At 45.1% G+C, this 112,698-nt stretch overlaps 7 protein-coding genes across 10 annotated transcripts; 4 read left to right on the top strand and 3 right to left on the bottom strand.

Moving 5' to 3' along the window:
* Positions 1-5,732: 5,732 nt before the first annotated feature.
* Positions 5,733-14,314, bottom strand: apobec2a (apolipoprotein B mRNA editing enzyme, catalytic polypeptide-like 2a). Its single transcript, XM_067235995.1, has 4 exons — positions 13,789-14,314; positions 10,541-10,765; positions 7,967-8,275; positions 5,733-6,581 (listed from the first exon to the last, which is right to left on the bottom strand). The coding sequence occupies exons 1-3, from the start codon at positions 14,085-14,087 to the stop codon at positions 7,972-7,974; spliced, it is 828 nt and encodes a 275-aa protein (XP_067092096.1). The 5' UTR covers positions 14,088-14,314; the 3' UTR covers positions 5,733-6,581; positions 7,967-7,971.
* Positions 14,315-28,473: 14,159 nt separating this feature from the next.
* elf3 (E74-like factor 3 (ets domain transcription factor, epithelial-specific)) lies at positions 28,474-33,253 on the top strand. Its single transcript, XM_067235933.1, has 9 exons — positions 28,474-28,612; positions 28,873-29,048; positions 29,969-30,199; positions 30,327-30,437; positions 30,556-30,657; positions 30,772-30,858; positions 31,036-31,143; positions 31,594-31,789; positions 31,977-33,253. The coding sequence occupies exons 2-9, from the start codon at positions 28,883-28,885 to the stop codon at positions 32,086-32,088; spliced, it is 1,113 nt and encodes a 370-aa protein (XP_067092034.1). The 5' UTR covers positions 28,474-28,612; positions 28,873-28,882; the 3' UTR covers positions 32,089-33,253.
* A 22,759-nt stretch (positions 33,254-56,012) lies between these two features.
* gpr37l1a (G protein-coupled receptor 37 like 1a) lies at positions 56,013-60,280 on the top strand. The gene is made up of 2 exons (XM_067235672.1): positions 56,013-56,779; positions 57,832-60,280. The coding sequence occupies exons 1-2, from the start codon at positions 56,078-56,080 to the stop codon at positions 58,912-58,914; spliced, it is 1,785 nt and encodes a 594-aa protein (XP_067091773.1). The 5' UTR covers positions 56,013-56,077; the 3' UTR covers positions 58,915-60,280.
* A 9,048-nt stretch (positions 60,281-69,328) lies between these two features.
* On the bottom strand, positions 69,329-79,059 carry arl8a (ADP-ribosylation factor-like 8A). Its single transcript, XM_067236068.1, has 7 exons — positions 78,686-79,059; positions 75,127-75,207; positions 74,678-74,751; positions 74,426-74,519; positions 70,601-70,668; positions 70,127-70,197; positions 69,329-69,989 (listed from the first exon to the last, which is right to left on the bottom strand). The coding sequence occupies exons 1-7, from the start codon at positions 78,806-78,808 to the stop codon at positions 69,940-69,942; spliced, it is 561 nt and encodes a 186-aa protein (XP_067092169.1). The 5' UTR covers positions 78,809-79,059; the 3' UTR covers positions 69,329-69,939.
* Positions 79,060-79,451: 392 nt separating this feature from the next.
* Positions 79,452-85,131, top strand: c1h6orf89 (chromosome 1 C6orf89 homolog). Of its 2 annotated transcripts, none has more exons than XM_067235960.1 (8): positions 79,452-79,550; positions 79,932-80,238; positions 80,395-80,560; positions 81,177-81,325; positions 82,359-82,561; positions 82,676-82,811; positions 82,901-83,024; positions 83,644-85,131. In XM_067235960.1, exons 2-8 carry the CDS (start codon positions 80,050-80,052, stop codon positions 83,724-83,726), a joined length of 1,050 nt encoding a protein of 349 aa, XP_067092061.1. In that variant the 5' UTR covers positions 79,452-79,550; positions 79,932-80,049; the 3' UTR covers positions 83,727-85,131. The 2 variants fall into 2 exon arrangements, with proteins under 2 accessions (XP_067092061.1, XP_067092070.1); XM_067235969.1 differs by having other exon boundaries at positions 82,359-82,507.
* A 936-nt stretch (positions 85,132-86,067) lies between these two features.
* On the top strand, positions 86,068-93,652 carry znf76 (zinc finger protein 76). 3 transcript variants are annotated; one of them, XM_067235717.1, is made up of 13 exons: positions 86,068-86,093; positions 87,742-87,821; positions 87,938-88,021; positions 88,199-88,276; positions 88,536-88,765; positions 88,915-89,028; positions 89,717-89,918; positions 90,338-90,517; positions 90,674-90,877; positions 91,692-91,780; positions 92,382-92,510; positions 92,597-92,701; positions 92,902-93,652. In XM_067235717.1, exons 1-13 carry the CDS (start codon positions 86,077-86,079, stop codon positions 92,989-92,991), a joined length of 1,602 nt encoding a protein of 533 aa, XP_067091818.1. In that variant the 5' UTR covers positions 86,068-86,076; the 3' UTR covers positions 92,992-93,652. The 3 variants fall into 3 exon arrangements, with proteins under 3 accessions (XP_067091818.1, XP_067091810.1, XP_067091803.1); XM_067235709.1 differs by lacking the exon at positions 86,068-86,093 and adding an exon at positions 86,191-86,434; XM_067235702.1 differs by lacking the exon at positions 86,068-86,093 and having other exon boundaries at positions 87,710-87,821.
* Positions 93,653-107,078: 13,426 nt separating this feature from the next.
* Positions 107,079-109,653, bottom strand: btg2 (B-cell translocation gene 2). The gene is made up of 2 exons (XM_067236093.1): positions 109,245-109,653; positions 107,079-108,678 (listed from the first exon to the last, which is right to left on the bottom strand). Exons 1-2 carry the CDS (start codon positions 109,390-109,392, stop codon positions 108,299-108,301), a joined length of 528 nt encoding a protein of 175 aa, XP_067092194.1. The 5' UTR covers positions 109,393-109,653; the 3' UTR covers positions 107,079-108,298.
* Positions 109,654-112,698: the final 3,045 nt, after the last annotated feature.

The following is a 112,698-nucleotide window of genomic DNA, read 5'->3' on the forward strand; positions in this document are numbered from 1 at the left end:
TCTTTGTCCCTCTGCCTGTCCTGTCTGCAGTATATTGGAAGATGGTCTGGAGGAGGAGGGGGAGGAAGCCAAGGAGGCAGACTGGGAGGGGTGCCCCCAAGACTTCCCAGAGCCCCCACCCACTGAGGAGCCTGAGGACCAATCAGTGAGTGATGAGTGAAGACTCTGGGCAGGATCAGCTTCACCCTGAGCTAGACTTCCCGCACGTATTTAAGGTGAGTTTGACAACAGATTCTCTCATGGTGTAAAGGGTTCACAGTCGATGGCCAAATACAATTTCTTATTGCCAGTCAGGGTGTGTGCATGTGTGTGTGCGTGTGCTAGTGTGTGTGTGAGAGAGAGATTCTGAAGATTCTGTGTTCTATGTTGTCATTCGCTCAAGTCTTTTCTTTTATTAGCTGCTACCCTCCGTGGCATGCTGCTCTTGATTTTTCCTTTCCTCGACAGGAAAGGAAAAATCATACTTCTTTTCCACTTCTTAAGTACTTGGAATGATTTTCTAAAAGTGTGCAACTGAGATTTTGGTCTTGCTCTTATATTTAACAGTATTTGCTTACATACAGTGATTAGAAATAGAAAGTAAACCTGCCTATGCAATGGTGATAAAGATGCTGTAATTCTGAAAACATTGAATGTGAATATACAAGATGCTGTAATTCTGAAAACATTGAATGTGAATATACAAGATGCTGTAATTCTGAAAACATTGAATGTGAATATACAAGATGCTGTAATTCTGAAAACATTGAATGTGAATATACAAGTTAAAAGATACTTAAAAATGTGCATAAAAAGCATAAGTTAAAAGTTGAAATGATGTAATTCATGGCACTGCTTCGTTAAAAAGAGGATAATTCATTTCTTAATTTCTTCTTTGACCTTTAGCTTTGACTTTTAGGTAAAATGGGCTAAAAAGATCAATAGGATAAAGCAAGACAATTTGTGTTTAAAATACTGTCTAATTTACCTTTATAAGATTTTGGGGAAGATGCATTTTAAATTACATTTTGCAATATTTCTTTATTTCCCAAGGTTTCCATTTGTTTCCCGTTTCAAGTACATTTACATTACATTTACATTACATTTACATTACATTTATGCATTTAGCAGACGCTTTTATCCAAAGCGACTTCCAAGAGAGAGCTTTACAAAAGAGCATAGGTCACTGATCATAACAACGAGATAGCCCCAAACATTGCGAGCAGCCAAAACATGAAGCATACATTGTGAAAAACCAAATAAGTGCCAAAGGGAAGAACCATAAGAGCATGCAGTTAAACAAGTTACAATTAAACAACATGAAACTCAAAAAGTGCAAGAGTGTACCTGTAGAAAAACAATCAACAGTAACAAATATTTAACAGCGAGTACAATAATTTAAAACCGTTACAACTAACCAACAAGAGCAACAAGTCTCTCAATACGAGTCATTGTGATCCTGGAGGAAACTAACATCAAGTCCAGCCAAGCATTCGTAAGTGCCGTTGTACTCCCGGAACAAGTGCGTCTTGAGCCTTTTCTTGGTGGGGAGACAGTCAGTGTCTCTGATGGAGGTGGGGAGTTGATTCCACCATTGGGGGGGCAGACAGGAGAAGAGCTTGTGTTGGGACCGGGCGCTCTTGAGCGCGGTGGGACCACCAGACGGTTGTCAGAAGAAGACCGTAGGTGGCGGGGGGGGGGGGGGGGGGGGGGGGGGTGTAAGGCTGGAGGAGAGACTTGATGTAGTCGGGTGCAGTCCCGTTCACCCCTCGGAAGGTCAGTACCAGAGTCTTGAATCTGATACGGGCCGTGATGGGAAGCCAGTGGAGGGAGATGAGGAGCGGGGTAATATGGGAGCGTCTGGGTAGATTGAAGACCTGGCGGGCCACTGCGTTCTGAATCCTCTGGAGAGGGCGGGTTGCGCGTGCTGGGAGACCGGCGAGTACCAATTGTTATTTGCTTATCTGTTTTGATTGCTAATGCCTCGTTCTGACTGTAGGGGAACGTGTAGCTTACGTTCGTTCATTACAACATTGGACTTGACAGGTACATCGTGTCCGTGTTCTATTTTCTATTCCCCACCCCCCACCCCCCCTTACAGGTAAGAACCATAGACTTATATGGTAAGAACGAAGGTTGTGATATGTGTTGATTAATGTATATATGTTTTAATACTGTAATGAACAATCAGTGAGTAAAGTATTAGGTTGGTTAATGTAATAATTTAAGCATGTACATTTACATTTAGTCATTTTAGCAGACGCTCTTATCCAGAGCGACTTACAGTAAGTACAGGGACATTCCCCCGAGGCAAGTAGGGTGAAGTGCCTTGCCCAAGGACACAACGTCAGTTGGCATGACCGGGAATCGAACTGGCAACCTTCGGACTATACGGAAAAGTTCGACTTAAGCCTGCATGCTAGCTGAGCCACGTGAAGCTGGGTGAAAGCGAGGTACCATTGTAACATTGTCGAAAAAAAACTTGAATATTTGCTCTACATAGACAATGTCGGTGTCAAAATGTTGTATGCACAGAGTAGGGATGGGAAGATTCACCAGTTCACATCGATGCATCGGCATAAAAGCTCACGATGCGATGGCCCGGATCAAAAAAGTGTTGTTCACCGGATACAATGTGGGATGAATCGCGATGCATTGTTTCTAACATTTTTGCATCGGTATAATCCGATGTATTTATATAGAATCGTGGTAGGCGAACACCATTTAGTATTTAGAAATGTGACCAATGATTTGTGACCAATAATTTTATATTTAGATAGATTCCTCCTCTCTAACTGTTTCTTAAGCGCGCTCTCATCTCCACTGCTGTCAGTAGGGATGGGCGGATCGATCCTAAAGTATCGATATTTTCGATACTGGCATTGTATCAAAAGGATCGATTTTCAATTTGAAATATCGATCCTACCTGGGATTTATTTGAAACAAGTGATTTTAGAATATTTTTCTAATAGTTGTAGGCCGTATAGTATATAAATGTACTTAAATAAGAAAGTCAATGGGAGCTATTTTTTCTTCAGCTGTGTCTTTGCTTATCATGAGTTCATCAGCGGCAGCGCGCCACGCTCTCACTCTCACTCAGTGAAAGCACACTCAGCGCAGATTCGAGTGCATTGCTGCGGTCATGACTGAAAGAAAAAGAAGCATAATCCTGGAGTTACATTTTACATTTCAGTCATTTAGCAGACACTCTTATCCAGAGCGACTTACAGTAAGTACAGGGACATTCCCCCCGAAGCAAGTAGGGTGAAGTGCCTTGCCCAAGGAATAGAGCGTCTGCTAAATGACTAAATGACTAAATGACTAAATGAATAACTGGAGTTATTTCACTCCAGTTAACAGCGATGAAACTTTGTGACATTTGTCAAACAACAATACGCCATTGTGGCAATACCACAAACATGACAAGCATCTAAAAGTTAAACACCCTAAAGAGCACAACGAAGTAGCTACAGCTGACACAAGCAGAGGAGGCAACACACGTAATGCCTATTGCGGTTTATTTAATATTAATAACGATGACTTTCAGAATGCATTATAAAATTACTCAAAAACAAATATTTCATAGAATTATCGGTATCGGTAGGGCTGGGCGGTATGACGATATATACCGTGCGACGGTAGAAATGTGTCTACCGGGAGAGATTTGGCTATACCGTTTCAACCGCGGTATACTTTTATACTATATTTTTGTATTACACGTGTCAATTAAATATCTGGTTGTTGTATTGTATATAAGCCATCATATAAATCGCATTCTTATATATAATAGATAATAGATATTTAGAATTGTAGTTTAACTTTTATTTGATTTGCTATTTTCGTTTGACCTTGAAGCACATTTGCGTTGGTCTGACGGAACGGAGTGTATTTTGTCTAAGCGGACCACATTCATGCCGATGCTAATTAATAATATATTTGATGACCCATTCTGCAGGTAACCAATTTGATTTGTTGTTCAAGTTTTATGTCTCCTGATGTAAAATTATTGTTGTAAAATTACACTGGTGGCGTTGCTAGCATTCTTGATCATGACTAGTGAAGGCGAACTAGGCTACTTACTAACTGAGAGTGAGGTCATGCCGGGAAATATCAAACTGAGGCTTTAACATATCGACCGAGTTTTAACGAGGTTGATATGCCGAAACCGAAGTTAGATATGGATAGTAAAACTCTGATCGCTTTCGCTCATTTTGAAATTTTCGTCGGAGGCCATTACGGATCCGTATTGAGCTGTGAGTAGGTCACCACGCGGATGGCATGACTGCGCATCAGCCAATCGGAACGCTCGTACACGTAACTTTTTTGAGTCTTTTGTTATTAACTCAAGTGTTGTCTCATGTGAGGCAGTTGTTTTGTTTGTAATAAATAATCGAGTGTGATGATGAAGTATGGTATGGTTATTTTGTACCATTTCTTAATTGAATTTACAGAACAATTACTATACCATTATATATACCGTAACCATGATATAAAATGACTCATACCGTGATAGAAGATTTTGGCCATATCGCCCACCCCTAGGTATCAGTATTGATATCGACGATACTGGTCTTTAAAGTACTTGGTATCGGATCGAAAAGGAAATGATTGGTATCGCCCATCCCTAGCTGTCAGTGGCCGATTCTCATCAAGTCTCTCGGCCAAGTTTCGCGCGAGTTGTAAGGCGTGTTCGGGAGAGTGTTATCATGGCGAATTACACGTCCCTACGAATTGCATTAAATCCAAGGTTTGGCAACACTTCGGATTTTACAAGAAAGGGGCAATTTGACAAGACCCATGCAATTGGCAAGATATGTCGTGCTGCTATAAAGTACACAGGGAGCACGGCTAATTTAGCTAGTCACCTGAAGAGGCTACATGGTATTTGTGTGGAGACGTATGCCTCCCCCTCGGATTCAGCTATGGCTACAGTCAGTGGCTAGCTCCACCGGTACCCCTAGCAAGAATAGGAAGCTATTCTCCGAGAAACAAATCCCTGTTATGTACGACAAAGTAAGACGAGAGATAGCTGAGTCATTGAGAAAAACCTTAAAGTAGGACGTATGAGTTCAATTTAGTGTGTGAGGTGTTATGACAGTGTTTACAGAAGCTTGTGACTGCCAGTAAAAGTTTACCCTTTTTTACATTCAGAGAACACATACAACAGGAAAGAAGGACTGGTTTAAGGCAAGGTCCAGGCCTGATGTTATTTTATCTTTTGTCATAGACTTTGTTTAATATGTGAAGTAAACCTTTCACTTGTTTAGTTAATTGTTGATTTGCTGTCTCACAAAGAAATAAATCATGATGTACCATATTAAATTGCATATCATCATATTCTTTTGCATCGCATCTCATTGAATCGCATTGTGTCGAATCGCACTGCATCGCAATAGGGGTGAATCGTATCGCATTAGTAGTTGCTTTTATGTATCTTTAATGTATCGGATCGTTGGCAGTGCATCGAGATGTGTATCGCATCGTCCTCAGTGATGGAGATGCACATCCCTACTGTATATCTATTTTAGTTTATTACTCAAGGAATAACAGTTTTTCCCATTATGGAATTCTTTCTATTTACCTTTTTTGGTTTAAGCTTTACACTTCATAATATATATTCACATCTTCAGACAAATTGTAATTATTATTAGGAACAGGTGCCAAGAGTATAAGCTGTGTACATATATTTTTTTACATTTAGTGTGACTGTAGTGCAGATATTTGAGATAAAAAAAATTGATGGAACTGTAGTATTTCAGTGACAAATTTATTTCCATAAAACACAAGTAATATATATTGATCAGTGATTATGACAACATTTTAATAATCTCATATGTTCAAAATAGAAACTGTATATCACTTTACTTTTTCAATATATTACAATTTAGTGTTTAAAAGAGGAAATTCAAGAAATAGTGTGTGTATGCAAGTAAAAAAAGTTTTGTCATTCATCCACTTTTTAAATACTAACCACAACAGCAAAATGTGTAAAACAAATATATTGAATGTGTTTCACATCAACAGTAATAATGTACCGGTCACATTCAGTAACTCATACAGTATCCAAACCTATAACACATTCTCTATGGCATCGTTTCATTATTAGAACATTGTAAGTCCCTGTAATATCACCATCCCACTACACTATTATTATACCACTGAGTTTCAGAGGTAAATTAGTGCAGTTTGTTTTATGCTTCGGCTTCCCCGGTTTCTTATTGTTATCAATGAATGAGGATAATTTACAATGTTACAATGTTACAATATGTTATATGATAACCAGTGCAATGCATTCAAGATGTGCAGAAGCTTTCACTGCATATTGATACAAAATAGTTTTCCACCAAAGAACTACATACCCCAAAACTCCCTGCCAGGACAACCCCAAAATAGGCAAAAGCCGGGACATGGGTCAGAGGAAAGGTGGTGTTGGAATCTGGTTTCTAGGGTTAGGGTTAACAATGTTCTCTCACCCACACACAAACACCCACACAAACTCACACACAGACATCAGCCCTTTCCACAAGAGATCTGCTCTGCAGATGTTTGACTGATGTCCACATGTCTGAGCTGGCTGGGGGAACTCTGGGCCAACAGCATTCCTGTGTCCGGAGAAAAAGACAGGTGTTGGAGATAGTGACGATAGACAGGAATTTGGAATGACAGACGATTGTTGCAGATTGTTGATGAGAACGAAGCCATGAAAGAAGATTGAACCAATAAAGAGCACAAATAAGCCTTGAGACAAAAAGGTAACCACGTTTAAAGATACATCAAGATCAACTTGATGAAATTAGTAAAAAAATGTATTTCTTAGTTTTAGCGATGCACGATATATCGGCGGCCATATCGGTATTGGCCAATAAATGTATATTTTTAGTGTTTTGTTATCGGCTCGATGATTTGGTCAACAAATAATATAATCCAAAAAATATATTGTGTATTATTTCCGCCTGTTGAATCACTTATTTTTTATGTCAGGCAATATATTTTATTTATATAAAAGAAAGTCGGCCATAGGAATGTATAATTAATTGTAAAATTAAAAGAAATCTGATCAATTGGTAAAAAAATATCTGTATGTTTTTATTCAGTTAAGGTTAACCTTTAGATTAGTGAGTTCCAAATATTTCGGAAGGTCCCCACAGCGTAAGTATTTTTGTTTGAAATGGTAGCTAGCTAGCTTAGATAGGTGCCGGGCTAATTTACCTAGCATAATACTCATAGCTATGCTACTACCATGCTAGTGTTACTTGATAGCCTTATAATTAGTACATTTTGCAACCATACTAAAGCGTTTTTGTCTATCGCAAAATATTCTATTGGAATGTTCAAATCACATATTTGTGATGTTACGCTGTGGGACCCACATTCGAACGATCACATATTTGTGACCCTGCTCATTAACGAGTTAAAAGCAGTTGTCCACTGTATTTGGTTGCCTTTTGTTTTTGTAATCAGACTCAGGCTTTGTATTTATCGGCATTTAATCAGTTATCAGCTTCCAAATATATAGAGTTATCGGTTATCAGTAACGACCACAATTTCCATATTGGTGCATCCCTACTTATTTTGTTTAACAATTGGATTGGAATATGAAATGACCTTTGTCTGTATATTCAAGTTCAAAACCTTAGGATTCAAGCTAAGCTTGTCCTCTCCTCTTAATCCTTGTGTGACTGATTGATGAATCAAAGTAATCCTATCCCTACATGTGGCTGAATCCAAACAAGCCTTCTACTCCCTCTGACAATCTTCTACCCTCCACCCATTTCCTGCCTCCCTGTCTCCCTCCCTAAACCACCTCCATCTCCTGCCACCCTGTTGCCCTCCCTGGCTTTTGCTCAACTTCAGGATCGGCCCCCCCATCCAATTCATTCTAAAGCTGAGCCTGCTCAACTCTCTCTCGCCACCTCTCTCGTGTGTGTGTATAGTACATGATCATACTTCTTCATGTGTGTTTGTGCGTGTATGTATTCCCACTCACTGTGGTCACTGCAGGATGTCAGCCAGTTTCTCCTGGTAGTACTCGTAGTTCTCCTGGCAGTCCTCCCAGGGCGTGAAGCTCTGTTCATCACTCTCCACGAACGTGTCCCAGGTGTAGGAGAAGTCCAGGGGCTTCATCATCCTCAGTTTGCAGCCTGCCTGCGCCAGGGCCCTCAGCCCTGCCTGGATGTCCGGCTCCTCCCACTCAAACAGCCGGGCGGAGAAGATGGTCAGCTTCAGGCTCTTCCTGGCCTGGAGTACCTCCACCAGCTTGGCTGCACAGGTGGCACAAGGACTGGAGGACACATACCTTGGGGGAGATGGGAAATATGTACACACCACATGGAGATAGGTACAGCTCAGTGGTGGATTATTTGACTGCAGATCAAGAGGTTGCAGGTTCAAATCCACCCCTCCCGTGCATTGCTTTGGATTAAAGCATATGCTAAAGGAATACATTACGTGTGGGGTGTTCTGTTGAATAATTTTATGAGGGTATCACAATGTCCTAACCCTGTGAAGCAAATAATATCCAGAAAATTCAGATTTTTTAAATAAAAGTGTTTATTGGACCTTTAGTCAAAAATGAGACATGACATCACAAACTATGGACTGCTTTGTTTCCATCTTATGCTCGTACACTGGGCATCTGTAATAACCCCATGTGCATGTACATACCCAGAACCTGCTCCATTTCTTTGGCAGTTGTGTTAACTGACTTTCCCTATTTCTGTACACTGTGTATACGTTTGTTTGTTTGTTCTGCATTTTCCTGCAGCATTTCATCATTAACAAACATGTATGGTGTCCAGGCACACCTGTCTTCTATGGCTTCCTCAACACATTCATTAAATTCAACAGCGGGAGGTTCATATTGTACTTTTTTACACTTGTATTTTTTCGTTTTCACTTTACCCCTTGCCGACTGTTTTGTTGTTGTTGCTGTTGGGCCTTCTACCTCTGCTCATTTGGTCTACACTTTCCTCTTGCAGTGCTGGGCCCTCTACTTCTGCACTAGTCTGGTCAACACTTTCCTCTTGCAAGTCTTCCTCCTCACCTCTATCTGAGCTTCCCTCAGTAAGCACTGCATTAGGAGACCATTCCTTCTCCTCATCATCACCATCTTCCCCGTAACTCAGGGGCATCGTTACGCCTGGACGCGCCGCGCCACGATCGGCTACGACTGAGCAAAAGCTGTTCACACCAGACGCGCATTTCTCCGCGCCGGTCGCCAAGCCTTTCAGCTACTCTGAGCTTTCCTTTACGCTGACATGGTACATAAACATGGCATTGGGGTCCGTGTACTTTGCGGCCAATGGATTTTCGTTTTGAAATAAGAAAACCAAAATCGGGAAACGACTACCATGCACGTGCCCCAGTATAAATCTGCTGTGCCCCGTTAAAAAGTTTTAACAATTTATTTTATTAGTCAGTGCATTCATTTAGATTGATAATCCCGAAAAAAAGCAGTAATCCAATCAACGCTTGTCAAATCAAAGCAGTTTAACCGAAAACACAAACCAATGCCCGCAAAATTCCATGTCAGCGCGCTTTTCTGAGCTTGCCAAATAGCCACTGCAGCACGCACACAGAAGTCCAGGTGTCGGACTCGGCACACAAGTCAGAATTGAGGTAGGCTAAGAAAACATTACAAAATGCTAACGCAAGAGCATAGGTAGAATGTGTGATGATTTAGCATAGTTTATTGGCAATGGGGCTAACGTTGTTTCATGTTCCTGACTGTGTTTCATTCAAATAAATAACCTGTGTTGTCATGTAAATCTACAATTCAAGATGCATTTTTGTCCAGATCTATTTTTCAGCAAGATAGCTAGAGCTAACTGAAGCTGAGTTGAATCACGATAGTTTGGTAAGCTGTAGTGCTAACGTTACCCACCTAAGGCGATGCTGTTTGCTTCGACAACAGAAGTGGAAACAACTAACGTAATCATTTGAAATGATATCTAGTCAATCTGTTGAAAACAGTGTTGTGTAGACACAATAGATTTATTTGTAAGTTTTTATTTCAAGTCTTCACCTTCTTGTTTCAGTGAGTGCTGTTGGCCGTGTTGCGTCTTTGCTCCACAGTTTCACACGTTGTAAACCAACCAATCAGTGCGCAGCTCATCGATATATTCATGAGCATACCATAAAAGGAGAAAACCTTGCGTTTTTTCCCGGGAAAATTTCACTGGATGTATCAGGGGGCATAGAACAGCACCCGGGCCATTTTCAGCCCAACCAATGTTACATACCCTATTCGGAGACCTTAAGGAATAGTGTGAAATACCCAAAAAACCCAGTCAATCACCCCTTTAAATGCCTGCTACTGCCTGCAGTGCAGGGAAAATCCACCAGATGGTACAAGACATGTAGCCTATAGGATTGTATGCAACAGGTTTTTCAGGGAAGTATTGATCATGTTAATGACGTAGAGATCTCTGAAACTCATGTAGCAAATATGATACAGGACTTGCCAGATGATTTGTGACACATTGGCCTACCCATCTGGGGAGTCATCCCTGGTAACTGTTTGGAAAAGGTTAGAGATTTGAGAGCAGGGTCGGTTGCCTACCAGGTCACAGTGTATTTGAGAGCGGGGTCGTAGCTGGGCAGGGTCTGGAGGAAGAAGGCCTGCTCGGAGTGGGCCCCTGCATGCTCGTCCTCCAGGAAGCCCCTCAGAAGGCCCTCGGCAGCACTGCCCTGGTCCACCAGGTAGCACAGGAACGTCTTGTTCCTGCCCGATGAGTACTCCACGTTCTTGAACTGGAACTTGAAGAAGAACGGATCGATGCGATCCCTAGGGAAGAGATGGGAGGGCCATAAGAAGGGAGAGACTGGAACTACACCCTGATCTCTTCTCATCCTCATCTGGAACTACACCCTGATCTCCTCTCATCCTCATCTGGAACTACACCCTGATCTCTTCTCATCCTCATCTGGAACTACACCCTGATCTCTTCTCATCCTCATCTGGAACTATACCCTGATCTCCTCTCATCCTCATCTGGAACTACACCCTGATCTCTTCTCATCCTCATCTGGAACTACATCCTGATCTCTTCTCATCCTCATCTGGAACTACACCCTGATCTCCTCTCATCCTCATCTGGAACTACATCCTGATCTCTTCTCATCCTCATCTGGAACTACATCCTGATCTCTTCTCATCCTCATCTGGAACTACACATTGCTTTGGTTCTTCCATGTAGGAAGTGTTGTTAGTATCAGAAAGCATTTCCAAATCTTTTAAAATAGTCATAAGTCATTCTATTTCAAACTGAAAAAATGTGGATACATCACTGTAGTTTCTTATTACCCTGCATTTAAATAGATATAATCATTGAAGGGGATTTTAGATTCTAATCTTGTCTGCAACACCCAGTTATCTAAGAGGTCACATTAAGTTACGTTCTTCTACTAAGGTACTCTCAAAGTAAATGACAAAAAAGCTAAATGTTTAACATCTTTAAAAATGTGGTTTAATAATTGGAAAGATAAGTGTTTCAATGTGCCTTTTTGTCTATTAGCTTTACTATTAGACTCAATGATTAGAGTGAAACATCTGTGCTCTGATTGGTCTGAAACATCTGTGCTCTGATTGGTCTGAAACATCTGTAATCTGATTGGTTTTATACACCCACATGGGCCCGTAACTTGAGTCAACTCAACCTCTAAATCGAGTAGGGATCACACTGAGACGGCACCATCAGTAGAAATGCGCCTCAGTGAGAAAGTTGAGGGGTGTACTGTGTCCAAGGTATCATACCTCTCATGTCTCATCATCATGTTCTACTGCTTTCTCAAAAAACACAGACAATCTTCACTGTAGGAGTTCAAATCTCCAGATGCAACAGTGTATATTTGAGCAGCATGATATTCAGGTTCAACGGAACAGATTTCACCTCACAAATCACACTTCAATACTTCAATCCTTAGATGGAAATGCCAAAAATAGACTCTCTGGAAGAGTGTACATTTACATTTTACATTTAGACATTTAGCAGACGCTCTTATCCAGAGCGACTTACAGTAGGTACAGGGACATTCCCCCGAGGCAAGTAGGGTGAAGTGCCTTGCCCAAGGACACAACGTCAGTTGGCATGACCGGGAATCGAACTGGCAACCTTCGGATTACTAGCCCGACTCCCTCACCGCTCAGCCACCTGACGCCCTAGAGTAGAACGATTTAGTTTCATACTTTAAACATTTGCACAGGTTGGCAAAATAGTCCTTCCCCACCCATGCCAAATACATAAGGTATTGCACCCGTCACTGTTGTCTTGTTAAAACAGAGACAGAATGAAAGAGAGAATGAGCGAGAGAGAGAAAGATTGAAAGATTCAGAGCCTGAGAGCCAGCAGATATACCAGCTGGCCTGACAGGCTAAGTTTAGGGCGTCAGCGCAGCCTAGCGTGGAATGCTAGCTCTGTATTTTTAGCCCTCTGATTTCGTTACCCACTTGTCCACATTCCAAGACAGGCCCAGGCTGTGTGCTCTACATTATGAGCCGCCCGCTCTGCCCACAGTCACATTATGGACACGGGAGGATGCATGCAGGATCAAGGTTTATTCCAATACAGCTATTCCACCTGTTACAGTACTGTAGCTACATTGATCTACTGTACTAACATCCTACGTCTCAAAACATCTCATTTGTGCATCGGTTGAGTTAGGATTGTGTTGGTCAACTAGTCCAATGTTTTGATTGAGGTGGCCATTTTGAAAGTAGAAGATCTAAACCAAGTCACTAGACTACATTAGAGATCATGTCAGTAGGACTTCAGTGACCGGTTGTCTCCTGACAGACCTGAGGAGACTCCATATGTCAACATGTAGCTATTTGGCCCCGATGGTTTAATCAGGGTCATGAGTGTAAACAGATAAATGGTGTTATGATCCCCTCCGAGTCTTAAGTTCCTCATTAGTGAGTCTGGGAAGTGACAGATACGCTTTACAGTGACCCGGTTCCCATATTCAAATAAAGTGACCTTCCCTTCCTTCTTCACAAATCTGACATGTTCCCCATTACAGTACAACACGTGCGAGACGTTATTTAGCTCTTAATTCCTTCTTGACTGATTTCTCACCGTGGACTTGACGTTATTCTCGTCTGGATTTCTGTACACATGCAGCGTTGGCTAATCTAATTTGATCGCATTCGTATCTCTGCCACTTGCCCATCAACACAAACTGAGGATCAAAACAGAGCCAGGGGGTTTTCCATGACAGACCGCTGACCCAGATTGAGATTACTAACCTTCTCGAACGCCCCTAAATTTAACCTGAGACCCTGCAACACTTAGACATTGGGTTGCTCTTCATGAACCAATGACGATGCAAGTTTCAGCACCGGGTCATTGGCAACCAGCCAATGACAGGGCCAGGTGGACCAGGTTTATGATTGGATGCAGATTAGCCAGAGCCTCCACAACACACACTATCATCTAATTCAAGTAGATCAGCTTCAAGCACAATTACTTTTGTTTTCAGATCCACACTGATGGGATGTTTTAGTCCATCATAAAACTTTTGCCTGTTAGGAGCGATTCTATACTGCCATTGTATTTCATTAATTCTCTCTATCTCTCTGACTCTTAACCACAGACTCTGTACAGGACTCTGTCTAGACGTCTATTCATCCAAAGACCTGATACATTATGTAGTTTCTCATACGTAGTCCCTATAGAACAGGAAAACACTGAGACACTAACCAGTCACTGACTGACGCTGATCCAGAATGGAGCCAAGCCACTGTGAGAGGTTATGTCTCCAGTCGATGTCTACCCACGTGTCAGATACTGGGTTCTGGTGCTCACTCACCCTGTGATTATTTCAAACGGAGGCAGTTCCATGGGCTCCACCTGGACCTCCCCGTTCTCTCCGTTAGCTGCTGGTGCTACCGTGCCGTTAGCCGCTTCTCCGTTAGCTGCTGGTGCCGCCGTGCCATTGGCCGCTCCTCCGTTAGCCTCAGGGGCGGCCGGCGCGTTGGCCGGTGTCTTCTCCCCCGCTGCCGGGGCTTTCCCCTCCTTCCTCGGCTCCTTCTTCACCTCCACCACTTCCTTCTTCTCCTTTCTCCTCGCTGCAGGACGACCACTGGCTCCTGTCTTTCTGTCGGCCATGATGACTGGTCCAGAGGAACGCTCAGAGTCTATGAGTGTCTATGAAGTGTGTGGGTCAGACAGACAGAGAGAGACAGAGAGAGAGAGGAAGAGAGAGGGGGGTTGGGGTAGATATTGGAAGAAAAGTTTGGGAAAATAGAGAGTGAGAAAGAGAGAAATAGAAAAGGAACCGGAACAGGAGACAGAAAGAGAGGAAATGGGAGTAAGAGGGGCAGTCAGGAGAGAGAGAGAGCTGAGGGGGGCAGCCAGGAGAGAGAGAGATAGATGAGGGGGGCAGGAGAGATGTGATGTGGACACACTCAGGCAGCTGCAGCTCTACTCAGGTCTATTAAAAGACTTGAGGGGCACAGAGCTGGCTGCTGTGTTGTTGCAGACGCGTGTGAGTGTATGCGTGTGTGTGTGTGTAAGGGTTCAGGTTAGACACTACTTTTGTAAGCTGTATGAGTGTGTGTGTGTTTAGAGAGTGCTTTATGGGTTTTGAGGCCAGGTGGACAGTGGTCTGGTGATGTGGTGAGAGAACATGGAGATAAACTTTGGGAGGGGGGAGGAAGGGAAGGAAAGGGAATGAGGGAGGAAGGAACCTGTACCATTTCCCTTCAACCCCTTCACACACTGGCACTACAAAATGTTGAGTGTGCATTTTACCAGATGAAAGCCCCCAAAACGAGCAAGAGCAGAGCAGAGCCTTCAGGGGGTTCATAGATAGATGATCCTGCAGCAGCTTGTCCACTTGCTCTGTGGGTTTGCAGAAACCAACCTGAGAAGTATCCTGGAGAATTATCTGGAAGCCAACACCCGAACTACGCATTGCTGTCTGATATAGACAAGACCTTGACTCTGACCACCAAAATGCTGTTAAAACCCTGCACTTCTGTTGCTGGATCTTCTGCTGTACTTTCCATATGGTCTATTTGTATGCTGCTTTGAATCAAAGTGTCTGCTAAGTTAATATAATGTTATAATCATAACGTAATGTAAACTAGAGGGTACCATTTTTGTGTGAAGTGTGCTTGCTGCTGTTTGTTTAACGACAGTGCATCCAGAAAGTATTCTCAACGCTTCACTTTTTCCACATATTTACATTTTACATTTTTAGTCATTTAGCAGACGCTCTTATCGCATCGATGCATCGGCATAAAAGCTCACGATGCGATGGCCCGGATCAAAAAAGTGTGCACCGGATACAATGTGGGAGGAATCGCGATGCATCGTTTCTAACATCTTTGCATCGGTATAATACGATGTATTTATATAGAATCGTGGTAGGCGAACACCATTTAGTATTTAGAAATGTGACCAATGATTTGTGACCAATAATTTTATATTTAGATAGATTCCTCCTCTCTAACTGTTTCTTAAGCGCGCTCTCATCTCCACTGCTGTCAGTAGGGATGGGCGGATCGATCCTAAAGTATCGATATTTTCGATACTGGCATTGTATCAAAAGGATCGATTTTCAATTTGAAATATCGATCCTACCTGGGATTTATTTGAAACAAGTGATTTTAGAATATTTTTCTAATAGTTGTGCCGTATAGTATATAAATGTACTTAAATAAGAAAGTCAATGGGAACTATTTTTTCTTCCGCTGTGTCTGTGCTTATCATGAGTTCATCAGCTGCAGCGCGCCATGCTCTCTCACTCTCACTCAGTGAAAGCACACTCAGCGCAGATTCGAGTGCATTGCTGCAGTCATGACTGAAAGAAAAAGAAGCATAATCCTGGAGTTACATTTTAGTCATTTAGCAGACGCTCTTATCCAGAGCGACTTACAGTAAGTACAGGGACATTCCCCCGAGGCAAGTAGGGTGAAGTGCCTTGCCCAAGGACACAACGTCATTTTGCACGGCCGGGAATCGAACTGACAACCTTCAAATTACTAGCCCGATTCCCTAACCGCTCAGCCACCTGACTCCCTACATATACTATATTGTTATGTTACAGACGTATTTCAAAATTGATTAAATTCATTTTCCCCCTCAAAATTCTACACACAATACCCCATAATGATAACGTGAAAAAGGTTGTTTTGAAATGTTTGCAAATCTATACTGTAAATGTTTTCAAACATCACATGTTCATAAGTATTCACGGTCTTTGCCATGAAACTCAACATTGATCTTAGGTGCTTCCTGTTTCCACTGATCATCCTTGAGATGTTTCTACAACTTGAGTCCACCTGTTTCAATTCAGTTGATCGGACATGATTTGGAAAGACACACACCTGTCTATATAAGGTTATATTATAAATATAAAATATAGATCAAAAAGAAAAATCTATATTGCATACTATTTTGTATATTTAGGAGGTTTATTATTATTTTATTTCTATTCTACTTTAGCTTATCATAGATGTAATCTATGTTCTTAGTACTTACATGTTATGTTATGCCAGGTTGCTTGCGTTGTCTTGTCCCAAGAATTTCAGTGCCCAGTCTGACCTTGTGTTGTTCTGTGCACCTGACAATAAAAGACTTGAAACTAAAGATTTCTGCAGCATTTAAGGTCCCAATGAGCACAGTGGCCCCCCATCATCGGTAAACGGAAAAAGTTTGGAACCACCAGGACTCTTCCTAGTGTTGGCTGCCCGGCCAAACTGAGCGATTGGAGAGGGAGAAGGGCCTTCGTCAGGGAGGTGATGATAAGATCATGCTACATCTAGTCAGCGTATCTGATTCCTTGCATCATGTGTGTAAAAGCTGTATTTTGATCGAGACAGGAGCACCTATATTTATATCAATAATGATCGATATGGTGAGTACATGAACCCAAGTCTGCACACTTGGCCATGACACCGTTTTACATGAACTACAACAGTGACCTTAAGGAACTGTTAGCCCCCAAGCATGGTGTACTGTGGAAAGGCATGCGGTGCAGAGCTTTAAAACAACGCTGTAGTGGATACGCACCATTGTGCATCTTAAGCAAAGAGACTCAGTGGAGACACCAGTAGGCCGACCATAAAACAAGGCAACATGGAAGTGAAATGGAAAAAATATAACTCTTTATATATATTTTTATTATTTTCTATAATTTTTTACAGGAGTTAAACTGAAACTGGGATATTTGTGAAGGTTTATTTAATATTAGGTTGGAAGGTTGTGATTTATAAAAAAATTACTTGACGGGAGAATGTGCGGACCTCCAAGCAAACTCTGACCCATCCGTAGGCTTACGCACATTTTGGAGACAGTGAGAATTGGCGACACAGATGACCGTACTGTAGTCAGACTGCAGAAAGTAAATGTGGGAAGAACGGTTACTCGTAATATTTATATATTTTGTTTTCCTCACACACGTTTTTTTCACTCAATTTCATCATTGGATGAAATACAGGATAACATCACATATCCTACCTTTAGATAACAGCAGAACACAGTGTATAACTAAATATATTTATTTAATACTGTGCAAATATCCTCATATGTCAAAAACTGAAAATACAGTCGTTAAGCTCCACTAGACTACACTCTACGTCCTCGTTATCAGTCCAGACTTTAATAGACTACTGTTCATAACGAAACGCTTTTGTTTTCAAATTGTATCTCGACTCGCAGTATCACTGGCGCAGTTGACGCCACTCGCACTGTTTTTTTTATTGGTGATCCACCGGCCACCAAATAATGTGGGGAGGCAGGTGGCTGAGCGGTTAGGGAATCAGTCTAGTAATCAGAAGGATGCTGGTTCGATCCCCGGCTCTGCCAAATGACGTTGTGTCCTTGGGCAAGGCATTTCACCCTACTTGCCTCGGGGGAATGTTGCTGTACTTACTGTAAGTCGCTCTGGATAAGAGCGTCTGCTAAATGACTAAATGTAAATGTAAAGCTTGTTCCCTGTAGAACCATGGCTTGTGACGCTGGCTAATGAGCCACCCTTGGAACCGGCTTTCTCTCCACCGGCTGGTGGACCAGATGAGTCATGGCCTGATCTTGGCGCTAAACCAAAGAGGCCCCGCCCTCGAAGAACTGTCATCAGATGTACAAACAATCCTCAACAATAAACCAAACAACCCCAAGATTATCATCCACACTGGCTCGTTTGATATCCTGCACAAAAAAACTGGCACTGAGATACTTAACCCTTGTGCTGCCTTCGGGTCACATGACCCAAAGGTTCATAACGAACCATCGTTGTGTTTACCCAATACAAAAACAAACAAAAATAATTGTATTTTAACCTTCGCAATGTGGGGGGTCTGAGACAGCCCAACGGTTAAAAGAAAATGCTTCACTTTGTTTTTCTATGCGGTAAATTTTTCGCAATACGACGGTGGGTCACAATGACTGATGGGTCAGAATGACCCGAAGATAATACAAGGGTTAAAAAACATTTCACCCAGCTACTGAGCACACTCAACAGATATCAAGATGTATTCATCAGCGGACCGATTGCATGTTTTCGCAGAGGAAAAGAAGCCTTCAGTTGACTACTATCTTTCAACACATGTTTGGCACACAAACTGAGATTTATCGATAATTTCAATGTGTTCTGGAACTGTGCAGACCGTTTTCAAGCTGACGGACACCACCACCAAACCGTAGAGGGTTTGGGTGGACGTGCTCCTGACCACAAATCAAGTTTCTCTCCCTATCCCTGCAGTGTCGAAGCTGACTGACGCATCCCAAACAACCTCCCATGGAACAGAACAGAACATTCAAAAAGCCTCCTGCAAGGACATGGGCCCTGCACAGATCTTCACCCCCCGGATGAATTCCCTTGTGATGGAACAGCTCAGTGATATAGACTTTCCCAAATAAAAGCTACGCTAGGACAGCCACCATGCAAAACCTGAAACTCGTGTTAGAAGTCTCAAAACTATCCATATTCTTCCTACAAATCTATCTCCCCCTGTTTTATCTGTTAATACCCCACAGATGAAACTGGCCTTTCTAAATGTTAGATCACTAAATAACAAAACATTTCTTGTTAATGATCTGGTTAAAGAAAACAGAAACCTGGCTTAACAATGACACGGCGACAGCAACTTTGATAGAAGCGTGTCCGCCCGATTACAGCTTTCACCAAGTTTCTAGGAAATCAAAAAAAGGTGGAGGAGTCGCAGCTATTTTCTCATCTAAACTGCTGTTCAAAATCACTGAGCTAGGTGAATTTACATCAATTGAATATCTTGCTATAGAGCTCAAAACCGAATCAATACTTTTTGTTATTATATATCGGCCACCCAAGCACTCGCAAATATTCATACAAGAATTCTCTGAACTATTATCACTATGTGTCACCAGATATGACAAAGTAGTTTTAAACGGAGACCTGAATATCCAAGTAAATAAAAAAGCAGACCCAAGAACTATTGAGCTCTTAAATCTCCTTGACAGTTTCGATCTAACTCAACACATAACTGATCCATCACACCAGCACGGAAAAAGACTAGATCTAGTAATAACAACTCGACTAAACATCAATAATTTTTCAATAACTGATCTACCCCTCTCAGACCATCATTGTATACTTTTTAATGTGGAAATCATCCTTAGAAAAACCACAAAAGAATTCTTAGTCCAAAAAAGACATCTAGACGATAGAGCTATGATGACATTTTCTGAGGAATTTGCTCTATATGAGCCGACTAATCATGAATGCTCTCTGAATGAAATGGTAGAGAACCTCAATGATGCACCATTATCTGTGTTAGACTCTGTTGCACCACTGAAAACCATAAAGAAGTCCACAAGCAGAACCTCCCCATGGCTGAGAAATAAAAATGTTAGTGAAACGAAAAGAAAATGCCGTGCAGCAGAGAGAAAATGGAGGAAAACAAAGATCACTATCCACTACAATATCTACAAAGATACACTAACCACCTATAACAAAACCATCTGTCTAGCAAGGAAAAAATATTTTTCCAACATTATTTCTCTTCTCCACCATTGACCAGCTGCTAAACACTGTCCCTGCCCCCCCTCCATCCTCAGCAGTTAAATGTGAAGAGCTTGCTTTGTTCTTTAATAACAAAATAACTTCGATCAGAGCTAGTATTATTACTAGTGGAGGTGAAACTGCCATCAGTAGATCCTGCATCATAACCATGAGCACATTTACATGCATCACACTAAGTGAACTTTCCAAAATCGTCAGCGAATGTAACTCCACAACCTCAGATATTTATCCTATACTCACAACATTCTTTAAGCGAGTGTTTGATGGTATCTCAGGTCCGAAGCTAGAGATTATAAATACATCCCTTAGAACTGGCGTCTTCCCAGATGCCTTCAAAACAGCTGTTGTAAAGCCCCTATTAAAGAAAGCCAAATTGGATAACAGTATACTTGCAAATTACAGACCAATATCAAACCTTCCATTTATTAGTAAGGTACTGGAAAAGATAATATTAGTCCAATTAAATTATTTTCTTGAAGAAAATAACATCCTGGAAGTCTCGCAGTCAGGTTTCAGGAAATATCACAGTACTAAAACTGCTCTCACCAAAATAATTAGCGACCTCAGACTAAACTGATGCAAATAAAGTCTCTATCCTTATCCTGTTAGATCTCAGTGCAGCATTTGATACCATTAATCACAACATCCTAATCAATAGACTGGAAAAGCTTATTGGGTTCACGGATAGTGTATTGAACTGGATGAAATCATATATCAGAGGAAGGAAGTTTTATGTTAGTTTAGGAGACCATAGGTCCAAGAAACATGAGAACTGCTACGGGGTTGCTCAAGGAAGCTGCTTAGGTCCATTACTTTTTTCTCTTTATATGTTACCACTCTGTGACATAATCAGAGAACATAACATAGATTTCCATAGCTATGCGGATGACACACAACTATATATATCCACTGAACCCAACGATGCAACAGCCATAAATTCCATTACCAACTGCTTGTCGGCAATAAACAAATGGATGAATGATAACTTTCTTAAATTAAATGAAGACAAAACTGAAGTCCTACTATGTGGCCCCAAATCCAAAAGAGAGATGCTAACTAAGAATGTAGGAGGTTTAACCCCCTGTCTTAAACCAGAGGTGACGAGTCTCGGCGTAATCCTGGACTCACATTTAAATTTCAACTCTCACATTAATAAAGTGACCAAAACAGCTTTCTTTCACCTGAGGAATATATGAAGGTATGACCAACTACGGCCGGACTGGCCATCTGCGGTGGGCTGACGCACTTTTGGGCCGTTGTTGGTTGGGCCGGCCCCACAGCAGCCAATTGGTCTTTTTTTTTGGTCGGGCCGGCCCATAGAGAACTGACAGCGGCCCATTGGTTAATTTTCTTTATTGGCACTGGCCTGACACAATCAAATCAAGGAACCCCCTTCCACTGATTCATAATATCGCAGGGCTGCCAACTTGTCCAAAAACCTTGGCGTGAGATTTGGTAGCAACGCACCCCCCCCCACCCCCCAGGCGTGAGAGCGTGAATGCGTTGAAATGCGTGTGTCACACTGCGAAACCGTGAGAGTTGGCAGCTCTGATATCGCCTCCCGCAGGCCCTGAGACACAAGCTGTTGACTAATGCTTATGCTGGTTTAGCATCGTTAAAGTTTTGCATCGCTAAAATGGAGAAACGACCACCAAAGCGCAAGGGAGGCGCAGACAAGTTATGGGACAAAAAGATACAAATGTACAGGCGAATGCCACAAAATGTGCCAACATTTCGAACATGTTTGGGGGGGGCTTTAGCTGCTTCAACTTCAGCACCTGTAGAGGAAGGAGGAGAGGTAGCTGGCTCAGAGAGGCCGAAACATACTGACAGGGTCAGGGAAGAAGCCGAGGAGCAGGAGAGTGACCATGACAGGGCCATGGGAGCGAGTGAGGAGAAGATGGAAGAAAGAGTAGTTAACGACGTGGTAAGGAGTGGGCAAATTAACAGGGACTCAGGAAGGGAGGGAGGCTGTGTGTGTGTGTTTTTTGTGAGCCCAATATGAATCTTACAATAGTTGAAATTAACAGTAAACAGTTTTTAAAAGTTGCTAAGCCAATATTAAGCAAAATAGTAATAATAACAATAATGGCAATACAATATCAAATATCAATAAAAATAAAAATACCGTAAAATACCATAAATATACAAATCATAACTCTACGAATTAATTAATTATTTAAGTGTAAGATCAACAGATAAGTCTTGAGACCCCTCTTGGAGGATCCAAAGCTATCACATCAACACAGGCAACTCATATTATAGAATGCACGCATATTTTAAGGACTGTCTGCAGGGAATGTGTCTGACCAGTCACGGTGGATGTGGGCCGCCTGGGCCAAAAATGCCAGGGCCGATTTTTTGTCCCAGTCCAGCCCTGACCTGAGGAATATAGCGAAGGTACAACCATTCATAAACCAAAATGATGCAGAGAAGTTAATTCATGCTTTTATATCCATCCGGCTGGACTACTGTAACGCACTTTTCGCTGGTCTTCCCAGGAAAATCACTGAAAGACTACAGCTCATTCAAAATTCTGAAGCTAGATTATTAACCTAAACTAAAAGGAGAGAACACATTAGTCCTTTCATAGCTACTTTACACAGGCTCCCTGTTACCTTCAGAATTGACTTTAAGGTACTTTTCCTCACATACAAAGCTCTACACGGACAAGGACCTAGCTACATTGTTAACTCTCTTATAAACTACACACCAGCTAGAACACTGCAATCATCAAATGCAGGCCCTATTAGTCATAAGAAGATTGGTGATGCAGCCTTTGTCAATTACGCCACAAAACTATGGAACAAATTAAATTACCCATAAATATTAGGGAAGCAAACACGCTAGACATTTTCAAAAGACAGCCTAAAACTCAAAATCATTAGCTTTGGTAAAAATCATTTTACCAAAGCATTTAACTAATTTGATCTCAGAAGGGTTTTAGTACTTTTATACTTTTATTTATTTATTTATTATAGATTTTTATTGTTTTATTACTGTTTTTTGTATTCAAGAGACCGCAGATAGATTGCGGCCAGTGTGATTTGTTTTATGTTTTGGAAACTGCAAAGGCAGCTCGAGTCCAAGATGGATTCGAGAGACCGCAGATAGAGTGCGGCTAATCTGGTTTGTTTTCATTATTTTCATTTTCAGATATGTACATCACAGCAAAATACCAAACGGGGATCCAGATTATCTTTGCTTCCAAGCTAACTGTATGATACCAGTTACTCAGTGGTATTTCACGTCATAATTTCCACAGTGAGTGCTCTGTTATTATTACAGTAAAAGATCATAATATTCACTTTTATTACATTTAATAGCGCTATTGTCACATTTTCCACTAGAGGGCAGTGTTCATTGTTGGATTTCAGAGCAAATTCATGCAGTACGTTTCTAGACACACTGACACATAGATGCTCTCTCTTTCTCTGTTTGTCTATGTCTCTCTCTCTATGTCTCTCTCTATGTCCCTTTCTCTCTGTCTATGTCTCTCTCGCTGTCTATTCTCTCTCTCTATGTCTCTCTCTCTCTGTCAATGTCTTATTCTTATTTTTATATATATTTTACATTACATTTACATTTACATTTAGCAGACGCTCTTATCCAGAGCGACTTACAGTAAGTACAGGGACATTTCCCCGAGGCAAGTAGGGTGAAGTGCCTTGCCCAAGGACACAACGTCAGTTGGCATGACCGGGAATCGAACTGGCAACCTTCGGATTACTAGCCCGATTCCCTCACCGCTCAGCCACCTGACTCCCTCTATATTTTATTTTATATTTAAATTGTTTTATTCTTAGATTGTTTAATTCTTAGGAATAGTTAAACTTCTGTACTTTTTCTTAATTTAAGATTCGTATATGTTTAGTGTTTGCACCTCACTGCCACAGTAAATTCCGTGTTTGTATAACATACATGGCGAATAAACCAAATTCTGATTCTGATGTCTCTTTCTCTGTCTCTCTCTCTCTATATCTCTCTTTCTATGTCTCTCTCTCTGTGTATCTATGTCTCTGTCTCTCTCTGTCTATCTCTCTGTCTCTCTCTATGTCTCTCTTTCTATGTCTCTCTCTCTGTGTATCTATGTCTCTGTCTCTCTCTGTCTATCTCTCTGTCTCTCTCTATGTCTCTCTTTCTATGTCTCTCTCTCTCTGTGTCTCTCTTTCTATGTCTCTCTCTCAGTTTATCTATGTCTCTGTCTCTCTCTGTCTATGTCTCTGTCTCTCTCTATGTCTCTCTTTCTATGTCTCTGTCTCTCTGTCTATGTCTCTGTCTCTCTCAATGTCTCTCTGTCTATGTCTCTGTCTCTCTCTATGTCTCTCTTTCTATGTCTCTCTCTCTGTCTATGTCTCTGTCTCTCTCTGTCTATGTCTCTGTCTCTCTCTATGTCTCTCTGTCTATGTCTCTCTCTATGTCTCTCTGTCTATGTCTCTGTCTCTCTCTCTCTATGTCTCTCTGTCTATGTCTCTGTCTGTCTCTGTCTCTCTCTTTGTCTCTCTGTCTATGTCTCTGTCTCTCTCTCTCTTTCTCTATGTCTCTATGTCTATGTCTCTCTCTGTCTATGTCTCTGTCTCTCTCTGTCTATGTCTCTGTCTCTCTCTATGTCTCTCTGTCTATGTCTCTGTCTCTCTCTCTGTCTCTCTGTCTATGTCTCTGTCTCTCTCTCTCTCTCTCTATGTCTCTGTCTTTCTCAATGTCTCTCTATGTCTCTCTTTATATGTCTCTCTCTCTCTGTGTATCTATGTCTCTCTCTGTCTATGTCTCTCACACATTGTTGTGTCTGGGTTACAGCCTGTGAACAGTAAGGTGTGCTCACACACACACAAACACACACACACCAGGCATGCTGGGGTTTGGTTTTAACTAATGACACGGATACAAACTGTCATGCATGACATCACTCTGTGAACATTAACCAAGAAGGTTAATTCAGGTTCAGAACCCCCCCTCCCCCCACCTCCCTCTCTCCTTCTGTCTTTTCAACTCTGGCTCATTTCTAATGGGTCCATGGTCCCTACCCCTCTACCATTTCTCTCTGTCTCTCTCTGTCTCTCTTTCTCTGTCTGTCTCTGTCTGTCTCTGTCTCTCTCTGTCTCTCTCTCTCCTTCTCATTCCTCTCCCATCAGTTCCCCAGGCCTCCTCAGTCGTGTCCTGCAGCTCTGCTCCTCTGGTTGCGGGGGTTTCCTTGGTCAGTCATTCCCCAGCAGGGCTGACCCTCAGCAGGGGAGGGGAGGAGCGGGGGAGGAGGGAAGGGGGAGGGTAAATAACGTCTGGCCAGGCCTCCCTCTCCTAGTCCGTTGTCAGAAGGGACGTAACTCCACACTCAGTAGATTCCTCTGCTCTCCTGTCTTTCAGCTCTTCACTGACCTCTACGTACCACACACACACATTTAGTCATTTTTTTGCAGACGCTCTTACATACACACACACACACACACACACACACACACACACATACATACACACACATACACAAACACACACATACACACACACACACACACACACACATACATACATACACAAACATACACACACACATACAAACACACACACACATACACAAACAGGTCACATGGTGTATGGTGGTCTGCTGTAGACGGGTCTAATGTCTAATGAGTCTCTCTCTCTCTCTCTCTCTCTCTCTATCTCTCTCTCTTCTCTCTCTCTCTTTGTCTCTCTCCCTCCCTCTATCTGTCTTCCTCTCTCGCTCTTTCTCTCTCTCTCTCCCTCTATCTGTCTTCCATTCTGTCTCTCTCTGTCTGGAGTGAACAACACTACCCATTCAAGCAGCAGTACCAGGTGGATGACGGACTAAAGATCATACAAAGGATGGAAAATGATGAGATATAAGTAATGGAATTTTGATACCAGTTTACCCCCAGGGCATGTGGAAGCTGGCATCTTGACACAAACAAGTCAGGGGACATTCTTGTTCTCCACCACTTCTGTATTTTTTCATCCAGTGTCATGGAAACGACTGCATGAAAGGTCTGCTTGTGTAGAACACTAACATCTTTACGTTTACTTCAGACCACCACGTATACACCTTCCAAATGGTTTGTTAGGTCAATAAAGAGTGCATATTGACTTAACATCGAGTTGTGATGGGTTACTTTATGCACTCTTTTTGACCTCTGTACACCACTCAAACACACACACACAAATACACACAGTGTAGGAGTATTTTTTAAGTGATATCTAGCGTAAGAGGACCCATTATCGTCTGGCTAGCTCTCAACGCTCATCAGGAATTTTACGAAAATGTAGATATAAGACATATGAAAAATGTTATGGCACATCATTGTACTTCAATATGTAGACATACACCTATATCAAAACATTCAGTTTAAAAAATCCAATCATTCTGTTTCAAAAATCAATATATGTCATTATGTATGCATTATATTTTTCTCATTTTGGCAGTTAGCCATTATCGGCCGTCCAACCACTTTCAAAAGAGAAATGTCAAGTGTGACGCTGCAAAAGACAAATCCTGCTCACATGGTTTGAGAGCGTGTTTGCATATTTAAATAACAATTAAGAGGCTGTAATTTGGTAGATATGCAGTATGAGGTGCATACATATCGGTGATTTACATCCTTTTGTTGTTGCTGCAAATCTTCTTGGCCGATAATGGGTCCCCTCACTCTACATTGAAAGAAATAATTTGTTCATCGTTTGCAAGGTCATTATTCCAGCTCAATACTATTGAATTTAGAGATGAAATAATTAAAGTTGCCAATATTTTAGCAGACAAAACAGCCTTTCACAGAAAAAAATGCCTTTTAGCAACAACTGCAGTGTGTCTCTTCACCTTTAGAGGGCGAGACTTCTAGCAACATTCACAGTCTTTCATGTGAGACTGCGGCAAACGCAACACTACCCCTCGACCAACCTCTTCAACACAATAGAGGAGTTAAGCCCATTGCAAAGTGCTATGTTGTCTCCTTAATTACAGACGTCCAAGGACCCATAGAGAACATGGTTAAAGGGTTTGGTTCTGTCTCTCAGTTTCGGGTCAGTGTGAGGAGCCAGGCGCAGTTTCGACATGTCTACACACACACAGCACATTCACTTCAACTCAAATGAAGTGTTACCTCAAAGCACATCATCTACCACCAGGAACAGTCTGATTCAAAAGCAAGATTAGATTTGAAGTTAAAGCAATATCTTTATGAAGTATTTCTTGGCAAGACCAGAGCCTACTTTATTTGTAAAGTAATACAAAGTTTTTGTCATGTCTTGCATAATAAACTTGACCCGCATGATCAGCTCAGTGGATACCCCGCTGGGGCAGAAAACACACCCTGGCACAACAATCTGGTTTGTTTAGGCCAACCCCCCTTTTCACAGGAAAATCTGCCACGAAACAGTTATCAGACCATATCATTGTCAACCGTTTTACTGTGAGCGAAGGGCTCGCTCTGATCGTGGCACAGCGTCACCACGGAGTCAGGGTGCTGAGCAGGGGCTGAAGTGAAGCCCCAGATAAGGAGAGCAGAGAGGGGTGTGAGAGCTGCAGGACCCGGGGCGACAGTAAACACTGGGAAGCACACAAATGACTTCATCCCTCACGGAGGGGGGGGGTTGTGTGTGTTTCTGTTAGTGGGGGTGTATGCGTCTGTCTGCGTGTGTGTGTAAGTGTTTATGTGTGTCTGTTTGAGTGGGTGTGTATGTGTTTGTTTATGTGAGTGTGTAAGTGTGTGCATGTCTGTTTGTATGGGTGTGTCTAGTTGTGTGTGTGTGTGTTTCTGGTTGTGTATGTATGCGTGTGTGTCTGGTTGTGTGTGTGTGTTTCTGGTTGTGCGTGTGTCTGGCTGAGTGTGTCTGGTTGTGTGTGTGTCTCTGTGTGTGTGTGTGTGTGCGTGTCTGCTTGTGTGTGTGTCTGGTAGTGTGTGTGTGTGTGTGTGTGGGGGGGGAGGGGGGGGGAGGGGGGAGGTTAGAACTGTTCTGACTTATTTCCAGGCTAGAAAGCTTCATTAATGATGACTTCATTACATCTCAATTGTCAACTCAAAATCGGTCAACTGTACTTGGATGAGTATTGACTAAATGTGTGATTAAAGTTTGATTTCTGCCTCCCATCTTGGCAAAAATACGTTGTTTACACGTACAACTCTTCTCCCTCCCCTTTCAACAGCCCTCCCTCGCTTCTACCCATCCCTTCTGACAGCTCTCTGTTTCCTCTCTGTCACCAGCCGTCCACACAACATTCGTCATGGAGACATGAGGGCGGGCATTGCGGAATGGTGTGTGTGTGTGTGTGTGTGTAAAGGGGAGTGATAACAATTGGCAAGCATATTGCTTTTCTCAAGAAAAATGATAAAAGCCTGAGGGGGTGAAGGGAGGGAGAGGGAGGCGTGGCCCATGCCTCATCGCTCGTGTGGAATTCCCCTGTCCCAGACGACACCTGGGCCCTCCCATCACCCCGCCCACAGCCCTCTTTTAGACGTATAAAGCTCCCACAGGTGCGCAACAGGTGCATCTATGCAGAGAGGCAGATTAAAGCGAGAGAAGGAACAGAGAGAGACAGTGTGAGGACACTACAAGGACGTGGATCAGGGACTTACACACACTGAGAGGACTACCACTGAACGAGTCTACATCCCCGAATCAGGTAGGTGTGAATGCTGCCCAGGGGAGACTGGCACCGGAGATGTCAAAGGAGATCATTCGTAATCATATTGACTGTGATTACTTTTTCTGCTGACAAAATGTGGAAATGTATCATGAAATTACTCAACAATGCAAGATTGCACAATGTGAATTAAGCACAGCGATTCAATTGACCTGATCCCCTGGGGCCGTAAACGTGGATCTGCTAATTGGGCCAAATTACCAGACTCTGATGTTTGTGTTGGTGTTCTGGTTCCTCAGAGAGTCCGTCATGGCGTCTTCCTGTGATCTGAGCAGCGTCCTGACCCACGCCAACCTGACCATGTACCCGTCTGGCAGCCCAGACCTTCTGCAGCAGCCGGGCCTGGCCCTGCACCCCCTCCCCCCCTGCATGGAGCCCATGCTGATGCCACACACACCGTACAGCGGCCTCATGAGTGAGTAGGACAGCCGTCAGCGCTGCTCAGATACCAGGGACTCTCATTGTTTCTCACCAGTCTTCCGTATTCCTGTAGTTTTCAACTCAAGTTTTTGGAACATACAGGCTGTCTTACCTGCAGAAGCTCACACTTGTTCTGCTTCTGTGTGTGATTTACTTATTGCTGTTGTTAACTCTAAATCGGGTTTGGTGTCTCTGTGCAGAGAGAGGCTCATTATTCGAACTTACATTCAGACTTTTACTTGTGGCAGACAAGAATTCAGATGTCTTTAAAGATGTTTGGTGGGTTTTCTTCAACTGACGGTTGTAGCAGTGTCTGTGTGTTTCTCAACAATTCAGTTCCTGTTGGCAGAAGTTCAAGGCAAAACCCCATCAGGGAATATATTACATTCCCTGTAACACAGCCACAGTGAATCTGCCTCTGACCTTATTGAGAGACTGTTAGCTAAATCATTAACCCAGAAAATGTGTAACCAGTCTGGGACACATAATAAAAGAATGTTGTCTCACTCAATCCCTCAAAACACATATCCTTAGTATTTACCCTTGTCAATCCACCATGTAACCAGACAGAAGAGTTTCAGCTCACCAGTTTAAGTAGACAAGCTGCTGATTAAGAGAGGAGTTGGGTTTGTCTGCAGCCAGGCAACAGCAAACGACCGTGAACAAGCCACAGTCACAGCCTCTGTCAGTGTGCATGTATGTACTTCACTTCACTGAGGAGATTTTGACTTTGGAGCTTTTTTGTTGTTCTAGAACGCATGAATAGTCATGTTGATTTTACAAACAGATACCCCCGCATATACAAATCAGGGTAAACGTAAATATGCACACACTCCCTTCCCCCCCCCCTCCCCCTCCCCCCCACACACACTCAGGATACACACCTCTCACCTTCTCTCCACCTGCCTCCCTCAGGTCCCTGGTACGAGGTCCACCCCCAGAGCTGGACCAAGCAACATGTGCTGGAGTGGATCAGCTTCAACGTGGACGCCTGCAAGCTGGACAGCAGCACCTTAAGCATGTCCTGCTGCAACATGGACGGGCAGGCTCTCTGTCAGTTGACGCACGGCCAGCTGATCAACACCTTCGGCTCCCTGCTGGGGTCAGTGCTCCTCCACAGCCTCCAGGAGCACAAGTCCAAATATGGCAAGTAACCACCTTCTCATTCAGTCCTTTTCATTTTGTGTAGCTCTTGTTGTGCAGAGTGAAGATGGTCACCATAAGGGCTCCTTCCCCCCTGGTCTAACTGTTTAAACTATGCCTCCTGTTACAGAGCACTTCACAGTCACAGGCACAGAGCTGAGCGAGACATGCAAACTCCTGGACATCTTCCTGGACAACTTCCCCGAATTCCCATTCCTCAACTCCGTGACCATAGGCGAAGGTACACACACACACACACAGATACACACACACACATATGGTGCCAAACACAACTGTGTTGTGTATAGATACAAAACAAACTTTGGACATGAATGCTAATGTTTTGGGGCCTTTTACAGCCAGAGAAGACTCCCCTTATTGCCTGGACACTAGCGACACCATGGCACCTCGTAGCGATGATGGCTACGACTCTGAAGGTCTGTCCAGTAGCTCCTCATCAGGTCAGCACTCTACCTCCTCCCTCCCTATCTTTTGTTCCTCAATGCATATGTCGACATGTCGAACAAAATAGGCGGACGTGTTTGAGAATGTTTCTGCTCCCTTCTTGCTGCTAGGTGGGATATTCAGCAGCCTCCACCCCAGTTCTCCTGAATCCAGGAGCAGTGATTCTGACCCAGAGTTCTGCTATCCAGCCTTTGCAAGTGAGTATTCACATCTGGTTTGATTTACTTTGTGTATAGACATATGATATTACTACTCTGAAATAATAGTAAATACATTTAGAAATAGGCTCTTGGCTTGGAGGACCTAAACTCAAATGACTTTGAGGACCTACATTCAAAACGTTGTTCTAAAGTCTCCTCCTGCTTTGTTACCAGAGCACATCAAGACAGAGAAGTGTGAGGTGAAGAAGAGGGGCAGGGGGAGGCCTCCCAAACTCACCAGGGACCACTTCTTCGACCCCACCTCCAAAAAGAGCAAGCACGGTAAGGGATTTAGCTCCTCAGAAAACACACATTTTTCATTTTCATGAGGTAGATGTGTATGCCTGAACCAAATCCTCCAATCCTTCTTAATATCTAAACACAATAGTTGTGTCCTTTTTGTAAAACTCTCCCCCTCACACCCCATGGTGAACTGTGAACAATCGAGTTCTGTAATAGTACACATGAACACAGTCTATCAGTTATATACTTTGCATCAATTTTGCATCCGGCCAAAACACACAGGTGTTTTTAGCAGCCCACAGTTTAATATCCACACACACACACACACACACACCCTGCCAGCATGCACACACACCCTGCCAGCATGCACACACACCCTCTCACCTCTTCATACCCACACCACACACATACCTGGTCATGTCATTGGCCACCTGGTGTTGGTGTCCCAAGCAGCCCCCATCTGATGGAGCTGTAATCTCTCCTCCTCAGCTCCCCGGGGGACCCATCTGTGGGAGTTCATCCGGGACATCCTGATCCACCCCGAGCAGAACCAGGGGCTCATGAAGTGGGAGGACCGGCGCGACGGCGTCTTCAAGTTCATCAAGTCGGAGGCCGTGGCCCAGATGTGGGGCCAGAAGAAGAAGAACAGCAGCATGACCTACGAGAAGCTGAGCCGGGCCATGAGGTGAGCAGAGGCTCCCTGCCTCCGACCACACGTCAGTAGCTAGGGTCACGCCGGTCTGGCCTTAGAACTCCTCCTCAGGGTCAAAGCAGAACCTTCCACGGCTAGGTCTAGCACCATTAGCATACCTAAACGAAGCTCAGATTGTGCATAGAACTGTGGTTTCCTAACCCTGTCTTCTCCTACATAGGTACTACTACAAGAGAGAGATCCTGGAGCGGGTGGATGGAAGGCGTCTGGTCTACAAGTTTGGAAAGAACTCCAGTGGGTGGAAGCTGGAGGAAACTCAACTGGGCATGTGAGATGTGACCGGTGGGTAGAAGCCATTTGTGTAGAATGGTGGGCCGTCAATGAAACATACTCGGTTTTTAAAGTCCTGCAGTCATTAGGATACAAAAAACAAATCATTGAATGCCCTTTTCTACCTGTATCAATCAAACAGAATCTAACTTCTCTCTTTCGGAGGAGGTGTTGCAGAAAATGTAAGCCATTGTTTTTGGCTCAAGTAGGTTTTATGAACCAATATTGTTGTTGTATAGTGTTGTTGTGTCTTTTTATACGGCAGTCACTTTGCGACTGGTATCGTCTTTCTTTGTTTTCATTGTTGTGATGGCGATGGGAGTTTGAGTTGCTACGTTGAGGAAGCCTTCCCAGACCCTGTATCGGGAAGAGGTGGCATGTCTATATCTGTACTCACTCTGGGGTTTTATCCATAAAGGATTGCATTTCTTTATGTACTTTACATTGTATGAGAGGAACTCTCCTAATCTGTAACTTTAGCAGCCCCCTGGGTATGTGGGCATTCATGATGTGTACTAATACAATGTTAGCACTGGGAACATATTAATTTCCATTGTAAAAAAGAGTACAATATACTGTTCATACTTATAGTCAAAATAACTCTTAACAGTGTCTTTTCGAAACATTGTTTTGTTTTGAGTTTACCTTGTAAAGGAGCCATAACGATTTATATTGGAGTTCAACTAAATACCCTCAGTTTTTATGTTTTATTTGTTATGAGGTAGAATTAAGTTAATTTGTGAAATAGAGAGAGGGGAGGGACAGCAGACTACATATATGAAGGTAAAAGTAAACATCCAGCTATTTGTGACATGAACTCAAGATTAGCATGTATGCTTTCAGTGAGTTATATTTTCACTGCAGTTTTAAAGTGAAGTTTTATCATTTTATTTTAAGATATTCATGCTCAAATACTTGGGATAGTTTACAGCCCGACGTAGGAAGCGTAAATACAAGTTGTATGAATGACAAATCACCGGGCCCTGATCCCATTGCTATTACTCTATTCAGCTGATCTGTACAACATTAGATCACTTAATATTATGTGTATGAGAATTAAATCTCAGACTATCCTGTGTAATATCTTTACTTTAGTGTATGGTACATTGTTTTATATGTTTATCAGTATAACCTTTTAATGAAAATAAATACATTTAATAAATATTACTTCTGTTGATTCACATGTCTATGTCTGAAGATATAAAAAGTAGATACCAGACTTTGGTATGTCTGTCCCACATGCAAAATGGTACAATAAGTTGGTATTTATCGATGGCTACTTACTGAAATCAAACAGACAAAAGTCGACCTCACAAGGGCTTTTACATGTAGATGCAGTCTGACTTAGAACATAATTTGCTAGCTCTTCAAGAATCCCCAAAGTGGATTTAGCATTAAAATGAGCTCATTTTGTTTGTTAGCCAAGGTTCCTAATAAAAAAAAAAATGAAATAAGAAAATCGGTTTCGTAACAGTTGCTGTGAAAAGGCCCAGGAACTCTTCCAGGGGGGTATTCGTCGTAGCTCGCTAAGCAGTTTAGCGAGCTAATTTTCAGGCTAAGATAAAAAACGCCCCTCTTTTTGGTTCGTGGAAGCAACTTTCGATAAATCACCATAGTAACATATCAATTAGCACTAACCTGCTCCAGAGCAGGCTAACGTAAGTGTAGCTGGATAAGCTTGCCACACCCCCGGAAAATAACATGGCAGCTCCCTTTTTGAGAGACCCAGTTGACCAAGGAGCTATATTTTAGTTCGATTAGCTTTCCATACAAATAGAGTTCTTCGCAATTGCCAAGATCCTTTATTTCACACGGATGAGTTCTTGTTTGAGCGATATCGATTCAGCCGACAAGGACTCATTTATTTGCAAGACCTTCTCGGGCCGTACATTGCAAATATCACACGCCGCAGCAAGCTTTATGCTTTATTATGAGGTTATGCTGCTGTATGTGAATATGTAACGCTATGTTTTACGAAATGTCTTGTCTTATCTGTTGTGCCTGTGCTTTTTATATGTTTCACTGTGGGAGAGTGGGAAACGTCATATCGATTCCTTTTTATGTCTTGACATGTGAAGAAATTGACAATAAAGCTACTTGAAACTTTAACTGTTCTTCAGACTGCATAGCCTTGAGGTTTTTTGCGTCAGGTAGGCTATAGGCTACATTTTTATACAGTATAGGCGATGCAGAAAACATTGGCAAAGCCGCAGCATGAGTTGCTGTAAGAAAAGTGTCCTTGGCGCTTAACCAGCTGATGAATCAATTCATCATATTCCCTGGCCATGTCCCAGTCAATTAAATCAAAGAGGGATTTACACATAGGCCTACATGCACATATATAGTAGGCCTACATGCACATATATAGTAGGCCTACATGATATAAGCGCAGTATATCCTCATAATTGTCTATGAATTCGTATCAATTAGATACTCTTTGGCCTTGTTTTTATCTAGCCTACTTATTCTGAGGAGAGTTGAGATCATTATTTTCGCTAGCAAGATCTCATTCGATTATTAATTTCCATTAAGCCTATACCAGCAGGCACATTTAAAGAAATGTGATCTGATTGATTGGGGTAATGAGGCACTTAAAATGAGCCTATACATTTCCCCAAAACTTTCGCATTTAGCTTATTGGCAATTTTTTGCCAAGCTGCTTGTCTTGCTCTGGCAGCGGTGGCGGTGTTTGACTTAGCCATGATAATATATGCTTATTGTCTTATAGAGACTCATTATAATAGTTTGCTCGGATGGCGAGAATAGCCTATCACCGCTCTCTCTTTCGTATTTTCCGCCATCATACCGTTAGAAAATCACGGTTTTGGTGATCGACCTTTCCTGCCTTTTGAAGTAGGACGTGCACTTGCAATTTCCCTGATAAGTTTAGCCTGATTGAAATTAACCACATGATTTGGATGCGGATCAGCCGTTGACGAACCGATATTTGCTATTCTCACTCATCTCGCTAATGTTAACGGGCTAAAGGGACAATTGATTAACTTAGCTTCAACCCTTACGACGAACGGGGCCCTGGTCACAAGGTCAGGACAGAGGACCAACTTGTTTGTCAAAGGAAAGCTGTACCTTGCACACTTCACCTTATGCTTCCACTTCTTCAGCAACTTTGACCGATGACTAAGCCGGCAGACAGTTTTCCCAATGTAAGGCCGTGCACTCGCACTTATCAGAGTTTTATTGTTGACGGTTTGACGTCTGTTTACTGTGTCACGTAAGATGTTTTACAACACTGTAACACCTCACCTCTTGCAAACTATGTCATAAAAATACAAATATATAACCCAGACATACGGCTTGCAACAATAGAATGAATACATTGTACATCTACAAATCTGGTGTGGTTTGGGTATCATGACATTAGACTGTGTCCTCAAGTGTCGGTAGAAGAGATTCATTTTAGTGAACAAGTGGAAAGTTCCTTTAGAAATTGTTTACTGAGTGAATGAACTCAGGGCTGTTAATCCCTTACTTTGGATTGATTTAATGGATTTTAACGCAAAATATAAAATCTATACGCAAGATAGTGTGCCGTGTTAGTCTGTGGATGATAAACTAGGAATAATACTGTTTATTGTCCCCGCCTGAAGGCTTCACGGATGACTGAAGAACTTTCACTGACTTTCTCTTTCATCTCCTTCTACTGTTGTGCACTTCTGCGCGACTGCATGTGTGTGTCTGGCGAGCGTGTCCTTTTGAGCAGGACGGGAGGTGTGTCTGTGACAGGTGGGACGAGGGCCTCAGCCACAGCATGCAAATGGAGCGTAGCTGCAGTGTGGACGTGGACACAATCAAACACAAGCTGTTGAGTGCGACACAAAGGTTGTGTAGGTGTCGCAGTGGCTGTTCTGCCGTAACTCTGTTGTTCTCTGTGTTGTCGTTGTGAAACTCCAGTGAAACCATGACAAGAGAGAGACAGAACAGGAGAGCGTCATGTGTGTGTGCGCGTGTGTGCGTATGTGTGATGTGTGTGTGCGTGTGTGTGATGTGTGTGTGTGCGTGTGTGTGTGTGCGTGTGTGTGATGTGTGTGTGTGTGCGCGTGTGATGTGTGTGTGTGCGTGTGTGTGATGTGTGTGTGTGCGTGCGTGTGTGTGATGTGTGTGTGTGTGCGTTCCATACACTCTTTACAGCCGAGCCAGGCATGTCAGAGGGATGTCAATACTTACACAAAGACCAGACATCCAACTGGTGACCCTTCTCTCCCAGTACACCTTCTGTTGTCAGGCGGCAGCGTTGAAGGAGCTGTGGCATCTCAACAGGACGTGATGCACCTGTGTGGGTCTTGACTCACACCTGACATTGGACACCGGTGAGCAGGGAAATCAGGTTTCTGCTCGGGCTACAGGTAGAGCCAGAATCTAACTGTCGGGACTTTTTCCTTTATCGGAAGGTTCCATCTCACACACACCCCCCCCCCCCCCCCCCGCTCAGCCTGCCAAACCACATCAGGCAGGAAACAGGCCGAGAGAGTCACAGCCACGCGATGCCTCTCGCTGTCATTAAACATGCACATACTTGAACTCACCGACGGGATTAACACACACACAAACACACACACACACATTGTTTATTACAGTTAGACACCCACAGACAGTGAAACGCATACCTCAGAGTGAATGCCTAAGGAAGACATACCACAGGGAAGTACAGGGTTTCTCTCCAAGCAATGTCACTCGTCCTTGTCCCCATATGAACACAGATGCCTCGAGCCCTCGTCAAGAGAACAGAGCCCATACTCGTGACATTTCTCAGGTCCGAGACGTACATTACAGCAAGTGAAAAGCTTTCATGTTTTCAGCAGCACTCCATATTCAATGACCTCCTGGTATGGTGAAGGTTGTCGACACAAACCTGTGATGGGCTGGCTGTGCAGTGGGCTTCCCCGCCTCAATAAGACTGCATGCTCCCCTCTTGGTGTCAACATTGTGCTAGCGAGGGAGGATCAGGGTCTAAGGTCATTGAAAAAACATACTGCACCCTATAGACTGATGAAGGCGGCTGCCAGCTGAGCCATGAGGACTGACACTGAGGCAGGTGACGTGTTGAGACTGCGTTTATACACGACAATGTTACCACCGTTTCACTCAGTTGCTTACACTCTAACACTGGAACTTTACGTAAATATAAAAACCAAAGCAGGAATCTCATGAACCTCATATTACACCAATCCAGCACAAGTATAAACACATGCCTGCTTCATGCCATTCTAAACCACCCTATTTGCAAAATACCACACACAATGCTTAACATTTGGTACTATCTTCATCTGTAAAATCCTGTGCTCACATGGAAAACACTGCCACAATGCTTCTCCTAAGAAACAATCACACCAACGACCCCTGAAAGGGGAAATCACCTGTTTCTGTTCAGCCAGCAACCCCTCCTGACTGCTTGATCAGGGATGGCCCTGGGAAGACGTGGTCCTGGGCAGGGTTCGAATTATGGGGGGGATTGGGGGGGTTTGACCCCCCTGATTAAGACTTGGATCCCCCGAAAAGAGGTACAAATGACAGGTCGGGGGGTCGATACATTTATAGAGAAGAAGCTGAACCCCCGATTGTCATTGTATAATTCGCACTCTGGTCCTGGGGCCTGTGAAGACGTGATCCTGGGGCCTGTGAAGACGTGATCCTGGGGCCTGTGAAGACGTGTTCCTGGGGCCTGTGAAGACGTGATCCTGGGGCCTGTGAAGACGTGGTCCTGGTGCCACACAGAACCAACCGGCAGGATGCAGCCTCGTGTTCTTTTTTTATACAGTATACACAGCATGATTCTTTTCTGTTTTCTATTGTTTGTTCTTTATGACAAACACTTTACAAATCGATTTGTGTTTGCTGAGATGTTTACGCTATTGCACTATCTTTACAGTATTGCAGAGTAGTGTACAGTATATGTGCAGTGTGCAGTGCAACACTGGAAATGCAAAAGGCCCACTGATAGGCATTATATCAATAATGATGTGTGTGTCATTTGATGACACAATCTCATTTTGAAAAGACGAGATTTAAGAACATGAGCCCTGCTTTTCAGAAGAACCATACATCGCCAGTGTGTATGCAATTGAGAAAAACTGTATTGTTCACCCTGCTTGGTGAGATTGCAGGTGAGATATTCTAATTGTCCCAGGTAAAAACCGACTGAGTTCCTGGAACAAAAAACTTCTGGAACTACACACTTCTGATCGTTGATTTTCTGCTGTACTTTCTCTGTGCACTACAGTGCACGTGTGTCACTTTGGATAAACACGTCTGCTAAATTATGAAAATGTTAATGTAAGGCTTAATCAGAACCTTAATCTGAACCTTAATCTGAATCTTTGACACATATTGATTGTTTGATTTAAGATGATTGTTCCGTTTAGGAATCATAGTAGTCATAGAGTTGATTATTGTTATATCTTCACCCTGTGACAGTATCAACAAAGACAAGACTAAAACGAGATCCAACTCCCTAATATGTCTACAGTCTAGTTTCATCCTAGAAGTTAGTAATCAGCAGCTTGTTAATACAAACCATTGTTGCGGATGCACACTCACATTATACCTTACAAACACTGCTTAAACACACACAGTACTCAAACACACAGACTCACAGACACACACAACACAACTACACACAGACTCACAGACACACACACCACTACCACACACAGACTCACAGACACACACAACACTACCACACACCGACTCACAGACACACACACCACTACCACACACAGACTCACAGACACACACAACACTACTACACACAGACTCACAGACACACACAACACTACCACACACAGACTCACAGACACACACAACACTAGTACACACAGACTCACAGACACACACAACATTACTTGTCACACCCACACCTTAGTGGAGGTGACAAAGGGTATCCAAACATACCTGCTAAATCAACATACCTGTCTAACAGGTGTGTTTGGCGGGACGCCAGAATGTCGTTCCATCACGTAACTTACTGGAACAGTGTTGTCCATTGCCAGTAAAGTGAGGGGCAGGGGCGGAGCCAAATATTTTATTGTTATGAACTTAGTTCGTTCCCACTGTACACATAGATAACGAGAGAGCGAGATGAAGTTGATTATTAAACACATACACTAACTTTCGCTTTTGTCAGAACAGCGAATAACTGCTGCAGCTACCTGCACCTTGTGCAATGCCTCCCCCGCTAGCCTCCAGCTCCACGTGTAGAACAATCTGTATCCAGGTCTCATGCGTGTCTCACCCAACGCTTCTGTCAGGTGAAACCAGACACTGTTCTGTTGCAGCTTTCCACCATGCTGTTGTATTATTTCATGAATTAAGGAATTGGTATATTTAAGTGGTAGACCAGTCAACTGCTGATCGAGGGAAAGCAGGTTCAAATCCCCCTCTGTCCTTCGCTCTGGATAAAGCATTTACTAGTATACATTATTATTAGGACATTTGAATTTGTATAAAATCAGACAAATCAGACAAAAAAAAGTTACTGAATCAATTATGCGGTAAAGATACTAATGCAATGGCCCTGACCCTAACCTACCCAGCCCGCATCATAACTCGAACCCCCTCTATTCACCACATCACTCCTGTCCTTCAACAGCTCTACTGGCTCCCGGTCCAGATTCGTATACAATTCAAGATCCTCCTGTTTATAATCAAGGCCATCCACAACCTCACCCCCCCATATTTGTCTAATCTCCTCCAGGGTCCCTCTACCTCCCGCTCCCTCAGATCCTCTTCCTCCATACACCTGCCTGTCCCCTCTGCCCGCCTCACTACCTTGGGGAATAGAGCATTCAGCCGCTCTGCTCCCCGTCTCACCACCATGGGGAGTAGAGCATTCAGCCGCTCTGCTCCCCGTCTCACCACCATGGGGAGTAGAGCATTCAGCCGCTCTGCTCCCCGTCTCACCACCATGGGGAGTAGAGCATTCAGCCGCTCTGCTCCCCGTCTCACCACCATGGGGAGTAGAGCATTCAGCCGCTCTGCTCCCCGTCTCACCACCATGGGGAGTAGAGCATTCAGCCGCTCTGCTCCCCGTCTCACCACCATGGGGAGTAGAGCATTCAGCCGCTCTGCTCCTCGTCTCACCACCATGGGGAGTAGAGCATTCAGCCGCTCTGCTCCCCGTCTCTGGAACTCATTACCACCCCAAATTAGAAATATCAATTCATTTCCCCATTTCAAATCACAACTCAAAACACATCTGTTTAAAACTGCCTATTCCACTTAATGTCAATTGTACTGCTTCCTTCTGTTGTTTTTAATGTTTTTTGTACCTCTGTACGGTGTCCTTGAGTATCAAGAAATGAAATGTATGATTATTATTATTAATAACCTAACCTAACCCTAATATAATACATCCTGTAGCATGCATAGCCACCACAGTGGAGTGCTGTGTTTCCTGTTGGTGGTGGTGCTGGGGTTCCTGTGGTTCCTGTGGGTGGTGGTGCTGGGGTTCCTGTGGTTCCTGTGGGTGGTGGTGCTGGGGTTCCTGTGGTTCCTGTTGGTGGTGGTGCTGGGGTTCCTGTGGTTCCTGTTGGTGGTGGTGCTGGGGTTCCTGTGGTTCCTGTTGGTGGTGGTGCTGGGGTTCCTGTGGTTCCTGTTGTTGGTGGTGCTGGGGTTCCTGTGGTTCCTGTTGGTGGTGGTGCTGGGGTTCCTGTGGTTCCTGTGGGTGGTGGTGGGTGGTGCCGGGGTTTCCGGGGGGGTTAGGGGTTAGTGGTGCTGGGGTGCCCATAGACGTACTGTTGAAAGCTACACATGAGCTCTTTTGGCCGGCAAAGCACTGCAAAAGTTGGAAAAATTCAACTCATGCAACACACCTGCTGTACCCCATCCGAATCCGTCCAAGTGCAGTACATTAGCCGCAGCGGCGTTTCTATTGAAACGCATGGACTAGACATTTTAAGAAAAACAAATAGGCTATATGGTGATATGTACCATTACCTTCAAATTATACTGTGATATACATTTTAGGCCATTCCGCCCAGCCCTGGTGCTGGGGTTCCAGTGGGTGCAGGCTTTAACCAAATCAGTCAGTCGATGATAGACCCAGTTTAACATGTTATTGACGTGGCATTGATAATATATCTTCTCATTCCGAGGCTGACTTTCTTTTTTCAAATTATCCAAACTTAGCTAGCGACTGTAATCAGGATGTTTTTGTTGAACAGCCCTGTTTAAGTAACTGTCATGTTATTCTAGCCCTGGAACATTATTTGTTTGTGCCTGGAAACTGCGATGTGGGAACACTTGTTTAAAACCTGTGATTTTACCTGGCAAAGCTGAAAGGAGTGGTACTTTCACTCTCATGTTTATTTAGGTCAGTGTATTTAAATAAGTCACATATGGGGGGAGAATGTCACAGATCCTCCTCTTGCACCCCTCAGACGGTCTAGTTCCCCAGAATACTGAGGACAGCGGAGGAACACGGACCGACTCACACCTCATTGTTGCACACACCTGCACCTCATTACCAATTACACATAGTATTTAAACCCTCTTCAGACCAGGCACAGTTGTGGGTAATTGTCTTTGTGCTACACTATTGCGGTTCTATGTATCCTAAACAACTATTGTATTGTGTAAATGTACTACGGATTATAAGTAAAGACTACACTTCACCTGCCTTTGTCTCCTCGTTCATACCTTCCAAGGATCAAAGTGTCTCGTGACAGAGAATCAGCCATAAAGATCTTTTTTATATGTTTTCTGGCTTATCGTGTGAGTATCAAACTGTAATACCTCACCTGTGATTATAACCACATGTGACAAAGGCTTATCTTGCCCAAAACTAATTTGACATAATTACACCTGGCTGATGAAAGCATCTGGACCATGGCTCTCCTCTGGGTCCTGCAGGCCACTGTTATCTTGCTGCCTGATGGGAATCAGTGCAGACACACTCAACGGCCCAGTGACCTACAATGTAAACACATTCACAGCCTTCTGTATCAAAGTTCATAAGGAACGTTCGCAAGGAAACTAGATGTTAGCTGAACATCCACACAGGTACTTCATGTTTATTCATAAATGGTTATTTTGGTGGCAAGCACAAGACCAATCTTGGCTCAACATTCTTAGGCTGGGACTGACTTGTGATGTATTGCTGCTTTATGCAGGTTTAACCAAAGTTTGGGTCTTTCAGTTTTTTACTTCAAAGAAGACATTACATTTGATTTAATAACGTTTTTTTCTGAATTTAATAGAGTAAAAGTGTAAGACTGTAACCACAGTTAGTTTGAGAACCTAGAAGTTTGTAACAAGGTCTCCAATAGTGTTTTAGCAGCCAAGTTCACAAAACACTCAAGCTGGGGCATATAAAGTAGGCCAGCCCAACCTAGACATGCCCATGTTTGTTATCCATCTTTCCAACTTCCTGTTTCACTGGAATCTAGTCCTTAATGCTTTAACAACACACCCATTGGCAAAGCTCCATGTAATTGAAAGGAATATGTCAGTTAGCAAGACAAACATGGAAGCTTTATGTCACTCGAAGATACTTTAACCCTTTAAAGTGAGGTTGTTTCATCTATAAACCTTAATGCGCGTGTCAATGTAATGATCTGGATGTAGGAGTTAAGAATCTGGAGGAAAAGTCCTGATTTGTGTGATCGGGGTTTGAGCTGCTGTGGTACACATTAGCAGACATCTCAGTCTGATGTGTGATTGGTTTGGTCGTCAGTCTGATGTGTGATTGGTTTTGGTCTCCCCTATAGACATCCTAGCAACGGTCATGTGACCTGGAGATCGGTACCTTAGATCTCCTCTGGCGTTTCTTATCTTCTCATGGTCTTCTTTAATGACTGAAGTGGTGTGCTTTACAATAACCCCCTATTAAACCGGACAACTTGAAACAAAAAATTAAATCACTGTTCACCATCCGAATGACAATGTTTTGATTCATTGACACAACATCTGGTAACTTAATCAGATCAGTGGCTCAGTGTGTACTTCGGTTGAGGTTTACTACTAACTGGACAGCCAAGAGCAATACAGTTCAGTGGGCTACCACTGTTACCGGCAACAGCCATAAATCCACAGTGAATGTGCTGACTGTGGCGTCAGGACTATTGACCCACAAATCATGAGAGCCGGTGATCAGGGGCAATAACAGCTCTCCACTCTCCTCCTTAACTGGAAAAGGAAGAGTCATGAGAAGTTGTAAAGAAAGAGAGAGAGATAGCAAGCCAAGAGGGTAGGGAGAACTTATCTGGGTGGGTCGACTGAGAGGAAGGGAGCCAAAGGGAGGAGAGAAAGGGTGTGAAGACGAGAAAGAGATCGGATCAGGATAGGATGGACTAGGACAGGGGCGATGAAACAGAGAAATATCAGGTTGACACGGTGAATGTGAGTGTGGAGAGGGGTTGGCTGAGACCAGGTAAAGGGTGTTTAATGATTGGCTAGAGAGTGTTGGCAGGGCAGGGGTGGGAGAGGACAAGGCTGGGGCAGGGATGATGTCATTAAATCAAACCTATAAAAAACATGTCATTAAACCTGAAATATGACACTTCAATATCAAATGCTAACAATATTATAGCAATACTACATTTTGTAGTATAATATTCTTGGATGCTTTTGGGCCCAAATCACATATCAATATGATATTACTAGTATATGACTATACGACTATGACGTGTATTTAGTATGTAGAAGAAAAAGTAATTAGCGGATGGTCAGTAGTGCGTCGTCATGGAGACTATAGTGGCCATCACACAAGCTAAGCTTGGCGAGGCAATAAAGTTTATTGACAAGGAATACTCACATCTTTTACAACACAGCTGTAGCAATGTGCATCACAACAATGCCTTTGTTTCTGTCACTGCTTTTCATTTGGATACTAGTAGACACCAGCCCTGCTGTTTGTAGGTGTCTCCAGTCACAGCAGTCCTGCTGTTTGTAGGTGTCTCCAGTCACAGCAGTCCTGCTGTTTGTAGGTGTCTCCAGTCACAGCAGTCCTGCTGTTTGTAGGTGTCTCCAGTCAAAGCAGTCCTGCTGTTTGTAGGTGTCTCCAGTCACAGCAGTCCTGCTGTTTGTAGGTGTCTCCAGTCACAGCAGTCCTGCTGTTTGTAGGTGTCTCCAGTCACAGCAGTCCTGCTGTTTGTAGGTGTCTCCAGTCACAACAGTCCTGCTGTTTGTAGGTGTCTCCAGTCACAGCAGTCCTGCTGTTTGTAGGTGTCTCCAGTCACAGCAGTCCTGTTGTTTGTAGGTGTCTCCAGTCACAGCAGTCCTGCTGTTTGTAGGTGTCTCCAGTCACATCAGTCCTGCTGTTTGTAGGTGTCTCCAGTCACAGCAGTCCTGCTGTTTGTAGGTGTCTCCAGTCACACCAGTCCTGCTGTTTGTAGGTGTCTCCAGTCACAGCAGTCCTGCTGTTTGTAGGTGTCTCCAGTCACAGCAGTCCTGCTGTTTGTAAGTGTCTCCAGTCACAGCAGTCCTGCTGTTTGTCTCCAGTCACACCAGCCTCATCTGTCTGGGGAAGCATGGACTGGATTTTCACTTCATGCATTCTTGAGAATTTGGAGAGAGCATTTGGAAAAACCATATAGCCAAATATGAATTTCCCAATGAACAACCCTAACCCTAAACCAAATTAAAGTTGAGGTCTGTTACAAATGTAAAATTTCCTCAAATAAATGCTGGAAATGTATCTGATGGCCGACAACATTTTTAATTGACTGGCAAGTGGAAAGTCTTGGTCAATTGTAGAATCTCTGGAGCAAGTTTGTGTTCCTTGTATTTCTTCTTCTCAACAAAATAAATACTTTTACCCTTCTTTTGACCCTGAAGCATTTGTGTCGCAAACTATGAAATTATGGAAGTTATTGAGCTCTTAAGTGTCAAAATGTATTTTTATTGAGTGTGTTCACATGCACACTACTACGCCAAGCATCATGCAGACGCGTGTAATGAGTGTTATGGCAGCAGATCCAATATCTGTGACATTCTTTGAAGCACTCGGGGAAAGTAATGGACGGGTGCAAAACTTAAAAGTTTAAATTTCTTTATCTTTAACTTTATCTGTATCTTTAACAACAAAACATACTTTCAATGTTTGTAAAAGTAAAAATAATGTTTAACGGTCAAGGTCATTTGATTGCCAAGAAACTGCCTGTCCCACATCATTAACTATAAAGTAATGTCATGACATCTTAAATCTACTTTCAGGCTCATTTTAAACATCTTATCCTGTTTTACAACATCCAACATAAAGAATTGCTCAAAGAAAAATACTATTGCTGCTACTAAAAATAGTTTATAGGATCATTGTTGTAATTGCTGCAGGAATACCCTTTTTATATATACTAGATATTTGACCCTGATGAGAGTGAAAAATAGGCATAGCATTTAATTTAAATGGTGTTTAAATGAAATAAATGTTTAAAAGTTATACTGAATTATTCTACTTGTATTTTTTTTTACAAAGGTACATTCATATGAATCACAATAAAAATGAATTATTTACTTTATTGTTGAATATAACGGCATAGTGACTCCTCATTGGAAACATTTATATTTTAGGCAACCGTAATTGCTGTTTTATTCATTTTTTGTTACTTCGAAAACCTTATACTTCTTTGACCCACGTACCAAATATGCAGTATCACAGCCCACCATTGACTCTTGCTGATGACATCATGAAGGACACAATCTTTACTTTCCATGAGAAGGTCTGCTGTGGAACACACACAATGGTGTGTGTTCCATAGCAGAAGAGGTTTGTGACAGTGATTGATAGACTATTTAGGATAGACAACAAAAGCTAATGACTTTGCATTACGCAACCGAATGCATAACAGTTATTGTGAAATGACACCTTGAGTGACATTACTTTACAATGGCCACCTCTGAAGTCGACTCTGTTGACAAGTTGATTGGCAAAGTAGAACTGCTTGACTGGGCTGTCTATGGTGCAGCATTTTATTTTTGTATTTTTGTGACAGACTAAAGGGCGGTATATCCACTAGCACTTTGTTGTATTTCACCCACCCTGGTCGTGGATCATTTGGCCTGGCGAAACTCAAGGTTGTCTTTTTTGTGCTTGGCTGTTTACTTTGACTAACACAAACTGATGTAGCTGATTCACTAACACCCCACTAAAGACAGTGACAAATGTTTGCGGTGTGAGGGAATAGAATTTAAACAGGGCATGTGCTACTGAGATTAAAGGGGTCATTGATTGCAGAACCGAAATTACCTTGTCACAGTTGAATAACGACAGTTCAGTGGGTAAAATGGACATCTGTAAAACAGCTGTAAAACGGTAGGTTTTAAAAAAGCCACCGTTGTGACGTCACAACGGGGGCTCCACCTTTTTTGGCTCTGGTCTGTACCTTTGTGACGTCCCAAAATTAGCTGCGCGCTGCTATGTGTACTTCCACGGAATTACAAAGAACGTTTTTCAATGATATTAAAAATGGACTACGGTCGTAAATGCAGTGTTCCAGCCAGTACAGGGAATGCTGACACTTTTCAGAGTCTTCCCAAGGAACCAGACACTCGACGGGCTGTGATGTTTGTCTATGAGAAGATCCCTGTGCAGTTCGACCCTCAATTACACATTTGCTCGAACCATTTCACAGAGGACAGTTTTGAAAACCTGGGACAATGTAAAGCAGGATTTGCTATGAAGCTGTTGCTGAAGGGAGGTGCTGTTCCGACCTTAAAAACCCAGTCAATCACCCCTTTAAACAAATATAGAACGATTGCTACCCAGCTGAAGTAGCTACTTAGCTTTAACGGAACGGAAGAGTGAACACAAATATATATCACGCGCAGACAAGTTTGTAAGTTTGTATCGTTTTGCAGTTGTACCATTGTCTCCATGGTTGAGGACCACTGACCAAACATGACGCTGTAGGGTAGTTCCGCTTCATTGCTTTTGTTTAATGTGCTGGGACACAAATGTACAACCATCAGGTTTACTCTGTAGACTCACAGCAACAGTATTATCTTAACTTATGAGACATCATTCTAAACATCTTTGCACAGCAACTTCAGCACTGTGTTATTTTCCACAGCTGTTGGTTTTATTCCATTTGTTTCAGATATCTACATACCCTAACCCTGCATACTGGTATGCTTTTTTTCAGTCAAAGTGAAATGTTTACCTGAACTAGACAATTCTAAAGACTTTTAAACACCCACCAGCTAATAACATTTTATTTCAATCCCAGTCGTACAATATAGCATGAAATCAATATGGCATCCTGAGCACCATTAACAAGCCCTGAGGTCTTTGCAGTAAGCACACACCTTTAGAACAATGGGGACTATTATGTAGAGAGTGTTTAACATCAGGGTCAGTTTACGAGGTACAGGACTGGATGGACCGGTTCCAGACAGACAGCGACTGACAGCTCACCTGCAGAGTGTGCAGGCACAGCCCGTCTGCTCTGACTGACGCTCCTGTCACAGACTGACGTCACAAGGTCCCTCAACAACAGTACATTGACAGCAGGTCTCTTTCAATCCTTTTTTTTTGTTTAAGAAGACTCCAGGTAAAGATTTTTCGCCAGAATAATGTTTTATCTTAGCTCTGTAGCAGACTGTTTACACTTGGCCTGGTGATGGAGGAGGAGGAGGGGGGTTGTGCTTTTACTATGTATGACACTGATTTTGAAGATGACTGGTTTTAGCCCCCCTTTTTTCAGGTTCACCAAATGTACAGTATATTAGAACATGAATGTTGCTGGCACATTACTGTATTTCCAGATCTTTATTAACATTGCAGAGCAGTTCATGTTCTGACACTACATGGATGTGTGGTTCATGCAGGCAGACGATCACTAGTCAACCACAGGCGGTATAAATAATATTTTATAATAGAATAATGATTATATATTTAAGTTCATTCAAAAAATACTATAAATCCATGATTCAGGGACTCATGCTTGTCATATGCATGGCTGTTTTACTGCAAAGTCAACAACTGACTCACATCCCCTCCAGGCAGGAAATACTAACAGCTTCAATGAGACCCAGCTGAGGTGAAACAGATCCTCTGGAGAACCAATGTTGACAAACCACCTTCAGAAGAAACTACACAAAACCTTTTTTTCCCCAAATTAACCGAACACAGCTTGACCCGTGACAGCATGAGCAGCAAGACATCCATGTCCCTGTGTACGCACACAAACACTTAGCCTGAGGACGGAAAAACACATTTGATGAATTTACTGAAATATGCTCAGAATAATAAAAAATACAAAAAATAACTCCTGTGACCTCCTGTGACAGTATGAAAGTGGATAAAACTAACAAACACACAACAAATACAACTTGACACCACTTGCTTTCCTCTCACAGTAACACTGTTACATAACAGTGGCTGAGCACAGGAAATCTAGACAAACCCACCTCTTCTGTGAAACCAACAAGTAAACAATCACCGGTGTAAAGCTATTGTTGTCCCTGTTTCTCCATGTCAGCCAGGATTAGACCCAAGTTTGGAAAAAAAGGGTTAATCTTTCACTCATTGTTCCCACCAACCCTCTGAGGGATGCAATTACAAGAAACGACCAACAGTGGGAGGAGGAGTTAAAGTATCTGTAAAGCCCCATGTGCATCACAGGCCCTGTCTGAGAGTGTGTGTGTGTCTGTGCATCACAGGCCCTGTCTGAGAGTGTGTGTGTGTCTGTAAAGCCCCAGTGCATTCACAGACCCTGTCAGTGTGTGAGTGTGTCTGGGAAAGGGGGTATACCCTCTGTGACAATGGTTTCATTCCCTTTCATAGAAAGACTTGTTTAACCCTTGTACTGCCTTCGGGTCACATGACCCAAAGGTTCACAACGAACCATCGTTGTGTTTACCCAATTTTACCCAATACAAAAACAAATAAATATAATTTTCTTTTAACCTTCGCAATGTGGGGGGTCTGAGACAGCCCGACGGTTCAAATAAAATGCTTCACTTTGTTTTTGTATGCGGTAAAGTTGTCGCAATACGACGGTGGGTCACAATGACTGATGGGTCAGAATGACCCGAAGATAACACAAGGGTTAAATGTGGTTTTGAAAGAGAGAAAGTGTGCAGGGGGTTCTGAAAGTGTATCTGTAAGTCTTACTCACTCAATCAATAACTCACTCCTTCAGACATGCAAACACACTCACATTTACACAGACATACAGTCTAACAGTGTATGTCAACCTGTTTGCCAATGTAACGTGTACACAGTAGCATGTGGACATTCATAAATAGGTCTGTGAGGATTTATTTGATACTGTAGGTCTCTGTGTCACTGTATGTCAGTGTGTATTTGTCTGGGATAACTAACTCAACGGGAAGATGAATATCATTTCTGTTTACTTGGAACTACTGTCTAACCAGGGAAAATCCCTCCCTGCTTTATGCAAAGCAGACCCTGGTGACTGGGGGGTGGGACAGAAGTGACTACATCTTTCTACTGACACCAAATTAGCACAACAAACAAAATCACTTTTGGCCTTGTGTTAAGGTGCCTGCCCCTTGAAGGAGCTTGGTCACTACCTTAACAAACGGTTTACTTATTAATGTTAATGACTTAAGGCGGGTGTATGAATTATTTATAATGGGAATTCCACAACAACAAAAACGGAGTTGGTTGGCATGCATTCGTTGACGGCTATGGTTAAGGTAACAAAAGTGTGAACAAGGATTGAATTAGATATCCACAACGGTCAACTTCTGATCCTTGATTTTCTGCTGTACTAAATGCACTGTTTGTGTGTTGCTTTGGCTAAAAGCTACTTCAAATGAAAGAGATGTGTGGTTCCTCCGTGCATCAGCTTGATCAGAGCTTCAGATGACAGTCCTGGAGTAGTCTGTGCTCTCCTCTCCTGAACAAGCTATTGCCCTGAAATGTAGCTTCCGAAATCTAAATGCATGTAATTTAGTAATGGAGATTCAGAAGACAAGATTCAACTCATTTAAATGTAAGGATGCATGTATCTATAAACATCCCTCTCTCACAGACCACTAACCACTAACAGACCAAGCACTCTTCAGTTTCCTCAAAGTTATTGAGGCACATTCACCTGTATTTGTAGGTTAGGCTAGGGCTACTTCCTGTATTTGTAGGTTAGGCTAAGGGTACTTCCTGTTTTTGTAGGTTAGGCTAGGGGTACTTCCTGTATTTGTAGGTTAGGCTAGGGGTACTTCCTGTGGTACATCAGAGTGCCAAGAAAAGGCACTCATGTCACTAATTCAAAGGTTCTTAACCACCAGAGGAAAAAACAAGCATGCATGATAATAACAATAATGCATTTGTTTAGCAGAGAGTTATTGACCCCCGGTGGGCGGGGCCGCCTGTATGCCCTAAAGACGTAAGTTTAGCATTTTTCTCACGTTATTTTTTTACTTTGATAGAAGATCCACGTTATCTGTCTGTCAAAGGACTTTCCAATTAACAAACAAGTTACAAGATTTTCAGCCCCGGGACTCTGTTTAGTGTGAGTTTCATCGCTCTTTCTGGCAAAAAAAACCGAGGTGCAAACATACTGTAGCTGCATGCAGCTCCCACAGCCAGTCCTCTCTCACACGTGTGTGGGTGGTCATGTGACACCAGCACTTTGTTTTTACTGTGTCTTATCTCCCAGTTATATCTCTTATTAGTAGCACCTGTGATGTGTCTGTGTCTTTCAACAGGCTCTTATTTGCATGCACATTCAAATGTTTTGGTCATTTTCAGTTTGTGTTCCACTTTTTTCTGACATAATCTGAATGCTTTGAAGTTCATGTTGACACTCAGTCTGAAACATGCAAGTAAAAACCCTAACAATGTACATTTAGTCATTTAGCAGACACTCTTATCCAGAGCGACTTACAGTAAGTACAGGGACATAAATTACATTGTGTCCTTGGGAAAGGCACTTCACCCTACTTGCCTCGGGGGAAAATGTCCCTGTAAAAAATGCTCTCCCTGTACTGTAAGTCGCTCTGGATAAGAGCGTCTGCTAAATGACTAAATGTAAATGTGTGGGCCTGTGTGTGCATGGGCAGTTCAGAAAGTGTTCTTTTGCACATTCTGTTGTGTTGTAGATTTTGTTGTGAATGGATACAATTCTGAACCCGTTAATCTCCATCAATAATCCATAATGACAGGGAAATCATGGTTTTAGAAAATTCATGAAAAGTTAAAAACTGAAATATATCATTTACATAATTAAGAATATCCTTTGCTGTGGCCCTCCAGGTGTTAGGCAAGTCCTGTTTGCTCACAGACCACCCACTCTCCTTGGGATGTGTTTGTTTGCTTTGCTTCTCCTTGAGATGTGTCTACAACTTGATTGGAGTTCACCTGTGGCAAACTGAATTGGTTGGACATAGTTTACAAAGGCACAGACCTGTGTTTATAAGGTCCCTCGATTCACGCTGCATGTCAGGCCTGTTTAGGGAGGCCACGCCTCCGAGTTAAAGCCATGTAACAGCCTGCTTGGAGTTTACCAAACAGCCTTTAAAGGACTCAGAAAGCATGAAGAAAATATGGGACATAAATGTTACTCTTTGGGCAGAATTCCAAGCGCAATGTCTGGCAAACACCAGGTACTGCTCATCACCTGACTAGCACCGTCCCCACAGTGAAGCCTGGCAGTGGCAGAATCTTGCTATTGAGGTATATCTCAGCTGCAGGGACAGGGAGGCTGGTCACAACTGAGGGAAGGATGAATGCATCCAAACACGGAGAGGTCATGGAAGATGACCTGCTCCAGAAAACACCTCAGACTGGGGCGACAGTTCCCCTTTCAGCACGACAACGACCCGAAGCACACAGCCAAGACAGCCTGGAGTGACTTCAGGACAAGTCTTCCACTCCTGGTTTCTACACACATACGTAAATACCAGGCCCAGTTTCGCTTGCTTCTGCATGCTCCCCAGGTCCAGTAGACCCTCTGCTCACTGCCACATCTCACCACATCCTTTGATTGTCAGTTTCTGGCAGCCAGTTGAGGCATCACAAGACAAGAAAATGTGTGGAGAAGCTGCCAAAACGATAGTTTTCAGAGCTGGATTTACCTGTAGTATTACAAGTTCCTCGACTGCATTCCTAAACAAACAAATGCATGCAGGAAAACCAACGCTTGATGCAGGTGTTATCATGGATTACACACAGACGGATGAGCGAGGTAACTCAAGTTCACTATCAAACACAAGGCAGCAGCACAAACCTTAAATCCCAAAACGAAACAACACACTGACAAAAACGATCAACAAACTGGGACCAAGACTGAGAAGAACGACTAAGACAACAAGTAGAAACAGAATACAGAAGCTTTAAAGGCTTGTTAACAAACGCAACGATCAGGCCAGGAAAGATAACCCAAGACATGGCAATGAAGGTGAGGCAGTTTGAGCGGGAATCTCATCCTCCTGTAAGTCAACAAGGAGAACACAGAGTCTGGGGGACATCTAGTGGAGAAACACAACACCACATCCGTTGTGCTGCCGTTGGGAGTCTGCCACACCACGATGAGACCAGCCATGGCCCAGTCATTGATCACTTTGCCACTTGGTGCGACAAATCTTGGAAGGATGTGATCATAGACTTCAGAACTCATGCTTTGATCTATGATACTACAATCATACGATTTCACATTGATGAAAACCATAACAACTAGGTTTTTTTCTGGCTTTTATAGAATCAATCTTGTCCTTTTCCCTTGGATCATGGTTTGGTACCTGTTTTGTGTGCGTGTAGCACTTTGACATGAACTTCTTGAGAGTTCCTATATTTTAATTAAATGTTTATACTACAATGATACTTGTTTTAAAGTATCTGTTTTGAATATCCGGTACTATCAATAAACATGGTCCAAATGCTTTTCTTTTTTTTTATGGTACTTGTTTATTTAGGGGTAGATCATATATATCTATCTATCTGTCTATCTGTCTATTTATCTGTCTGTCTGACGCTCTGCCTGCCTGCCTGCCTGCCTGCCTGCCTGCCTGCCTGTCTGTCTGTCTGTCTGTCTGTCTGTCTGTCTGTCTGTCTGTCTGTCTGTCTCATAAACAAGTAAAGTTTAAAGCCCTCATGTAGCCAGTATTGATAAGAAGAGGCAGGTCAAACGTCTTAATCATACCTCTTCACCGTAAGGGGTGTGTCTGTCCGCACATAGAATATAGAGAGTTTGTGTTTTAAATAGCACTACAGCATTAATTGTCTTGGAAAGGAAAGGAGTGTGAGCGGTGTGTGTGCACTGAGTGTGTCTTCACTGGAGTGTGTGCACCTGTTGTTCCACAAAAGGAAAACTGTGGTGACGAGGGCACTCCCTGTAAAGAAAATAAAACCTTTACCACGACACAGCAGTGGGCTGTGTTGCTTCACTCACATCGCCATGCTCAACTGTTCCTGTCTCCTGTAACAGAAGACCTGCTGTAGAAAGACTCAAGTCGTTCCAGAACAGTAAGAATGGTCCATGTTTGGTAGTATGCTGCTTTACTTTTTTAGGTACAGGTGTTTGGTGAGACCAGGCCTGACCTAATCTTACAATACCTGTATGAACCCAAATAGCCCCTGAATGCTTGGATCAGGTCTGGATGTTTGTGTGTGTGTGTGTGTGTGTGGGGGGGGGGGGGGATGTATCTGTATGTGTGTGTGTGTGTGTGTGTGTATGTGTGTATGTGTGTGTATGTGTGTGTGTGTGTATGTGTGTGTATGTGTGTGTGTGTAGGTGTGTGTGTGTGTGTGTGTGTGTGTGTGTGTGTGTATGTGTGTGTATGTGTGTGTGTGTGTATGTGTGTGTGTATGTGTGTAAGTGATCTCAGAGATGGAAAACACTCCTTTTACTTCCTCCTGGCTTCGCAAATAAGATGAACAACATTCCTTGGCTCTCAGACCAGGATATGGAACATGTGATCCCTCAGTCTCCCCAACCATCTTTATAATCTATCTGTCTATGTCTCTCTATCTCTCCATCTAGCTATTTCTCCATCTCTCTATCTATAAATATGTCGTCTGACTCCTCAGAGGCAGGGATGTTGTCTGTCTTAGAGCCACACAGTGGAATCTTGGTTAAACAAACATTAACACTGGGCATGAACTCAGCAGGTTATGTAATAGGTTCTGTGTGCCTCAGGGGGACTTGGAAACAAACATTTTCATGTCATGATGTCATAAACATCTGGGTTTCTGGGAAGTACATGGGCAAGAAGGAGAATTCTGATGTTCCATTTGGGATGAGTCAATATGGGTTGTGTTTATTCCCCTGACTGGATGTTTGGTGGTTTATTTTCTTTATCATGAAAACAATGGATGGTTGTTGAAATTGGTTCTTCATGTTTAAGTGTAAATTAATTTACATTTACATTTATTCATTTAGCAGACGCTTTTATCCAAAGCGACTTCCAAGAGAGAGCTTTACAAAGTGCATAGGTCACTGATAATAACAACAAGATAGCCACAAAACACTGCGAGTAGCCAAAACATGAAGCATACATTGTGAACAACCAAAGTAAGTGCCAAAGGGAAGAACCATAAGAGCATGTAGTTAAACAAGTTACAATTAAACAACATGAACTGCTATAAGTGCAAGTGTACCTGTGGAAAAAAAAACAAGCAACAATAATAAAAACAATATATCACAGCGAGTACAAAAAATTTAAATCAGTTACCACTAACCACAAGAACAACAAGTCTCTGAGCAAGAGTCATTGTGATCCTTGAGGAAACTAACATCGGGTCAAGCAAACCATTCCTAAGTACCGTTGTACTCCCGGAACAAGTGCGTCTTGAGCCTTTTCTTGAAGGTGGAGAGACAGTCAGTGTCTCTGATGGAGGTGGGGAGTTGATTCCACCACTGGGGGGCCAGACAGGAGAAGAGCTTGTGTTGGGACAGGGTGGTCTTGAGCGGTGGGACCACCAGGCGGTTGTCTGAAGAAGACCGTAGGTGACGGGTGGGGGTGTAAGGCTGCAGGAGAGACTTGATGTAGACGGGTGCAGTCCCGTTCACTGCTCGGAAGGTCAATACCAGGGTCTTGAATCTGATACGGGCCATGATAGGTAGCCAGTGGAGAGAGATGAGGAGCGGGGTAACATGGGAGCGTCTGGGTAGATTGTAGACCAGGCGGGCCGCTGCGTTCTAAATCATGGATGAAGGGGTCACCGTCGCAGATCCCAGGGTGATTGAGAGATCGTGGGAGATGGAGGGTTTAGCCGGGATGATGAGAAGTTCTGTTTTGGCGAGGTTCAGCTGGAGGTGGTGCTCGGTCATCCAGGCGGAGATGTCTGTGAGGCAGGCCTCAATCCTAGCTGAGATCCCCGGATCGGTCGGGGGGGAACGACAGGTACAGCTGCGTGTCGTCAGCGTAGCAGTTAATTAATTGTAATAGCATATATGTAGCCTACATTTGCAAACAAGGGGTGTCATTTATTTAAATTGTTCTTCATATGAAAATAATGAAGTATTTTGTTTTTGGTTTTGTTTTTTTTAAGAAAAAAATGTATATGATTGTGGTTATGTTGACTTCAGTTATTACAATTAATATACGCACGTCACTAGGAGGCGCTGATAACAACACAATGATGCATGTGCATTAGAGACGTAGGAGAGTCTACAACGGTGGCTCATGTGCACGCTTAAATTCAGTTACTCTTGAGTAAAATAATTTGTTACTAAGTCTTTACGTGTGTACAACCCTGCTTTACATTACAGTCACCCATGTAATTTATGGTCAGGAAATGCCTTAAAAAAACGTCTTTAACATTTTGAAATAGTAGATACTACAAATAGCCTAGTATCTAGCCTACCACACTGATGCCATGGGGTGGCGCAAGTGTCCTCTCCACCAGCCCAGCCAGAAGGCAGCAGCAGTAACGGACACACGCTTCATTCACACCAACTTTCTCATCAGCACCAGTTGTATCGAGTTCTGACCAGCCCGAATAGAAATCGTGTTCCTTAGTAGACGATCGCCGTGCTTGGCATTTGGGAAAGTCTTCTAAACTCGTAGTCTGCGCATTTAAATCAACTTTTGTAGGCTTTCTGCAGGGCAATATTGGAAAAACCTTTGAAAATGACTCCTCTTTTAACTTTGTTGTTGCTATTTTTGAGGACTTTCGAGTCTCGTCAAATTGTCTCTGGCCACGCAGCGCTGAGTAAGGAGAGGACCGCCCTAGGCACAGAGTTGAACCGGGAGGCAGGTGAATTGACCCAAGAGGATTTTGCCGCATGGGTGAGTCCTCACCAGGGTGAATCTATCACGATAAAGGAATCCACATCTCAGAATTTCGACATCTACCCCAAAAGAATCCCCCGAGGCGCCAAAGATGGGAGCCCAAAGAAACGGGACCAGAATTCTCCTCATAATTACCGACACCCTAGACCTTATGATCCGGACGGTTACTTTACAACACCTAACAGCGCACATCATTCCGATGGTGTTGTGAACTTAGTGGCCCGGGGAAACTCCTCTAACAAAGGAACTGTGCTCCTTCACAACCCACTCTACCCCGTTACCGAGAGCTCCTACGGGGCTTACACGGTCATGCTACTGGCTCTCATCCTGTTCGCCGTGGGTATAGTGGGAAACCTCGCGCTCATGTGTATAGTGTGGCACAATTATTACCTGAAGAGCGCTTGGAACTGCATCCTGGCCAGCTTGGCTTTCTGGGACTTTCTGGTGCTGTTCTTCTGCTTGCCCGTCGTCATCTTCAACGAACTCACCACGAAAAGGTTGCTAGGTGACCTCTCGTGTCGTCTAGTGCCGTACTTGGAGGTAAGAGAAGTGATCCTTTGTCAGCAAAAATGCAAACGTTATGCAGAAACCGTAGGTGGACTTTCGGACAGGTGCGTCATGTGCAGGTGTTTATAAAAACACCCAGACCATTAAAAGAATACTACAAGTTAAAAGTCTAAGTAAATATTACAATTACTATACTACATATTGTACAATAGCATAATAACTAACGTTCCAGCAATTCTTTGGGCGTATTACCTAATAAGCCAATTTCTACATTCTGGGAAATACTACAGTTACACACTGTTTATCCAGAGTAGGCCTATGCCATACTTCAAGTTTAAACTGTACTTAATGACTGGATGGGTGTGTAAGTAGCTAGTAATTGCAGTATGTGCACCATTGCCTGTGTATATAGTTGTCTGTAGACTGAGTTAGTAGCCTGCCAGCCCCTCACTGTGTCTCGGCAGTTAGCTCATTGTTATGCTAACGAGCGCCTTACTTTAATTGTTGAAGGGGTGTGCTTAACTAATTGATGGCATTAGACTCTTGCTGGAGGAGGGGATTTGGGGCCAGAGTGACCTCGATAATGATAGGCTGTGCTCTCTTTCTACCAAGCCCAAGAATAGCTAAATTTCCATATATTTTACGGCATTCGTTTTTTTTCATAACGGCACGGCAAATTATCGAAAAAGTAAACAAAGTTTTGTAAAGTAAAGCGTTTAACTATTGGACATTGGATAATGATTGCCTACTCGGCCAATTCAGAGTAATACAGTTGGATTTTATGACAGTCTTACATTTCCTTGAGATAGTTGCAGGAGTCATTTGAGGTCAGACAGTTCGTACTGTATGGGCAACTGTACTTCTGCGGGATTTACAGTGTATCAATGTTTCTTTTGGTAGAATAATCTCTGATGATTTATTTCATATGTCCCTTCTCCTCTAACTACTGTCTGGTCTTTTATTAAAATGATTCACCCCTTCTCTCCATTCTCCATCCTCCCTGCACTCTTTTTCCTACCTCTATACCTCCCATAACCTCCCTCCCTACCTGTTCTCCTTTTGCCCTTCTCCTCACCCCTGTCAAGGTCACCTCTCTGGGCGTGGCCACCTTCAGCCTGTGCGCCCTGAGCATCGACCGTTTCCATGCCGTCACGGCCGCCCCGCCCCTCCGCGCCGGTCCGCGCGTGGAGCCCTGCCAGTCCATCCTGGCCAAGCTGGCCGTGGTGTGGCTGGGCTCCATGCTGCTGGCCGCGCCCGAGCTCCTGCTCTGGCAGCTCAGCCAGGAGACCCTCAGCACCCTGCCCTCCGCCCGCGACACCACCCCCCGTCTGGGGGCCCTCGCTGGGCTGAGGGCCTCCAGGGACGGAGGTCCTCTTGGGGGCGTGCAGCAGCCCCAGCCGGGGGGCCCCCTGGTGGACATGTGTGTCCGCAGGCCCTCCTTGGACCTGCCGGAGTCGGTGTACTCCCTGGTGCTAACCTACCACGAGGCGCGCATGTGGTGGTACTTTGGTTGCTACTTCTGCTTACCCTTGTTGTTCACGCTGGCTTGCCAGTTGGTGACGAGGCACGTGGCGGCGCAGGAGGCGCTGCGGAGAGGAGCCGGCTCCGGCGGCACAGCCGGCAGTCGCTCCTCCTCTTCCTCCTCGTCCTCCTCGTCTTCCCTGAAGAACAAGCAGCGTGTCCGCTGGGAGCAGCGTTTGAGCTCCACTGTGGTGGCGCTAGCCGCCATCTACGCCGGCTGTAACCTGCCCGAGAACGCCTGCAGCATCGTCCTGGCGTACCTCTCCGCCCCTGTCTCCACGGCCACCGAGGCCCTCCTGGCTCTGATTGGCCAGTTCCTGCTGTTTGTGCGTTGCTCGGCGACGCCGGTGGTTCTGCTGTGTCTGTGCCGCTCGCTCGGCCGGGCCTTCATGGACTGCTGCTGCTGCTGCTGCGACGAGTGTCTCCCAGACGCCTCCTCCTCCACCTCCGCCACGGCCCCCTCCACCTCTGCCTCCGCTCTCTCCTCCCCCTCGTCCCTCTCCCCCCCATCCCTCTCCCCCCTCTCCCCCTCCACTCCCTCCCCCAAGAAAGACAAGCTGAAGATCGTGTCTGGGACTTCACCAACGATCTACTTTGACAAGGCGAAGGACGCGTCCTCTGTGCTGGCTATCGGTACTCCCTGCTGAGGCCAAAGGCCTCTAGCTCGGCCCCAGCCGAGGGCAGCTCAGCTGGGGACACAGTCAGGAAGCTGCCCTGCTCCTCCATCTTCAGGCCACACTGGATGGACCGGGTCCACATAGAGAGGCAGCCTGCTGGACGTTTTGGGCCCAAGTCTTTTCTAGAGAGACGATGTTCAGTAGTTAGGGTTACAGACTTGCAGTGAATGAACACTCTCTTCTATGACTTTGGTTTGTTCTGTTTGGTTTGGCTTTGAAATGTATGTAGATATGTCAATCAAAACTGTACATTTGTCGCTGAATACGAGGAAAGCTGAGCTCAAAACTTTGATCAACCACTAGTTTTGAAAGGTCACTGACTTTTTTGTATGAGTTTTTATGAAAAAAAGAAAACAATTATGTTGGCCAGCTGTGGGTCATTTAAGCAGAGTTGAAGAAGTCAAAGGGACTGTACTGTGGGCTGACTGTTCTCTTTCCGCATGCCTTCAAGGAATCTTCCAGAACCCAAGGAATGTGAACCAGTGACACACGGCGTCAAAGTTTGTCATAATATTCATCACTGGTGATTCAGTTTACAGTCAATGTTCTGTTGGGGTTTAATCAGTGAACTCAACTCAATCAAAAGACTTTCGCTTAAACAACTCAATTCATGTTGGAGTTAACCCTCATGAATGTATCAGTTTTTAATGGATGTGGGAATAATATTAATTGTCTGGGTGTGGCGTTTCTCAATCTTTTGTCCTTCAAGACCCACAAAACCATTTCAGTCTTGAAACAACATCAGATACGGGACTGTGTCAGTCTATTTCTTGTTTTTCAGTTCTAAGACGGCTTTCTGTAGCCTAGCAGACAGGGAGGTCAGACCACTAGAAAACTATGGTAGCTATTTCTCTTTTGTAAGATTTCTAACATCTACTAAACATACTATTTTCACATATCATGTAGCGAGGTTACAGCCAATGCATTTCGAACCAGTATTCAACAACAAAGTTTATAAACCTTTGAAACTTTGAAACAAATTATGTAAGAAGAATGTTAATATGAACTGGAAAAGCTTGTTACTTTACTTTACACAAGATGTGAGTTTGAAAAACTGTTTACAACTTTGTCTCAATCCAATATACATATACGAAGAGATACCCCCTCACCTTCATGTCATAGGAAAATCTAAACTGAAAAACAATTTTCTCACAAACTGTGTAAATGCTAATATTACTCAAATATGATATTACACCTGGCAATGGTAAGTACCCTGGCATTGTGAATATATGTCGCTACCTGTGAATTCAAAATAACATACTATATTTAGTAGAGATGTAATATAGATAGTATATTTTTGGTAATTTTTGTTACTCAGTTCTCTACCCAATAAACTCTGAGGCTGACTGAGAATGTTGTCATGTTTTCTGGTCGAAGAGATCATCGCTGAGGGAAAACATTCCCTGCATGAGCACTTCAGTATGAGGTTAAACAGGCTACTATGTCTGCACGCACACACACTCCCTCACACATTTACACAGACACACACACTCACGGACACACAGACTGTTACAAACGACCTCAGTCTCTCCCGCTCACTCGGTCTCTCCCACACACGTACACACTCCCACCATGTGTTCCTCTCTCACAGAGAGACAGCGGGGCTTCTTCTCCCAGCTGCATCTGTCCTGTGTGATGCGTCCCAGCTCCCTGAGCTGAAATATTTGTCCTCCCACTTAGTTGTGCCTGGGCCTGGAGAAAGGAATGAGGGGAACAGCTCTCATAAGGCCAGCATTGTCCCTAGCTGCCCTCCCCTTCCCCCACCCCAGCCAAAGCCCCCTTGCCGCATATCAATAGCTGGCCACCAACTCAGTTGCCAAGCTACAGTCACATTTGAGCCCCCCCCCCCCCATTGGTCGGCCAAAAGAAAGAAGTGAAGTTGGGGTGGAGGAATGGGGGGGTTGGGGGCACAGTGATCAAAACAACCCGGCTGCACTTTCCCAAAACCCCCTTGGTTTCTCTGGTGGTTGCTGTGGCAACATGTGCAGGGGGTGGGGGTGTTGGGTGGGGCTGCGGGGTTCTGTCAGCTGCTCTGTGAAGCCAGACACTCCTCCCCCACCTGCACCACCTCTAACTCTCTTACCCTCCTGTCCAGCCCTCTGTCTCACCCTCCTGTCCAGCCCTCTGTCACATCCTCCTGTCCGGCCCTCTGTCTCACCCCTCCTTCTGTCCAGCCCTCTATATCACCGTTCTGTCCAGCGCTCTGTTTCACCCCTCCTTGTGTTCAGCCCTCTGTCTCACCCTCCTGTCCAGCCCTCTGTCTCACCCTCCTGTCCAGCCCTCTGTCTCACCCTCCTGTCCATCCCTCTGTCTCACCCCTCTTGTCCATCCCTCTGTCTCACCCCTCCTTCTGTCCAGCCCTCTGTCTCACCCTCCTGTCCAGCCCTCTGTCTCACCCGCCTGTCCAGCCCTCTGTCTCACCCTCCTGTCCAGCCCTCTGTCTCACCCTCCTGTCCAGCCCTCTGTCTCACCCTCCTGTCCATCCCTCTGTCTCACCCCTCTTGTCCATCCCTCTGTCTCACCCCTCCTTCTGTCCAGCCCTCTGTCTCACCCTTCCTTCTGTCCAGCCCTCTGTCTCACCCTCCTTTCCGGCCCTCTGTCTCACCCCTCCTGTCCAGCCCTCTGTCTCACCCTCCTTTCCGGCCCTCTGTCTCACCCCTCCTGTCCAGCCCTCTGTCTCACCCTCCTTCTGTCCAGCCGTCTGTCTCACCCTCCTTCTGTCCAGCCCTCTGTCTCACCCTCCTTCTGTCCAGCCGTCTGTCTCACCCTCTTGTCCGGCCCTCTGTCTCACCCTCCTGTCCGGCCCTCTGTCTCACCCTCCTGTCCGGCCCTCTGTCTCACCCTCCTTATGTCCAGCCCTCTGTCTCACCATCCTTCTGTCCAGCCCTCTGTCTCACCCTCCTTCTGTCCAGCCCTCTGTCTCACCCTCCTTCTGTCCAGCCCTCTGTCTCACCCTCCTGTCCAGCCCTCTGTCTCACCCTTCTGTCCAGCCCTCTGTCTCACCCTCCTGTCCAGCCCTCTGTCTCACCCCTCTTTCTGTCCAGCCCTCTGTCTCACCCTCCTGTCCAGCCCTCTGTCTCACCCTCCTTCCCAGCCCTCTGTCTCACCCTCCTGTCCATCCCTCTGTCTCACCCCTCCTGTCCAGCCCTCTGTCTCACCCTCCTGTCCAGCCCTCTGTCTCACCCTCCTTCTGTCCAGCCCTCTGTCTCACCCTCCTTCTGTCCAGCCGTCTGTTTCACCCTCTTGTCCGGCCCTCTGTCTCACCCTCCTGTCCAGCCCTCTGTCTCACCCTCCTTGTCCGGCCCTCTGTCTCACCCTCTTGTCCGGCCCTCTGTCTCACCCTCCTGTCCGGCCCTCTGTCTCACCCTCCTGTCCGGCCCTCTGTCTCACCCTCTTGTCCGGCCCTCTGTCTCACCCTCCTGTCCGGCCCTCTGTCTCACCCTCCTGTCCAGCCCTTTGTCTCACCCTCCTGTCCAGCCCTCCATATGCTTGTTGCACTTGCAGGAGGGGACATCTTTGAAAAAGGTTAATTAAGATGAGAGACTCCATCTCTCTCGTTCTCTTTTTCCTTTCACTAAACTTGTTTGTTCTTGCCAGCCGTTGTACTCCGTTGCTAATGAAGTACTTTTAAAGTTGAAGAGTCTCCTTAAGTAGGTTCATGTGCCAGAACCTAGTCCCTTGATGCAGACTAGGAGGACAGTGGAAACAGTGTATTTGTGAGGTGACCCACATGAAACGTGGGGTTGCTTTCTTGTAAGCTGTTAAGTAAACAGGTTTTTAGCCAGGTCCCAGCCTTTGGAAAACACTTGGATGAACATTCTGGAATGGCCACTTTGAGCTCTTCAACAGGTTGAGTGGAGACACTCTGAAGAAGATTTCAACAATGGCTAATCAGTTTTCAGACCACAGAGCAGCAAGGAAAAGCTGATTTTTTGTCAGGAACACAGTCAGAAAAAGCATGGCAGTGATTATTTTTGTATTATTATTTTGAATTAAACTTCAAACAGAACCTGGGGCCTGTTCCATAAAGCCTGCTCCAAAACTCTTGGATTAAAGTCCCAAACCTGACTTGAATTATCCTTACAAATCAGTTGGGGCTAAAGAGGTTCCATAAAGGCCAATTATAGTTCAAGCAATCTGACTAATTCAAGCCAGATTCAAGTAGTCAAGATAATTGTGGGTGCACCCTATTCCTAAGCAGCCCAAGAGGTAGAACATGGATCATATGGATCCACCATTGCAGAAAGCAATGTTCAGGCCACGTGACCTCTCCCTGAGAGTAGTTCTCTGTAAACTGAGTACTATGACAGCTCCTTCAGGCGTTGTCAACATAAGGGGCTTAACCTCCTTTTATTACATACAGTGTAGCCCAAAATAGTTTTTTGAGCATTATGTAATATAAACATTACATTGGATTTTTATGTTTGTCGAAAATGACAACCTAAATTTAACATAAAACATTAGGGGCTCAAGCCCCCCCCCCCATATGAACCATATGAAGCTTGCGCAAGTTCAGTCAGGCAAGACCGATCTCTGCACTCGGGCTTAATCGTAGCGTACACTACTCATTCCCCCCGCTAAGAACGCCCTACCTTCCCCCGTTCTCTGGTCGGGCGGTCACTGTGGTTCAGGTCGATTAGCGCTCCCGCCTATCAATTAATGGCGTCACATGATCCGTGCCTTTAAATATGAGTCTCTCCCTGTGTAGTTTGTTCATGCTATCAAGTGCGCGACCCTCCACCACCCCGTCGCCGCCCGGTTCCTGTCTCAGTCTTCGGCTCGATTGGTCGTCGGCTGCCGCCACCGCCAGCAGTGTCTGGACTCCGTGGGGGATTCTTCTTCGGGCGTTGGACAGGCGCCCGTTGATCTATATAATTCCCCGTGGGGTTCAAGCTCCAAACACCATAGGACATTTATTAGTCTGTAATAAACTTCTTTCACTCATCCCAGGTCTCTCCTGATTGAAATGTAGGTTGTCCTTTTTCATAGACCTTTACTCCATTGATTTAAAAAAACATACACCCACTTAACACATCTAAGTTTACTTTGTTGACACTTAACCAATAACTTGGTTAATGTATTGGGAAAATAGAAGATAGAGGCATGGATTTTGGTTTGTTTTCGCAATTGTACTGTTAACTATTTATGTAACTATGATCATTCTATTGGGATAATTTAGGGATGAGACACATTTTATTTAGCAAACTCATATCACAAACTACCATATAAGTAGAACGTAGGCTATTTAGGTTTGTATCATTCTGAAATCATTGTTCATCATTGTATAATGTATGTATAGTGTAAGTACATTTCTATAAATGTAGGGCTACATTTTTAACTGATAGTGGTTAATAAAGTAAAATATGGCTTCATAGCCACAAGGTCCATGGTAAATCATCTCTTCCTCGTCAGGTCAGTGTTACAGGAACGTCTGTTTAAGCAACAACACAGGCTAAGCCTGACAGTTAGCCTGCCCCGGACCAGGCTAGTTTTGCAGCATAAGTTGCCATAGTTACTGAGCTTGAATTACATTGGACTGTCTTTACGGAACTAAATCAACTGGAAATGACCAGTTTGACCAATGACCAATCAATCTCATTGCTAGTCTGTGTTCAGTCAGCCAGACTGATATCCATGATATCCATATCCTGACGGGGAGGCTACAGGTGGTGAGAATCGGTGACCGCACCTCATCCACACTGATCACCAACACAGGCACCCCCCAGGGCTGTGTGCTCAGCCCTCTCCTGGTCTCCTTGTTCTCTCATGACTGTGCGGCAACTCACAGTTCCAACCTCTTTGTTTAGTTTGCTGACGACACAACCATCGTGGGCCTCATCTCTGACAGTGACGAGTCAGCCTACAGAGAGGAGGTTGATACCCTGACATCATCCTGTCAGGACAATAACCTCTCTCTCAACGAAAGCAAGACTAAGGAGATGACTGTGGACTATAGGAGGCGGCAGGAGGAGGAGCATGCACCCCTACACATCAACGGATCCAAAGTGGAAAAGGTCAGCTGCTTCAGGTTCCTCGGGGTGAACATCAGCAAGGCCCTACGTAGTGTGGTCCGTTCTGCTGAGTTCATCATCGGCAGGAAGCTCCCAGCCCTACAGGACATCTACCACACACGACTTATAGCGCCGCCTATCGAGCTAAGCCTATGGGCTAAGAACACGGCAATGGGTGATATGACGCGCGCTGCCTGAGTGCCATGCCTGAACCTGCTTCGCTCATTTTAGTATACTGTATTGTTTATTATTTTGTATATTTAGGAGGTTTATTATATTATATGTTAGCTTATCATAGGTGTAACCTATGTTCTGAGTACTTATATGTCATGTTATGCCAGGTTGCTTTGCGTTGTCTTGTCTTAAGAATTTCACTGCCCAGTCTTACCCTCTGTTGTTCTGTGCATCTGACAATAAAAGACTTGAAAATCTCAGAGCAGTTGGAGACTGATAGTTGAGTTTGAAGGCCCAGGTCTCTCCCTGATCTCTAGGGTCTGGTCTCTCCCTGGTCTCCAGGATCTGGTTTCTCCCTGGTCTCCAGGGTCTGGTCTCTCCCTGGTCTCCAGGGTCTGGTCTATCCCTGGTCTCCAGGATCTGGTCTCTCCCTGGTCTCCAGGATCTGGTCTCTCCCTGGTCTCCATGGTCTGGTCTCTCCCTGGTCTCCAGGGTCTGGTCTCTCCCTGGTCTCCAGGATCTGGTCTCTCCCTGGTCTCCAGGGTCTGGTCTCTCTCTCTGGGTCTCCAGGGTCTGGTCTCTCTCCCTGGGTCTCCAGGGTCTGGTCTCTCCCTGGTCTCCAGGGTCTGGTCTCTCCCTGGTCTCCAGGATCTGGTCTCTCCCTGGTCTCCAGGGTCTGGTCTCTCCCTAGTCTCCAGGATCTGGTCTCTCCCTGGTCTCCAGGGTCTGGTCTCTCTCCCTGGGTCTCCAGGATCTGGTCTCTCCCTGGTCTCCAGGATCTGGTCTCTCCCTGGTCTCCATGGTCTGGTCTCTCCCTGGTCTCCAGGGTCTGGTCTCTCCCTGGTCTCCAGGATCTGGTCTCTCCCTGGTCTCCAGGGTCTGGTCTCTCTCTCTGGGTCTCCAGGGTCTGGTCTCTCTCCCTGGGTCTCCAGGGTCTGGTCTCTCCCTGGTCTCCAGGGTCTGGTCTCTCCCTGGTCTCCAGGATCTGGTCTCTCCCTGGTCTCCAGGGTCTGGTCTCTCCCTAGTCTCCGGGATCTGGTCTCTCCCTGGTCTCCAGGGTCTGGTCTCTCTCCCTGGGTCTCCAGGATCTGGTCTCTCTCCCTGATCTCCAGGGTCTGGTCTCTCCCTGATCTCCAGGTTCTGGTCTCTCTCCCTGGGTCTCCAGGGTCTGGCCAGCAGGCTGTCTCATGACTGGGGTGCATCCAGGAAATCCACCTCAGGTGAGAGACCTTTGTTTAGGGTCCACATCATATGCTCTTATGATATTAGGGGTTAATTCATACTATAGGCATGTGTGAATGCCTGTATGTGTGTTTGTATTGTGTGTTTTTGTGTGACTGCTTGGCTGTATTTGGGCCTGTGTGTGTGTATTAGCGTTAGGGTTAGTGTGTGTGTGTACATTCGTGACTGTGTGTGTGTGTATGTGCTGCACTGTGCCCAGCCTCTCTCTGTTTTGGTAGCTGCTCCATCTTGTTCCCCATCGGCTCCCAGCAGACTCAGGAACCCTCCGCATCACACGTTACCACGCCGACGGCCTCACAGCCAGTGTGGAATGCAAACAGAAGCGGCTCTGAGAGCTCCAGATCTCCAGGGGTCTGGGGCAGGAACGTCTGGGGTCAGCAGGCCAGGAGGGCATCGCCCTCTCAGCCGCCTTGCATCCCTCCTGTCAGCAGCACAGAACCAGCCCAGCTGAGTCTGTCACGGGCCTGTCTCCGACTCTGTAGGGGAGGAGCTGGACCGGAGTTAGCCCAGCGGGGGACCGAGCTGGACCGGAGTTAGCCCAGTGGGGGACCGCTTGTGAGAGCGGTTCTTGTTGCAGTCATGGTTGGTACCAGCAACGCGCCACAGGGAGGTCTTCCTCTTTGTGAGCTGTTTGGCTTACGGTTTTGTCGACATGGGAAACATCAATAAAGCTTTCACAAGTCAACACGGAGGTCTTTTACTTTCTGTGATTAACAAATACTGCATTCATCGAGTCCCATCACTGATGCAAAGCTTGACTAAGTGAAGCAAAGTCAAGAACCGACATCTGAAGGAGGCCTCGGGGGAAACTCTGGCTAATACGACTTTTAAGATGACAAATTAAATAAACAGTTGGGGACAGACAGGATTCCAACCAGTCACTGGTGTTGTGGATGGAACAAAGAACAAGCTCCTGATCTGTTAGAGCTCTTTCTATCCTTGAGGGCTGTGTGTCGCTTCACTGCATGGGCGGGACTACAGCATGTGTGTGTGTGTGTGTGTGGGTGTGTGTGACAACAAAAGTGTGAGAGCGACACAAAGAGAGAAGGAGGAACGGAGGCCTGGCGTGGGAGGGGGTTCTCAAGATGAGAGGAACAATTCCCATACTTTTCCCAAGCTCCTCTGCACTTGAAGCGTGAGAGGGAAACCTAAATATATGCTGCCCTCTGGTGGTTACAACTAAGAACAGCAGGGCTATAGGCGCTAATCAAATTCCTTGATTAGAGTAAATATTACAACAACAAAAGAAAGTTAAACCCCTTTATTTAATGTTCATGTATGACTAAACTCTTCAATCGTGGTCATACTGATCTTGACTTTTGACTATTTGGTGGTAAAGCTCTTTTTGTCCCTGGTGGTGAAAAACCTTTGAAGAAACGTGTGAGTGATGTGTCGCTCTGACATATAACTGCGTCTGACTGAAGTACTGAAGTACCCTCCCCTGAACACACCCAGGTGACCACTGCTTTGGAGCTGGAGTTTAGAAGTGTCAGTTGAGAGGTATTTTGGTAGATTTACCAATTAGTGTAAGCCTTTTAACATTTGAATTAGTTGGTAATTTCTAGTTCTAGGTTGTCAAGCGGCCTTAGGCCTACTTATATCAATATCACGTCATGATGTGTATGCTAATACTAATGAGTGACCATGTTTACTAGGTGGGAATATGGTTTACATTTAGTCATTTAGCAGACGCTCTTATCCAGAGTGGTTTATTTATCATGTTTAAATATTCTTAAAATAACAGCAACATGATTGTCATTGAAGAGGGCCGTGTTAACAGGTGTTCATAGAAAGTAAACCGTGCTTATTGTTCCGACGAAAACGATCTGCATCCGACCCCACGTGGCTGGGAGTGAAAGGGAGGTTCTCCATTGGGCTCTCGTGGCACGTGTGGCAGCCCTTAGCTAGCCGGGCTAGCGGGCCTGCTGTCTTCAGAAAGGGTGTTTGTGCAGTCCACTCGTCTGGCACCAGGAGTCAACTGAATCTCCACAAAATGCCCAGCGCTCGAAGGAGTCAACTGAATCTCCACATACTGCCCAGCGCTCGAAGGAGTTAACTGAATCTCCACATACTGCCCAGCGCTCGAAGGAGTCAACTGAATCTCCACATACTGCCCAGCGCTCGAAGGAGTCAACTGAATATCCACATACTGCCCAGCGCTCGAAGGAGTCAACTGAATCTCCACATACTGCCCGGCGCTCGAAGCCACTGTTAAATTCCCTCCCTGACTTCATAACGAGGATGACGTAACCGTGACGACAAACTCCTGTTTCTGCTGCAAACTGTTTTTTGATGATCCTACCCACGTGTGTGGACACGTGGGTAGACAATGTTATAACGACGTTGGTATGATTCATATTAATTCATATAAAACAAAACAGCTCCCACCTTACAGATACATGAAATTCAAATGCAAAGAAAAGCATACACACAAACAAGACAAAGGTGCATCAAATGGCATAAATTGTGTGCTTTTCATTACATCTGTGCTATGTTTTCAGTATGATTTTTATATTGCATTGTCTGGTTCAAATACAACAATACAGCATTCATTTAGCTTTTTAATAGAACATTAATGGATCCTTAGAAAATCCTTCAGTCTTAATAACTGACTAGATTTGTTGTTGTAAAAAGGAGCTTGTGAGAGGAAACGTTTGCTTTTAATGAATCATGAATCATGTGTTGGTTGTTTAGTTACTAATAAACTTGAGAGGAATAGTTATATAATACATGTCTGCCCAGCAAAATCTAGTTTTACAATGTGTCAACTTTTATTACATTGCTCTCATTTAAATAAAGTGACAAATATTGGTGTTCTAAGTCAACACAGCAGTTTGAAAATGTCAACGTTTGAACACACATTAGGCCCCCACCAGCAGTTAAGCTGATGCTGCTTGTATCAGTACCAGTGCCTGCCGTATTAAAGCAGGACCCAGGAGAATGAAGAGGAGTCTGGATCGCTGTCAGAAGCCAGCTTTATCCAGTCTTTAAGTACATGGCGTAAAAAAAAGCGTAGATATAAAACAAAAACAATTCAAACAGTGCAAATCATAATATCTCACAATCTTTACAAGAATGGAATCCATTGCTTGGGGCGGAGGATAAGAAGGGAGGGGGGGGGGTCCACTGGCTCCTCCTCATTCTGTTTGAACAGATATGGAAAAACTTCATGGCTGTCAGCAAAACTGTATGACTTCTTCCACCCATCCAAAACCACGGAGGTAAATACAAACTGGCATAGGAGCTGGGGGACCAGGGAGGAAGTAGAGGAGAGGAGTGTTCAGAGGGAGGAGGAGGAAATGCAGGAAGGAGAGAAAGAGAGGACAGGGAGGGGTCAGAGGAGGTAAAGGATGGGAGGATGTGAGGAGAGGATAGGAGGACACCGTTTGTCTTGGGGTGGTGGCCGTGGGAGGAAGGGAGGGAGAGGAGGAGGAGGAGGAAGGGATAGAGGGAGAGGAGGAGGAGGAGGAAGGGATAGAGGGAGAGGAGCAGGAGGGGGAAGGGATAGAGGGAGAGGAGGAGGAGGAGGAAGGGATAGAGGGAGAGGAGCAGGAGGGGGATTCAGGCCTCATGTCCTCCTGGTTCTAGAATGCTGGATCAGCCACTGTAGTGTGATATCTGGGGACACACACAGAATTATGCTATTTAAATGATACTGTTGTTTGCAAAAATGTAAGTAGCGTTGGTATTTAAGTAGTAGTATGTAAGTATGACAAAGATTTGTAATTCTGTTCTGTGTAGCCAGACATATTTACCAATGTTGTCTTTTTCCTTGCAGGAGATAGAGTAACAGCAGATCTCTCTGTCCTGAATGGCTGACAAATTCCTGTGAGGAGAAACAAGAGGAAGTAGAGAGAGAAAAGGAGAGAGAGAAGGAGAGACAAATGGATGTGGGGGTAGAGTGAGTAGATTAATCACAGTAACTTCAGTATAAAGACTATTTAACATACAAGCAGAAACAACTCCTTAACATCAAATACAAAAAATGTATGAGACTTTTTGTTTAGGAAACAAAATAATAATAAAAATGCTAACTGGTGTGGTTTTGGACATAAAAAAAACATCAGCTAGGCCATGGATTGGTTTACATTAAAACTAAGTTAAAGTCAATAAGTAATTCCATGTCATCTCTGCTCAAAATATGCCACCCAAAAACAGGAAGATATGATCTCATATTTGATGTTCCAGACATGCTTTTCATTCTGAAAACCCCAGAAGACTGTGCTTACATCCTCTCGATGAGCTCCTTCTCATCCAAGGCACCTGGAATGTCTCTCTTGTTCCCCAACACCAGCACCTGGGGGACAGAAGCACCGATCAGGAACTGGTCGGTGCTATGAAACCCCTACGTCGCAGCATCGCCCACATACTAAATTTAACATTTAATTCAATGTTATCATCTGTCATATTTTATATGAATTCTGTCATCCTATTTTGTCTGGAATTTAGCTACTTACTCTACCAAATAAGCCTTAATTGTGTAAACTAGTGCACAGTGTTGAAGTTGGTGACACAGATTTCTAGAATTATAGATAGATAGTGAAGTGCCTGTGATGCAGCTGGTGATGACGGTTCCTCTCAGTGCTTTGGGTACCTATATTTCTCAGATAAGCTATTCTAGTCACTTATGCACATCATAAAGGCCATTTCTCATTATTTTAAACAAGTTGCCAATGCTCTAGTACATTCATGCAAATTATTATGTAGCCTTAATTTGTCTGCTGTTTCCCACGTTATCAATTGCTTATGTTATGTTGATCAAATTGTATTATATTGGTTCTCTGTTAAATTGTCTTACCACCACAAACATCTAGACATTTAGTTCATAACAGAAGTCATTACATGCACAATGGTTGAGCCAGTTGTCATGATTGTAGGTCAAATTCACCATATAGCTCTTGCATGTACAGTTCTGCCTTAGGGCTGTTTGCTATGTTTACATTAACGTTTGTATGTTTTCCCTTGTGCTATGCAATGCTGTAAAATACTCAAAAAAAATACGACAAGTGACCAAGGAGACTACATTTGTACAAACATTGTTCCTGTCGTATTCCTGTTTGTGGATCGCTATACCCATGCGTCAAGAATAGTGCCCATGTCCGTGATGCAGCTGGTGATTATAATGTTGTAACACATTTGCAATGTGTAGCCAGTTTTTACATCAGTAAACCGATAAAAAAAAATGTATGGACAAAATTCACTGATCTGTATTGAAAGTGTATAGTTAATGTCTTATGATTGTTTTCAGCTCGCTATATACTTTCGGCTTGCCAGAGCTAGCTTAATGCAGTTCAGTCAACTCAAGATGGCTGAGTCCAGCGCGAAGACAGCAAGGCAAACTGGCTGAAAATCATTTTTGGGAAATATCGAAATGCTCATCCAAACATCGTAAATTGCGGCACTGCACTCCGTTGGGTTATAAAGAGGACACATGCAAAGTATGAACTTTGCAGAGTGCCCGGTTCTTGAGATGATCGTGGGAAACTAAACCCATTCTAATACGTACACAAACAGACACAGAGATTCCTGACATTATTAGAGACACAGGCACTGATACAAAGCTAAATGAGGTTTAATGTTACTAAAGAGAGCTGGAACTGCAGCTCTCTCTGCATGCCTGCGCTAACAGGCTTCTCACCTATTAGAGCTACCAAACCAGGCTAATGAGAGTGGATGAGTGTGGGGGAGTATGGCCGAACCCTGTTTATCCATCTTGGTTTAGTTTCAAAAGGCTCCCAACCTCACTAATCCCAAATCCCCAAATCCACCTGTTGTTGGACAGGACAGGGGCGGCTTCTGGGTCTACATGGACTGTTCTCACACAAACACACACACACCTGCCTACTTTTACAGCCTACCCACCATTCAACTCAGCTGTGGTTGTGATAGGTTGACGCTTAGTTCATTCTTAGTCAACTAAGTATTCCACAGGAGTTGGGTGATCTGTCGGGTCTGAGTTCAGGTATTGCTTGTGAAGCATATCCAACTTGAATGAATCAAAATAAAATATGACAATTTCACTTAATATTATATTACTCGGCCCAATTACTGTACTTGAAATTGGGGGGGGGGGGCACTATGTATGCATAGATACTGTAAATCCTAGATGTTTCATGATGAATGGATCTGAATACTGTTTAATTTAGTGAGTTTGCTCTTTGACCTCATAGATCTTGTTTTCAGTGTCCAATTTGCTTCAGAGCTAAATATACCTAGAGGCACTGAACATCTGAACAATCCAGAGGCTGATTAACACAGCGGGAAGGATCATCAGGGCAGAGCTGCCCAACATCTATTCCATCTCCTCCTCCCGATGCCTGCAGCGTTCAAATCACATCCTCACGGACCCTTCCCACCCTGCCCATTATCTGTTCCCATTACTCCCGTCAGAGAAAAGGTTCAGATCGACAAAAGCGCGCACCTCCAGAATGGCAAAGAGCTTCTATCCTTGTGCAATAAGGCTTCTCAACAGCTTACCTAAAACCACCCACCTCCCACCCACTGGCCCCGCCTCCATGGACTGCACTCTTAACACTCTACCCTGCAATTATTGATGCACCTCAATGTATATATATATATATTTCTTTCTTTCTTTTTTAATTTACTCAGGGATATTTATCTAGCTATTTATTAATTGTTATTTATTATTATTTAGCTCTGGCAGTTAATGTCCACAGAAACTTACGTTTTTAGCTGTCTGTTGCTGCCTCTACTGTCTCGTTGTTTTTGTGACAATGACAAATAAATTACTTTGAACAAACGCTTATGGAGAACACATCTGACAGAGCCATGAGTCAACCTGACGTTACGGTGTTGCTTCTCAGTCATGTCGAGGTATCAGCAGGTGATCAAAACGTCTTCAACCCCCCCTTCCTTCCACCTTCGCCTCCCTCTCCCTTGGTAAGCTATACATCCTGTATAGATTTCACTCGTGTGTCCTTCAAATGGTTTCCCCTGTCGATACATGTCCGACACATCTCTCCCCCTCCCCCCCTCCCTCCCCCCCTCTCCCCCTCCCTCCCCCTCCCTTCGCTTTAGGCTTGGAGGGGCTTGCACATCTGCAGTCATTTGCAAATAGTCATTCTCCTTCCTCCCCCATTCATTCCTCTCTCCTTCCTCCTATCCCATTCTTTCCTCCCCCTCTCCATCCTCCTCCCCCATTAATTCCTCCCCTGTTCATTCCTTCCCTCTCCTTCCTCCTCCACCATTCATTCCTTTCCCTCAGAGTTTTCCTGCGTTTTTTCCTTTTTTTGTCATACCCTACACTCTTTTCCTACCCCCTTACCCCCCCTTTCTTCTTTTCTCTCTCCCCGTCGATAAATCAGAACCCCTCTTCTACGGTCATCACTCAGACACACATTCATTATTCATGTCTGTGCTGAAGAGTCTGTGTGTGTGTAAGGACAAGACAGCTGCCACACCACTGTCACAGCGTGGATCATCTTCATGTTAGAATGAGCCTCCGTGACAGCTAGGAGAGGCGACAACAGAAGACTGCTACTAGCTGGTGTCTTGTATGCTACGTGGCTGCTAGCTGGTGTCTTGTATGCTACACGGGTACTAGCTGGTGTCTTGTATGCTACAGGGCTGCTAGCTGGTGTCTTGTATGCTACAGGGCTGTTAGCTGATGTCTTGGTATGTGACACAAGTGTTGCTACAGGGCTGCTAGCTGATGTCTTGTATGCTACATGGCTGCTAGCTGGTGTCTTGTATGCTACACAGCTGCTAGCTGGTGTCTTGTATGCTACACGGCCTCCTGACCAGCAGCATATAACCACTAAGAGACTGTGAGGGCCACTATTTAACCATACGCACTGTGATATCCATATGTATGTAGGTCTATATCTGGCAACAAGATTAACAGTGTAGAACACTGATAGTCTAAAGTCTAAAACGATTCAACTGACACACCAAAGGGGACTCTATCCACACAGCTACAGCAACTTTGCAAATACTGAAAATACAGTACAATCATTTCATCACAACAGTCAACATGGAGCATATTTGTCTTGTTAGGTCAATATTAGAGCATGATCCAGGGGTTGTCCACTCACGGGGATGCCCTGGAGCTGGGGCTTGTCTAGGAGGTTGTGCAGCTCATTCTTGGAGGCTTCGATCTTCTCCTGATCTGCTGCGTCCACCATGTAGCTGAGCAGGGGAGAGAGAAGAGAGCGAACAGCATCAAAACAGTGAATAAGTGAACAGTGAATAAATAGTACATGGGGTATACATCATTTTGTAGATTAGATGTATGGTTAGTGGTCACAGAGGTGTGTGTGTATGTGTGTACGTGTGTGTGTACTTACACTATTGCACTGACTCCTCGACAGTACCTCTCCCACATGCTACGGAATCGAGGCTGGCCTCCGATATCCCACAGCTGCAGAAATACAAAACACATTTAGCCCACGTACACACCTGTACACACCTGTACACACACACTCCTGCAGAAATAGAAAACACACACATCTAGCACATGTACACACACTTATAGTCCTGCACAAATGGAAAACACACACATGTGAACCCATGTACACATACCTCTTGCTTCTTCCACCAATGTTTCATTACTCAAATCCCACAGCAGACAGATAAACATTAAAGGCCCTTCAATCAAGGACAGAGACCACAGGTTTGCATCCCCACGGACACCATGAGGAGGGCCAGCCGCCCGTCACAGACGAGGGCCACGGGGCCTTGGATGGAAACCACACCCTCCCCTCATCCCGGCACCAGCACGCCCGGCAGCACTCACCTTAATAGTGACGTTGCCCTTGGTGATCTTCCTCATGTTGAAGCCCACTGTGGGAATCATGTCCTCGCTGAACTGTCCCGACTGGGGGAGGGGGAGAGAAGGAGAGAGACAGAGAGGAGATAGAGAATGAGGGAGAGAGGAAATTACAGTGAGAAGGAAAGAGAAAGTGGGAGAGCAATAAAGATGGGGAGGGAGGGAGAGAAACAGTTAAGGAGAAAGGTGTGGACAAAATATGGAGATGAGGCAAGTGTTAGAGAACGGAGGTGAGGGATAGAAGAAGGGGAGCAGAGAGAGATACAGTGCATCAAAAGGAGGGAGGGATAGGAGAGGTGGAGAAACAGTGAGATTAAAAACAATAATGTTTTTGTCAATAGTGAGACAGTACTGATGACGAACCGTGGTTGCTTTATCAAGGTGTGAAAATAATAATCCACCCCAACCAAGATGCACGTGATCCAAACATACTTCTTGTTTACAATGACCCGAAAACCAGGTCAAGCGTTTAGAGTTGGTAAGCTCCTGAGCATGAGAAGGCTGAAGGAGATCAAAAAGCAGCATTTCCTGGCCAACAACATGCTATTCTCCAGGGGAAACCTGGTCTGACCATGTTCCAGTAAAATGTAGGCCACACACTACACCAAAAAGAGGAAGAGAGACAGTTAATTTTCACTGGGAATAAATAGTGTTGTATACTCGGCGATGTCATTAAATTAAGCTATTTTTCAGCTCTGGAAACACAAAATACCATTAACATCCATCTCCTAGCACCGTTCCTCAAGTCAAGCCATTACTGTCATTAGAAAACAGGTTCCTCCATCAGTCACCTGACGCAGTTTCAAGCTTTCTCAATCCAAACCAACCAGGAAGTCAAGTGCAGCAGCAAAAGGCCAGTTTGTGTTATTGACATATTCACACCACTTTGTCACTGCACACAGAGGTGGAATAGCTTTCTTCTCCAACTGCAGCCTTACTGCCATTTGAAGAATTGCAGCTTTCAAAAAGACAAATGCATTACGTGGGTTTTGCCCATCTTGTAACAATATTTCATCAGGACTCTGCTTGGTATTTTATTACAGATGAACCTGTGATGCAAAGACTCTCACAGTTCAATACTGAAAGGGAGAGCGATGGCTTGCTTGGGCACCTGAAGAAAGAGATTGCAAACAGTCAATAGTGACAGGCACCTTGATGGGAAACCTCTTTGAACCTCGTGGATTGTACAATAGTAAAACTAAGAGCTGGAAAGCTACTGGATGGAAGTGCTTGAGTAGATAGCTATGGCTGTAATCCCCTCTGGACCTGTGAAATGATATGAACTCATAGTGCTAGACTTCCTCCATATGCTCAGGGGGTTCTTTTAAGATAGTTCTAGGTTATTTTGATATAGATTAAAAAATAAAAAGACAATGTGCAAGCACACACCACACAATGTGCAAGTCAGCATCACACTGACAAAGACAGACATCTTCAGTGATAATTACACCACTGGAACAGTTTAGACACTCCTCTCCCAAATACACCTCTATTCCCCTTTGCCAAACTGCATTCAAACAAGCCATCTGCCTCCAGGCTCTTAGTCATGAAGCCAGACAGTTTAAGGATACTTTCCTGTAACTCTTTAGGAGCATGATGACAGGAATGAGACACATACAGACCTTCAAAATAAGAGTCCAGATGGGACGATGACACCACAAGGATGACTCACCCACCCCAATGAACCGTCTCCCATCCCGTGGGTGAGGTGGTCCTGAGAAACTGCACACTAATGCTGGGCCCTCGGACATGACATCACAAGTCCAGCCTGGGCTTGGTCAGAGGGAGGAGAGCAGAAGAGAGTGGAACTACTATGATCTGTCTGGCTGTGCTGCTGGAGGCCCAGTTGTCTTTCAGACTGCCAGTGGATGCAACATGTGTGTGACCATGTCTAGATATACAGGAGGGTCCAAAAGTCTGGACCTCTACTCACACTTGGCTCTCTCCGTCTTCAAATCCCCCATTATGTTAAATGTGGTTTCAGACTTTTGGACCTTACTCTGTATATTAATGTAGTTTATAGCTGGGAAGTACAATTTCATTCTATACTATGTGGAGATTAAATGTTGAGATATTAAGGGGCAACTTTGTATTTCGACCTGTCAAAGTGTCTCTGCATTTAAGTTACTTAAGAGTTGAGCATGTGCCCCCTTTGCTGTTTTTGGAAGGCTGACTATCCTTTACAGAATGTATACGTTTGAGTTATGTCAATTTTTACTCTCACATTTACATTACATTTTGTCATTTAGCAGACACTCTTATCCAGAGCGACTTACAGTCAGTACAGGGACATTCCCCCTAGGCAAGTAGGGTGAAGTGCCTTGCCCAAGGACACAACGTCAGTTGGCATGACCGGGAATCGAACTGGCAACCTTCGGATTACTAGCCCAATTCCCTCACCGCTCAGCCACCTGACTCCCCGTCAACATTTAGCTCAGTGCTTAGAAATCTAATTTGTGAGAATGTTCAGTTAGGATCGTTAGCTTAATTATCAACTGTATTAGAGAGCACGAAACTCAATGAACAAACTTAAGAGTTTTAGATATTTACCAGCATCTATCAAATCTTTTGACTGACTTGCTAACACCATCCACCAGCCGAGTAATATCCTAAGGTGTTCTCTTTGTCCAGGTGTTGTTTGGAGTAGACAGAGACAAGGACCAAGGTAAATTTATGGGTGCTCTAAAACGTGTGACTAGACACAGATGACCTTCTCCTGTTCCATCCTGGTTTTATGTGTGCTTGCAGTATAGAGTCCCCAGCTATGTGCACATCTGTATCTCTATATATCTATCATTACAGACAAACAGAATACACACTCACAGGCAAACTTGCTGTCTCTGTCCCTCTCTCATTCATATATCAGTGTACAGTACACAATTTTACCCATCCCCACATGTAACCAACTGTAAAAAACAACAAAACGACAAACAATCACTACGTCCTACTATGCCAACCCAAGTGACAGAGAGTACACTGTCTAAAAGGGTAATACTTAATTGCAGTTCAAAAACTGCAACTACGTCGCAAGGGCCGTGAAGAACCGTCATGTAGCCTACTTCTATCCAGCCAGGAGTAAGTCGCTTGGTCTTGCTCCATTTCCATGTCGTTTTTTTGTTTTTGTTTTTTACTAACCCCCAACCACGGTAATGGACATTCCTTGGAGTATTTGAAAAGCGATCTCGGTGTGTGCGGTAGCTTAAATACAGAAAACTGGGCTATTCAAGGTTGCATGTCTCGTTTCCCGACAGCATCACTGATGTCGTCATCATACGCGCATCATGTGGTGTCTCGGTAGTTAGTACACTACAGGGTCATTAAACGGCCATTTATTCCAAATTACATATAGAAAAATATTTTGGGGTGATAAAATAGTTTCAGCTTTATCGACAGGGAGCTAGTGCTACATACTCGATTTCATTTAGAAAAATGCTTCCCGTACGATCGGAGCTCAATCACGGGATCGCCACATAGTCCAGTCAGTCATAAATCGATGCACCCATACAATCTAAAACACTGAAATTACCGCTATAACGTTGACGAAGGTGGTCTTCCCCGAATACTGCAAACCGACCAGTGTTAATTCCATCTCCTCCTTCCAAAACAGCGCTTTAAACCAGTCCAAAAGCTTATTAAACAAGGCAATCATCTTGAGATAGCGCCTAGGTGGACTCGTAGCAAAATATCAGCTGACTCTTCACCGCCTCGCCGAATAGGAGAGAGGAATGTGAAGATGTAGACTTTCCGTTCCAATCTTGCACAATCAAAATGTGTGAGACTATGTTACGTATGTTGTCGTTAACAAATGCTAAACGCCCCTGGCAATATTTTCTTACTGTCTGTATAAAATTGGCTACGTTTGCCCTTCCTCATTGGGTGGGGTTACGATAGATCCATGCACAGCTGATTCGAAACAATGCGTGGAGAGGGGCGCATTGACGGAGCTACAGCAAGTTGAGGGGTTCATTCGCTGTATGGCGATCCCTGCTGGAAGGTAGACCGTACCGCACTGTGGATTTGCTCCAAAGGGAGCCGCCTGCTGGCAGATAAGCCTCATGGTTCCAAAATATTGCATTTTGCTGTTTAACACTGCAGATTCGTCAAAATATTTTTCTCAACGCCAATAAAAACAAAATTGAAAAGGACCTACAACGTTGCAGAAAAAACGACAGAATAAACATAATACATAATAATAATGCATGAACGTAGCTACACGTTTTGTAACTTTGATATAGGCCTACTTAAAGCGAGGTTTGTCAAACGCGAAACTGACAGATAGGGAAGTGAGTTGACATCGTCATATTTCACAACAGCAAGAAGATGGGAATAGCCAGTTCGGCGCAAGCAAAATGAAAAATACCATGAAAATTAAATGAACACTGCATCGCTAAGTAAGTGCGTGTTTACATTGTTATGTTACTAGTATTTTGCACGTGTTAAAAAAACACGGACCCCAAACTCATTGTCAGCTATTAGCTAGTTAGCGGCCAGCAAAATCTGCCAGCAAAAGCCAAAAAAGTCTACCAGGCAGGCGACAAACAATGTGATTCGACATCTCAATAATGTAATTATTAATGTCTAGATAAGACTGATTGACCAAATAAAAGGTTTAAAAGTATTTAGCTGCGTTTGTGTGAACATCAAGCTAGCTCGCTATTAGGCTATTCATTGAACTTGAAATACAAGTCAGGCTATGGTTAACTACATTTACTCAATGCTGTGTTTTTGGAATAGCCTCTCATTTTTTGTTTGCGCTCTCCAACTTTCAACAGGGGATGCACAATGTTTTCTCTTGCCGCTTCGTCTTGCTCGACGTCGACCCAAGACCTTTGAAACAACCCAGCGAGTCTCGACTTGCCAGAACGTTTTTGAGAAGTAACACAGCTAGCCATGGGGACCACACTCAGTGAGCCGTGCATTTATGACAAATTGTCAGAAAGTATTGATATCCTGCGCCAGTCCGGTTATCGGTACGGCATGTCGGAGAGTGAGATTGAGAAGTTTATCAAGCAAGTCCTGGAAACGAATGAACCCAGGAGAGACCCACCCCAGTTTCCCATCCTAAGAGCCACTGTTAAGGTAAGACAATGGTACGATTAGTTGCTTAAAATACACATAATTATTCATGTGTTTATACAGTTCCCACGATAAGGCAATTTACCGTATACCAGACATCAAATCTATCATGTTGACCTTTTACAATACATGGAAGACAAACTTGTGGTGTCGTCCTAGTTTGTGGTGGTGGTGGTCCTGGTTTTGGGGGTGGTCCTGGCCTTCTCCTACCCCCAGAGTCCCCCCCAGCTGGGGCTCATCAACATGGGGGGCCACAACTGGTCCTCCCCCCTCAGTCACGTCCGCCTGCTGGCTCTGCCCATCGCCAAGAAGTACAACCTGCAAGGTACTACACACTGGTATACTGGTAATAGACCCAGGCTGATACTAGACCCAGACTGGAGGACAGTAACACATTGTCACTCTGACACACGCCTAGACTGTAGGTTCAAGGTTCACTGCACTTTAACCAAGCTAAAGGAAACATGTACATGTTTTTGAAGCAATGTTAGCCCTGCTGTAAGTTCACATACTCTATGCCAGCTGTATTGTGGCGCAACGTCTTGTTTTCCGGTTTAGTGTCAGAGGACAAATCCTGCATGCATTACTGGTGTTTCCTCTTTCTGCGTTGAGTTGTGTAACTGAACCATGTCCCCCCCCCCCCCCCCCCCCCCCCCCAATAACTGCTACCAACCAGGACCTTGGACAACCTGGTCTATGACCTAGTGGCATTTTGTTACTCATGACGCCGATCGTGTGTGTGTGTGTATGTCCATGTGTGTGTGTGTACTTGTATATATGTGTGTGTGTGTTCCTGTGCGTGTGTGTGTACCTGTTTGTGTGCATGTGTGTGTACCTGTTTGTGTGTATGTGTATACCTGTGTGTGTGTTTGTACATGTGCGTACCTGTCTGTGTGTGCGTGTGTGTGCGTGCCTACCTGTGCGTGTGTCTGTGTCCACAGGGTTCCATGAGTGGTGGAGTGCGGGGGCTGTGAGGCAGGGCCTGGTGAACTGTTCGGGCTGTGCTGAGGTGTCCTCAGTGCTGGAGGTCCCAGACACCCTGAGAGAGTCTGGAGCCCTGCGCCGCGGGCCCCAGCCCGTCCTGCTCAAGGTGACCAACCACTGTAGAGAAGGCCAAGCTGACGTGGCGCTGTGTTTGAAACGGTTTAGTGTAGACGCCATGTTATGAGGGTCCAGCTTCTTTTCGGCCAGTGCGTTTACTGCTGGGGTTTGATGTTAATTTATATTTTGGGAAATATCACACTGGTAGGTCATTCCTGCTGCATTACACCCTTGTTGTTAATGGTGTTTAATTTATCCAAATATTGTTGCCCTTTGCCTTCAGTTCGTCCCTGTAGGGCCCACTTTCTTTTCTCTTGTATAATTCTGGTATTAACACTAATAGGGTTAGGGTTAGTTGTTAGGGGATTAGCACAAGCCTCACAAGATGGTGGCCGCATGCAACGCGGCGTGACGTAGCTTCGCATGCTCTCTATACCCACAAGTCCCAGCTAGCAGTGGAGGGATGGTTATGATATACTAATGAGGACAGAACTGTAACAAAGATGTTCATGGGATTAGATGCTAATAGTTTTGTTCTACCCTAAGCAGGTGTTATCAACCATAAGTGCCAATAGTTTAAATGTTAAGTTCTATTTACTTGATTGATCCTGAAGAACATTTTAATAGCAGGCATTTATAACTAAATCTCAACCCCATCCCCCTTTTGGATAAAAGCGTCTGCTAAGTGAATACATAAATATATTTGATGAGAAGGACGTTTGGTGTAGTAGTAGTAAATCATTTTATTGTAATAACATGTTGAGTTTATTCTTCATTCATCTTTTGTGAAGCAGCTTTTTGATTTGTGCCTTAAGCTTGTGTGTGTAAGATCTGTTAACTTAACAGTGTGTGTGTGTCTGTGTGCATGTATGTGTGTGTGTGTGTGCGTGTCTGTATGTATGTGTGTGTATGTGTGTCTGTGTGTGTGTGTGTGTCTGTATGTGTGTGTGTGTGTGTGTCTGTATGTGTGTGTGTGTGTCTGTATGTGTGTGTGTCTGTATGTGTGTGTGTGTCTTTATGTGTGTGTGTGTGTGTGTGTGCGTGTGTGTGTGCGTGTGTGCGTGTATGTGTGTGTGTTGCAGGGAGGAGAGACACTGCTGGTGCAGAGGCAGCAGTTGGAGGAGCTGTACTCAGCCCACTCCAGCTCCATGTCCATCCTGCTGGAGGAGGACAGCCTGCTGCCGCAGGACCAAGGCTTCCCCCAGGGCCCGGCCAACTTCACCCTGCTCTGGTACAGCTTAGGGCCCAGCCAGCAGTGTTCAGTAGGGTTCAGCTGTATGAGAAGGTTGTGTTCATGAAAACTGTGGGGTTTGGTTTGAGCTGGGCTCCTTGTTAAGGCATATTTAGTATCTAGTTTGACGGGAAGTGTCTTGTTCCTTCCTGTCCTTGCCCCTGTCAGGAGGTTTCATTCTGGAGCCAGGGAGAAGGTGTTGAGGTGGCTCTTCCCCAAGGCAGAGCTCTGTCCCCTTCTGGACAGCGCTGGAACTACACTGCAGCGATGCCTGGTCACTCATAGCGCTAATTCTCAGAGCAGGGTGAGTTTGTGTGTGACAGGTGTGTTTGACAGGTGTGTGTGTGTGACAGTGGTGCGTTTGTGTGTGACAGTTGTGTGTGTGTACTGCAGGGAGTCAGAGTTCTTGGCTGGCTGGTGGTAGGAGAAGGCTTGCCCACTGTCAGAGTGCTCCCCGTGCATCGCTGTCAGAAACACTGCAGCTCCTTCAACCTCTGGCTGGGCCCTGGAGATATGGGTGAGAACACACACACACACACTGTGACTAGGGCTTGAACTAGGACACACTCAGGCAGAAATACTTGTACCAAGCCAACACACACACACACTGAATATCACAATCTCACTGTCTCACAGATACACGCCCTATTACAAAGACAGTAGCTGTGGATCCGTCAGTAACCATCAGATGTAAGTCTGTGTGATGCTTCCTGCTCAGCGTGACGTGAGCTCATGCCCCCTCTGTGAAGGGGGTACATGTCTGGATTAAGGGTCCTCTACATTCAGATGGGTGTGAGTCAGTCTACTAACGTCAGACAGACCACGGCTTCTTCTTAAAGATCTTGTAATTCAAGCGCATGCAGGCAGCTGCCATTTATGAGCTGATCGGTTTAACAACTGCAAAGGGTGAATAGTTACAGTGAGCACACAAACTCACCCCCCCACCCCTCCCACATATATCAGTTCTCTCTGACCTGCCCCATACTATATGCCTACTGTCTGTTCTCTTCATGGCTGTTAATCTCTGAGGTTTACAGGTACATATATATTTTAGATATGTTTCTGTCAAGTCAACACAGTAAAGCATATTAATGTCCATAATTCTGTTCTTCACTCTTGACCTTGTTCCTCTCCAGTGTATGCCGACCCCCGCTACTGGCAGATGGAGCTGTTCCCCGGGAGAGGCCAGAACATCGTCTGTGACGGCTCTGCCTTCTGAGGGAGGAGGGGACGCCCTCGCCCCTGACAACCACAGAAGAAGAGAGGGAGAAGAGGGAGACAGAACCTGTCCTCAAAATCCCTTCTTTCTTTCCAGAAGCCCACAACTCTCTCAGTGGCATCTGATATGAACGACTTGCTCTGGAGACACAGGCTGATTGGAGCTTTTGCCGATACGTCCAGGGCTCGTCCCGCCCCCCTAGAGGCCTGGATGCAGAACCTGCGCACTCACTCGGAACACGAGCCAGCGCTCACGCTCGCTGGATCAACGTTCTCCTAATAAAGGCTGCTTGCAGAAACGCCATCAACCCCTCTATACCAAGTTAGCCCTAACTAGTTAGTTAAATCCTCCTTTCTACACCAGTGTCTTCTCAAACGTTCTCCCCAGCAACATCCACTACACTCATCACTACTTCCACTCCTATGTCCACTCAAGCCATTCACTAACTGCGTCATCATACCAAACTAAGGCCACAGATCCTGGATGCTGGCTTGTCATTTGCAGATCCAAAATAACAGGTGTGGTACTTGGAGGCGGTAACCTGGCCAGCCTCATCAGACGAGGGTTCCTAAGAGGAGAGCTGCTGGGAGGGAAATGCTTTCAGACAAATCGTCCTGTCTGTCAGAATGTTAGACCATTTGTCAGTTAGGGTTTCAAGGTGTCATATCGTGGTGGAATCTAATAGAATTACAGGGGACGTTCCAGAATGGAATGTTTGCTTTTGTTCATGTTTTTGTATTTATTTTCCTGAAACGTAAATTTTTTTAGTTTTCACAGTGAGGGATGTGTGACAAGCATGATTGTGATCATTCTGACATTGGCAAATCATTTTTATCATTTGTAAAATGTTCAGTTCATTAAGGTGTAATTACTTACAAGCAGTGTATGTATTTAGCAGAGGTGGCTGCCATCCACATTTTTATTCATTTTTTAATTCAAATACTTTTTGGGGTGATTTTCTGATTCTTGTCCCTTCTACGGTGAAAGCACTTTATCTTGTATTGGTTAACTGATTGATTGCCCTTGTTGAATATGTTGCACGGTATTTCAAGATGTCACACATTGTCAAGTCCTTTGAATGGGTCAGCCATTTTCTTTCTCTTTCACACACCACTTAGGCATTGTTAATGCAGTCTTAACACTTATCTCTTAAGTTACCATGTTACAAATGTTCAGGTTATAACATGAACTACCATACCCTCACCTTTACACAGACATTATCGCATAACGTTTTAGGCAATGTCTCGTTATAATCCAAATATTGACAGTTTAGGCTGGATTTTGACAAGGTGCTTATGTTTTTCAGTACTGCTTTTTATTATCTGTTGTGAGAGTCACGTGGATGGGAGTGCACCAGATGTGGTTGTAACCCTGGACAGGTTGAGGAGCCAGGGTGGATGCCTGCGATGCATCAACTTTCCACTGGGCTAAGTGAACCCGGTTCTTCAGTTAGACACTTGCATGGAGGGCGTTCTTGGTGTTGGCTGATGTCAGTGCTGGGATTGGCCCTGTGTTCTCAAAAAGGACTGTGCCAAAAAAAAGTCCTTTATTAAGGTTGGTTCCAGTGTCTTCTGTCTAACCCTGAGGCCTTTTGGAATGTTGTTTTTTTAATGTTATTTTTGCTGCTCAGATATTAGTTTGGTTCAAGGCTCCCCTGTATCAGTTGATTACTGAAGGTTTCGACATTCTGCCTTGAATCCAAACTTGCCTTTTCTTCGTAAGCCTTAATGCGATTACATTGGTTTTTACCTGCTTTCAATCTTTCTTTTTTTAATTCAAACTTGTCGTTTATTTTAACATTGAGCATCCTTCAAGTTAAACAAAGAACAGGGACATGCACAGAAAGTTAAACATTTTATCTTTCAAACTAGGATGTCAAATGTTTCAGTCACGAAAATATTCTTAAGATACTATATTTTTTTGTTGATTGGGCCACTTTAGTTTACGAATCCTTTAAAATCTAGATACTTAATGTTACTAATTGTTTTTTGTTAGTTTTTTTTAAATCCAGTATCAAACGTGCAATGAAGATGTATAAAATGTGATTTTGATTTAACTGTAGTTTCGTTAGGCGCAGAATGTTTGGATAATGTTTCTAAATAAAACGTTCTACCCCCGTGTTTGGCGTTGCATATTTTGTAGCTATAATTCATGAGTTTATGGAAGTGATTCTTTCAATATTTGTGCCTTTTGTCATTCACTCATTTGAATCAGAAAATTAAATGAAACCAGAAAATGTCTAATAAGGGTTAGGGTTATTGTCTAATAATCCGTAGACGGGCTCTGATGAAACTGATCAAGTGTTCTAAAGTGAATATTCAGGTTCCCGGGCGGGTCTGAACCCTGGTGCATGGCGGTCTGCTGGCGGTGAGTATCCCAGTTTGCGCTGCTGCAACTTCACCAGCCGAGGGAGAGATGGGATAGAAAAATGGGGGATTTGGGCTAGGGAAGCGGGAACGCTCAGGGAGTTGTACTAGTTCTTTAGTTATATAGAGAAATTATTAATTTTCAAGATATGCTTTGATAGGGATTAATTAACGGTCGTTCCGACGGACTAAACTGGTTGCGCTGCCAAATGGCTAAATCGAGCTCAGTCGAGTTTGAAGTGAAGAGGCCTTGTTGTCTTAGTATAGCTAGCTAGTTAGCTAGCCTTCTTCTAATGCACCAAAGGGGCTGCTTCTAATGTCTAACATTAGTAATTTGGGCAGGTAATTTGTTGTATAGTGACTACAAGTCTTAAAGCTGTGATCACAGTTTAAAAATATTGTTTTAGATGTGACAAATAACGCATATTGCATAGATTTAGCAGGCTAAAGTAAAGATAGCCTGTTAGCTACTGTGGCTAGCTACACTCGAAGCTAGCTCAACTTTCATGACAGTTGCTCAGTGGATGCACTCCAGTGTTCGCCATATTGACCCATGATGCACACCCCTATCTTTATGTCCGAAATTCGACACAAATAATTATTAAAGAATATTCCCCAAACAGCCTCATTATATATTGAACTGTGAATTTAGTGTATTTTGTAGGCTAGCTGTGCCAAAGAGTGAACAACTACTCTTCTCATCAACTCTCTGGCCAGGGAAGAGTTCCCCGACTCTCCTATTCAGCCCCATAAGATTATCAGCTCTCCTACACATAAGCATTTTGAGGATAAAGAATTAAAAAATTGAGATATTTCAAACATAATCAATAATTAGACTAATAAAGTTCGGAGCCAGAATCACTTCATAGCGTGATATCCAGTTTTAGTCGTTGTTAGGAGATTGGCCTTGATCACGATGATCACGATACTTTGATGCCTTTACTCCACATGGCTCTATTCTGTTGCAACATGCCTTTCTTAGGTTCTCGTAGCACCTTTGCTGTATGTTTTATCCACTTTTGTTTGTGGGATGTTTGTCTTTTATGGCTGCAGCATGGGTGAAAGCCCTAGCCAACATTTCAACTTAGTGGCACAACAAAATAGTCTTGAATTGTGTACAGGCTCCCAATGCATAACAGTGATTGTCACAGATTGCTTGTCAGCTGCAGTTCCGACCACCTGACATAAACACGGCTGTAGCTACGACCACCTGACATAAACACGGCTGTAGCTACGACCACCTGATATAAACACGGCTGTAGCTACACCCACCTGACATAAACACGGCTGTAGGTACGACCACCTGACATAAACACGGCTGTAGCTACACCCACCTGACATAAACACGGCTGTAGGTACGACCACCTGACATAAACACGGCTGTAGCTACGACCACCGGACGTAAACACTGCTGTAGCTACGACCACCCAACATAAACACTGCTGTAGCTACGACCACGACATAAACACGGCTGTAGCTACGACCACCTGACATAAACACTGCTGTAGCTATAACCACGTGTCATAAACACTGCTGTAGCTACAACCTTCAAAAAGCTAGTAAAAAAAATAAGAATTCTGCTGAGTTATATAGGCGCTGTGGAAAGAAATGAATAGAATGGTATCTTGTGTTTGTGTGCGGTGGAGCAGCAGGAAGATGGAGAGTTTGGGAGTGCAGGCGGTGGCGTTAAGTGACGGCTCCACTGCCTACATTGAACAGGCCATCAAAGGTGAGCGGTCTCACACACATACTTAACCCTTGAACAGGCTATGAAAGGTGAGCAGACACCATGCTCTCCTGGCTGACACACACACACAAGTGACCCCTCTGTTTCCCCGTCCCTAGACGGGAACCTGGTGGAAGGAGACGCCGTTCAGCTGGAGGACGGCACCACGGCCTACATCCAGCAGGTCACCGTGCAGCACAAAGGTCAGAGTTCACACCCGTAGAGATCGTCACACACCTTATTTGGACCTACCCCTCAGACTCCCTCAATTACAGTTCATAATTCTTCTGAGGATATTTGGCGCTTGAAGAATGATAGATTTTTTTGTATGCCATGTCTTGTGAGTAAAATGTAATGAAAAGAGGTGTTTGTGATGACAGAGCCCCTCCCTTTTGAGGATGGCCAGGCGGTGCAGCTGGAGGACGGCACCATGGCATATATCCATCACACACCCAGAGGTAGACCACCTCTTCACCCCAACCTCCATGTTCTTACTGCTGTATCCTGATATGATCATTGTAGTCCCACCATCTTGGAGCAGAATGAACACAGTCATTCGGCTAGTCATGCATTTCCAGCCCATTTTGGAAGATGATGACAGCTAGGTTTTAAGTGGCTGGCCTTTAGAGCAGGATCCTGCACACTTCCTTAGGTACACTGTCCTAGGTCTAGTAACACGTCCCCCTCCTTCAGTTCCTGACCTCTGACCCCGTGCAGATGGGTACGACCCCAGCGGCGTGGAGGCGGTGCAGCTGGAGGACGGCAGCACGGCGTACATCCACCACCCGTCAGCCGCGCTGCCGCCAGGGGGCGCTCTGGAGGAGCTGGCGGGAGACGAAGGCGCCAAGCCAGACACCATCAGCACCCTGGACAGCTATGGGTCTGAGACCGATGTGAGCGAAGCTATGTGTGGCGCTAACAGCCTGCTGGATCATACCACTGTGCAGGTAAGGGAAGGGGCCGAGAACTGGATGAATGACTTTCTGTTTATGTGACGTGTCTTGTGTATCCATAGCAACACCATCAACGCTCGTATCCCCTGTTGTTTGTGTGTTTATTTTCCCTGTGTTTGGCTTGTCCTCTCATCCTTGTAAAGGTGGTGTTTGAAGGGAAGTGGGGGCCGTCTAAAAACCAGCAGGTCGCAGAGAAGAGCTTCCGCTGTGACTACGAAGGCTGTGGACGCCTCTACACCACCGCACACCACCTCAAAGTACACACACATACTACACCACCGCACACCACCTCAAAGTACACACACACACACTACACCACCGCACACCACCTCAAAGTACACACACACACACTACACCACCGCACACCACCTCAAAGTACACACACACACATACTACACCACCGCACACCACCTCAAAGTACACACACACACACACATACTACACTACCGCACACCACCTCAGAGTACACACACACACATACTACACCACCGCACACCACCTCAAAGTACACACACACACATACTACACCACCGCACACCACCTCAAAGTACACACACACACATACTACACCACTGCACACCACCTCAAAGTACACACACACACATACTACACCACCGCACACCACCTCAAAGTACACACACACACTACACCACCGCACACCACCTCAAAGTACACACACACACATACTACACCACCGCACACCACCTCAAAGTACACACACACTACACCACCGCACACCACCTCAAAGTACACACACACATACTACACCACCTCAAAGTACACACACACACTACACCACCGCACACCACCTCAAAGTAGACAAACACACACATACTACACTAACGCCACCAACCATCCGAATCATAACACAGACCCAGCAATGCTAACACTCCAACTTGACCTCAGTAATGTGTTAGTGAGTGCTGTGCTGTGTGATGTGTCCAGGTGCACGAGCGTGCTCACACGGGCGTGCGCCCGTACAGGTGTGAGCTGGCGTCGTGCGGGAAGGCCTTCGCCACGGGCTACGGCCTCAAGTCCCACCTGCGCACACACACTGGGGAGAAGCCCTACAAGTGCCCTGAGGACATGTGCTACAAGGCCTTCAAGACCTCCGGAGACCTGCAGAAACACGTGCGGACACACACCGGTAGGACACACCAGTAGGACACACACCAGTAACACCGGTAGGACACACACCGGTAGGACACACCAGTAGGACACACAACAGTAACACCGGTAGGACACACCTATAACACCAGTAGGACACACCAGTAACACCAGTAGGAGACACCAGTAACACCGGTAGGAGACACCAGTAACACCGGTAGGAGACACCAGTAACACCGGTAGGACACACCAGTAACACCGGTAGGACACACCAGTAACACCGGTAGGAGACACCAGTAACACCGGTAGGAGACACCAGTAACACCGGTAGGACACACCAGTAACACCGGTAGGACACACCAGTAACACCGGTAGGAGACACCAGTAACACCAGTAGGACACACCAGTAACACCAGTAGGACACACCAGTAAGACCCCCTCTCTTTCTGTCTCTGTTAGGTGAGAAGCCATTCCAGTGTCCGTTTGAGGGCTGTGGCCGCTCGTTCACCACCTCCAACATCCGGAAGGTTCACATCAGGACGCACACAGGCGAGCGGCCCTACATGTGCCCCCAGCCGTCCTGCGGGCGCGGCTTCGCCAGCGCCACCAACTACAAGAACCACATGAGGATCCACACAGGTGAGGGGGAGGAAACACACACACACACACACACTCACTCATATACTCACTCATACACACACTCACACAGACACACGCACACACTCCTATCAGCTACACACACATCAACATAACCACACATGAATGACTCACACAAACTCCCGTCCCCCGTCCCAGGAGAGAAGCCGTACCTGTGCACGGTCCCCAACTGTGGGAAGCGTTTCACGGAGTACTCCAGCCTGTACAAGCACCACGTGGTGCACACACACTGCAAGCCCTACAGCTGCAGCCACTGTGGCAAGACCTACCGGCAGACGTCCACGCTGGCCATGCACAAGCGCACCAGCCACGGAGACTTTGACACGGCCGCGGAGCAGGAGGGTAGGCCTGGTGCACACACACACAGAGAAACACACACACAGAGAAACACACACACACAGAGAAACACACACACAGGGAGAAATACACACACAGGGAGAAACACACACAGGGAGAAACACACACAGGGAGAAACACACACACAGGGAGAAACACACACAGGGAGAAACACATACTCTCTCACACACTAAATAACATACTCACATGCACACTCACACAAAAACACACGCATAAAAACACACACACAGAAACACACTAAAACAGACACATATACATATCAGGGCTTGAAATTGCAACCATTTTGGTCTCATATGTTTCCGAAATTGTGCTTCTGAAAATATATTTGGGAGCATTTGAGCGAGGGCAAATAATCGTTATGGTGCAACTTGTTTTAATTGAATTACACAACGCTCACTAATTAGCCTACTGCACAAGTAGGCTAAGTCATTTCAGTGACCATTATAGTGGCTTCCCCATTCTCTTCATAAAAGCATCTCTGTTAAAACAGGTCAGGGTTTTGAAGACGCTTTTGCGAGGCCCTGTATTTACATTTACATTACATTTAGTCATTTAGCAGACACTCTTATCCAGAGCGACTTACAGTAAGTACAGGGACATTCCCCCGAGGCAAGTAGGGTGAAGTGCCTTGCCCAAGGACACAACGTCAGTTGGCATGACCGGGAATCGAACTGGCAACCTTCGGTTTAGTAGCCCGATTCCCTCACCGCTCAGCCACCTGACCCCCCTGTATATGTATGTACATGTGTCTTTACCTTGCATGTTGACAATGCCACTAAAACGTTCTGTCATTGGATAGACACGGAGGCGATAGACACCGCCCTTGACCAACCACAAGACTCCTACCTGGAGGGGGCGGAGCAGCAGGAGGAAGAGGAGGAGCCTCAGGTCTGATCACATCCTGTTTCCTCCTCTGTGTTTGGGCTGCAGTGGTCTTCTCTCAAGGGGGCGTGTCACTAGCAGAGGGTCTTCTCTCTAGGGGGGCGTGTCGCTAGCAGAGGGTCTTCTCTCTAGGGGGGCGTGTCACTAGCAGAGGGTCTTCTCTCTAGGGGGGCGTGTCACTAGCAGAGGGTCTTCTCTCTAGGGGGGCGTGTCACTAGCAGAGGGTCTTCTCTCTAAGGGGGCGTGTCACTATCAGAGGGTCTTCTCTCTAGGGGGGCGTGTCACTAGCAGAGGGTCTGAGGTGGCTGGCTTGTTTCTCCTGCTGGGCTGACTGTGTCAGGGAGCTGCTCTCTGCTGTTCCGGATCCTTCCAGCAGCTACAGACTCTTCTGGAGATCTGAGGGAAGAGGACAGGAAACGAACATGTTCAGGGACACACACGTGAAAATAAAACCATATATGTTTGACATATTACATGCAGTTTTGTGATGTCACGGGCTCTCTGATTTTCATAACAAGCAAACAAACAGTGTTTAAGGAAGTAGAGAAGGTTACACAAGGAGTAGTGTTGTGGTCGTCTGAGGGGTTCAGCTGTTTGCCTTCCACAGGGCCTGTCACCCAACGATCTGCACGCCATCACCATGGTGACCCAGGATGGCACCACCATCGCTGTGCCGGGACGGCAGACGGAGCGACACGTTACCATGGTTACCGGGGAAGGGAACGAGCTGCAGCCAGTATGTGCCACCCCCCCTCCCCCCATTACACACACACACATTACCACAAGAGTACTTTGGATAGTTCTGTTATGTCATCTGTCTAGGTTGCCATAGTGACGTCGGACGGCCTGGTGCGGGGGGGCGCGGCGTCTCTGTACCAGCAGGTGGCGCTGCTGGCCACGGCTAACGGCACCCAGATAGCCGTCCAGGTGGGACCGGCCTCTGAGGCCTTATCTTACTCCAAACATCCTAGATAGAAACACCGAGGCAGTTACGTCTGACGTGGTTCAGGAGCCACAACCGTGTGTGAACCTGTCAGGGTGTTCTGGGGGAGTCCGCCAGCAGGCTGCTGTAGCGCTAGAGCCCAGGGTGAGCAGAAACGTACCAATAACACTGTGTGTGTGTGTAGCTGGAGGACCAGCAGACCCTGGAGGAGGCCATCAGCATGGCCACAGCCGCCATCCAGCACGGAGGACTGGTCCCCGAGGGGGACAGCTGACCCCCCTCCTGCACCCCTCTGAGGGGGGCTTGGCACCCGGCTCACTCCCAGACCTCCAGGACCCCCCCTGGAACACTCCTCTTCTGAAGTTGTGGAAGACAACCGTCAACCAATCACACCCTGAGAGGAGGGGCCGTGAGGGCTGGTCATGATGACACCGGGGGTGGGGGGGGCGGGGGAGGGGGGGAGAGAGGGTTGGGGTCAGTGCTGGGATTTTATTTATTTGGCCTTTTTGACTTTTCTTTTGCCATGGTGTATCCTGGAGATGCAGCTCTGTGTGGCCCGGCTCAGGCTAACAGGGTTCAGCAGGGACTGCTGCAGGGCTTCGGTTTGCTTCTTTAACACTTTAAAACGTTGACTATGAGTTTGGGTTCGAGTTCAGGTGGGATCGACCACAGACACTTCAAGTTCTACTGGTGCTGAACAGTCGGTGGACATTGTGAGTTGGTCTGAGAAGTACTTGGTACTAGGAAATAACACGAGTCTTCTCTGAAGAAACTGTCAAAGTGTGTTGACGTGAAGAGCTACGGGCTTGTTCGTCTGCATCTGTGATTAGCAGGTGGACAAGCACAGAGGTAGAAACACAAACTTTCTGTGACATATCAAGTTTGGGGTTCATGCATGACTTCACACATTTGTCAATAAACTAGCTTTATCTTTTCTTTCTGTGTGTTTTTTTTTTTTGAAAAGTTCTGTGTGTTTTTTGGGGGGGTGAAATGTGAGTTTAAACCTTTCCGCCAAATTTCTACACTAGATGGCAGTCTACCGCCAAAAAAAGAAAACGTTATTTTTTACAAAATGAAGCCTGTTTTGATCGTCTGCAGTACCTATGCTTCACAACAAGGGGCACATCACACCTACAAAGTTACTTCCCAGTGCTCATGTTTTGAGAAGGCCACAGTTGGTTTAGTGGATGCTCGCTCTAGGACATAGCTGACAGTTGCTGTACTGGAAAGTTCCCAAAGATTATAATTCAGGCATTTAAAGGCAATCGCCGAGAGCTGGCTGCCATGTGTTTGCATTTAACCAAAGGTTAACTCAAATGTCATGACATTCTGGATGGAAAGAAGCATGTCAAGGACCGAAAGACATATAAAGTTGGCAGATAAATGGGTGCACTTAACCACACATTGAAAATACTTTTTGGTCAGGCCAAATCCAACACGTAGAGTAAATTACCCTTAGCAGAAGTGCCTGCGAGTCCATTCATATATGTTTATCATTCCAAAATGATTTTTCATGAAAATTCTCTCATTCGTACAACTTAGTAGTTCAACAAAACTGCCAACAAAGAGGTGGGGAAAAAACTAGGATTAAACTCTTGAGAGAGAAGACAAAACAGGGAGTGACATGTTGAATGGAGGCCGTCTCCACCTCCAGATCATTTGTTTTGAGAGTTGCCACTTGTTGTGCCCCTCACCCATCCTCACCCTCCCCACCTCGCACTCACAAAGAAGCAGGGGCAGATGGCAGAGCACAGCCCCTCTCTCCCCCTCTCCCTTCCTCTCCTCCCCGGGAACTCCACATTCCAACCCAGCTCAGCCTCTTCCACCAGGGCCTGCATTGTGGACGCTTGTTATTGTGGTGCTTTTACGCTAGCTAGCTGCCTAAACGCACTGCAGCCAAGTCAAGTATGTTCTTTGTCACGTCAAAGGCCTAGTCTTTGATGAGGAAATGAATCATGTATAAGGAATGAACCATTTGACAGATTGTAAAGGACAGATTTAGTCTCTCTCCAACAGGGATACATATATGCAGTGATTCCACTGCTTGGGAAGGAAATCTTGCCTTTGCTCTATTTGACGAGAGCTTTTGTTCCAGTAAAGAGCACCATGAACCTAATCAGAAGCTGTGAGTAGTTGATAAGCAAGGCTCTGGAAGACGTTCCAGGTGGGGGTGAGGGAGGGTGTGGATGCCTGGCGGAGGTACGGTGGTCTGGATGATACCCAGCACCATCGACACCGACGAACACCCCCTGTTCCGGGACCAGCCTCCCCACCCCTGACTCTACCCAGTCAGACACTAAGCTGAGCACAGATCAGAGTTGTGTGTGTGGTGGGGGGAGGGGTACATAAACCTCTGTTTATATCAACCAGTTTCCACCGACGCAGATCACACACCAAAGCCTGAAAGCCCTCCTCTCTCCTCCTCGCCTCTCACAGCCCTCCCCTCTTCACCACTTCCCCTTTGTGGCGTCTGTTCTACCTTGGCAACAGAGCCTGATTGGTTGAGCGGCTGTGACATCATTGCCACTGGGAACCAAACAGCTGCAGTGAGGAGGAGAGAGAATGAAAGAGATGAGGGAGAGGGAGAATGAAAAAGAAGAGGGAGAGAGACAAGGGGAGAAGGAGAGAGAAAGACGATGGAGAGAGAGAGAAGGGGAGGAGGGAATGTTCGATAGTGTGTTAGAAGAGAGGTGAAATAATGGAGAAAATCTAAAAAGGAAAGGATATGAGGTGTGACGTTAGTAAGAGACAGAGAAGAAAATGCTCAATAAATGAAAATATATTTTAGGAGAGAAGTCAAGGATGAGGCAAGAGTGAGAAACACAAAAAGAGGAGAGGGAAAGAGCGAGAGAGACGAAACAGTGGCAAGGTTTGGGCCATTGTCACTTCTTGGTTTCCTGTCTTTTCTAAGGACTTCCCAGAAGGTTGCTCTCTCTCCCTTTTATGTTTATCAACACGCGTGTTCTGGATGGACAGGAGTTTCCTGCTTCTGTCTGAGGAGGAGAAATGAACACACATCCAGAGCCAGCCAGCCAAACCTGAGGCCATATGAGCCGTGCCATTGTAGTTTCTTTTTTCAGTTTTTGTTCATATGTTGCTAACCACAGGGGAACAGTATCTTCTACTGTAATAGAACACCCCCCTCCCCCCATTTGGTTAATTTCTCAGGGGACTCTGTAGTTTTTAGTTGAAGCGTAACAACACAACCTTCTGATGATTCGACCAACCACCTCACAACCTCCCTGTGCAGCAATTAGGATACACTCTATTCTACTCTACTGTACCCTACTCTACTGTGCTCTACTGTACCCTACTCTACTCTAATGTGTACCATTGTACAGTTGTTGTTCTCTCGCGGTAGGTGCAGTATCACACACATGCATATTAAACACATGCAGTTCCATATGAGATCGTATTACAGTAAACACATGCAGTTCCATATCAGATCATATTAAACACATGCAGTTCTATATCAGATCATATTACGTAAACACATGCAGTTCTATATCAGATCATATTAAACACATGCAGTTCTAGATCAGATCATATTGAACACATGCAGTTCTATATCAGATAATATTAAACACATGCAGTTTCATATAAAATAATATTGATCCCTGGGTGAAATTGGACTGGTGCACAACACAGGGCAACAGAACAATACCAGACAAATGAGTAAATAAATAAAGTAAAATATAACACAAAAATACATATGTTTTATCTGTACACACACACAGCCACTCACACTTACAAACACAATAGATAAGTATGTAGCAGGGCCGAGTATGAACCTGGTTTCTGGCTTGTTTGCTGATGCTAAGCCTTGGCTCTGGTGCTCATGTTGAAACCTGTCTCCCTGATGTCTATCTAGAACATGAAGCCTGTGTTAAAGTACTGACAGAGGTAGACGTGTGTGTTTGTGTGTGTGTGTGTGTGTGTGTGTACATATATTTGCATGTGCAGGGTGTGTGTGTGTTTGAGTGTGTGTGTGAGTGTGTGTCAGTGTGAGTGTGTGTGTGTGTACGGTGTCAGTGTGTGTACAGGGTGTGTGTGTGTCAGTGTGTGTGTGTGTGTGTGTGAGAGTGTGTGTGTGTGTGTTACACCATCCAAAGTTCTTGATCATGTCACTCTGACCTGCTAAGCTGATGAACACACCGGGGTGGGGATGAGGGTGGGTGGGGCACACACACACCCCCAACACTACCGCTAGTGAGAGTTAACCCCCAACACTACCGCTACTGAGGGTTAGCATGTTGACCAGCAGCCTATCTTCGGTGTGTGGGTTTATTATTGTTTGCCAGAGGGTTAAGCAAGGCCTTCCTTACTTTACGCACGTACCCACCCACATGCACACACAGGCAGACAAGCTAGCACACACAGGCTCTTATCAGCCTTATCAGTGGGCAGCCTGGAACAGCTGGTGAAGTTAACAAAGTTTAGGCCTAGTCCAGTCCAGGGAAAGGGACCGTTATTAATTTTTTCAACAAGCGCTCAGGGTTTTTCATTTGTCAGAACATTCAATTTAGTTCCTCCCTTCCTTCCTAGTCCAAAACGCAGAAAGAGCTGAGGAATGTGTGTTAGAATCAGACCAACTTGATCAGTGTCCAGGGAGTTGCAGTGTCCCAGGGCTGCTTGACTGCGGTCAAGGCTGTATTTGAGGACACACAGAGCATGTTCACAAGCTGTAGAACTACTCACAACTAGCTGTTTGTCAACGTTGAACGGGATGTTCTTTGGGTTGACCCAGTAAGTGAATGTAGCAGGGCAAACAACCACTTTATGAGAGAATGGATGGGGAGATTGAGTGTCTAAGATTCTAATGGTTTTTTTTCTCAGCCTTTGTTTTGTTTTCATCTCAGTCTGGCGGCTGCTTCCTGTTCCTGCTATCAACAGTCGTGCCTTGCCACTTCCTCCCTCCCCCACCCCTCTTCGCTCCTTCCCTCCCCCACCCCTCCTCCCTCCCCCACCCCTCTTCTCTCCTTCCTTCCCTCCCCCACCCCTCCTCCCTCCCCCACCCCTCCTCTCTCCTTCCCCCACCCCTTGTCGATGTGATGGAAAACCCAGACCCACAAGAAAGCAAAACACACACTGTTTTGATGTGTGCCAAACACACACTGTTTTGTACTGTGTCAGTAAAGTGACAGTGTTTCTGCATTTGTGTGTGTGTGATTGCCAGTAGTGTGTGTGTCTGTGTGTGTGCCAGTAAAGGGTTAACCACAGCTGGGGAGTGTTTGGCTGGTGGGGGGTGAGAGCTGCCATGTGGTGGTTGTTTGGGGGTTCAGAGAAGGGGGAGGATCGTTTGGGGGGAGACTGGAGGAGGGAAGGAAGGGGTAGGTGGCGGTGGTGGGGGTAGTGTTGAGGCAGGGTGGGAGCAGAATGGGGTGTGAGAGGGGTGTCTCTTTAATGTCTGACCACATGACTGCCCCCCTCCCAAGACACAAACACTCAGACACACACTCTGTCTGCGCAGCCAGAGAAGCACTTTGTGAATGAATGGAAGTGCGGGGGAACTCTTTTTTACATACAAGTGTGTGTGTGTGTGTGTGTGTTTGTTCGGACAGCTGCCCCAGGATAGGGTTCACGGCATCCACAGGGAACAATCCAGGCTTTGTGAGGCAAGGGGGTGGGGGGGTGGGGGGAAGGAAACAGGACAGAGAGGAGGTACAGATATTTAGCCAACAGCTGCTAAAAGACTCACATAGACCATAAAATTCACCCCTCCTTCAAAACTGTCACCTTTGCACCTTGACCACGGCCAATTCTGTGGTCATTGGAGTTTATTGTTGTTTGTCCAGTGCCCTAGTTTGAGGAGAGGGCCTGACTTTAAAGCCACAGGTAGTTATTTGGGTGAAAATCTTTGTGACAAGACTTCATTCACCAAGTGACTTTGTAAATCAACTACAAATGCTTTGTAAGGTGTAGCGGTTATTTGATCATAAGGGGACAGTGTGGAGTCAGAAACTACATGTAAACTACATGTTGCATGTCTGTCAGTACATGGAAACAAAAGTTCTCAAAGGATTTGTGAAATATTGGGTTTTAAACATACCAAACATATACAATGGCCAAACAAGCTAACCTCTTTCATTAAAAAGACAAAACACAAAGAATATATCAAAATAATCTTAGAATCTCAACCAGGGGGTTGACTGAATGTTTCTATCCAAAACAATCCTAACATGTGGGTGGTGCTGAGCTCTGGAAATGAGGGGGAAGGTTGGAGAAAGCAATGAGAAAGAGAAACAGAGAATTCTCCTGAGCAACGCAGTCAGATGTGTCTGTGTTTGACAGTAAACAGCCCACAACTTCTGCTCTATAGGGGCTCCCCCTGGAAAGATTAGTCTCTTTGTGCTTGACACAACTGTCATTTTCACCAAGAGAAGAGAGCGCTGATGTGGGTGAAACAAGAGAACACAGATCTGTTTCACCTAGAAACTGTGAGCGGTAAAGAAGAAGCCATCTTGGGAGGGAAACCAGCATATATTTCTCGGGGCAGCACTTACAAAACACCTTTGTGGAAGAGAGATGGGGAGGGAGACGGAGTGTGAGAGAAATAGAGAGAGAGAGCAAGAGATAAAGAGAACGAGAGAGAGAGATGGAGAGGAGAGAATCTCAGCCACAAACATCCTGCCTCTGTGCCTCTGAAGATGGCTGCTGTGTGATGATGATGTTGCTCTGAGTCTGATGAAATACAGATCCTTCCTTGACCAACCACTGACACACTGTTAGAGCTCGTCACCTCTGACCATTGACTATCTCCTGTACTTTATACACATGCAGATTAGCCTATTTCTCTCTGTTGATAAACTGCTGCTCCCAGACTAATGGTTCTGATTAACTAGAATAGGGACTTGAAATACTGTCTTCTCTCCAATACACTGCTCGCAATGAGGCCTTCAGGTGTGTGTGTTTATTACTTTGTTTACCTCACATTGTCCCTTGCTCATAGTCTGTGACCTGAATCTCTAGGGAGGCACAGTGTGATGTTCATTGTTCTCTTCAAATGCCTCTGAAGAAACCCCCCAAAACTCCAAGGACATGTTGTAACTGGCAGGAGAATCACACATACCTGCAGACAAACAAGGACTCCGATGATTAAAAATAATCAAAGACTCAAAAGTAATCAAATAATATTTTGGGATATTCAAGTTTTTGCCAAGTTACATTTTGTTATGGTTCTCATTGAGTCTTACTAAGTGTTCTTGAGGACTAGGGGTTCAATCATCTAACAGTAACTGTTGTAACCACAAGTTTCAACAGCCACCACAAATCTAAGGCCACATTTTACCAAAGAACATAAAAGGAAGGTCTGTTGTTGGACAATGTGGCCCTTTTATCACTGTGAGAGATTTAGGGAGATTCAGAGTTCAGAGTAAGGAAGTGAAAGAGCGAGTGTTTTCCCCTCCACCATCTCTCTACCAACTTATTTTTGGTCGATGCAGAAAGTCGTTTCACTCAGAAACAGGAAATGATGTAGAGGGCGTGAGGAGGTTTCAACAAAAAACGCAAGCGGACACACACCTGAAGTGGTCACACCTGTTGTGTTTTGATTAAACCAGATGTAAACCCAGTGAACAAAACGTGCACAACGTGCACACCGCTTGACTGTCCTGAAGAGACCTCACCCAGAACCACAACAATAACAGCAGCTCAGATGGTCTTCATCTCCCTTTTTTAAATAATGACGTTGAAATGAAGCCATTGTGGGGCGCCAAACCACTTACACCCCCCCACACAGACATACACACAACTCCCTCTGAGGTAATCCTAAATGGCAGGCCCAGAGACGGGGGGGACGGGGGGGATTAGCCAAATGGTGGACTCACAGGGGGAAATCTGACCCATCCTCCTGCCCTGCCCTGCCTGCCTGCCTGTCTGTCTGTCTGTTTGTCTGTCTGTCTGTCTGTCTGTCTCCCCTGTCTGTCTGTCTGTTTGTCTGTCTGTCTCCCCTGTCTGTCTGTCTGTCTCCCCTGTCTGTCTGCCTGCCTGTCTGTCTCCCCTGTCTGTCTGTCTCCCCTGTCTGTCTGTCTGTCTCCCCTGTCTGTCTGTCTGTCTGTCTGTTTGTCTGTCTGTCTGTCTGTCTGTCTGTCTCCCCTGTCTGTCTGCCTGCCTGCCTGTCTCCCCTGTCTGTCTGTCTCCCCTGTCTGTCTGTCAGTCTCCCCTGTCTGTCTGTTTGTCTGTCTGTCTGTCTCCCCTGTCTGTCTGCCTGCCTGTCTGTCTCCCCTGTCTGTCTGTCTGTCTCCCCTGTCTGTCTGTCTGTCTGTCTGTCTCCCCTGTCTGTCTGTCTCCCCTGACTGTCTGTCTCCCCTGTCTGTCTGTCTGTCTCCCCTGTCTGTCTGTCTCTCATGTCTGTCTGTCTGTCTCCCCTGTCTGTCTGTCTGTCTCCCCTGTCTGTCTGTCTCCCCTGACTGTCTGTCTCCCCTGTCTGTCTGTCTCCCCTGTTTGTCTGTCTGTCTCCCCTGTCTGTCTCCCCTGTCTGTCTGTCTCCCCTGTCTGTCTGTCTGTCTCCCCTGTCTGTCTGTCTGTCTCCCCTGTCTGTCTGTCTGTCTGTCTCCCCTGTCTGTCTGTCTGTCCGGCCCTATCTGGTCCCACAGACCTGACTAACTGCGCCGCCCCCCTCCTCCAATTCTAAACCAGTAAATGTAGCAGGATGGCCAAACAATGCCCAAACCACCCAGAGCTATGGTTGTGTGTGTGTGTGTGTGCATGTGTGTGTGCATGTGTGTGTGCATGTGTGTGTGCATGTAATCTGAGAGGATTGCGTTTGAGAGAAGCTGGTGTTGTCTGGCTGGAGGATTGGGGAGGTGCAGCCTAAACCCTGAGACAACACTGTGGTCCCCTCAGGGCAGGGAAGGGAAGGGCAGCACACTGCCAGGAATGAGAGACAAGAGAGGGCGAGGACAGGCTGACAGCCAGAGAGAAAAGGAAAAACACCTCCTCCTATCAATTTTGCTTGATCTTGATGACGTAGGTGAAAAAACAAGACCCCCCTTTTCCCCCGGCTAGGGAAGACGAGTGTGTCTAAGAGGCCTGTGTTGCAGTGGCTCATAAGGTGTGTGTGTGTGGGGGGGGGGTTCCTCCGCACCTTAACCACAGGTGGCCAAAACCTGTTGATTTTGAGAGTTTTTTGTTGAGGGAAAGGGACAGTCACCAATTTCATCTGAACTTTTTTAGTCAGAGGTGCTTTTTGTCTCACTCTCTCAGCTCGTAAAAGGGCCCGTCAGAACAGCCAGCCTCCCAAATAACCAGAAATACAAGTTGTTGTAGCAATAAACTTAATGAGTTTCTGAGAAAAAGAGAGGGTGAGAGGGAGAAAGAGGGAGAGGCTGAGAAAGAGAGAGAGAAATAGAGAGATTAAGGACAGCCAGGGGAGGAGACCTGCCTGGTTACTGCTGCCCTCCTGTCCTCCAATCAGCAGGCAGACACGTCTCTCACGACTCTGATGCGACCCAGCAGCTGCCTAGAGGTCAGAGGTCACCTACCGAGTTTTCAATGGTCTGTTTCAACATCCCACCCTGCAGCCTGGCTGGGAATGAGGTGGGGGGAGGTGAGGACAAGGAATACATTAGCATGCTAGAGCTGGGACTAAGGCTGTTCACTGAATGGGCCTAAACATGTACAGGTCATAAGTAATTGTGCACTGACTAACATCACTGAATTCAACTGTAAGTGAGAGACTCTCTGTGGTTTGGTTCAGGGTGACTAGGGTCCAACTGTCTTTCTGTACGAAGGACTGACTAGGAAAAAGACAAAGACCAAAGATTCATTTCTGCTCTCCTACAGTCGCTTCCTCTTCACAGTCGCCCACCAGGAGCTGCTAGTCCTCCCCTCTCTGCTGGCCAGCTAGGATCCTGCAGGAGCTGCTTGTCCTCCCCTTTCTCCTGGCCAGCTAGGATCCTGCAGGAGCTGCTTGTCCTCCCCTCTCTGCTGGCCAGCTAGGATCCTGGGCTGACAGACCCGGTTCTAGCTCACTTTAGTAGGGGGGGAAATGAAACCTTTTTTTTTTTTTACATTTTAGCAGTTTAAAGCTTCAAGTTGGTGCAATCTGAGAGAAACTCAGTACAGTCGGTACAATTAAATTTATCTTTGTATGGTTAGTCTGCCAGCCCTTTCGTTCTGAGCGGTTTGCGCCATGGTGATAGCGGAACATGAAGTGTTTGAACTGGGGCGGCATGGTTGCGACCCTGGAGCTGTGTCCGAGCTGGCAGCGGCATAGGGGATAACTGGGCTGGGGCAAGGCGCCTGCTTAGCCGCCTGCGAGTGCGACCCCGGTGAGAGTGCCCCCGGACTCGAAATACCACAACCAGTATCGCTAGACTCGCTGGTGCTACTACTTTTAGGCTTCGGAACACGAATCAACCTGAGTGCTGCTGCAGCTGTGTGCAATAGCCAGATGTGATGTGACGCCTACAATCCAACAACACTAACCGCCTCCTCTCCCCAACAAAATAAACAAAATTAAAAACTAATGTAGGAATGCAAATTAATTAAAAAACTAAAAATGTAAAATGCAATAACTATTTTTTCTTTGTTTCGCTCAAAGACTCAAACTCAGATGGGACAAGAGGCGGCCAACTGTTCAGAAACTTCCCGGCGCACCTCTCTCGCTGCTGTCCTCGACTTGTATACCACCCAACTAACCAATCAGCATTTAGTAAAAAGTACTATTTTTAACAAGACATTTTTTATGATTGGCTGAGCCGAAATAGACATAATGCTGTGGAAAAAAAACTAAACGAAGGAAACAAAATCTGATTTTTTCCCTTCATTTTGGTTGTGCCTACCCCTTAGAACCGGCCCGGTATCTGACCAAGTACAGATCGCCTGTATACCTTCACCTGAGACTGATGATGAACGCCATTGTTGTATAGCTTCTCCTATCATTGCTGCAGCTTAGAAGATCTGCCTTATCTGTCTGAGCCTGAGGTCTGAGACTGTGCACACACGCACACATACAACACACACACTGACAGACACTCTTCGCCAGACACCTCTTACCGACCACCATGCTAAGTGGATCCTGTATCTATTTAGTCTGGGGAATGTTCGGCCCCACACTCCCTCTGACTTCCACACTAACAACCAGCCTGTGTGTCTCTGTAGCAACCGACGGAGTGAGCAACAGCAGCTATTCAGAAGGAGCCTTGAGGGTTAGGCTGGACTCAACCTAACCGCACACAAACGTCAGCTAGCTCAACCGAAGAAGAAGAAGAAGGAATTTCAAAGTCTTTTTCTTGTACGATTCACCCGAAACTGTGATAATGACAAGAGCAACCAAATGTTCTCAGTGAAAGGTACTGTCTTTAAAATGGAGGACAGAAGAGATTGAGCAGGCCAAAGAAAGAAAGAGACTGACTTTAGGATTCAGCCAGAAAGTGAAAGATTGAGGAGACATACTGTGGTTGCCTGACTCTTTGAGCACAATGAAAAAAGTGTGTACAATGCTGGTGGCAATATTTCATGACATCCTTTATGTAATGGTAATTAAAAAAAAGCACTTTGGTACAAACAACACCATATCTCCTCTGCTTGATATGGTTGAGTTGGTCATTGTATTGCATTGTATTCTTATCTTTAGGTTTTGAACATTTGCCTGTGAACTCCTGTGAGGGAGTGGCTGTTTGTGGACTTTGCAAACCATGGTTAGTTGACGCACACACAAGCACACGCTGAAACACACAGAGAGCAAGAATGAGCAACAATAAAAGGCTTATGTGTGCCAGGACATGACCTAAGCCTGCAAAACAATGATCTATGTAGGGTGTGTGTGCGCTTCTGCATGTGTCTCTGTCTCCTTTCTTGTGGCCTACGTCATGAGAGGTAAGTGTGCTAGTGTGTGTGTGTGTGTGTGTGTGTGTGTGTGCGTGTGTGTGCAGTTCTGAACACTTCAAGACCCCCCTCACCGTGTCTTGGACCCCGTCCCCTGCTCTTAAAACAGTCCAAACACCCTGATGTAAGACCCCAAACTCACTTCAGGCACTCGCTTCACACCATCTTCATCTTTTTAGTCTTGCTGTGTTTGACTGTGAGCACACTCAACACACACACACACATACACCATACACACACATACACAACACACACACACACAACACACAAACACACACAACAAACACACACACATTAAACCGCTCTGTTAACACACAGTCCTTGTTTACAGACTTCTCCACTTATATTCCTCTTCACACCACCTTTTTGATTATATGATGGCCACCCCCAAATCCTGTCTATTCCTCTCCTGCATGTCCTGTCTGCAACAACACACACATACACTGACACACTCAAACATACTCAAAGCCCAAAGAAAACAATTCACGAATACACACAGCCCTTAGAACTTGTATTAAAACTGGTTGTTCAGCTACAAAGGACAGATAAATACACAGAAATGTTTTTCTCTGTTGATACTTAGATCTTATGAGCTTAAGGGCTTTCCAAAGTGTGGTTGGATGTCTTACAGTACATCCACTGCCTGGATAACAAAACACAAGTGGGACCAGCATCACACACACACACACAGGTGGAGGGTTCCACAGTAGCACACACACACACCGTGTATCAAGGCCTCATTTGGCAGATTTTAGATATCGCTTCCATTTCCACTGTTGTCTCTATAAAACCCTTCTCTCTCACACATTTAACACACACACACATCACACCAGCGCCAGTTTTCCACTCCAGGCACTTGTTGCTGTAAAAAAGTTAGCCTGTTACTTGTTTCCTCTAAGAAGAGGATGACAGGGGAGGGGGGTCACCAGGCTGAAAGAGGAGCTTCTGCTGCCTGCTTAGTGCCAGAGGGCCGTGGAACGAGGGAGCAGAGACAGATGGTGAGAGAGAGGGGAGACGAGGGAGGAGGGAGGGAGAGACGGGCCAGCGAGGCATACTTCTGTTTTATTTTTTTTATTATCCCTGCCCCCGTCTCACCCCCCCTCCCCCTCCCAGTCTTTTCACAAACACCAGATGCCCCCGGCTCCTGAAAGGACAGAGGGAAGCCGTGCCAATTGTTACTCCGTCGTGTGCTGCAAGGGCTTTCGGGCGCCCCTCTCCTCTCTCCTGGGTCAAAACAAGGCTGAAACTGGGGGGGGGGGGGATCCCAGGGGTAATGGGGTCGGGGTAGAAAAGCACATATTGCCCGCCTTATCTAGCATTTTGGGAGGGCTGTGTTTGATTGTGGCCACTATCTGGGTCTGGATATGAGGGGAGTGTAAGAGATTCGGGGGGGTTGGCCTACTGCTAGCTGTGTTCTTGTGTTTGAGTCATGTGTACGTGGGCACGGAAGCACAGTCACACCAACAGGGGTCTTTGCCATCTGCATGTGTGTACTTGTGTGGTACAGTCAAATGCTTTGCATATTTCCTGGTCCTCTCTATAAACTGTATGAGTCACAATGTTATATGAACACAACTCCTGCTGAGCTATCGAGCATTACCAAGCAACAGCGGAACATTTTCATCTCCGTTTGTTGCGTGCTAAACATTTTCTTGAGTTGCATAAGGCCTGTTGTTGATGGATGTTTGGTTTGCTTGATTTGGTTTGACTTTTCAGGTCAGCTCGATTCCTCCTCTGAATGAGTCGGACGACAAATGCAGGGATTAAGTGGATACCGAGAATGGAGGTCAGGTATTGTAGTGTGAGCTGGCCAGAGAATGGATGAGGAAATATAACTCCAAGATACTCGTGGGAGCTCAGGCGCACTGTGGACGACCAAACACACATTTACAAAATGGTGGCTCTGCCGGCAGCTGTAATGGCTTACACTGAAGCTTGGCTGTTGACTTCCCACAGCAGACTATTTTGGATGTTTGTCCCTTACAAGTCTGGTTTCCACCTGTCAATCCTCCTGATAGCAGCCACTTGATCAACGCCAAGCCAACACACCCAGCTCTGGAGCTTGACCCTGCATTCAGTGAGCGATGCCGCTTCAGCTGACTGCTGCAGTTGGATCCCAACAGTGTTAAGTGAATTCTCCGAGGCGAAAACAGAGCCCCACCCTCCACCTGTGAGTGATTTGAGAACATGCCCAGACCTGCCTGTCAGCACTGATAAGCAACGCCAGCGCTGAAGGCCAGACAAGCCCAGTCATGGGCCTGAGCTTGAGCAAAACCATGAAGAGAAAATCAAATTGAATGAGTGAGAAGTAAAAGTGTAATACAAAGAGCTTAGACTTACTGGTGGTTGACGGTTGGGTGCATCTTGATTTTAGTTTACGATACGTTTACTGTCATTGCCGTGGTGACAATTGCCTCCCTCTTCCATTCCGGATACAGTACTGGCGGTTGTAAGCTTAAGTCATTTCCATGTCTACATCCAAGTACTACAGGAACAGCAGCCACCACATTGAGAAACCGATCAAAAACGCTGTTCTCATTTCATAAAGGTTTATTGTAATAAACTGACAAAAAAACTGTACAAGTATCTATATATGCACAAATCCATTTAAAAAAATTTACATTAAATGCATACTGTGCTTGAAATAGCTTACAAACTCTACATGTTTTTGAACACCTGTCTAAAACAGTAAACGATGGGGGGGGGGGGCTGCTCAACAGCCCAGGGGGGAGAGGGGGTGCTACAACAGGGACAGGGCACCCAACACAACCTGGCAGTGACAGGGGCGCCAACGTAACGCCGACCGACCACCTCACAGCTTCTTCAGAGGCAGGAGACCTGGCAGGGGGGGGGGGGGGGGGGAACACTGGCCAGAGACCCAGCACTAAGCTACCGGTCTCCAATAAACTTTTGCAGGAGGTATAAGCCCCACGTTATGGTGACACGGTAAAGCTATAAAAATACACACCTTTCTATTAGGATCCAAGAGCTTTTTGTTCCACTGGTTGTCGAGAGATTTAGCCAAACTTCAGTTTCTCTGAATACTCTGACTATTGCACAACAGGATCATTAAGACAAGAAAGAGTTTGGCAGGTAGATTCCAACAATAAAAGGGGGTTGGTTACACGTCGTTGTCGCTTTAAGGCAGTACAACATGGGAGGCAGTTTACACTGGTATGGCGGACATTTTGTCATTTGTAGTCTTTGATTTTTGAGTGGTCCCGTTGCAAACCAGCAGTGCAGTAAAATACACAACAGCTTCATTGTCACAGAAAATCACCTTAAAATGTAGGTACCTGAACGAACCACACCCCCCACCCACCCCCCCCCTTTACATTCGTGAGAAGTGATTGAGTGAAATGTCAATACTATTGCACTAGAAAACTAAAACTGGATCCCAGAGTTGTTTTTTCTAAACTTAAGTACAGCCCAGGCTTGTGGTTTAGTGTGCAAAGATGGTCACAGGACAGACAAGCATAACAAGAGTCCTAGTGCAAAGCAAACCTGTAGGCTGGTAGTCAACAAATTCATAAAGTCGCTGCTTAACCCAAAGAAACCTGCCTAAAAATTACCCAGTGCTTTTTTTTATATGAATATTTCAAATCAATTTAAGTAATGGCAGATAATTTAATGTTTAAAAAAATCGGGGGGAAATGTCGAGGATGAAAAAAAATCTCTGGTGGTCAACGGCCTTCACATGAGCTGGCAGTGCCTGTTGTGGTTGTCCCGTCCCGTTGCTAGCCCGCTCCCCACTAGCTCGACACGGTCATCAGGTAGTTTTTCGGAGGGCTGGTGCGGCCGCCCATCAGGAAGCTTTTCTTGCAGGTCAGCTGGGATTCGTACGGCGAGGCAGTCTTGTTTACGGCGGAGGCTGCGGGGCTGGGGGTAGAGGGGACTTCGGCTTCGTACAGGACACAGGTGGAGCCGTCCTCGCCGATGCGGTAAGACACCTCGTACGGGTCGACCCACATGGTGAGTTCCCGGGGCAAAAGCGAAAACAGCTCGTCGCTCGTTAGTCCGATGCGACCCGCAGCCCGGCCAATGATGGGGTCCATTTCGTGGTTAATTCTGATGCAGCGGTAGCCAGAGCCCTTCTGGGGCTTGTCGGGGAACCAGTGCTGCTGGTAGTGCTCTGGAGAAAAACAAAGGACAGTTTAGAATTAGCTCAAGTAGTTCCGAGCGGCAAGCTGTATTTTCCTTAACTACACAGCAGGATCCATACTGAATCAGAGAAGTGATAAAGCTAGGACATACCCCTGCTGCTTAGCAGAATGGAGTAGCGATGTCTAACAGCTGTGCAACCCCCCTCCCCCCAGCTAAGTGATAATCAGCTCGGTACAGCAATTTAACGAGCGAATCTACTTAAACTGGCAAGCTAACGTTTGCAAAATTATCGATTGGGGAAGGGGGTTCCCTCCAACAATAATGATTATTATTACACGATTCGCGATGAGAGCAACCTAATAACCTAGTCAGCTAGATAGCATTCCGTTTGTCAGGGGCAGTGTTGTCTGTTGATCAGACAAAGCAAAGGCCCGCATCTAGCTAGCCAGAGCTAGCTCCCTGCTAACGTAGGTTAAAACACAATATAACGTTCAAATTTGGGGTAGACTTTTTCAAATTAGTATCGACTATCACTACATGACATACCAATATAATTAAAAACGTCGAGTAAATAGAGAACGAATCGTTTTTTACCTGATAATGACTGCTGCAGACAATCCCTGAAAACCTGTAGCTGGTGTTCGCTAAGGAAGCCTCTTGTTCTCAGCAGCCGGGATACAAAGGTCGCCGCCGCCGTTACTTCTGGGCCCATTTCAGAATTAGTCGGGTATCCTTGGTTCATAAAATGATTCAAGCCGCTCCGGGAGGCAGTTTGATCGACCGCTGAGTGAAACAAGCGAAACCGTGGTTGATTTGGAAGCTAACGGGCCTCGATTGGCACGAGAAAAAAATGGTTTTCGGATTCGGATGAATTCTCAAAGTCTGTATGTTTGTTTACTTAACGCAACTAGTTGGCTCCAATCAACGCAACAAAGGGCATTCTTTATCCTAAGTAAGAGCTAGATGAGTCGGAGTAGGAGCGCTGCTGTTTGATCCTTGGTCCCCACACAGTGTTGTGAAAAACAGTTTGTAGCTTTCTTTTATGCAAAGACTGAAACTGGCTGACGTCACTTCACAGCCTCTTTGATTGACTGGCTCTCTGGACCAATGAAACTCTAAACACACCCCCTTAGTGATACTCTCGAAGTGTGATTGGTTCAGAAAGTGGAAAACATTCCTGTCGCGTAGTGGGGGTTAGATGCAAATAGGGTTCCGTTCTCTACCAAATATAGACATTGACGTCAAACTTGTCGAGGTATTCGTGACGACAGTCTAACAACAATACACATATAGCGCTTTTACCGTAAACTCCAAGCAATTACGCGTAGGTCAGCACACTACCTCAACCTTATGTCCAAGTAAATAGAACAACTTAGATGCCAACACACCAGCAAAGACGACTTCTGAAGTTCTGTTTCATCACATCGAAAAATTCACATCGAAAAATTCATCACTTTGAAAAATTAGTAGTGTGCTTCGCTCCCTGCAAGCTCCCTTCCTTTAATTTTCATAGTTGATGATGAGTGTGAAGGGATATTATAAAGGAATGAAAGCAACTCGTGACTCTAAAACAAAGACATTAATACGAAATATGTAGCTAGAAAGGAGACATCGAAACCAGTCAAGACAAAGGAGAGAAGGAAACTTTGCCAGGAACAAAACGTTTTAGTATTCAGCTGTCACTATAGCGACATCTGGCGTGTACAAAAGAAAACGCATGCATTTCTCCAGCGATTACCTCGTTTCGATTCAAATTAGAAACATTTTAATAATACTGCTCTTGTGGGTGGAACATTGTTTCTATAAACTGTAATTTGGAACTTCACATCGTTGTACATTTTCACAGATATAATAATTTGGTGATCCTGACGGGAGCTATTTCAAATCCGTATTTGCTCTTGGGAGAAATCGATGTTGCTTCATATCACAACTGCTTGTTCACATTAATTCCGGAAACAAGAAGTGCATTGTATGTATGTATATATGTATTTATGTATGTTTGTATGTATGTGCGTGTGTGTGTGTTTGAGTGACAGAGAGAGTGAGAGCGAGAGAGATGGGATGAGGTGTGTGTGTGCCCATGTGCTGTAGATACATACAACCCCAGTATGTTGGACTTTGCATGCATGTTCATCTGAAAGAGCAATAAGTTTCTGGGCTAAAGTGTGTTTCAGTGTCCTTAACACCTATGATTGTTGTCTAGGCTGACTAAGCATGACCCCTGACATCCACAGACTGGTGTCTAGTGTGATTAAATAGCATTCTATGTCCCATTCGTAGATCAATACTTAAGAAAGTACTGCTACCTCCAATCACATGTCTTGTGCAGAAGCCCATTGACGCGAATCCCACGGATCCTAAATCTTATGCTATATTTGGACGTGATGATGTCACTGTCACAGTAATGGAGGGCTTCAAGACCCTTCACCATGGCAACCTGAGAGATTCTAAAATAAGGGGTGCATGTTTTGTGTGTATTTATTTGTGATGATCTGTAGTTTTTGCCCTTTCTTAGTCCTCACAGTCTCTGAAGACTCCCCTGGAGTTACAGTGAGTTAACCTCACCCAAGCTCGAACCATCTCAGGATGTCATTAGTCTGTGACACTGCTCATATGTGTGTGTGTGTGTGTGTGTTCACCAGTGTGTGTGGTGGAGCGTGTGATACTGCAGTGGGAGTTCTGTTTGCAGCCGGGCTGAACTGCTACAGGTCAAAGATGACATTAGAAAAACCTCCCCTTATGTGCTTAAACATGTCAATATATAACACAACAAGAGCTAACACACAACAAGAGCACGTCACATGAGATACAGTACTGTGGGCGATGCAAACTAGACTCAATAACAAACAAGGCTAAACCACTAAAACCTAATTAGTTCTGTGTGTGTACATGGCCAAGTATTGTATGTTCCCCTTTTTTCACTCAGCATGAACGCATCTCAACCACGAATACTATCATGAATATAAATGATTTGTTGTTGTGTAAACCCATGTGTGTGTGTGTGGCCTGTGCTCTGATGTCTGACTGCGGTATAGGGCCCAGTTCAGGGCAGGCCATGGAGGGAAATGTGCCGACCAGCCTACAGACGCTCAACAGTCCCCAGCCACTGTTACCATGGTTCAGCTGAGTAAGGCTCGCCAGAGGACCGATGAGATAGAGAGAGAGAGAGAGAGAGAGAGAGAGAGAGAGAGAGAGAGAGAGACCTGAGCCTTGTCTCTGTGGACTGCTCGACCATCTGTCACACAGGGCCCGAGCCCTCCCCTCACCCCCAGCACCCAAGTCAGGCATGACAAACACCTCCAACCAACAGTAAAGTCAAGGGGATGTGGACACATCAAGCTATATACACACTCATTCTCTCATTGGCCGTCTACTTACAGTGTAACCACCAGCCCTTATCAAATGTGAATCCAATTTCAACAAAACCACCATTAGATTGCATGCTTTGTCAGTCACCTCTACACTGGGGTTTGTACTAGTGACTGCCTGGATGACATTTATGACTTACTTTCTGATCCTAAAGTCAGCACTAAAGTCACACAAAGACAAGGGGGTTTAGTCAGTGACATCATCAGAGGTACCAGGAAGTAGACCTAGAATACAGTTTCCTGGTTTATCATTTATATTCTGAGGAATCTTTTTTCCGGGTTCAGAGCCCAGTCATTTAGTATTTAGTTGACTTGATGTTAAACCATCACATTGACTGCATGACAGTGAAGATTCAAATGAATGTTCATCTGCATGTTGGCCTGGCGTCTGCAGCAAGATATGTCAACCCAGTGTTTTTTGCTATCGTGTTGCCATAGGGCAACCTCCTGTCCTGACAGAGTAATCCGTGACCCTAGCGCTGTGCTGCCACCCACAGGCCCTCTGTGAACCTACGCTGTAATCCCCCCAGGTTGTCTCTGCTCTTACACATATGGTACCATCACGGGCCGAAACACACACTCACACACACTCACAGACTCACACACACACACAGTCTCTCACACGCACACACACACACACACACGCTCACAGGCTCACACACACACACACTGTCTCTCAC

This window comes from Osmerus mordax, chromosome 1 (assembly GCF_038355195.1).
Source record: "Osmerus mordax isolate fOsmMor3 chromosome 1, fOsmMor3.pri, whole genome shotgun sequence".
NCBI lineage: Eukaryota > Metazoa > Chordata > Actinopteri > Osmeriformes > Osmeridae > Osmerus > Osmerus mordax.

Coding starts and splice junctions, on each gene's coding strand:
- c1h6orf89 (XM_067235960.1), top strand. CDS start 80,050: ATGGGGACCACACTCAGTGAGCCGTGCATTTATGACAAATTGTCAGAA. Junction 80,239..80,394: donor TCCTAAGAGCCACTGTTAAG/GTAAGACAATGG, acceptor GTGTCGTCCTAG/TTTGTGGTGGTGGTGGTCCT. Junction 82,562..82,675: donor GGGTTCAGCTGTATGAGAAG/GTTGTGTTCATG, acceptor TGCCCCTGTCAG/GAGGTTTCATTCTGGAGCCA.
- gpr37l1a (XM_067235672.1), top strand. CDS start 56,078: ATGACTCCTCTTTTAACTTTGTTGTTGCTATTTTTGAGGACTTTCGAG. Junction 56,780..57,831: donor GTCTAGTGCCGTACTTGGAG/GTAAGAGAAGTG, acceptor ACCCCTGTCAAG/GTCACCTCTCTGGGCGTGGC.
- apobec2a (XM_067235995.1), bottom strand. CDS start 14,087: ATGGCCGACAGAAAGACAGGAGCCAGTGGTCGTCCTGCAGCGAGGAGA. Junction 10,766..13,788: donor CCGTTTGAAATAATCACAGG/GTGAGTGAGCAC, acceptor TCTCTTCCCTAG/GGATCGCATCGATCCGTTCT. Junction 8,276..10,540: donor CTCAAATACACTGTGACCTG/GTAGGCAACCGA, acceptor ATCTCCCCCAAG/GTATGTGTCCTCCAGTCCTT.
- znf76 (XM_067235702.1), top strand. CDS start 87,710: ATGGTATCTTGTGTTTGTGTGCGGTGGAGCAGCAGGAAGATGGAGAGT. Junction 88,022..88,198: donor GGTCACCGTGCAGCACAAAG/GTCAGAGTTCAC, acceptor TTGTGATGACAG/AGCCCCTCCCTTTTGAGGAT. Junction 92,702..92,901: donor GCACCCAGATAGCCGTCCAG/GTGGGACCGGCC, acceptor GTGTGTGTGTAG/CTGGAGGACCAGCAGACCCT.
- btg2 (XM_067236093.1), bottom strand. CDS start 109,392: ATGAACCAAGGATACCCGACTAATTCTGAAATGGGCCCAGAAGTAACG. Junction 108,679..109,244: donor TCTGCAGCAGTCATTATCAG/GTAAAAAACGAT, acceptor GTTTTTCTCCAG/AGCACTACCAGCAGCACTGG.
- arl8a (XM_067236068.1), bottom strand. CDS start 78,808: ATGATTGCCTTGTTTAATAAGCTTTTGGACTGGTTTAAAGCGCTGTTT. Junction 75,208..78,685: donor CCTTCGTCAACGTTATAGCG/GTAATTTCAGTG, acceptor CCCCTCCCCCAG/TCGGGACAGTTCAGCGAGGA. Junction 69,990..70,126: donor CAAGGAAAAAGACAACATTG/GTAAATATGTCT, acceptor GTGTGTCCCCAG/ATATCACACTACAGTGGCTG.
- elf3 (XM_067235933.1), top strand. CDS start 28,883: ATGGCGTCTTCCTGTGATCTGAGCAGCGTCCTGACCCACGCCAACCTG. Junction 30,658..30,771: donor GTCCAGTAGCTCCTCATCAG/GTCAGCACTCTA, acceptor TCTTGCTGCTAG/GTGGGATATTCAGCAGCCTC. Junction 30,859..31,035: donor CTGCTATCCAGCCTTTGCAA/GTGAGTATTCAC, acceptor CTTTGTTACCAG/AGCACATCAAGACAGAGAAG.